The following is a 136,921-nucleotide window of genomic DNA, read 5'->3' as shown; positions in this document are numbered from 1 at the left end:
TCATATATTGATAAATACACCCCACATAAAATTTAAATATCAAATGCTTTGTATGCTCTAATATGAAATGACTTACATGCCCTAATTCTTATTTCTCTCACCACTTTGGCTTTTGGTTATTCTAATCATCCAGTTCTAAAAATTTGCCAACAATTTCATCCGGGATTTGTTCAAGTTGATTAAAAAACCTGTTTAATTTTTAGGGAAACTTTGGTGTTTGAATATGTGGGGTGCTGTAAAAAATGGTGACATAAAATTTGGGGTTGTTGCAAGCATTATGTATTGGACCATGTTAATGGAGCATTCATGCATTCAAAAAAGACAAGCCTCAATTTTTCTTCCCAGAAGCTGCTTTTCTCAGAGAAAGGGTTTTTAGGAGCCCTTGAGATGAGCAGCTTCTTAGTGCATTGCCTCCTGAGAGTTACAATTTAAGAGTTGCATTTCTTGTTTTGAAATTGATTTCTCCTCGGATATGCTCTAGTATGATAGTAAGTGAGATGTGAGGGTAATTTAAGTGAGTAAATGAGATGTATTAAGATAATGTTTTGTTTAAAAAGTAAGTGTAGAGTTTTTTTAGTATGTGAGATGTAAAAAGCAATTTGTGAAGTGCTAATAAAAAAAAATCTTAATAATAATAATTAAAAAAAAAATCCCATAAGATAAGAACTGAAAAAGCCCACAGCAAGCACGCATTAGCTGTTCTGTGGCACAATCGCAAATTTCCGAATCCAGCCAGAAGCGCCACGACGCAACTAGAAAATCGCCACGTCATCACATAAATATCTAGAGGAAGGTTATAAATATCTGTCACAGGCTCACAGCGAGCAATCCCAAAGAATTCTGGATTCGATCAACTTGGAAGCTTAAAGAGCAGCAAAGCGCAAAAAGCAACCACCAAAAAAAGGCAGAAATTACAGTCGACCGGAAGGAGAAAACGCTAAAACGCGTCTGAAGTTGTCGTATAGATTCGAGAAAGTCGAAGACTGCGGTGCCAATCGGGAAGTTTGTGACGACTCAGGAGATTCCGAGGTTGGTTGAGTTTTGAGCCGTTTTGATTTCATTTCCTTTTTGCTTGATGAAATTGTCTGTTTCGTTTCTCGATTAGGGATTGCGTATCTGTTTTCTAAATTGATGTTTTATCGGCGGACTTGGGACCCAAGAAAGCTCAGAGTCCTGGTTCAATTTTGATTTGGTGTATTTGGGTCTTCGTGCTTGTGTGATTGGAACCGCAATTTGCTTTCGAGAGTTTTTGTACCCAGTTCTTAATTGGAATTTGGTTCGTGTTACCGCAGATTGTGCATAATAGAGGAGTAATGGGAGCGTATGATCAAGGCGCTAACATGTCATCTCTGCCCTTGGATTCTTCAAGGAAGAGGAAGACGCGGAGCAGGCGAGATGGGAACTCTGTTGCTGAGACACTAGAAAAGTGGAAAGAGTACAATAAGAAACTGGAATCGGGTAATAACGAGGGGAAAACGCGTAAAGTGCCCGCCAAGGGGTCGAAGAAAGGCTGTATGAAAGGCAAGGGAGGGCCTGAGAATGCACGTTGCAATTACAGAGGTGTAAGGCAAAGGACTTGGGGCAAGTGGGTCGCCGAGATTCGGGAGCCAGACAGGGGAAGCAGGCTTTGGTTAGGTACTTTTCCCACTGCCATTGATGCTGCCCTTGCGTATGATGAGGCTGCCAAGGCCATGTATGGTGCTGGTGCTCGCCTCAACCTCCCGCATGCGGCCAATTATCATCCATCGTCTTCACTGGAGACTTCTTCAGTTGCAACACCATCAGGGTCTTCTGCAGTGGCAACTCCAGGATGCTCGACTCCCACTTCAACCTCAAGTCGCTCTGAGGTTTGTGGAGACGAGGATTCCAAGCTTTTTCTTAATGTGAAAAACGAGGATGGTGAGGGCGAGTCAAGGATGTATCCGTGGTCTACTGCGGTCCCTCAAGCCAGTGGTATGGTTAAGCCAGAAATCATTGAGGACTTCACCATGGATTATCTTCGTAATAATCAACAACAACCTGTCGTCAAACCGGAAGCAGGAGTTGAGGATCATAATTGGAATGGCGGAGATGGTTTTATTGGGGATTATTCGGAGAACTTCACAACCGACGAGTTGTTTGATATGGATGAGATGTTTGACGTAAATGAGCTGTTGATGCCTTCAGATGATATTTCCCTTTGCAATTCAGGATCGGAGCAAGTTTGGAGAGCTGACGTTGGTCAGTCGGGCATGGAGACTCTCAGCAGTGAGAGGCCATCAAATTTGTTGTACCAGCTGCAGTTTCCAGACGCCAAGCTGCTCGGGAGTCTGCAGCACATGGAGCATGCCCCATTGAACTTCGAATACGGTTTTGATTTCAAGAAGCAAGAAAAGGAGGGGAGTAATCATACCGGCCAAGATGATCAAGGGTGCTTCAATCTGGGGTTGTCCGACTTAGATTGGGGAGGATTCACAGGAGGAATAACACAATCCGGAGATGGAGGTTACAACTATTCGATGGAAATGTGAAGGCCAAGTTGGGTGGGGGATTTATTAGTCTTTCCCATGACTTCGCTGTAATCCGCTCCCGGATTACCAAATCCCCGGATTCCGAAAGCAAAGAAACAGATTGTGGTGTTGATGAACTGCCCTTGTGCTTGATTTCAATTTTGTTTTGGAGATTTTGAGCTATGGTACAGGTCTGTTATACATGCCTTGCCATTCTATGCCGTTCTATGTTGAAGGGTTGATGGACAACTTGGCAATGCTATACATATATATATATATATATATGTACATATTAACTAAAAATTCTTTCATTGTGGAGTGTAGATAGGAGGAAGAAAAAGGAACTTGAAAATAGTTGAAACATCATAGTCATGGGAAATACAGACCTTTTGTGCTTTTTTTACTCTTCTGTGGCTGTTATCTTCTTCTTCTTGTCCTGTTTTCTGTTTATATACACTACGGAATTGAGCTTGTGAATAGTTGGTGTCAGTTCCTCTTTTTGGTATACGATTGAGTTTTCAATGGTGCTGTACCTGTAACAATAGTGCTTTCAGGCTAAACCGCTTAACATAGCTTTTCAGAACATTCGAATTGATACTTTTTTTTTTTTTTAATGATAAGAGTTGATAATGATCTTGGTACTTCTAAGTTTATCTCTAACTCTTTGAGTAAAACCTAAAATTTTTAGTCTAGAAAATTTTGGTTTTAATCTAGAAACAGTTTTTCTGCTCCAACTCTTCAGACCTTAATTTTTTAGCCCGACATTATTAAAGAATAAATTTAGGCTAATTTTTTTTTATAAGTACTTTTTTTTAAAAAAAAAAATTATGTACACTATCATTATTTAATTTTATGAACATTTTAACATAAAAATATTTCGATTCCGATAAATATTGAAAAATTACTAAATTTGGGTGAATTTTGAATTAAATAATTTTTTTAATTATTTTACCCATTAAATTTAAATTTGGACCGTTATATCTTTTTTTATACCGTTGGATTTTATCATATTAGATATCAATCGTTGGATTTAATAAATATGTCAATATAAAATAAACAAAACAAAAATTTGAATGTGGACCGTTGGATGAACCAACGACCCATTTAAACGTCTCCACACGGTAATAAAAAAAGAGCCGTTAGGCTCATGATAATCTTGGGAGGAATTTGAGTTTTGTTTAGGTTTTAACACTTGACTTGATTTTAGAACTAGGGCTAGAGAGATTTTTTTTTTTTTTTTTTTTTTTTGGGGTGGGAGTGGGGAGGGGTGTGAGGAATAGAAGGGAAAATTTAGAGAGTTGGTCTAACAAGAGTGCTTTTACGAAAACCGCTTGTTTTTGCTTCCGTTCTGAAGTTTTTCATTGTGGAATATGGATCGCTGCAAGTGTGAAGTTGAGTTTGATTTGTGTTCAACACAGCTTTTATTGGAAACTAATAGGAGGAAGACAAACACGATGCCTTGACTTCTGTTTTTGGTTAAAATCCTTTGGAATTATTTGAGAGATCTTTAATTCGAGCACATACAAAGCGTTATTTGTAATAGGGCCCACACCATCATGTACTAGCCACATGTGTTGATGGGGCCTATAGAGACATAATGCAAATGATAATATAAATAGATTATAAGTATAGCATTACTCATCAAGTTATTTACAAGTTTTACGAAATACGAATTGAACGTAACACCCAAAAACAAACAACAAAAGGAGGGTAAGCCTGAACCATCAAAATAACCAAAAATAAGAGCAACAAATCCTATCGAGGAAAAGATGGATGCATTAAAAATGGGTAAATTGCATAAAACTATTTCAACTATGGGTTAAATTACAATCTCATACCTTATTTTTAAACATAGCAATATCATACATCAGCTTATGAATCAAAGAAAAAATTTTTGCACATGCCTCAAACTGTGATTATTTTGTAAAGAGAAACAAGTCCTTACGTATGAGGAGCCATTTATTTTTCCCCCAACTGAAGCCCCGTCCTATTTATTGAATTCTTCAAAGACAACTAAAAACAATGAAGTTGTAAGAACAGTACCATCTGCCACGTGAAGGGGAGTGGGTTTGAAAGTTTGAAGACAATCAAGTTGCTGGAAGTGGGTGGAAAATTAGGAAGAAAAAAAAAGAAAGAAAGGACAAAAAGTAAAGTTCAGACGCATGGAATCACGCTAAAAGTTGTAAGTAAATTAAAATGGAGAAGCCGCAACTACTTGGAAGGTGAGAAGAAGATGGCAGAAATTGAAGTTTGAGCAGCCTGCAGGTGATAAAATAGAACCTAGTTGAGTTGATGGTGCATTTGGGACAGGATTATTTACTCAACTAGCCACCAAAATAATAGGCCAAATAGTTCCTCTCTGTGGGCGTGCAGCAGTTTCAGATTTTAAACCATTTGAGATAAATTTATCTTGGTTGGTAGTTTATAAGAAAATAATATTACGTAATTTACAATTCTTTGATAAAAAAAAATAGGCAATTTATAGTTTGGTGAAACCTCAAATAATTAAAGAAAGAGATTAGGAACATGTTTGAAAATAATAGAGTTTTGGAATGTCTAGAACTAACAAAAGAAAACTCTTTTTACAGACAACGAAATGCGATTTTGAATGCTAAAATTTTTGTTTTTTTTGTGTTCTTTTGCAGAGGGTTAAGAAATTGAGGTCTATTGTAAAACTAATTTGATAATATGGAGAATACTTTTCTTTTTTTTTTTTCTTAAAAAAGAGACTAGTTGGTGGTTTCGACATGGCAATCCACCATTCGGGGGACATGGAAGACTCACAGAGACATTTCAGCCACCTTTTGACCACCTTCGTGCAATTCACCAATGCCAGCTAGGAATCAAACCTAGGACGTGCTATGTGAAATACCAGTCTGAAATTCGTCCCCAACCATTGGACCACCCCTTAGTGGTTGCAATATGGGAAGTACTAGCCCAATTACTTATAAGCAAATATTTGGTCCCTCCTTTCCCTAATGTAAGATTTATACTCTCAACAAATGTGCTTCATTATTATTCATAAAATATATCCGAGTACTACTCAATGGAGCACTTGAATTTTAATAAAAATGTAGTATGTCGTGATTTCATAAAAAAGCTTCTAACAAAAAACTTATTATGTCAATCCAAATTATGTTATGACTTTTTTATAGGAAATATGATGAATCTAGCTACAACCATGGATAAATCTAGTACTAAACTAAAAAAAAAAAAAATAGTTTATATTATCAGTTGTAAACCGAACATTTCCATACGTAGCTAGATGAAGCAGCAGATGCTAAGTCTGATACGAAATTAAAAGTTATTGGTGGATAATGTTGTGTGGATTTAGATGATGAAATTTGCTGCCGGTCAATACGGATGTCGAGTAGTAGTGGATAGTTGAATTCAGCAAAAGGGACCTTCATTGGTGGAGGTTCTAAAGATGATCTGATAGATAAGTTTGGTGAAGGTGGTGAATATGTCATATACCCAATATAATGGCGATGATAATTCGAAAAGTATCTTCACACAAGTACGATTATGATAATACAAGAAATGTTAGATAAGGATTATATACTTGCAAGTAAAATTATGTTGGAAAATGCTTCTCTTTTTCTTAAAAAATGATGAAAAATGTTTCAGAATTCAATTCCTTTGCTAATTCTATACATCCACCTAATTGTTTTGCTAATCCCCAACTTTAGAGAAAAAAAAATGGTTTTGATTAACATAATCAAAATCATATTTTCTTCGTCTGATTAATTGACATATGAGTTACAAGTTATAACATAACCAAAAATTGTTTGCTAAACCAAAATAGATGTGTCACTTAACAATATAACTCGAAAGTATGAGTTCAGTGTAGTATCTATAAAAAAGAGACGTAAATTAAGGTTGACAAAATAATTAAGAAGGAAAAATGTACAATAAAAAGAAATCTTGAATTAAATAACAAAAAAATCCTAAAACATAGAGGTTGCGTTCCATCTTCAAGCTACATTTGCAATTTTGTTAAATTTTATTCGCTTTTGTAACCGAATTAAGGTGCAACGAGGTACTCTAAGAGAGAGTGGGGACTTCAAACTTACAAGATGTTGAAGAGGTAAAATCAAATCATTAAATCCAGTTATTTCTCCATTTCTCCTCCTTTTTGGTACTTGTAAATGAAAGAACTTCTCTTAGCAAATTAAGTCAATTGATTAACACTATACCGTCGAACTTTCTCTTTTTTTTTTCTTTTTTTTTTTAATATAAAAAAAAAATTAGCATTATGGTATTGTAAGTTTGCACAATGCCTGACTTTAACTCATAGACTAGTAGTATTACTGTATTAGTATAACTGTCCGGCCTATTTCTTGTTTAAGAAATTAAGTTTCTAAGTTTGACTCCTAATAATATTGTATGAAAAGACTAAATTGCATTGGATGAAGAAATAGCTAAGATAAAAAAAAAAATGGAAGCATATAAAATTCGGCATGCACGATACAATATGCTTGAATCATCTTTTCTAACGGTTGATAGGCACTCGTTTTAGAAGAGTTTATAAACCCTATTTTACATAGAAAAATATATATATATATATATATACATGTATATATATAAATTAAATTAAAGAGGCCATTGTGTGGGGGTGGGGTAATTGGATCACCTAATAAAAGTTTAACAGAAAAGTGCAAGGTTGAATACAGAAGAATCAACAAGCAAATTTAAAAAATGTTTAGAATAAAGAAAAAGAACAAGAAATTAGTTATATAAAAAAAACAAGTGGCAAAAGTTGTAGTTGGAAATCAAGAAAATGGATAAATAAATAAACCAAGTCCAAAGAAAATAGTTGCAAGTTGAGCATCCACTTGCGAGGCCGGCGTAATGTTTGTGATCAACATCATCACTCCCTCCAACCCCAATCCCTATTTCTGTCTCTTCCATACATTTAGAACATGATCGTGTCATGTAACTCATGTTAATATTATTTCACCCAAATTACCGTGTTAATATGTTATTTTTTAGTCTACCATCAAAATAATAGAGCATATCAATTATATCTTCGATTGAAGTAATAAGACATACAAATTATGTTATCAATCAAAGTAGTAAAATATATCAATTATAACATGTAAAATAGTACAAAACGTAACTTGTTCGCAGTATTCATAAAAATTTCTCTCTCACTCTTATCTCTTTTTGTCCGAGGAAACAGCAAAAAATAATCCAAGTGGAACTCATCGCCAGCTTAAACAACTAATACCCTCTCTCTCTCTCTCCCTCCCTCCCTATGCCCCCCCCCCATCTCTCTGCCCATAATATATAATGATCATATCTAAACTTTGAACCCAGCCCCTTGTCAACAAATACATAGAGAGAAACACAACACCAAAAGCAAATGCCTTCACCAATCCAATTTCAAAGACCAATCAACCCTCCTAATTATCACCACCCCACAAACACAATCCACCACAAACAATTCCAATCCCAGCCAGTCGCCGCCTCAGTCGACCTCACACGCCACCACTCCCTCGTGATGGCTCCCAACCAGTGCTGTTCTTCCGTCGTGCAATCCATCGAGGCACCCGTCCCGACTGTCTGGTCCGTCGTGCGGCGCTTCGACAACCCGCAAGCATACAAGCACTTCCTCAAGAGCTGCCACGTCATCGACGGAAACGGCGACGTGGGCACGCTCCGGGAGGTCCACGTGGTGTCGGGACTACCAGCGGGGTCCAGCACGGAGCGCCTTGAGATTCTGGACGATGAGCGGCACGTGATCAGCTTCAGCGTGGTGGGCGGGGACCATCGGCTGACGAACTACCGGTCCGTTACCACACTGCACGACTCGCCCAACGGAGTGGGGACCGTCGTTGTCGAGTCGTACGTGGTGGACGTACCGCCGGGGAACACGAAAGAGGAGACGTGCGTGTTTGTGGACACAATTGTGCGTTGCAACTTGCAGTCGTTGGCTCAGATCGCGGAGAGTATGGCCAATAAGCCCACCACCAAGAAACCCTCATGAAATTTTTCACGTTTCATGATTCTTTTTTTTCCTTTCTTTAAGGCTCGATCTCTGCAGCTGGTTGAAAAATGGTCAAAGCTTGTTGTATGATATTGTGTATATTAATGCATGTTATAAATTACCTCTTTAATTTCCTTTACCATGTGATCTCAGATTGTTCAATCGATCTACATAACATTATTATGTTTGAATAGGCACTTTATGCAAAGGGGTTTTCATTTTTTTTTTTGAAAAAATAGGGATAGGTGTGGGACTCACTCCACATTAAATTTTAACAATTCGAATCATCTATTTTGTAAGTCTCGATTCATAGATTATTCTTGTAAAAATTCAATTCAATCGGAAATCATTTGCCTATTTAATTATCAAGATAAAATTTCATTATTTCTTATATAACAAAGTATTCGTTACCCAATTAAATGTCTTAAATATTTCTGATTTGGCTAATATTTTGCAAAGATGATCTATGTGGTGCAACTTAAAAAATAGATTGTTCGGATTATTAAAATTCCATTTGGTTTGGACCCCGCAACTAATCCCTATTTAAAAAAAAAAAAAAAAAAAATAGGAATCCCTTCCCTTAAAGGCCTCTTATGTTTGAAATATCATCTTATTATTTCATAAACTATGTCCAATTTCACGGTGCATTCATCCTTCTAATTTCTCTTGTTTCCTTTGTGTTTTGTTTTTTCATTTCTTTAAATGAGAAATAGTTTGCTTATGTAAGTTCTATATATTCCACTCAATACTACGGTTTGATGGTATTCCTTTTCACTTGGACACGAGAGGTCTTAGGTTCGAATTTCGTGGATGACGAATTCGATACTAAATTAGGCTGCCCATTGTGTGACTTTGCCGAACTCCCCCTCCCCTTAGTGTAAAAATATCAATGTACTAAAAAAAATGTAAGTTATATATATAGACCCTTTATGCAAAGGGATCTCTATTTTTTTTGAAAAAAAAAAAAGAGAATTAAGTGTGGGGCTCACTCCACATCGAATTTTAACGATCTGAATTGTCTATTTCGTAAGTCTTGATTCATAGATCATTCTTGCAAAAATTCAATTTAATTCGAAACCATTTGCCTATTTAATTATCAAGATCAAATTGCATTGTTTCTTATATAATAAAGTGTTCGTTCAATTCTTTGAACACAATTAGATGTCTTAAATATTTCTAATTTGGCTAATATTTTGCAATGATGATCCATGAGGTACAACTTGAAAATAAACGGTTCAGATTGTTAAAGTTTGATAAGGTGTGGACCCCACAATTAATCCCCATTTTTATAAAAAAAAATGGAGATCCCTTCCCTTAAAAGATTCATCTATATATATATATATATATATATATATATATAGGGAATTGTTATTAGCATTCCAAAAATCTCATTCTATACTTCAAACTTTCTATATTTGGAAAGAAAAGTACACTTGTGAGGAGTGTAGAATGAGATTATATTATTTATATTAAAAGACTATGTTAACAAAATTAATTAGAACTTTTCTACGACTTTGTCCATTGTTTGTTTCTTCAATGTTTACTCTTACTGTTTCTCTATATTGTATTATATATAAAGTCTTTAAAATGTATGTATTGTATTATATATATGAAGTCTTATAAATGTATGTTATAGGGTAAATGTGGAACTTGAGGACTAACCCTGGTTCCATTGAGGTTCTCCCTTCAGCTAATTCCGATAAAATGGAAACAACTATAGCAGATTGATCCCAGATAATAATAATATAGTATGCATATTTCTGAATTATATGTATATATAACTAATATATGATCTCTCTATTTCGAATCCACTTGAAACATCAAACAGGTTTTTTCAATAAAATCTCTTCAAACAGCCGAAGGATTTTTTGTTAAAAGAAAGAGTATATGATCTCTCTCTATACAGCTAATGAGCTTCGGATGCGTTTCTTTCCGTAAGCTAGTACTGTACACTATTATTAAAAAATGAAAGTTGGCTAAGAAATTGACTAATCCTTCTTCTCATATGTCATATATATCCGCAATGCCGATGAGATAACTGCTGTAAAGTGTGAAGATTCGCAACAATATTGCACTGGCACCGATGTGCAGAGACAGATAGTACTGTAAGTACAAGCAGAACAAGGTTAAAGTTAATGAATTACAATGTAGCTTCTATAAGAATCTTGATGCATGGGGGTGACCATGACCAATTGTTATAAAGAACACGATTTTTTGTTACAGTTTTACTTACTGAACATAATAGATAAGAAGAAACAGTGCAATCCAGAAAGTGAGTACGTCGGACCTTGCAAGAGGAGAATCAAAGGCTCGAAAGACCAATTATGTTATCAAAAATGTTATTTTTACTATCTAGTTGTACCACAACTTGTGTTATTTCTTAAATAGAGATGGAAACCACATGAGTTAACGAGATTCCTTTATATTAGAAAGATGATACAAGTGATGATACAACTAGATAGTAAGTATAGCACTACTCTTTATTTTATTGATACTAGCATGTTATATATATGGTACATATTATGAAATCAATCCTGAAATTCTTTTAACAAACAATATTATACATGTGAGAAAACATTACTTCAGAAAATAGTAATATAGTAAAATTCCCAATGGTCATATAAAAAATCAAAATAACTTTAATAAACATATTTCGACATTTTGGTTTGCCTACATGATTATTTTTTAATAACGATGACACAATAATAACATAACGACAACACAATGATAATATAATAACGACATAATAAACATGAATCATTTCCTACTATGAAATATCAAAATATGTTTATTATAGTTATTTCTCTTATCAAAATACTTAAATAGTAATTGTTCTACCATACACATACTCCGTCACTTAGATCCCTCAACAAAGTAATGGATCTAACGACTTTAAGTACCCAAGTGTGCCATACTCCAGACCCTATAAATAGATATGGTGTGCATATGTACATGCATTACCTACCAAAAAAAATTTACATGCATCAATTACTTGTTAAATTGATAAAAAAAAAACAATGAAAAGGTTTTTTTTATATAAAGGAAATGGAAAATTTAGAAATTGGACTAAGAAGATAGCACCTTGAAAAAACAGTCTTTTTTTTTTTTTATAAATAAATCAAGCTAACTTCTAAAACTTGATAATAAAAAATTAAAAAAAAACCCTTCTTTCTTTACTTGTTGTATTTATAAGTTAATACTCATTCATATTAAATCCCATAGGGTTTTTAGACGTGATTGAATGAGAAGGGTAAAAAATATATGGGGAGGGGCACTCAAGAACTAAAATTGATTTTGCAACTATTTAAGAAAGTCAATATAAGATTTTTTTAAAAGACAAAAAAAGGTGAGGAAGCATGTGCCCTCTGATCCTATGCTCCTGACGTCCCTAAAGATGTGCACGGATAATGCTAGGAAGATTAAATTTGTAAATTAAAAGACATAGAAGTTGATAATTGAATTTTACTTAAGTATTAATTAACATGCTTATTTCATATTGGTAACGCATAATTTAGTTTTCCAATTTAGTCTACAAATTTGACCACCCTAACATTACTCAAGGTACATATGATCTGATTATAAAAAATATATGATTTCATTTATTTTTTTTTGAACGAATATGATTTCATTATGTATGTCATTTTTTTTAATAAAAAATATACCTGCTTTCCGTTTCTTACCATAGCTTGAGGATCTAGTTGGCATTGTTTATTTTTAAGTAAGACGTACTACTAATTCATTTCAAATCTGACGTGTTATGTTTTATCGTCTTCGATCTTGTATTTTTACATAGAAGCACAGGCACGGAGCTTTTGAATATCGTATCATGTTGTGCTAAAGTGGTAATTGGCGATGTTGAGGAATCAATATTCGGTGCATTGGATTGCAACTTGACTTAAACAACGATCAAGTTGGTTTGGGAAGCAAAAGTAAGTTGCAAGTTTTGCCTCCCTTTTATTATATAAATTCTACCCTACATACGTTGTTTGTTGGAAGAGATATATAATCTCCATTAGCTGGCTGCAAGTTGATTAGCAAGTTGGCAAGGAGGCAATTAATGCTCCATCTTGTTTACAAAATCAAAGCCACCATTACCTCATCACTTACGAGAGATTTTTCGGGAAGATCGAAATACAAAATGGTACATTACGTGTCAATATATAAATGATGTGATATGTGTGTTAAAAAATTAATAACTTAAATATTAAAAATTTTCATCACTTATATAAAAACACTTGAAATACCACTCGTATTCCAATCACATTAAAAAATTTCTCATCACGTAAGTGCATGCGTGCCCCATGACTAATTTGACACGGTCAACCAAAACTCTAATATTTTGGTTGAAATTTCCTTCAACCAACCATTGTCTAAAGGTCCAAAAGACCGCTATATAAATATAGCAAGTTTAATTTCCATGATCAATGTAAGACCAGTCCAAAAACTGTAAACAATATCAACTCAGAAGTTTAGAGATCTCATATCCGAATGTTCCATTTCGATAAATATAAAAAACAGCTTACGACGGTCCACAAACTTTATAATTTTCTAGCTTGTAGGTGGTCCTCAATTTCCATTTTAGTCAATAGCTATATATTGAACGTACACATATATACACTATTAAAGGTACAGAAGAAAGTGTGTTTGTATGTCTATGCTGAAATTTGTCTTAGGGTTTAGAAAATTTATCCGAGTAATATATAACATAGCTAGTGACGATCTGAATTACAAGATCGAATTTTTATGTGCATGCGTATATAAATGAATGGCTTTCTGCTTGTCCTTCCTCAATTTTTGGAGACTTTTCCACTAATTATGCAAGAACATTATCAAAGCAATTGATGTTTAAATTGTCCCTTAAATTATGTGGTGTTTTCCACTAAGCAAAGATTTCGGGTCCCAAAGTACTCTTTAATCTTTTATTTTGATGAGTACTACTTTTGGTGATTAGAGTGCACGATTTGTATTATTTCATCAGCTTTATATATATGTAATGCTTCACAAATATATTTTTATGGGAAATTGGTTAAATTAAAGAATGTTGAAGATAATCTCAAATGTTAAACTGATCAATTTAATTGTTTACTATATTTTTCGGAAGTATAATCTAATATCACCCGCATGAGCATTTTTTACTAAGTCAAAGGATAGAAAAGTTTGGCAAATAGAAGCTCATTCCAAGTATCTTGAAGGCCAGGCAAGCACCAATGCACACAGTCGGCATAGCTAATAGGGTTTGCTAATTGTTCTGGGGACAGCCGGCTCCACTGCTTCTTGTAGATTGATGTGTGCATCTTTCCGATAGCTTGAGAGTTGGGTGATGTTGAGAAAGGTAATGGGCACCTTTGATTTATTGAACACCTCTCCTATGATCTGCATTATGTCATTCGTAGAATCTGAACCCTTGTAGTTAGGATCTTCACTCAAAGTAGTTTGATTGTAGTAGCTGCCTCCTCGGTCTCCTCCCCAGTCTGTGCTCCTCGCAAATATGTTTCTGTCATTTAATTTATGTCAAGTTTCTGTCAAACTGTTAAGACTTCATTCGAACGGGGGAATTTGAAAAAAAAAAATGATATGGTTTTAACAACGAGACTAAATTTGCTATAGAAGTTAGAAAGCATCGGATTGCATGCATTTGAGATAACTACATGCAAAGAAACATTTGAAGTTCAGTTTTTTTCTTTCTTTTCAATTGTTAGTCTTGGCATGTATATTATATCTTTACAATGTTATCTAAATCCCTAGATTTGGAATCCCACCATCCCAACAGGCCCTTATTTGAATTATCTGGTATCTTGATAGGAATTAGGTGACAGGAAACATCATGACTGATAATTTATATATCTTAGCAACTCAACTTGACAACCACTCATCCCTTTCTAATTCGTATCTAAAATCAAATACAGTACTGGACATGTTTTATAGGAAAAACTGAAAATTTTGCATTTAATTATTGTTGTGTCTACATTATCTTTATAAGGTGAACTGCCAATTTAGTTCCCGAATTATCACTTCAGTGAAAATTAGGTCTCTAAACTATTTTTTTAAAGAAAAATCAGTCATTGAATTATAAAAATCTGCCACTTATATCCCTAATATTATATTAGAAACTACTATATTCAATTTTTCATCAATTTAAGCCACATTACTTGCATTTGATACACATTGGAGGGTAAATTGGTAGTTTTTCATAAAGAAATAGTGTATGGAGTTAACTTTGGAGGATAAATTGGTAGTTTTTGATAAATAAATAAAAAATAGTGTAATTTAACTTTTGAGGGTAAATGAGACGTTAATTCGCAACCTATATGAAATATTAAAGGCTTATAGACAAGAAAATGATGGTATTACACTCTAACACGCTATTGTTAGGATGCAATGAGAATGGTGTTGCATCCCGCATTACTTAGTTGTGTTCCCGCTGCGCTAACTTTCTAACTTCGCCCTTGCTAGTATATAAAAAGTTTATGCAAATGTTACTTTACCAAGAATGCAGAAAGAAAAAAAAATGCAGAATCATTTCCTATTCTATTTGTACGCAAAAAAACTCTGCGTGCATTAGTAAATGGATGGTGATAGAAAAGAACTCACTTTCCATGAACAGGTGACATACTAGTGAAAAAGCCCCTCGTCTTCCCGGGATCCATGTTCATCTGCACCCATCTTACCAAACTTTTCATCGCCATACGATATGCTTCCATGGTTGGCATCTCCACGACATTTTTCACCTCATCATCAAAGGACCCTAATCTGCAAATTAAAAGCTTAAGCAATTAGACATATAATTAAGCAATGCAGGAAGAAAAGGTAAACTACTTAAACAAATAATTAATATGCATAATTTGTGAAAATTAAGGAGAGATATTGATGTGTGTACAAGATTTTAAACTTGAAGCGTGCAGTCATCCACCAGAGGTAGGTGTTAAACACCAATATGTCAACACCCTCCCAATGTTTTCCATGCTTATTGATGGATCCTTTCCTTACAATCTTTTCAGATACCCTATGCACCACGGCATTATCTGAGTTTGATTCAAGAAGAAATGGTGCCCAATAGAACTCAATTGTGGCATTGTATTCCTGAAAAAACTTGGAAAATAATAATGTCAAAGATTTCACAGAAGGTGCTCAGCGGTCCACTATTAATGGGTCAAGCACAGATATTGTTCCTACCAACAACGACCTTGCGCGGGTGGAAAGCGCTTGTTTTGCGGCTCCGGCACTCTGAGCTAATATCACCCAATTTCGCTACATGTTAGCTAGTTGGTGTGCGGTTTTATCACATGCAATTAAAAGTGAAACCACTTGAATATAAGTTATATTTTACATCATGCAACAAAATAATTCAGTAAAACAGGAACAACTTTGTTCATTTGGTATGAAACAAAATAATGAAACACTTGATCACCTTGGCTATGAAAACAGTTCGTGAGTCTGATTCGAAGGATTCCATAGCTTTAGCATAACTGGGGATAACTGAGCGGAGAAGGCAAATCATGGAAGCAAATTGACCCCGGTTTAGAGAATCTCCGACGAACATCATCCTCCACCCTCGTAGTGTCTCGAGCATCAGAGTGGCGTTGAAGCTGCAGGAATATGTTGCCACAAGGGTATTGTACATGTTACAATCAATAATCCAACATCAAGAAACATAAATTATGGTTTATTTGTTGGAGTTTTAAACACTGCATGCATAGAACCACATATACACGATGACATGCATACGTAAATACAATGAATAACTTACCTGGAGAAGTGCTCGACATCAGCGCAAGGGATATCGGGAGTCTTCTACACTCAGCAGCTATATCCAGCTAGAATAGGGTTTGCTCAGGAAAAGGATGGCGCTGTGAGTGTAGGGACGTCCCAATATATAGCCAACCATCCTAGGTATCAGGCCTATCAACTGATACCCGGATTGCTACATTGATTAGGGTTCAATACAGTCCTATTCCATTATGAACTCTTGTCAAAACATGATAAGGTTATCTGATTAATTTGCATGTTTGTTAGGACTCTCAATCCCAGCCAATTAAGTCCGAAATCTTCTCAACTTGATAACTTAAAACTAAGGTACAAGTTTAACGAGAACTAGAAGTCATTCTCCTTGACACTCACATCTTACATTATTAGCTCTTAAGTGACAAAAGCATACGGTTAGGGTCCAAACATTTGTGGGTATTTTGTAAGGTCTACAACTTTATAGGCTCACAACGGATTGGGCAGTTGACCCACATATTACAAAGAAAATAAGACTATGTAACTACTAATAAGATTTGATTTCTACGCACTTATTTTTATTTTTATATATTTTTATTTTTTGAATTGAATAAACAAAAGAAAAAAAAAGTGGGAATCATTTCGCTTAAGTTCCTAGTAAAAATTGGAGAAAACGAGAAATTTGCGAGTTTTACCTCCAATGCAATGTTCTTTTCGAATATTGGGATTTTAATCGATTGTAAAATTGGGTTAATGACTAGTATGGGATGTCTCGCATTCAACTTAGATGTATATACAAGCTTTCGATACAAAATTGTTAATGTTGGTCGTGTAGTTTGGCTCAAATTACTTGCCCCTTCGTTAATATCCCCACACTACACCACAAAAGCTCATCAAGAATGCAAAAAATGCGTCATTGTTTCAGTTCTAGGAGGCGAAAATTAAGTGTTCTTGATGGGGAGGTCCTTGTTTCCCCCAATTTAGGACTCAAATATATCGCAGGAACTGTGTACTTGTATCTTAAAGAAGGATAAAAAAATATGTTGTATGAGATTACAATTGTCCTTCCAAACCGTTTTGTTTCTCGGTGACGAGATTGTAAGTAGGGATCGAGAGAACTGGGAGAGTTCCCGTCGTACGATGCTTTAGTAAAGCGAAAAACCGGCTCAACTTTCCCAAATAACGCCGATTAAAACGACTTTTTTTATAGAGACTGAGCCACTGACCTGGGAAGATCGCAGCCGTGGGTCTGCCAACGCCATTTCTGGTACTTTGTCGGGTCGCCCGTGTTCATGGCAAGTCAGCTGCGGCTGAATGTACGGGCACTCCGATTCCTCGTAAAGCGACCGAGTCAACTCGTCAAAAAATCCACCTCCCGCTGAACACGTCGCACCCTTCCTCGTTCTTACCGATGGTGAACGGCGGCAGCTCCTCCCTCTTCGTCTCTAACCCCATAATTCGGACGGCAGTGGGGCCGAGTTGAAGATCTACGTCGAAAATGCACGTCAAATCCTCGCCGAAGAAAAAGACGGCAAAGAGAAGCAAAGCGAACACTGTAAAGAGGTGATGGGAGACGCGACACTTCCGTACAATAGGAGTTGGTGGCTTCATTTTTGCATGCATGGGCTTCTGGTGCTGTACCTTTTTTTTTTTTTTTTTTTTTTTTTTTATGAATCTGTTTATAATTAAGATTTTACTTGTTAAGGGTATAGAGGTCGTCGATGAAGAAAGAAGATAATGATTATATAGAAATAATATTTGATGTTTCTAATTAATAAGTTTCCATTTTTGATGATACGCAATCTACAGTATATTACAATATTTGATGTGTGGTAAAATTTCCTTATGTACTCCTTTCCTTGCCTTTTGATTTTTGAAGAAGATACAAGCAGTAGGTTTTTGTTCTAAAAACCCTAGATTCATAATCCCACACCCAATCGTAGAACCGAAATTCATATTCTAAAGCATTAATTTTTTACACTCGCATTTTGTCCATTTGAGTTCCTTCTCTTTCTTTTTTTAATAAAAAAGAGGACAACTGAGAGTGACGTTATCCACCCATTTTGGTCTCGGAGGAGACTAGTTGGGATTTTCGCACTCTTATCCGTTCGAGTTCCTTCTCTCTCACTTTAATGCTTTGGAATGGTTCTCTAATTTTGATTACTTAGTTAACAAGACACGAGAAGTACGTAAGTGAGTGAAGAGAATGGAAGTTGATAAGTACAGTAGCAATCAATTATTTAAAGTGGATGCCTTGTACAACAAGGAAGATGGTGGTCATATTCCAATGATAATGGGTTGCGGTGTCCCTAAATTTGTAAGGACTAAATGGTCTAACATCAGAAGGATGGAGAATCTGAAAGTGGTATAAGAGTTCTTGGGCAACCCTTCACTTATTACAAGCTGGTTTAAGTTCTACTCACGAGCTCTTAACAAAATTAGTGGAGAACTCTAGGCACTTGCGGGTTATCGACTTCATTGTCTCAACCCCAGCAACTCGGCTCGTCAGATGAACCCGCCCGCATCTTGACTCTTAGCTCCAACTGAAACTCATGAGGCGCTGCCACAGGCACCAACACTGCCTGAAGGTTGTTGCCGGCCAGAGACCAGTTGGTTGCTTTGTGCTAGAACTTCTTTTTTCCTGAGTGGCTTTTGAAAATTAAATCTCAATCATCCACTTATTTTGCTTTGTAAAATTAGAAGCTATGATTATATATTAGAGGGAGCTCTCAAGTTTGACTAACAAAAACGACAACGTACGATGCATATTTGGCCAACAGTACCAACATGTTTTTAGAAGTTGATCAGTGAGTGATACCTGATGGTTTGCAAAAATTACAATGTCATTTGGCTTCAAAGCCGGAACAGAGTGCCTTTGAAAACAATGTGATAATTCTCTACTTTCTTTTAATTAATTACTATACTCAAGTATTCTCCTTCAAAAACCTCAAATTTCATAACAAAATTTTCATTTTTCACATTTCAACTTCAAAGCAGGATTCATCTATCTTCCATCTCACATTTTTCATGGATAACTAATTTACACTTATTCCTTGCCACCAGCAAGATCTCACCATGCAATGACCATCTTGAAAGGGCAGAGGACGAGAGCTCACCACTTTGGACCATGATCAAGGATAGAAAAGTTTGGCGAACAGAAGCTCGTTCCAAGTATCTTGAAGGCCAGGCAAACACCAATGCACGCAATCGGCATAGCTAACAGGGTTGGCTATTTGCTCGGGAGTCAGAGGGGACCACTGCTTCTTGTAGATTGATGTGTGGGCGTCCTTGCGATAGTTTGAGAGTTGCGTGATGTTGAGAAAAGAAATGGGCACCTTCGATTTGCTGAATACATCTCCAATTACCTCCATTATGTTTTTCCGGGAATCTGAACCCCAGTAGTTTGGATCCTCAATCAAAGTAGTCTGGTTGTAACAGTTACCTCCTGGTTCACCTCCCCATTCTATACCACTGCCAAATATCAAATGTCAGTCCACCTTAATCTTGTGAAAACTTCAAGCACAAGTTACGCATCGGGGTCCTCACAATTTTGAATGCTATACGTATGATTTGAATAAATAGGGTTGAGAGAATTGTGCTCACTTTCCATGAGAAGGTGACATGCTAGTGAAAAAGACCCTTGTCTTCTTGGGGTCCATGTTCTTCCGCACCCATCTTAACATAGTTTTCATCGCCATACGATAAGCCTCTGTCGTTGGCAGCTTCACAATATCTTTCACTTCATCATTGAAGGAACCTAGTCTGAAAATTAAAATTTTAGCGATTAGACATTTTTTTAAGCAATATAGGAAGAGAGAGTCAAGCAATTTATAATTTGATAGGGGCAAGAAAGTACAATATTTTAAATTCGAAGCCGGTCATCCACCACAGATAAGTATTGAACACCAATACATCAACGCCCTTCCAATGTTTGCCGTGCTTATTGATCGACCCTTTCCTAACAACCCTGTCAGATATCCTATGGACGATAGCATTATCCGAGTTTGATTCAAGCAGAAACGGCGCCCAATAGAACTCGATTGTGGCATTGTATGTCTACACATTATGGAACAAAGAATAGTAAATGAGTCAGTAAAACGTCAATGCACATTTGAGAAGCATGAGAAAAAGTGAAAACGTCAATGAAATGTCACCTTGGCTGTGAAAACAGTTCGCGAGTCTGAGTCGAAGGTTTCCATGGATTTGGCATCATCCGGGATGAGCTTGTGGAGAAGACAAATCATGGAAACATACTGACCCCGGTTCAGAGAATCTCCAACGAACATCATCCGCTTCCCTCGTATCATCTCGAGCATCAATGTGGCATTGAAGCTGTATAATTTGTGAGAAAAATGTTATACATGTTACTCTATTGGTAAATTAGAAAAAATCCACCATCGAAGGATATATGATTTTTATAAGATTATCAAATTAATGTTAATACCAATGACATTGTAACACCAAATAAAAACTACCAGTGACAAATATGCAGAAGTATATATTATTAGAAAGTAAAATTATGTATTTTAGCTTGGCTGTTTATGAATAAATTAAACATACTATAGTTTGTTAGGACAATTGTGGCACAACTAGGGGCTGTTTGAGGGATTGAGATCCTCTCCGGATCTCAAACTCTAAAGCCTGCTAACCGAGCAATCCAGACCTTAAATTTTGTGGTCTTCATTAGCCCATCTCATTGGCCTACCTCACACAACACATCTCTCTCTCCAACGTCCATATCTCTCTCTCTCTCTCTCTTAAATGCTCTGATTGCTTGGGCCGTGGGCTGAGATCAAGAGACGATCTTAATCCCTGTTTGAGATTGTATCTCTAAGTACATATGCTCACAAGCGCTTATGTTAAAAGTAATTTTATGATAAACACATTGAAATGTTTAGTAAAAATCAAAGTATTGTTACGTGCTTCTCTTGAAAACGCTTCTAATACATAGAAGCACTTTTAGATAATTTCCGGGCCGTTCTCAATAGCCTATACTATCGAACTCCCTAAGCCCGTACACAATTTGGGCCCCACAACATCACGTAGTTTTAGGATTAGGATCCTCTCCTGACTCTTAAAAACTGAGCTTGCTGAGTAGGTAATCATGACCGTTAAAATTTGATCTAATGGTTACAATTATTATAATTTTTAAAAAGCTTTTATTTGTAACCGTTGGATTAAATTTCAACGGCCACGATTACTTGCTCAACAGGCTCAGTTTTTAAGATCAAGAAGATTCTGATCCGTTGTTTTATGGACCACCGGGCCCCGTCCCTTAGTTGTCTCGAACGGGCGACAGATGGAAGGAATGTACGCGATCTCGATTTCCCCGGGAACATAACGGCAGCTATAAAACGACTGTCGACCCGGCCGGCTGGAAGCAACCCAGCCGGTTCGATTGGGAAAACCCGTTCGTCAAACAAGGACAATGGGACAAAACCGTTTCGTTTGTCGGTGACGAGATACGTAAGTGGGATACAGAACTAGGAGAGTTCCGGTCGTACGATGCCTCTTGTAAAGCTCAAAACGGAAAGCAAAAAATCGGCTCAACTTTCCCAAACAACGCCGATTAAAACGAGGAATTGACGCGTTTTTTATTATAGTGACTGAGCAACTGACCTGGGAAGATCGCAGCCGTGGGGCTGCCACCGCCATTTCTGGTAGTCCTTGTCGGGCCGCCCGTGTTCTTGGCAGGTTAGCTGCGGCTGAATGTACGGGCACTCCGATTCCTCGTAAAGCGGCCGAGTCGACTCGTCAAAAATCCACCTCCCGCTGTACACGTCGCACCCTTCGTCGGTCTTGCCGACGGCGAACGGCAGCTTCTCCCTCTTCTTCCCTAGCCCAAAACGCAAAACCCAATTAAGTAAATTGAAAAATATTCAAATTTTTGCAATAGGAAATTGGTTGACTCGGTGGAATGAGGTGGGTTGACTCAACGGTTTTGATAACGAGTGGGTCGGAGCTGGTGGTGAGTTGACGCTGCTGGCCGAAAATGCAGGTGAGGTCCCCGCCGTAGAGGACAGAGACGAAGAGGACGAAGGCGAGGAGGGTGAAGAGGTAGGGAGGGAGTCTAGCCTTGCGGAAGACGGCGGCGGAGGAGGAGTACGGCGGTGGCTTCATTAGTATTGTGAAATCGTATAATTGTGTTTGGATGTGTGATTTAGTTTCGGTTGGAAACTATGAGATGGAGGTCCATAGAGAGTCGTCGCCTGTGAGAAGAATAAATAAGAAGTTTTAACGAAAAGTTCAGTTCTGAAAAATCATATTTTTACACTAAAAAGTTAATTATGATACTATCTACTTTACCGTTTATTTTGTTGTTATCATTAAAACTCAAAGTTTTCAAGCCATTTTTATTAGTTTTCCTGAATAAATATACAAGAATCATGTGGGTCGGAAATATTATATTAAAAATCGACAGTCCCAGCTTCGAGTATGTTCATCATACACTTTATTATTTATCATGTGTCATTCCAATTAATCATAATTTTTCTTTTCCATTTAATCATAGTTAAATTTCACAATAAATGCTCCCTTTTAATTTTGAAGAAAAATTAACTATGATTAGATGAATGAACACATAGCAGATGATGAGATGGTTACGGTGGTGAGCAACAATGCACCTATTTTAATACTGTTGTAACAAAAAAAAGAAAAATGAATTAAATTATATTCTCTACAAGGTGGACTTAGCCTCATAATTAGCTAGCAATAATGTGATTCAAATTCGCACATGGCAAAAATTGAACATAAGACCTCTCACTTACAAATAAAGAGGAATACCACTATGCCTTAATACTTAAGTGGCAAAGGAGGAGTAAATCTAAAATTGAAGAAATTTTTAAAAGGAAGAGCAACTAGTAGTTTTGATATGACAGCCCACTCTTTTAGAGGCTGGAAAGACTCATGGGAGCATTTCAACCTACTCCTAATCATCATTAGGCGATTCACTAGCGCTAGGAATCGAATCCAAGACTTTGTCCCCAATCACTTGGCAACAACGCCGTGGTGGTTTGATTCCCTTCCTATTAAGGCCAACATGATATCCAAAGGTAGGCCAATGAATAGTAAATTGCATCTCAGGCATTTCTGTGTATGGGAAATCATTAAACCAAATACCATTTCTGGTCCCAAAAGAAAAACTGAATTCCAAGAATACAAGTGGAGTGGAGTGGGTGAGACTAGTGGTGCATGATTATAATGTGGCTTTGATTTCTAAGGCAAGTAATAGTGTCTTATCACTTTCTCTACTTTGAGAGAGAGAGAGAGAGAGAGAGAGATGAAATATTAGTTTTAGGTGGAGGGTGATTGGAAAGTGGGTAATATTTCAGGCTCAAAGTGGTTGGCATTCACCTGCTTTGGCTTTCTTAATTCTATACTCAATAATACAACAAAGAAGTAGCAGCTCAGCTGAGATCACCTTACATTTAATCACCACAAATAATCATAGTTTGGCCAAAATTAATTAATAACAATTATTGACTAACTAATAACTTGTAATCTTGTCGACTCTCTCACTCCATATGTAAGCTCAACGAGAGAAGAACAAGAGTATGAAGAATAGGAGTTGCGAAGATGGAATCTAAAGAGTAGGAGTTGGGAGGAGGGAGTGGGGGTGGGAACCGAAGCCATAGGCATAGAAAGAAGAGGTATAACCGACGCCAAAGAAAGGAATAGAACCCACAGACACCGGTTATGAACCCAGGTAAGTCGATGTATTCCTACTGTTCCACGACCTCTAATGACATTGGGACAGAGCAACGACGTTTTAGATCCAACTCTAGTGTAAGTTTTATAAATAAAGTCCAGAAAATACAATGTGAGAAATGCATGCATCGACACAAAAACAGAAAATTTGATTGTCTCTCTGTCTGTAAAGCTCACACGGTAAATGCTATTAAACATTATTTCCCCGCTGTTGACCCCCGGACACCCTTTCCTTCCTCACCAAAACATGAAGAAGAAAACAAGGAAGGAGTTCACAATACATAAACTTCGATAATCTTCACTAACAAAATACCATTCATCCCTCCTAAAAACAAAAAATTTCCAAACGCATAAAGTTTCATTACAAAAGTTGACGATATAAATTCGTACCTGAGAGTCTGAGACTGCAGAGACACAGAGCACATTGCAAATGGCCAAATCAAAATGAGGCAGACTTCATGTGTGAAAGAGTTGTGGCTAAGAACCTTCACCCTTGCTCTTATACCTTTCTGACAACTTCAATAAAACTACCATGTGCGTTTTCTGGTGCTTTTCAAAGAACCTCAACAATGTTGTTAGCCAGCACATCAGAATCAGTAAGAAAATAATGGCACATCAGGTAAAGCCTTTGATATTTTCAATTCTTGAGGGTTTCTGTGGTGGGAAACACTCCAAAGAACCTTTCCCCCATTATATCACCATACTACTAATCCAAAATCCAATAGCTTTTAGTTGAGTAAGCATCAATGCATAACATAGTTCTACCATAAAAATATATCTGTTCGGTAACTGCATCTTATCAAACATCTAAATCAGAATCCGTCAATTCAGCCTCTGTAAATACGCAAGGTATTAACCTTCAATAAATCATATTTAAAAGATATAGTAGCACACTACCATACATTCCAACATGCAAGATCATGCATGACACTAAACATCTAATGTATTCATTTTTTTAATTTATCTTGAGAAATATTAAAATTCGTGTGGAAACAATACATTCAAAATTGCCTGAACAGCAGCTGACACAATGTACGAAGGAAAATAACAAGTGACTCGTGATGGAACAAAAAATGAAAAGCATAGGTGAGACGAAGAAAGCACCCTTTATATGATGGAGCATGCCGAGCTTAAGTGCTAGCTTTGACTAGGCTGTTACCGCATACTGATCCACTTTCTCTTGTTTGCTGAATGTTGATGGCAGAGTACAGATGATACAAAATGAATTCACCAGCTTGAACTAAAACAAATATCTCTATGCTCAAAAGTCGACAGGAGAATAGGTGCTTCGATGACCATGAGAAGAGCCCCTAAATTTGTGCACTAAGGATGCAAACAAACTCTGGAAAGACAAAAGGTGGTAGTTATTAACAATATATTGAGATCTTAAGAAGAAGAAGAAAAAGCAATCTAATTGAAAATTGTTTATATCTGTGCCATGTCACTAGAAGTATGGAGGAAAGAGACAGATCAGTAAACCGAAGCAGAATACCTGTGTACTTTGAGGTAAGCTGGTCCAAAAGTCCAAGTTTGGTATAATCTGTAAAGAGGAGAAGCACCAAATCATAGTTAAATTCCCATAATGTAAACACCGAAGGAACACTTTGGAACCTTGCCCAGATTCCAGAATACTAGTAACAATTAAGATATTTTCCGCCATTGCAATGAGATCTAACATGTCACATTTTGAAATGGTATGCTGCCACAAAAAAAAATAATAATATATAAATAAAGAATAGTTTTGACCCCAACATGGCATATGGATTTATAGTAATAATGGTAAAAGAAACGTGCGGATTCCCTATTTCATGACTCTTACAAATTTGAATTCCCTTTTGCCCTAATGATCATGCATTTTGGTTCTCTCTCCCCTTCAACATTCCTTCAATGGACCATCCACTGTTTGATTTCTATCACCAAGTTTCCTATGCCTAATTCATGACCACCATTTTACCTGACTCTTGACATGTATTAGAATTTCCTCTATAAATTTAAGAAAACTTGAATTCCATTTCAAATTGATACACAGCAAATAGATGAAGCTATGCATAAAAAAATTTCAGGACACATGAATGGACAAACTCAAGCATAACTAAATGGTTTGTATGCAAGAAGCTGATTTTTTTTTTTTTGAACAAAAATTTGCTGATCTAATTGAGGAACATACGTGTATTCCACGTACTCCAAGTTTGATATATCGATAACCTGCCCCAACCAGCAGATAAGCTCCAAACAGGCATAAGATTCTGAAATCCAGATCAGTTATCAATCAATTAAGATGACTCAGAAAAACTTCAACAGTAGACATAGAAACTCCCATCGGTAATAACGTTCAGGAAAAAATTTAACTCTTACATGATTCCTAACGTACCAAGCCAGCCCCACCCTCTCCCATGCACGTGTTCAATCTTGGCACAGCCAGAAGGATGTGTCAATACTGTAGCCTGTCATAGGATGAAAAGATTATGAACCTCATATTTTATACATTGTTCATACACTCGCTGAAAATCCATTTCAATGTCACAAGATGAACTGTCAACAGAGAGCAACTGCCATGCATTTCAAAGCTTCATGCAGCCCTATTTTGAAATCTATGATTTCATACATTAGCAACGACAAACATAGCTATTTTATCTGTATTTCTCAATAGTCAATACCACCACCCCTTCCTCCACCTGAACCATATACACAAAAATAAGGCCTAAAAGATAAAGCGCCACCAGCTGAGGGAAAAAAAAAAAAAAAAGATTGGAAACATCTTCAGGCAACACAGAAGCACACTAATGATAAGCAGGAAAATGAAACAGGTTGAGCACATCTTTAGTTCCACACAAGTCTACCATTCAAATCAGATTAGTTTAATTAATAAATATGGCTGGAGATCAACTGAGAGAAGATTCAAGTTAAAGGAACTTATTAAATCAGGCAAGAAGCTTAGCATACAAAAGCTGAAGACAGAGGGCCAAAGGTCTATACTCCATAGTGTACACTGTACAGTTCACAGAATATGGACAAAATATCGCTACTCCCATGGACAGCTTTATCAAAGTATAATCACATATTATATAAGATTAAGCACTAAGCAAGGAGGAATGAAAGATATTCTGAAACTGAAAGAACTCACATAGTCGCATTTCCCAGTTTTCTCAAGTGAATGCGGCCCCTGTAAAATAGAAAGATAAGAAACTGGATCATCAAGCATGCAGAATTCTAGATCATTTCAAATTATGCAAATAATTTTGTATAAGGTCTTGCCTGAACTCTGTTGGGATCACAAATCACAGACACAGAGAGCGAACAGTTGAACTTTAGGCCACTACTTGACATCTTAACAATGACACCAGTGTTAGGATTCTTCCTGTCTGCCATAACAAGTCATAAATTTCCAAAATTTTATGCGCAAACCAAAGCAATCTGGTCAGAAAGCATGCATGTCCATACATATTTGCGCAATGCCATATTCGAGCTATAGTAATGAAAACCTTGAAAGTATCATACAATTTTATATCTGGGGGAGATTCAAAAAAGAAGGAAAAGAAATCTCACCAATTATGTTCATGTCAATGCTTGAGGCACGCCCAATGGTAGTGCACACATCGTAACCTGCAGTTACCGCTTGGTTCATTTTAGAAGATTAAATAGAGTCTTCCAAAATAGAAAAATTTTCAATCCAAATTAGATGAGAAAGCCCTCACAGTCTCCTGCTTTGTTTGAAATTAAAATGAGGGCATCACAGGCTCCCAATTTCTAATGTATCAAAGCACATTATACAAGAAAATCAAGAGAATTTTGTTTGAAACCATAGAGCATCCGTCATTAAAAAGTTTAGCTGTCAATTTTTTTACACTATTTGTGAATAGCTACTGTGTATCACAATACAACCTGCAAGAGCATTCATCTGATCATGATCCTTAAAGCTTTATTTGCTCCAGAACATGTCCAAATTAAAGATCTACTTCTGCAGAGCTAGTCAACAGAAGGAACTTATTTCTGAAAGAAATTAATTTGTTTATTCCCAAACATGATTGAGTCACTGACCACCACTCTCATACCTAAGCAATTGAATGTGAATTCCTTTTCTCGACTTTACCAACAAGCAATAGATACAGTAAAGTACATGGAGGGCTATGTCATTAATCATCTGAAAAAGCAAAGCATATGTACCTCCTATGTTGTTTGCCACAAGCGCACTACAACCCATGCCACAGCGCGATGCACCCCCACAATCCTGCAATGTTCAATATGATAGTCAAATAAATAAGGTATTCTACAAAAATTTGGGTAGGAAGTATATATTACTATCTTTATCTTTCTTATCCAATTTTGAACAAAAGGCTACTCTGCCCATTACACCCTGGATCAAGAGCCTGGAATTATATGTGAACAGTAATACGCGGGTCAATTGTTAAAAAGAATTATCAGTAATTGAATCCAAAATAAAGGTTATCAGTGCAAGCATCAGGTTCATGAAAATTATAAGGAAGCAAATGAAAATTAGGACCTTTGAAAGCTGTTGCAATATTCTATTAACTTCCGCAGCATTATGCTAGTTTTAGATTCTAAATTTAGAAATAACTCTCAAGTTGTGTTAGCTAGCAGTGTAAGTACCAGCTTTAGCTGTCAATTTCCAAAATTGCCATCTCTCTCTAACCCTCTCTTTTATCTTCGAAGGCAGAGATAGAGAAAATGAGAGCAAACCCCGGAACAGCTCCCTTACGGATCAAAATATAGGGAGGAACTAAGTACCAAGTAAATAAGTGCGAATCATTTCAAAATTGCAACAGTCTCAGTGCCTTCTATATCATCAACATAAAGAAAGTAATAGCAATAGAGCTGACAAATTTACCCGGCAATCAACACATCTAGGTGGGTCGTGATTGAAAATCATTCCATTGCAAAGCTGCTCCAGACGGTCAAGGAAAATAAACTCAATAATGAACCTAGCGACATTAATAAGGCTTATGCTTGTAAAAGTTAACATGATATCTGTTAAAGAAAATAACAAACAACTGCATTGTGATATTATCATGATCATCGTCGTACAAAATATCAGTTAAAAAACAAAGGTGTGACCTGATGGAGCGAACCTGAAACCAGAGCACAGTCTCATTTGCTGCCACTTTGTAGAACCTGTAGTAACGAATTTAACAGCAAGGAAAACTGAATTTTGCTTGACCAAATTGATGATTAACTAATTACATCACGAATGCCGCCATACATAAGAGTATCGGCTAGAATACAACCTCTGTCCAAAGCTCAAGAGTGCGAAAAATCTCTGCAACCCCTTAAACCGTAATGTACCATATAACTATTGCAGTTTAAGATGCTTCCAAATATCAAACTAGGCAAAATCAGAATGGCTCAACCAAATTTCTTTTGAACAAAAGGGCATTAAGCCGCCTTAATGAAAACCAGTTTCGGAAATGCTTAATAGGAGAGAAGCACATTATTTTGCAGAATTCCAAGAACCTCGTGCATCTAACATAGAAATCACAAATTTCATAACAACATCCATAGCAATCAAACAGTTGCAAGGCATGCACAGAAAAACCCACCAGAAAAATACAAGTTTCCATTGACAATTCGTGAAAATAAGAAAACCCCATATCAAGTAGAGGGGGGAGAGAGAGAGAGAGAGAGAGAGAGAGAGAGAGAGAGTACCCATCTTCGCTTTGGACGCCATGAGGGAAGAAAGGGATGGGAGAGTCCAGAGTGTAGTTGTAGAGCTGGTTATCGTCGACGAAACTGAAATGGCAGCTACCGGAGACCGAGTTAACTCGGTCCAGAATCGTTAAGAAGACTGCAACCCATTTCAGAAAACCGAGTCGGACTTCCATTGTTGGCGACGGAGTTCACACCAATTCGGTTAAAATCCCATCAACTCGTTCTGAAAACACACGGCATTGCGTTTAACCAAACGACACGGTACGCACGGGTCGCTGGGTCCGTTTTGGAATATGCATAGCAAGTCCACCCTTAAAAAATGCGGTGAACAGTGATAGATCACATGAATAGTAAATTGATCAAATGCTTCTTCATCTCTAAAAAGTATATTGGCATAAATTTTAAAAAATGCGCTGGCATAAACAATTTTCATACCTACAAAATACATTGGCACCTAGTCCATTTAAAATATTATTAATTTTTTTTATAAAATAAAAAAAATAATTTTAACTTCGGATAAGATTTTTAACCAATCTTGTCACGCCACATGTCATTATCTGAAAGTACTATTTTGGTTGAAAGTGTTGAAAATATTGAAATGTGGTGTAAGGTGGAATATGATGGTTAGGTATTTATAGAAGAAAAAAAATTATTTTTATGAATTTTTAAACAATTTTTTATTAAGATAATTAATCTAGACCGTTGAATTTGAAAAAAGAATTCAAATCCAACAGCCCATATTGCACCACATGGCTAGGCTTTGGATTTGAATTTCAATTTTTTTTTTATCGTTGGAAATTCAACGGTCCAGAACTAGCCACATGGCATCTGGACCCTCGCCCCTGTTGCACTTGCACATGCAAGCCTCACCCGTTTTTTCTTGTTGGAACACGCGGCCACTCCCGCATGTTTCCACGCGCCTGGAGCAAAAAAATTTAAAATGGCCAGTGATGTCACGCTGGCGTCAGCATAATGTCACATAGGATGTTACGCTGACGTCAGCATAATGTCACCATAGGCCAGGCCTTGGCTCAACATATTCTGGCCCCACCTATGAGATGGCTTGGGTTGGGTGCTAGCCTATTAGGTTGGGCTGGAGCACTTTTTGTAGGTGCTAGGCCATTTTGGGGGCTGTGAGCCGGCCTACCCCTTTAGGGTGGACTTGCTCTTAAAGCTAGTTTGGAATTGTTTTATATATATATATATATAAGAACTACTTTTTCAGTCTTTAAAAATAATTATAAGTAAAATAAAGTACTTGAAATAAATTGTATTTTTAAAAACATTATGGTATAAAATGTAGTGTAAAAGTGTTTGTAAATTATGATGTAAATATGATATAATTGTATATATTGACCAAAGCCTGGGCCGAACCAACTAAACCGCGAGTGACAAATTGGATCGCCCGGTTAGGCATCTTTTATTCGCAACCCCAAACGACAGGTCGTCTAACAGAAAACAGGACAAACTTTATACTGCCGCTGCGGAAGCTGGATAGCCCACCCGTGCGAACCGCGAAGAAAAACAGAAAGCCATGGACGCCGACTCTTTCAACCCCAGCAGCGCCTTGAGCGACACCCGCTTCTCCGACCTCAAGCCGCCGCTCTCCGAACCGGTTCTCGAAGCCCTATCCCAAGGCGGGTTCGAGTTCTGCACTCCCGTTCAAGCCGCCACAATCCCCTTACTATGCAGCTTCAAGGACGTGGCGGTGGACGCCGCCACTGGTTCAGGCAAAACCCTAGCCTTCGTGGTTCCGATGGTGGAGATACTCCGGCGAGTTTCAACCACTCCAAAACCTCAAGAGGTCTGGTCCACACCACTAATTAATCTTCTTTCTTTTTTTACTTGCTAGACACTGTTTGGTTGCTGAGAAAGTAGAATTTTTACTTGCTAAACACTGTTTGGTTGCCGAGAAAATGGAAGAGAAACAGAAAGAAAAAGAAATTTTTGTGCTTGTGCAGGTGATGGGAATGATTATATCTCCGACTAGGGAGCTGTCTTCGCAGATATACAATGTAGCGAAACCCTTCATTTCGACGCTGCCGAATTTCAAGTGCGTCCTTTTGGTTGGTGGAGGCCAAGTGAAATCAGACATGAAACAAATCGAAGAGGAAGGAGCCAACTTGTTGATCGGCACGCCGGGAAGACTATTCGACATTATGGAACGCATTGATGGCTTGGATTTGCGGAACCTTGAGGTAATGCATTTGTAAATGGAGTTGCATTTGATGGGATTTAATTGAAATTTTATGTTTTGGGATTTGATTGAAATTTGTTTCGTGGAATTCGATTGTATAGGCTGATAGAGGCTCATTTGTCAATAATTGTTGCAGATTTTGATCTTAGATGAGGCCGATAGGCTATTGGATATGGGGTTCCAGAAGCAGTTAAATGACATTATGTCTCGTTTACCGAAGCTTCGTAGAACTGGTCTGTTTTCAGCTACCCAAACTGAGGCAGTTGAAGAGCTGGCCAGAGCAGGACTAAGGAATCCTGTGAGGGTTGAAGTACGAGCTGAAACAAAATCGAGTGATTCGGCGTTAAGGAAAAAATTAGCCTCTTCTAAAACACCTTCTGGCCTTGCCCTTGAGGTATGCTCTATAACATAACATCAACGATTACTAATTTGTCAATAATGTGTAGCTTCTCTATTATTGAATTGTTTTCGCCTTTGACCGTGCACTCTCATACAGTATCTGGAGTGTGAGGCAGACAAAAAACCGTCACAGCTTGTGGATCTTCTTGTTAAGAATAAGTCTAACAAGACCATAGTGTAAGTAACATGAGATTAGTCTGTTTTAGTGAATGTGGTCAAATTAGCTTCGAGGTTGAAGGTTGTTTTGCGTTGTAAAGTGATTTTCATATTCTTCTGTGTTTTCTTCTGTAGATACTTCATGACTTGTGCTTGTGTTGACTACTGGGGACTTGTTCTTCCATTGCTTGGTCCTTTGAAGGGTTTCCCTTTGATTGCTCTACATGGGAAGATGAAGCAGGTAAAACATTATAGATCAGTGATTCAGTATACTCGGTCGATCTTTGAGTTAGTGTTTCATGAACTCACTGTTCTTTGCTTTTTCAACATTTTCTGCTTTCTAGGCCGCAAGGGACAAAGCTTTGGCCTCATTTACATCTCTCTCAAGCGGCGTCCTTCTGTGTACTGATGTTGCTGCACGTGGGCTCGACATTCCAGGCGTTGACTGTATAGTGCAGGTAGCTTACAATAGCGTGTAGATGGTCATCACCAGTTTTGAAAGCTAAATAGTATAATCCATTTGTTTGTTGATATTTCAGTATGATACCCCTCAAGATCCAAATGTGTTCGTGCATAGAGTTGGCCGAACAGCTCGTATGGGTAGACAAGGAAGTGCGATTGTTTTTCTATTGCCAAAGGTTTAGTTATAGAATCTGTTTGACTCGTTTTTCTTTTCTTATTTTCTGTGTTGCTTTCATTTATGGTGTTGAAGGTGCTTATTTTGGTCACACTGTTGCAGGAGGAAGCTTATGTAGAATTCCTACGGATAAGAAGAGTTCCTCTACAAGAAAGGAAATGCTCTGATGATGTTGCTGATGTTGTTCCTCAGGTAGGCATCATTTTATGGTGCACTTTATCAAATCTTATTGTGGAAAAATAATCTTCTTAATTTATTCCTCGTTATACCTGTTGTAAACATATTCAGGCTTCTTTTTACTGAGTGGACATTGATTTAAAATGTGTCCAATGATGCCAGCACTTTATGTAAAACAAATTGACTTCATTGTCTATGTATTTCAATGCTATTGATTAAATCAATTTATCCATCATGCTGCTGTCTTGTAAATATGAGCTTAGTTTTATGGTGTTCTCTCTAGTTGTTTTTATGAGAACTTTTAGTAGTTGAAGTGACGTTGTTTTAAAACTTGTTTCAGATCCGATCAGCCGCAAAAAAGGACCGCGATGTTATGGAAAAGGGGCTCAGAGCATTTGTTTCTTACATGCGTGCATATAAAGAACATCACTGCTCTTACATTTTCAGGTGTCTAACAGGACCTCCTATTAATTCAGGCCAAGAAAAAAAAAAATCTCTAATTTCCGCTTTTAATTAATGCAGGTGGAAGGAACTTGAAGTCGGGAAATTGGGCATGGGATTCGGACTACTGCAGCTCCCTGCAATGCCTGAGGTAAAGCACCACTCGCTTTCCACAGAGGGTTTCATCCCTGTTGAAGACATCAACTTGGAGGAGATCAAATTTAAGTAAGAACTCCCTTCAATTTCTGAATGTTTGGTTGTATAACATCGACGTGTTATGAGTCCATGCTATGGTTGTAGTTGGGTACAAAATTTCATTCCTAGCTGGCTACCGTTGCTAAAGGAAAAAGTTTATCATTTAGGGATAAATCTCGCGAGAAACAAAGAAAGAGGAATCTACAATCGAAGAAAGAAGCAAGACAGCAAGAACCGAAACCTCAAAAAACCAAAAAGATCCCAAATGCTTCAGATGCTGCAATGAGGAAGAAAACGGGTAAGCAGAGGCGTGCTATCCAGTCAGCTGAAGATGAAGATGAGTTGGCAAGAGAATACCGCTTGCTAAAGAAGCTCAAAAAGGGGGCTATCGACGAAAGTGAATTTGCGAAGTTAACAGGAACAGAAGACTTGATTTGAAGGCATAAATATGCAGATATGATTTCGGGCATCCAGACATATGGAAGATTGGAAGTCTAGAGCCCTTCAAGCCGGATTGGGATCATATTTGGATCAAGCAAAGTGGCCAGGGCATCCTCAAGCTTGTTCAAAAGACAAAACTTGAAGATGCAACAAAAATTGTTGGGAGACACTTTTGGAGGTGTAAGTTTGCTCCTGATAGTTTTCGATATGGGGTCCCTTTTACTCGTTTTATTTTATTTACGTTCTTTGTAACCGTGACAAGCTCATACGATAGAGATTTCAGAAACAGATAAGTGTACCAGACGGTGGGAAATCAAAGCTACTTTGATTACAGTTTGGTGTCGAATTACATGGCACATTAACAGTAATGACCACTCGATCCAAATAGTGGTAAACATTTCTATTGATAGTTTGTTAAGACATGTTCGGTACTTTACTTAATTCTAACTTTTTAAACTTAAAAACAATTTTCAAGTTTTATGCCTTAAAAATTTGTTTAGAAAGATTATTTTAAAAAACTGAACACTAACTAAAAAATATATTTTATTCTTTAAAAACATAAAAGTGAGTTTTTAAATTTAAACTTACTTATTTCTTTTTTCTCCATCCTCTCCTTTCACTTCAAATCTATCTCTTTCTTTTTTTCTTTCTATTCTTTCTTTCACTCCTCTTCCTTTCTATCTCGTCCGATCCTCTCTTCTTTCTCTTTCCTTCATTCATCTCTTACTGTCTTTCTTCCTCTCTTCTCGGAACCTCTCTCTCTCTCCTGTGATCTCCTCTTTTTACATCTTTTTATCTAATTTAAATTGTAAAATTTAAAAATTTTAAATAGAAAATCAATTAAAATTTTGAATCTTAAAGAAAATTATTTTCAAAAAATATTTTAAAAAACGATAAAAAATTTCAAGTTTGATACTAAACAAGCTCTTACTTTCTTATGGCTCTCAGTCGAAGAGAGCAAGTCTGTGTTTGGACACCTCATCTTCTAGCCTTGTTCCAAAGTCACTTAATATTTTGCTTGAGAGTTAGGGATCTGTGGCGAATTCGGTTCCAACAGGACTCAAGTCAGTCAGTCTCTCTCTCTCTCTCTCTCTTCCCACCAATTAAAAGCCCAGAACCACTCCAACGCCAGCAACGACCTCAGTCAGTCAGTCTCCCTCTCTCTCTCTTCCCACCAATTAAAAACCCAGAACCACTCCAACGCCAGCAACGACCTCAGTCAGTCAGTCTCCCTCTCTCTCTCTCTTCCCACCAATTAAAAACCCAGAAACACTCCAACGCCAGCAACGACCTCAGTCAGTCGGTCTCCCTCTCTCTCTCTCTTCCCACCAATTAAAAACCCAGAACCACTCCAACGCCAGCAACGACCTCGGTCAGTCAGCCTCCCTCTCTCTCTCTCTCTCTGCACATGCTTCTTTCTTCCCCGTCTTCGCGCCTGTATTAGCCGCCAGACCATATACTCTCTCCTCAGTCTCCTCCGCCTGATCAGCGGCAAAGCCCAAGTCTTCTTCCCCGTCTTCAAAATGTCCCAACCGGCCACCGCCCCGGACCACCAATCCTCCGGCCCGACCCCTCCACCGTTCGACCCTACCCAACCCGCTGTTCCCATCTCCTACCCGATCAAAACCCTGGAAGAGCTCGAGTCCAGGTCCTACTTCAAGTCCTTTCACTACCCTTTTAACAAATCCACGGTTCCTCTGCAATCTGGGTCGCCTTCCCTGTCGCTGCCCGACAGGCCCAGAGTGATTGTCTGCCATGACATGGCGGGCGGCTATGGCGATGATAAGTGGATCCAGGGAGGGACCAATCCGAACGCGTATGCAATATGGCATTGGTATTTGATCGATATATTCATCTACTTTTCGCATAGTCTTGTCACTCTTCCGCCTCCATGTTGGACTAATACTGCTCACAGGCATGGAGTTAAGGTAATTCGCAACTTCGGAATTTTGGGATTTTTAGGGAAACATGTTTTGGAATTTGGCATTTGTGTGTTCACGTGATTAATGCGGAAATGAGTTTACTTTTTGTTTGTTTAAGACGGAAAGGGATCGGTTTCGTATTATTTATATTTAATTTTAAATTTTAAATTTTAAAATAATTTTTAATTACACGATGTACGATGAATAGTCACAATCACACAATTTCTAGTATCTTCAGAAAAAAGATTCTTTTCCGTTTAAGATAGGGAGTGAGAATTTCAAGAGTATGTATCAAATATAGCACAAAATTAAAGAAGTTTTAACAAAATACTTTCGGTATTGTTCATTCTTAACGAAAAATTACATTTTTACCATTTTCTGGTATTATTTATTACGCCTTCCTTTGTCATTTTTTATTAAAATTAAAAAAAATTTAGACTTTTCGATAGTATTCTTAAAAATATTAATCCTTAATTTAAAAATATCAATTTTTATAAAAAATTTCAAAAAATATTCAAAATTTCACTTAAATAGACACAAGTATCCTTTAATTTAACAATAAAATGAAGCCTTTTTACCCAAAATGATTCGTGACATTAACATAACTCCTTAATCTCGTCCTTAATGATTAATGATAATCAATAGTAGTGTTCTTGAATTTGTCTATCGTGAATCATTTTAGTTTTTCTTTGAACTTGTCTATCGTGATCATTTTAGTTTTTTTCGTGAAAAATCTGTTAATTGCTCTGTTAGTGTGATAATATGACACCATGTATATCTCACAAATATAATCATACAACGACATGTGAATTAACTTAAAAAACTATTTTTATATTTAAAACTAAAAATGATATTAGTAAAAAAAAAGATGTAGAAGGCATGATTGAAATTATGCTGCTCTCACTTGTGGTAACCGTGGTGATGCTCAATGTCGGTGATGAAGGGGTCGAAGGGGATAGGGTTGTGGTGGTGGAGTGTAGAAATGAAGGTGAAGTTGGACCACAACTTGAGGCGATAGTAGCTAAAAAGCCTTTAATTTATTTAATTATTAAATTTGAAGGTATTTGTATCTATTTAAGTGAAATTTTGGATATATTTGAAAGTTTTTATAAAAAGTGACTCGAATTTCAGTTTGGAAACAGTGTTGTCCTTTCTTTGTTTTTTTTTTTTTTTTTTTTTTTTTTTTTTTTTTTTTTCTGGGAACTCTTTGATTTGCTTATGTTTTGGTTGTGGATTATGACTTGTTTTTCTTTCGAGCCGTTCTTAGTTCCAAATGATTGAAAGGAATTTCGGAATCTAACTTCGTTGGTTCTGTATATTGGAATGCAAGGTGTTGGGGACTTTCATCACAGAAGGGGATGAAGGGAAGCTTATTTGCAACAAATTGTTGTCGACAAAAGAGTCTGCTGAAATGTATGCTGAGTTCTTGGCGGAGCTTGCCGTTGCGTTGGGCTTCGATGGATGGCTGGTAGTAAATAGTTCACCCTAACTGCATGCTTTTTTCAAGTTTCTGTATTTTTTTAGGATGATTTTGGTTTCGGTCTCTATTCAACCTAATTGTTAGACTGAAATTTTGTTTGTTTAAATATTTTGATCGAGGTCCTTAGCCTCATTTAAGAGATTTAACTCATGCATTTATATATTTAATTTCCCACAAATCATGAAATTTAAACAAATTCAAATAATATTTTTTAAATTATAAATAAATACTTAAAAAACAATTATAGAGTAATATTGATCTTCACAAAAATTATAGCAAAAAAATAATACCCACGTAATTATTAACATATTTTAAAAATAACTATTGATATATTTTAAAACATGAATAAATAGATATAATTAGCCTGGATATGTTTAGCAAAATTAAAAATGGGTAAAAATAAATTAAAAAATATGGGTACAAATACAAATAAAAGTTTAAAAAATATGGGCACAAAAAGGAATTAATATATGGGTACAAATTAAATTTGAAAAGAAAATTGGTACAAATTAAAAACAGGGTTGCAAATTAAAAATGGGTACAAACTTAAAAATAAAAATATATGATCAAAAATGGTACAAGCTAAAAATAAAAATATATGATAAAAAATTTAGCCATAAATATAAATATAACAAATGTAACGTTTCTAACACTTAATGAATATATTTAGAAGTAAAAAATATTTTATATTGAAATAATTAATGACGTTTATTAAAACTAAGGACTTTGATGAAAAATTGAAGGGGAATAAGGTTTTAATCAATGGAGTAGAAAAAATAGGGATGGGAACCCTTTTTTTTTTTTTTTTTTTTTTTATATAGGTTTTAGATTTTAGCTCTGTTGATCAGCCAATTATGATCTGCTCTGGTAACACACTTGCATGCAAACGGAGGAACGTGTTGTATTTCTTGAAAGATGAATGCTTCAGTTCCGCTGGTTCAAGAAGTTAAATAGCAAGCTACCATAGTATTCATATTTGAAGTTTTTAAGTTTCCAACCGTTCAAGGAAAAAGGAATGGCTTGAGAAATAGGGAAGTTTCAATTAGAAACCGATGCTTTCTTCCGTTATTTTGTTTGGTGCAAATTCATTCTATTGCACTCTTTTTATTTAGTTGTGATCATGATAACTGCCACTTGCAGATCAATATGGAGGTTAAGTTGAATTCGGACCAAGTCCCTAATTTGAAAGCATTTGTCAGCCATTTAACCCAGACAACGCATTCCTCTGTGCCTGGCTCTTTAGTGATATGGTGAGTGTTTAGGAGATACGAATGATGTTTCCCGTCACTTATATTTTTGCCTCCTTTTGTTATAGCGTCCCATTTAAAGTTCATATTTGACTTACTGTTGTCTATTCGGCAGGTATGATAGTGTTACAGCTGATGGTGAACTGTACTATCAAAATCAACTGAATGAAAAGAACAAACCTTTCTTTGATATATGTGATGGAATTTTCGTGAACTATATATGGGAGGTATGGTTTTCACTTCTTCCGTATGGGAGTTTGTTTTCGTTCTCTAAATACTCTTTCACATAGTTAAACCTATGTACCATGCAGGAAAACTATCCGAGGCTTTCAGCAGCTGTTGCTGGTAACAGGAAGTATGATGTCTACATGGGAATTGATGTGTTTGGAAGGGGCACTTTCGGTGGCGGACAATGGAATGTAAGTGATGAGACACTAATGACATGTGAGATATGAGAACCTTTCCAGGATTTGATTATATTTCACTGTAACGAATGAGTAATTTAAGTGTGTCAACTCTTATGGTTAATGTTTTTACAGCTCCATGTAATGGAGAATTTCAGGTGGTTTTTCTGGGAGCCTTGCTTTTTTGTAGTTAACTTTGTTTTTTTCTAATAACTCTGCATATCAGACAAGTGTTGCACTAGATGTGCTGAAAAAGGATGATGTATCAACGGCCATATTTGCTCCTGGATGGATCTATGAGACTAAGCAACCACCAAATTTTCAGATTGCTCAGAATCAGTAATTGACTTGCCCCCAGTTGCGAAATTTCACAAACTTGTAGTTCCGTTGATTAGTATACGAACTTGTCCTTAATAGTTCTTTAGTTATTATTTCAGATTTCTAGTACCAGTTACATAAGTTCATAGACATTACTCTACAGACAAAAACAGGCATGATATTTTCGCTTCTTTAACAAAAGCTAGCATGATGATACTGTAGTCTTCGTATATTAACCAAGTGTCCTTGAAATATCTTTACAATTTTATATTTTTACCTCTAAAGCTACTTGATTCTCTTGAATGCCAGCATCGTAGCTGCCTTCCCTGGTTAGTTGGAATAAGAACCTTATGTAATCAACCCCAGTCAGATCGGAATTTGACATGGTTGAGTTCTTCATGGTATGAATATTACATTTACTGAAGTTTCTCATAATAAATTCAATTGTTTTGCAGTTGGTGGTCCCTTGTGGAAAAATCATGGGGAGTGGTACAAAATTATCCTAAAGTGTTACCATTCTATACAAACTTTGATCAGGTTGGTGTGACTATGTTGATACTGCAGTGGGCCATTTATGGATGTTGAAAGCATGACCTAGTTCATAAACTCCATAGATCCTGTATATACCTGTTAACTAACGCTATTTTCTGTATTGTTGTTCAGGGTTATGGATATCATGTTTCTGTCGACGGAGAGCAAGTATCAGATGCGTCTTGGTGTAACATTTCTTCCCAAGGGTTGCAGGTATGGACCAAATAGCCTTGTGGTATCAGACGCTTCCTAGTCAAATGACATACCCTTAGATGTTATATCTAGAAATACTACACTTTTCCTTGAAATACTATCAAATTTGCGGTTTGAACTTTTTCAATTTATTTTAGAGTTTCAAAGCCTATTTCTAAGTTCAAAATCTAGAATTTTTTTTCTGTTGGTTAATATCTTAAGGTGACAAATTCGAACAAGCATTTTCATTTATAGTTCGCCATGACAATAAAATCTAACCATAATCATCGGATTTTATTATCCTAAGTAGCTGTTCGAAGGGAGTTCTTTCTTCTTAGTGGATGGAAATATTTGAATTACTTCCTTGTTTTAGTTGTTGACGACAAAATAACTTGGAATAAAAAGAAAAAGAAAAACAACGTCTTTGAGCTTGAGTGTTGGTGATATGGAGTGTTATAATAACAAATTCGACTGTTCAATCTCATGCATGAAATTACTGTTTTATTTTTTTGACAAACAATAGCATTAGTGGGTTAAATTGTTAAATATTAGGAGGGAGGGGGATTGGTGGGGTTCGAACCTGCTTTCCGCCACTACGGTAAAGCATCATCTGTGCAACATTACCGGTTTTAAATTATTAGTGGGAAATTTACAGTAGTATGCCTCCAGGTGCAGTGCATTGTTGTCAAATCTTTGACATGGTCAAGCATGCTAATTTATTCCTATTGACATGTCACAGCCGTTCCTAGAGTTCAGTGGCAATGCAACCCCAGATGGCATCCAGGTCCATGTTGAGTAAGTTTTAGTTCCAAAACCCTACACTCTAAACATTTGACACCTTATGCATAAACACTATTTTATACCGGATTTCAGAGTTTCGGCGTGTACGCTTTGCAAAAACTTAAGAACATTTTTCGGATATATTGGATGGACGAGCCATTATTACTATAAGATCTGATTTTCTTCTTCATTCAAACGTATGTTGGCAAATTATAGTTTCAAGGAAGCATCTTATAGTGGAGGAGGAAACATCACATTTAAAGGAAACCTTGAAGACTCTGATAATTTATCGACAAGGCTCTTTCTAGGAGATCTTCTTTTGGGGGATTCACCTCTCCATTTTACGTATTCTGTAAGCAATCTCTTCCGTGCATTGACGTTACCAAAGTTGTCCAAATCGTTGTTAGACAACCTGTACATGCTGACCAGAATCTCTTATTATTATTATTATTATTATTATTTTATTTATTTACTATTGTGCACTCGCAGACAAGTTTTGAACTGTGAATATTCCAATTAATGCAGGTGATATCGGAGAATAATTCTCAACTAGGCTTGCATCTTATATTCTCCTCTACCCCGAACGAAAGAAAGTCGGTACTTCTTGTAAACTGGAACCTGAACCAATTCTCAAGCAAATTTGATAAAGTGATAATGACACGTCAACTTGAAACACCAGGAATTTCCCCTGGATGGGTCATGCAGGAGAGTAGCATCCGAATGAGTGGATACAGACTAACAGAAATACATGCTCTGTGCTATAGGTCGAAGCCTGAATTCAACGAAAGGATACTGAAGTCCATAGCAGAGGAGGGTACTCAGAATTCAACAGAGTACTATGCAGTGCTTGGTCATATTTCAATTAAGACTGGTGGGCAGACTTCAGATTTTCCGCCTTCTGATTCGTGGCTTGTCGAAGGTGAATATATCAAATGGACAACAGGATCTGAGGGTTCCAAGACCGTTAGTCTTAAAATCACTTGGAAATTGAAAGACGGGAACGATTATCCAGCCACAAATTACAATATTTATGTTGAAAAACTAGCAAAAGGAGCACTTGGCCATCCAGGAGCAGCGCTAGAAAGGGTGCATGAGTATATTGGAGCGGCACGAGTGGAAGCTTTTTACGTCGATGACCTCGCAGTCCCTTCTGGCACTTCTGACATCAAGTTTATCGTTCAAGTGTGTGGTACCGACGGGAGTAACCAGAAACTAGACGACTCGCCTGTGTTTCTACTTGAGGCTGCAGCTTTGGCTAACGAGTTGTAAGTTTGAATTAGTGATCGTGTGAGCTAGGGTGAATAATTTTGTCAGCGTGATAACACGATGATGCTGCCATTTGCTAGCTTTAATCAAATATGGTAATTAAAGTGCTGTGTTGTTGATTAGATTAAGATTTGCACTAATTAATAATTAGATTAAGATTTGCACTAATTAATACTCATTACTGAATCATTAGATCTTTTTGTAATTTTGCACTAATTAATACTCATTACTGAATCATTAGATCTTTGTGTAAGTACAAGCAAACACATTTTTCAGATGGAGACGGAGGAATTGGCAGTCGAGTTATGTTACGAGGAAAAAAAAAAAGTGATGTCGATTCGGTTTCCGACACTTGGAAAACATACAAACTTAAAGCAATTCTAAACCCTAAACCCTAAATCCGATATACTTACTTTGTTTCCCCTATTCAGCTTCCTCAATCTTCACATCCGTAAACCCTAGTTCCAACCACAGACATAAACCTAGAAAGTAACAACCACCTACTTGGCTATAGGGTTACCTGCATTTCTTGTCAAACTGTCCTCCAGTAGTATCAATCTGAGTCTGAATATAAAAAATACTTAAAAGAAAATAACTTAAACTTTTTAAAGAGAAGTTGGGGGTAAGGAACATGTAAATATTTGTGCATCCGGCAAATTAAAATACATAACAACACAGTGATAAATTTAAAATACATCTCAGTGTTTTAGTTGCATATTTTCGTGTATACAATTAATGCCATGCAGAACGATCTCGAAAGCAAGTCTTGAAAACATCTGATGCCTTTAACAATGATTGAAATTTTCTTTATAGTGATGGGTTTGCACAAAAGTGGAAAACATCTGATGCCTTTATAATGATTGAAATTTTCTTTATAGGGCGATTATTATCTGGTTCTTGATAAATTGTAATTGTTGAAATGCATTTTTACCTGTAAATAAATTGTTTGGGCAATTGATATTAAAATTTTGTTTAAAAAAATAATATTATGTTTAGTTTCGAATAAGATTTTTAGCTAATCCGTCATACCACGTTTTATTATCCAAAATTACAATCCATTCTCGGTCACACCACCGTTCATATTCTCTTATTTTTATTTTTTATTTTTTGTATTTGTTTATAATTTTTAAATTTTTTTAATAACAAAATTAAATACACATCACATGAAAGCAGCATGAGATCAAACAAGAACTAAATACAAAAAATCCCGGACTTGTGTAAGAGGTGTCAAACAGATGAAGTTGTAGTCAGCCAGACCTGGTAGGCCGTAACCAAGGTTTTCCTCTTGTATTGTTGACATTGACAAACAAAAAAGTCTTGGCATAATGCCGCGAACCTAGCTCAACTTGGTGTACCAGTGTGACTGTCATACAGATGGTACATTATGTGTTATTAAATATGTGTATCAAAAAGTTAATAATTTAAAATGAGAACTGTTATTAGCATTCCAAAAATCTTATTCTACAATATTCACAAGTGTATTTTTCCTTATAATTATAGAAAATTTAGAATACCAAATGAAATTTTTAAAATGCTAATATCAATTTCCTTTAAAAAATATAATTTCTCACTACTTACGTAAAAACGTATAAACCACATGATTTCCGTCACAATTAAAAAAATTTCCACTTCAAGTCCGTCTTTTGTTGTTTTCAAACATTCCCAATTTCCCACCAATTAAAAAGCACCACTGCAACGTCAGCAACGACCTCAGTCAGTCAGTCTCTCTCTCACTCTAAGCACATGCTTCTTCCCCGTCTTCGCTCCTATATTAGCTGCCAGACCATACTCTCTCTCCTCAGTCTCCTCCGCCTGATCCGCGGCAAAGCCCAAGTCTTCTTCCCCTTCTTCAAAATGTCCCAACCCGCCACCGTCCCGGACCACCAATCCTCCGGCCCGACTCCTCCACCGTTCGACCCGACCCAACCCGCCGTTCCCATCTCCTACCCGATCAAAACTCTCGAAGACCTCGAGTCCAGGTCCTACTTCGAGTCCTTTCACTACCCTTTTAACAAATCCACGGTTCCTCTGCAATCCGCGTCGCCTTCCCTGTCGCTGCCCGACAGGCCCAGAGTGATTGTCTGCCATGACATGGCGGGCGGCTATGGCGATGATAAGTGGATCCAGGGAGGGACCAATCCGAACGCGTATGCGATATGGCATTGGTATTTGATCGATGTATTCATCTACTTTTCGCATAGTCTTGTCACTCTTCCGCCTCCGTGTTGGACTAATACTGCTCACATGAAAGACAATAGAATATAGTTTGTAATCTCAACTCAATAATCGAGTGAGCGTCGTGCATTAATATTTATAGGATTACAAGTCATACATATGTAGAACTAGGATTACAAGTAGTTGAATCAGGATAAAACATGATCTGCAGCAAGCGGTGAGGATTCCGTGTTGGACTGGGATTTCGTGTTAGACTGGAATTCTATTTGTGCAACAGACGTAGACTGAGTTGGAGTCGGTTTATCACTCCCCCGCAAACGTACAGGGAGGTCACGAACTGGAAGTTTGGACAGCAAGGAGGCAAAACGAACTGCAAACAATCCCTTGGTAAGAAGATCAGCCAGCTGATCCGTGGAGGAGACATAGCAAACGATGAGCTCTTTACGAGTGACCTTTTCCCGAACATAGTGATAGTCAACCTCGACATGCCGCATGCGCTGGTGGTAAACCGGATTGGAAGCTACGGAAATGGCACTAATGTTGTCGCACCAGAGGCGGGGCAGAGCAAGAGGAAGATGAAGCTCTCGAAACAAAGTGCGATACCAAGAGAGAGCAGCGGCTGTGTAGGCAAGCTGTCGATATTCAGCTTCTGTACTGGAGCAGGAGACACCACGTTGCTTCTTGGAGCTCCACGAGATGAGGTTATCACCAAGGAATATACAGTAACCACCAGTGGAACGGCGATCGTCCAGATCACCAGCATAGTCCGCATCAGCATAGATAGTGAGCTGAAGGGAACTCGAGTGATAAACAATCCCATGTTTGGGAGTAGCTTTAAGATAACGGAGTATTCGTTTAACCGCAACCCAATGTGTCGTTGTGGGCTTATGCATAAACTGACAAACCTGGTTAACGGCAAAGGCAATATCAGGACGAGTGAAGAGAAGATACTGCAAGGCACCCACAATGCTACGAAACTTGGTGATATCAGACAATGGTTCGCCATCAGAGAGACTGAGGCGTCGGCCACTAATGGCTGGGGTCGAAATGGGCTTGCATTCCAGCATGTTGGTGCGTTGGAGAAGATCAGTGATATACTTTGTCTGTGTAAGATGAAGGCCCGTGCTAGTACGATGAACCTCCATACCTAAGAAATAATGAAGTGGTCCAAGATCCTTCATTGAGAATAATGTGCCCAACTGATGAATCAAACGAGTGATATGGTCCATGCTATTACCAGTAATAAGAATGTCATCCACATAAATTAACAAGTAAATAACCACGGAACCATCAAAGAAAGTAAACAATGATGAATCTGCATGAGAAGATACAAAACCCAAATTGTCCAAGTGATTGGAAAAACATTGAAACCATGCACGAGGAGCTTGTTTAAGACCGTATAAAGAACGTTGCAATTTGCACACATGAGATGGACGTTGAGGATCAATGAATCCCGGTGGTTGCCGCATATAGACCTCTTCATTCAAAGAACCATGAAGGAACGCATTTTGGACATCAAGTTGTTGAAGAGGCCAATTGAAATGAATAGCAATGGAGAGAATTAAGCGAATAGTCGCGTGATTGACAACAGGACTAAATGTCTCACCATAGTCTAAACCCTCTTGTTGATGAAACCCGTTAGCCACTAACCGTGCCTTGTAACGCTCAATTGAGCCATCAGAGCGTCGCTTGATTTTATATACCCACTTATTAGGAAGAATATTCATAGTGGGTTGAAACGGAACCAAAGTCCAAGTGCCATTATGTTGTAAAGCATTGAATTCGTCAACCATCGCCTTTCGCCATTCGGAATCCTTATTAGCCTGACTAAAACATGTAGGCTCAACCAAGGCATTAGTAACAGTAGCAACATAAGTATATTTGGGATTAGGTTTGCAAATACCACTTTTGCCGCGAGTGACCATAGAATGGGACACTGCACTTACCTCGGGAGTAGATGAAACCAATGGTGCGGGTGTGACTGGTGGCAGGTTTGATGTAGGGACTGGTTCAGGAGAAGAACTGGAGGGCATGGTAGGGATTGATGCAGGTAGGACATGAGGCTGAGAAGGTTTGGGGCGTGGGGATCGGCGAGTGTATACTTGCAGTGGGCGTTGGGTAGAAGGCTGAGATGGGGTAGACACGGCTGAAGTAATAGGATGAGGGGGGTGCGGGATGGAGTGGATGGCAGTAGTAGGATTGTTGGATGGGCCAATCTCGAGAACGGGATCCACAAACAAGGAAAGTGGTGATGACGAAGTAACAATGGATTCTTGATATGGAAAACTGTTCTCATCAAACACAACATGGCGAGAAAGAAAGACACGTCCCGTAGTGGGATCCAAACATCTATAACCTTGATGATTTAATGAATATCCTAAGAAAACACACCGTTTTGAACGAAATTGTAATTTGTTATTATTATAAGGATGCAAGTAGGGATAACAGGCAAAACCAAAAACTTTGAAAAACAGATAATGAGGAGGTTTGTGAAATAATTTTTCATAAGGAGACATATGGTGTAAAAGACGAGTGGGCAAACGGTTAATGATATAATTAGCAGTATGAAAAGCTTCGGCCCAATACGAAGTAGGTAAACCAGATTGGGCTAAAAGAGTAAGCCCAGTCTCTACTAAATGACGATGTTTACGCTCGGCTAATCCGTTTTGTTCAGGGTGATGGGGACATGTAAGACGATGTAAAATACCATGGTCATTCAAAAACGTACTAAGGGCCTTATTAACAAATTCCCCACCACCATCGGTTTGAAAAGCTTTAATCTTAACAGTGAACATATTTTCAACCAAATCTTTAAACGTAACAAATGTAGAAAAAAACGTCAGATTTTGAACGCAATGGATAAAACCAAGTATAACGAGAAAAATCATCCACAAACACCACATAATATTTAAAGCCAGAAACAGATAAAGATGGTGAAGTCCAAACATCGGAATGAATTAACGCTAAAGGAGAAGAAGACACAGATGTAGACAAAGAAAAGGGTAATTTATGACTTTTTCCTAGGGGACAAAATTGACAAAATTTATTTTGAAACGAGCCTTGAATGGGCAATTTATTTACAGAAATTAAATGTTTTAAAATTGAAAACGAAGGATGACCTAACCTACTATGCCACAAGGCATCAGTTACACGTTCACCTAAGAAAGCAAAAACACCATGGGTTTGATGAGAGGGGCGATTAGAACACGGGTAGAGTCCATTGTTACTCCGGCCTTGTAAAAGGATCCTCCCCGTCCGTGAATCCTGCACACGATAAAAATGGGGATGGAAAGTAAAGAAGCAGTTATTATCATCCGAAAAACGGTTCAAAGAAATCACATTAGTTGAGGCTTGGGGACAATAGAGAGTGTTAGGCAAACGAAAAGAAGCATATTTAGTTCGAAGGTACGAGTCACCAATTTTGGAGATGTTCAAACTTGGACCACCATGCACACCACGAATTTGATCGGTGCCATGATACTCACGAGGATTTTGGAGTTGGTTGACATCATTGGTTATGTGAGAATTTGCGCCGGAGTCAAAAAGCCATTGCTGGACAGAGGGTGCAGCGGCGGAAGCACGGGAAGATGGTGCAGCTGTGTAGGCTTGAAGACGAGAGGAGGGAACCCGACCTTCGTAGGACATATTGAGACGATTGAAGCAATCAATAGCCGAGTGCCCAAAGCGTTGACAAATCTGACATTGAATACGCCCAGAGGAGGAAAAAACAGGCAAGGAACCATGAGATGTGCTGGAGCCAGGTGCTGGACCAAGAAGTCCATTGTAGGAAGAAGATGACCCGCGGGAAGGGGCTGCAGAGGTGGATGTTGCAGGGGCAGCAGAACCGGAGTCATGAGCAGCCAAATATGGGCGTGAGAAGTTACCAGCACCACCACGGGAGAAGCTTCCACCACGTCCACCACGAAAAGAATTACCACGGCCACGGAAGCCACCGCGACCGCCACGGACAGCAGCAAAAGCAGAGGTGCCGCTATCAGAGGGAAGAGAAAAGGCGTTGTAACGTTGCTCGGCACTCAGTAATAATGCTTCCAATGAATTGTAGGTGATGGGAGTGTCACGAGCCTGTGCGGAAGCAACAGTGGTCTCATATTGTGGACCTACTTTACTCATAATAATGGCAACTAAGTTGGATTCAGAGACGGGGGCGCCAGAAAGAGCAAGGTTGTCGGCGATGGCGTTGACTTGGTCGAGATAGTCAGCGATAGAAAGATTACCACGAGCAGTATTCATCAATTCTGTACGCATTTGGATAATACGATTTTGAGACGTAGAAGCATACCGTTCTTAAAGAGACGACCAGGCAGAAGCCGAATCAATTTTGTTGACGATTGTAGCAAGAACCTTGGGAGTAAGGGAACTCGTAATCCAAGAAAGGATCATCTGATCAGTCTGTATCCATTCAGCATATAATGGATTGACCTTGTCTGTGAGTTTACCATTGTCATCAAGAAGAAAAGCAGATGGGCAGTGATTTTCACCAGTAACATAAGATAGTAAGTTGCGGCTGCGCAACAAGGGAAGGAACTGAGCACGCCAGAGAGGGTAGTTGTTGCGGTCGAGCTTGATGGTGAGAAAATTCATGACAGAGGGAGTAGCAGTAGCAGAGGAAGAAGACGCCATAACTGTAGAAGACTGAGAAGAAAAGAAAGAAAAAAAAATTATAATATGAACCTTTGTCGTGAGACGCTGGCTCTGGATACCATGAAAGACAATAGAATATAGTTTGTAATCTCAACTCAATAATCGAGTGAGCGTCGTGCATTAATATTTATAGGATTACAAGTCATACATATGTAGAACTAGGATTACAAGTAGTTGAATCAGGATAAAACATGATCTGCAGCAAGCGGTGAGGATTCCGTGTTGGACTGGGATTTCGTGTTAGACTGGAATTCTATTTGTGCAACAGACGTAGACTGAGTTGGAGTCGGTTTATCATCACAGACATGGAGTTAAGGTAATCTGAAACTTCGGGATTTTGGAATCTTGAGGAAAAATATTTGTGTTCAAGTGATTAATGTGGAGATGAGTTGACTTTTTGTAAGTTCAAGACGGGTTGAGAATTTCAGTTTGGAAACACACAAAGTGTTGTCCTTCGTTTTTGTATTGTTTTTTTTCCTGGGAACTCTTTGATTTGCTTATGTTTTGGTTATGGATTATGACTTGTTTTCCTTTCGAGCCGTTTGTAGTTCGAAATGATTGAAAGGATTTTCGGAATCTAACTTTGTTGGTTCTTTATATTGGAATATAAGGTGTTGGGGACTTTCATCACAGAATGGGATGAAGGGAAGCTTATGTGCAACAAATTGCTGTCGACGAAAGAGTCTGCTGAAATGTATGCCGAGTTCTTGGCAGAACTTGCCGTTGCTTTGGGCTTCGACGGATGGCTGGTATACAGTTCACCCTAACTGCATGCTTTTTTCAAGTTTCTGTATTTTTTATTGCACTCTTTTTATTGAGTTGTCATGATAACTGCTACTTGCAGATCAATATGGAGGTTGAGTTGAATTCGGACCAAATCCCTAATTTGAAAGCATTTGTCAGCCATTTAACCCAGACAATGCATTCCTCTGTGCCTGGCTCTTTGGTGATATGGTGAGTGTTAGGAGATATTACTGATGTTTCCCGTCACTTAATTTTTTGCCCCCTTTTGATATAGCTGCCATTTAAAGTTTATATTTGACTTACTATTGTCTATTCGGCAGGTATGATAGTGTTACAACTGATGGTAAACTTAACTGGCAAAATCAACTGAACGAAAAGAATAAACCTTTCTTTGATATATGTGATGGAATTTTCGTGAACTATACATGGAAGGTATGGTTTTCACTTCTTCCTTATGGAAGTTTGTTTTTGTTCTCTAAATACTCTTTCACACAGTTAAACCTATGTGCCATGCAGGAAAACTATCCGAGGCTTTCCGCAGCTGTTGCTGGTGACAGAAAGTATGATGTCTACATGGGAATTGATGTTTTTGGAAGGGGCACTTTCGGTGGTGGACAATGGAATGTAAGTGAGACACTAATATCGTGAGGTATGAGAACCTTTCCGGGAGTTGATTATATTTCACTGTGCTGAGTGAGTGTTTCAAGTGCCATCATAAATGAACAACATGTCAACTCTTTATGGTTAATGTTTTTACAACTCCAAGTAAAGGAGAATTCAGGTGGTTTTTCTGGGAGTTTATTTTTTGTAGTTAACTTTGTTTTTTTTAATAACTCTGCATATCAGACAAGTGTTGCACTAGATGTGCTGAAAAAGGATGGTGTATCAACGGCCATATTTGCTCCCGGATGGATCTATGAGACTAATCAACCACCAAATTTTCAGATTGCTCAGAATCAGTAACTGACCTGCCCCTATTTGCAAAGTTTCACAAACTTGTAGTTCCATTGATTAGTATACGAACTTGTCCGTAATACTTCTTTCGTTATTATTTCGGATTTCCAGTACCAGTTACATAAGTTCATAGACATTATTTTACAGACAAAAGCTGGCATGATATTTTCACTTCTTTTAACAAAAGCTAGTAAAAGGATGCATTATCTCCTGATAAAAGCTGGCATGATGATACCGTAGTCTTCACTTCTTTTACTTGTAACGCTATTTGATTGTCTTGAATGCCAACATTTTTGGAATTTCCTTTCTTGGTTAGTTGGAAAAAGAACGTTATGTAATCAACCACAGTTAGATCGGAATATGACCTGGTTGTGTTCTTAATAGTATGAATGTTACATTTGGTGAAGTTTCTCCTGATAAATTCATTTGTTTTGCAGTTGGTGGTCCCTTGTGGAAAAATCATGGGGAGTGGTACAAAATTATCCTAAAGTGCTACCATTCTATACAAATTTTGATCAGGTCGCCGTGACTATATTGATACTGCAGTGGGCCATTTATGGATGTTGGAAGCATGACCTAGTTCATAAACTTCATATATCCTGTATATAACTGTTACCTAAACACTATTTTTCTGTATTACTGTTCAGGGTTATGGATATCATGTTTCTGTCGACGGAGGGCAAGTATCCGATGCTTCTTGTTGTAACATTTCTTCCCAAGGGTTGCAGGTATGGACCAAATAGCCTTGTGGTATCAGACGCTCCTTAGTCAAATGACATACTGTTAGATTGCAGTTTGGTTTCCATCTTCTTATTTCCCTACTCTTTTCATTGAAATACTATCAAATTTGCAGTTTGAACTTTTTCAATTTATTTTAGAGTTTCAAAGCCTATTTCCAAGTTCAATATCTAGAATTTTTTTTTTCTGTTGGTTAATATCTTAAGCTGCCAAGTTCAAACAAGCATTTTCATAGTTCGCCATGACAATAAAATCCAACTATAATCATTAAATTTTATTATCTTTTCCGAGTTCCAGCTGTTCGAAGGCGGTTCTTTCTTCTTAGTGGATGGAAATGTTTGAATTACTTCCTTGTTTTAGTTCTTGACAGCAAAATAACCTGGAATAACAAAAAAGCTAACGTCATTGAGCTTGAGTGTCGGTGATATGGAATGTTATAATAACAAATTTGAATGTTCAATCCTGTGCATGAACATTACCCTTTTCTTTTACAAAAAATAGCGTTAATGGGTTAAATTGTTAAATATTAGGGAGGAGGACGATCAGTGGGGATCGAACCCGCACCAGGGTGGATCGGGATTATTGCTTTACTGCAGTCGCCATCTGCGAAACATTACTGGTTTTAAATTATGTTAATATGCTTTTTTTCCTTTCGTGTGTTGTGCGTATTGCTATTAGTGGGCAGGTGCAGTGCATTGTTGTCAAATCTTTGACATGGTCAAGCATGCTAATTTACTCCTATTGATATGTCACAGCCTTTCCTTGAGTTTAGTGGCAATGCAACCCCAGATGGCATCCAGGTCCATGTTGAGTAAGTTTTAGTTCCTAAACCCTACACCCTAGATATTTGACCTTATGCATAAACTTTATCTTATACCGGGTTTCCGAGTATCAGTGCCTAAGCTTTGCAAAAACTTAAGAACATTTTTGGATATATTTGAAATTCTTCTTCATTCAAACATATGTTGGCAAATTATAGTTTCAAGGAAGCATCCTATAGTGGAGGAGGAAACATCACATTTAAAGGAAACCTTGAAGACACTGATAATTTCTCGACTAGGCTCTTTCAAGGAGATGTTCTTTTGGGGGATTTACCTCTCCACTTTAAGTATTCTGTAAGCTATCTCTTCCGTGCATTGTAAGTTACTAAAGTTGTCCAAATCGTCGTTAGACTACCTGTACATGTGCCTAGAATCTTCTATTTATTTTATTTTCTTCATATAGTGCACTCGCAGACAAGTTTTGAACTGTGCATATTCCAATTAATGCAGGTGAAATCGGAGAATAATTCTCGTCTAGGCTTGCATCTTGTATTCTCTTCTACTACCCTGAACGAAAGAAAGTCGGTACTTCTTGTAAACTGGAACCTGAACCAATTCTCAAGCAAATTTGATAAAGTGATAATGACACGTCAACCTGAAACGCCGGGAATTTCCCCTGGATGGGTCATGCAGGAGAGTAGCATCCGAATGAATGGATACAGACTAACAGAAATACATGCTCTAAGCTACAGGTCGAAGCCTGAATTTGACGAAAGGAGACTGAAGTCCATATCAGGGAAAGACACTCGGAATTCAACAGAGTACTATGCAGTGCTTGGTCATATTTCAATTAAGACTTGTGGGCAGAATTCAGATTTTCCGCCTTCTGATTCGTGGCTTGTCGAAGGTGAGTATACCAAATGGACAACAGGATCTGAGGGTTCCAAGACCGTTAGTCTTAAAATCACTTGGAAGTTGAAAGACGGGAACGATTATCCATACACAAATTATAATATTTATGTTGAAAAACTAGCAAAGGGATCACTTGGCCATCAAGGAGCAGCGCTAGAAAGGGTGCATGAGTATCTTGGAGCGGCACGAGTAGAAGCTTTTTACGTGCATGACCTCGCAGTCCCTTCTGGCACTTCTGACATCAAGTTTATCGTTCAAGTGTGTGGTACCGACGGGAGTAACCAGAAACTAGACGACTCGCCGGTGTTTCTACTTGAGGCTGCAGCTTTGGCTAACGAGTTGTAAGTTTGAATTAGTGATCGTGTGAGCTAGGGTGAATAATGTTGTCAGCATGATAACACGATGATGCTGTCATTTGCTAGCTTTAATCAAATATGGTAATTAAAGTGCTGTGTTGTTGATTAGATTAAGATTTGCACTAATTAATACTCATTACTGAATCATTAGATCTTTCTGTAAGTACAAGCAAACTCATTTTTCACATGGAGACGGAGGAATTGGCAGTTGAGTTATGTTACAAGGAAAAAAAAAATGTGATGCCGATTCGGTTTCCTCCACGTGGAAAACATACAAACTTAAAGAATTTCTAAACCCTAAACCCTAAATCCGAAATACTTACTTTGTTTCCCCTAATTCAGCTTCCTCAATCTTCACATCCATAAACCCTAGTTCCAACCACAGACATAAACCTAGAAAGTAAAAACCACCTACTTGGCCGTAGGGTTACCTGCATTTCTTGTCAAACAGTTTAGTGTCCTCGAGTAGTACCAAATCCGAGTCTGAATATAAAATGTAGTTCAAAAAAATAACTATAACTTTTTTTAAAGAGAAGTTGGGGTAGGGAACATGTAAATATTTGTGCACCCATGTTAGCAAATTAAAATACATAGCAACACATAATAGATTTAAAATATATCTTAGTGTTTCAGTTGCATATTTTCATGTATACAATTAATACCATGTAGAACGATCTCGAAAGCAAGACTGCAAGAGTGGGAAAAATGTGTCGCACAAAAGCGGAAAACATCTGATGCCTTTAATAATGATTGAAATTTTCTTTATAGTGATGGGTTTGCACAAAAGTGGAAAACATCTGATGCCTTTATAATGATTCAAATTTTCTTTATAGTGATGGGTTTGCAAATGCCATTAGGGTGACTCCACGTCTTAGGGCGATTATTACCTAGCCCTTTGGGCAATTGACGATTATTATCTTACTGAAGAGTAACTGTCGGAGTGTATTTTAACCCGTAAATAAATTATATGGGCAATTGATATTAAAATTTTATTTTAAAAAAATTAATATTATGTTTAGTTTCGAATAAGACTTTTAGCTAATCATGTCATACTACGTTTTATTATCCGAAATTACAATTCGGTCCTGGTCACACTACCATTGATATTCTCTTAATTTTAATTTTTTTTTTTTTGTATTTGTTTATAATTTTCAAATTTTTTAATAATAACATTAAGGGTTAAACTCTGTTTACTACCTTGAAGTTTCATAGTTTTCAACATTTAGTACATGAAGTTTTTTCATCCCAGAGTCACACCTAAAGTGTTAATTTTGGGACAGCCTCATACATCCGTTAATCAAACTGTTAATTCTCCTGTTAAGTGATGATGTGGCGCCCATGTGGATAATGACCGGGTGCCACGTGTCATTACAAATATTAAAATAATTAATTAAAATATAAAATATATATAAATATAAATAAATAAATATAAAATATAAAAAACCCAGAACCCTATCATCTTCCCCACCCTGACCCCCCTCCCTTCTCTCTCCCTTCTCTTCTCTGCACCTACCCAACCTCTGCACATCCATCCTTCCCCCTCCCTCTTCAACTCCACCCAGTCAACCCTCATCATCTTCCACGGCCCCGTTTCTCTGTACGTAACCACCACCTTCCCCCACCCCCCCCCATATTCCCCCCACTGTTCATCACTTTCTCTCACTTTCCCTGCAGATTTGACAGCAAATCTCAAAAAATCGACCGCAACCTCTGCACATCCATCCTAACCCCCACCCTCTTCTTCCTCCTCCTTATCCTCCACCCCAACCCAAACCCAAACCGAAACCTGCACCCTCCTTATCCTTATCCTGCACCAAAACCCTAGATTTTTCAACAAAGCAGCAATTTTCAATATCTATTTCCCCAACTTCATACTCAGAAACCCAATTGAGAGAAAAGGTTTGTACCTTGTTATGGTGGCAATGCATGAAGAACTTGTCCAAGGAAGCCATCAACTTCAAACGGCTATTGAAGGTGCGAGTAGACTCCGAGGGGAATTCAGTGAAGTTCGATGTGGGGTTTCGATCTGGGTTTGGGTTGGGGTGCAGGCTAAGGAGAAGGGAAAGGGGGTGGGGTTAGGAGAGGAATGGTGGAGGAGGTGGTGGTTGTGGAGATGGGGGATAAAAATGGGGCAGAGAAAAAGAGGAGCTGAAGAGGGTGTTGCATTGGGAAAAAGGAATGGAGGTGGAAGATGGGTGAGTGGGCACAGGTGAAGATTTGGTTTTGTTTTTAATTTATTTAATTATTTATTTTAATATATTTTTTTAATGAAATATGGATGACACGTGGTGCCCAGTCATTGTCTACATGGGCGCCACGTCACAGTTAACGAGAGACTTAACAGTTTAACTAACGAATGTATAAGACTGTCCCAAAATTTACACTTCAGGTATGACTCTGGGAAGGAAAAAGCTTCATGTACTAAATGTTGAAAACCACGAAATTTCAGGGTAGTAAACAGTCTTTTGCCCTAAAATTAATATGGGTCGTTAGATGAATTTTTTTTTTCAATCCAAGAGTCCAAGTTGTGCCACGTGGAAAACAATGTCTTTTACATATATATATATATATATATATATTGAATTTTTTAAAATCAAGATTAAAAAGGACTGTGGGATTTGGGAAATCCAACGGCCAAAATTTGTAGACTATTGCAACATAGACCACGCCGCCTGGATTTTGTTAGACGACTCACGAGTTATGCCACGTGCGTGTGCGCCTTGTAGAAAAAAATTGATAATGTGGGTGATTTCAGACTAACGTTAAACAACCTCAAGCCATTCTCGCCCGACTGCTTCGTCCGTGAGAGATGGGCCCACCTAATAGGTGGGGCAACAATTGGCATGGGTTGGAGTAGATTTGGAGGAATTGGTGGATTTAATCACTGAATAGGTGGGGTAATTTGTAGGGTTGGAGTTGCTCTTAGGTGGGAGTTGTTTGTGGTTCCAAAATTAAAATAGAATAATTTGACTAAACATATTGTGATCAACATTTAACATCTATATCTTAATCACTTCGGGATTTTTGGCATCCAAGTGTTTGTAACTTTATAACGAGATTATAAATAAGGCTTTCATTCAATTAATCTGTGTTTTGGAAGTATTATATATTAATCTCGAGCCCTCAAAGAGTCAAAAGAAATATATAAGGGCTCCCCCACTATCTGTATATTATTGTCTCCATGAAGACTGAAGAGGCAAACATCGAGGTTGAAAAATAAGAGGGACAGATTAGGGATACCTTTGTCTTGTCAAACATAATATTAATTAATTTTCATTAATATTGTGTTTAGTTATTTGTTTTCAAAGCCATTTGGCTCTAATAAGCTCTAGTCCCACTAGATGTTTCATGCACTAGAAGTCTCAAGTCGGTCCCCAAAGTTCTAGTTTTGATGCTGAAGTCTTTGTACGAGTTGGCATTGCAAATTATACATCTTCTCCAGAAGTGATAGGAATTTTTACTTTATGCAAGAACTTGTGAACAACTTGCAGACCCCAATCTTTACGTACATCAGCTATCAGCTGCTAATGTTAAGTGTAATAACCAGGTCTGTTTCTGAGATTTCAGGAGCCATGTGCAAAATTTAACTCTTTAAGATAGTTTTTCAAAAAAAGTACGACAATGTATTAATGTTAGAAAGCAATAACTTAAGTCAAAACAAACTTTAGGACTCACTGACTAGTTTACAGATGTCAATATATAATAAGTAAAAAGAGCTACAAACATAATCTTCACCAAATAATCAAAACCAGTTCACTATATTTTTTTTTAACAAACGATATTATCTGCACTAAAGGGAGGGTACGCTTAGCCTCACAATGGGCTAGTAATGATGTGGTTCAAATTCACATTGGGTGAGAATGGAACCTAATACCTCTCACTTACAAGTGAAGAGGAATACCACTAAACCGTAGTACTAAGTGACAAAACCAATTCAATATTAAACAACCAAACAAGAAAATGAAGCTTCAAAAAACTCTTAACTTTAAAGCTTCACTTGAATACATAGCATTATTACACAATAAAGTTGAAAAAAAAAATCATTTTTTTGGGTGCTGTTATTGACACTCACAAGTATCTTATTGTACACTCTAAATTTTTATATTTAGAAAAAAAAAAATTACACTTATAAAGAATGCACAATGAGATTTTATAGTGCTAATAAAAACATTTTTTTAACATATAATAGTATTACATTAGACCTGGTAATTTCTTACACAACATGAAAATAACGGATTTCGGATCCACACAATAACTAATCGGATTGTTATCGAGGCACACGATAAGAACCTATTAATAACGGGTCTATAACAGGTTTACACGAGAGTGACACGCGAGTAACCTATTTCAAAATTATTTTAAAAAAAGTTATTTTGATGATTTCAATTTTTTAAACTACTAAAAAAACTTACTATAAAATACAATTGATATAGTAGATATGTTATATTGTTTATTAATTATTATGGTATTATTATTATATATAAATTTTAAAAATTAAAGTTTTATTTATATATTTATTTTTATAGTATACTATAGGCAAAGAGTGGGAATAAAAAATTATAAAACACATTAAAAATAAAAATATCAAGTAATTTGAAAATACCAACACATTGAAAAATTTATAATAATTAATTTATAGGTGCGAAAAATGTGAAAAAATATGTAAACGCTCGTAATCATATTATCTACGGTTTGAGGATGGGTATATTATTGTTTCAACTTTTAAAACTATACAAACCCTCATGAATGGTATTTTTAAGAGAGTTCAAAATAAATAAAATTCATAATCATTAATGTATAAGTCTGAAACATGTGAAAGTATATATAAACGCTCGTAATTGCATACTTTACGCTTAAACAATGGTTACATGGTCGTTTAGATTTTTAAAATCTTCCAAATCTCATGAATAGTGTTTTTTATTTGAGTGTAAAATTAATAATAATTATTGTAGAAGTGTGAAAAATGTAAAAAATAAAAATAAAAAAGTGCAATCACTTGTAATGACGAGGTTTACAACTTTCGTGAATGGGTCAACTCCAAAATTTAGTATGTATATATTAATTTAGTATTATGTTTTACATTTTTTGGGTCAAATTATGTTTTTCATTGTCATTATTTATTGATTTAAAAAATATTTTTTCTCAACGGGTAACAGATCGGGTCATATTACCTAATAATATTAACGGGTCGATTTTAGGTCGAGTCATATTATCCGTTTACTTTAACTAGTGTTACACGATACGACCTGTAAAGGCGTACGAGTAAGCCTATCGTAGACGAATACCAACTCAGTTCGCTCAAGTAAACCCGGCCTAGGACTAAACTACCGATACAGAATAGAGGGCTTCAAGCTACAAGAATGGAATATTCTAAAGTATTCACTTCTGAAAGAATTTGAACCAATTGTGCCACAGTTGAGCGTTTCTGTCCAATTGCTACATAGACACAATAAGCTATCAGATATGACACGAAAACAATACGAACACAAGAAACACAACACGAATGACATGTCTTTATGACATATATATAAACATTAGATTGCAAACTTTTTAGAGGCCTTTCAAATTTGGGGTGTGACAGCCCGTTCCGGATTTTCGAACCGTAGAAGTGAAATGACGTTTTTGCCCTTAGTGTGGTTATTTCGTTGTGTGGTTATTTTTGGGATTTTTGTTGGAAGGTTTTGGACCACACACACTCCCCTAAACCTCCCTCACCCTTTCCCTGCTCTGCACCCCTGTCCCGAGTCCTCCCTCTCTCTCATTTCTATCCAATACGTACGGACACAACCAAAAACCCTCCAAATCTTCACAGATCGAGGGAACCAAGTACATATTCATGCTCGTGAGGTCCGTAGGAGTTCAACCATACCCATTTCAGGTAAGGATAATTTCGTTTTCACGTCGAACTCAGGATACCCCGATTTTGTCTGTTCATGCACACGTTAATTCTTGTGTTTTTGGGAATTTCAAGCTTGTAGAAAGCTTGGTGAGGTCCTTAGAAGGCTCGGGGTGGTTCGTTTGAAGGTTTTGGACGTCGGGATCGTGAGTTTCAAGGTTGGCCGGAGTTGGTGGTGTTTTCCCGGTGAGATTCCGTGGATTTTAGTGCTTGAAAGTGGTATGGATTTGTTCCTCTCGTTGTAAGCTTCATTTTGGTACCAATTTTGTGAAATTTGGTTGAAAAACGAAGAAGATATGAAGTTTTAAAATTTTCACGATTTTCTGGCGCCGGCGACAAGGCCGAAGCTTCGCCGGAGAAGACGACGGAATATTCTGTCAGTTTGGACGGAATATTCCTAACGGCGCCAACGAAATCCGTTAAAGTTAACGGAATATTCCTGACGGCGTTAACTGACGCCGTCAGCGTGCCAGGCACGTGCCTGCGCGTGGCCGGCGCGTGTGGCCGTGCCTTGGCCGGTGCGTGGGGGCGAGTGCGGCGGTGAAAATTTTTTCTAAAATTATGGGGATGTTCCTGAGGTTGAGTAAATCACGTTGGTGTATTCATACACCCCATTTGAGCATTGTATGAGAAGTTATTTCAAAAGGTTGTTTATGTGCTTTAAAATTAATGTTTTTGTAGTTGTTTTGCATATAAGTGAGACCTATCCCGAGGACGAGCGTGGTCACTCGAGGCAAGGGGGTTACGACCCTTCTACATACCAGTGAGTGGGCTTTTGGTTTTCCGTATATACCTATATACTTATATTTTTCCCAGAAAATGAATTGAAACATTTATACGTTTTTATGCCATGTTTATTGTTTGCCATTTATTTATACATTATTAGTTGCATATGTATTTATCTATTTGGTGCTGCAGATGCTCAGGTAAGTGCCAGGTGAGTTATGAATTATGTTTACGTTCAGTAGTGATTAGAGATGCATTGAGAGTTCATAACCTGCACCCCCGGTGTTAGTGCTCCCGCCCGGAGTTGGGCACAGTCCTTCACGTGATGTTCACCTCCCGCACCACACGCTCATCTTGGATCTAAGTTAGGTGCACAATCCTGTCGTACAGACCACTTTAGGTGGTTCCGACTCGTAAGTGACACGCGATTCGTCGCCCAGCCTTCACATGATTGTAGCACTTGAGCGTACTTATATTACACCCAGTCCTGTCGTACAGACCACTTTAGGTGGTTCCGACTCGTGTGCAGGTACAATTAGTGAGATGGAGATTTGAGCTCTAGATTCAGCCGTACATGTCACGTTAGGTGACTTCGGCTGACAGCTTTCATGACATTGATTTTGACATTTGCCTGAGCACTTGCATTTATTCGAGGCATTTGGCATGACATATTTCTGAGCATGACTTATATATATATGTATATTATGTTTTCTGGGAAGTATACAGGTTTTACGGCGAGGGGTTAGAATCTTGTTTATGAAATGGTTTTTAAAAAGCTTTGTTTTTGTCCACTCACACGTTTGTTTTGCGCCCCTCCAGGTTCTAGTTGGCTAGTATTCTTGGTGGCTCCCCAGAGGATTTTCCCGGCATATCTGACAGATTGTCACCAGTGTAGGATTACCTTCGGATGTGTTTTTGTAGTATTGTTTCTCTCGGACTGCATTAGGTCTTCGTGCTCTGAACTTTATTTTTCACACTTACGCTTGCACATGTATGTTATTACTTTGTGTAAAGCTGGTTTTTATTTATTCGTACTTTTATTATTATTTTATTAACTTTCGCACTGTGCACATGGTTACGTCACTCCCACGTGACGGCCAGCATGCCCTGATCTCGGTCGGGGTGTGTCATGGGGCCTTAGCACCTTTGGTTCTCCCCTAAGGCCATCTCCAACCGAATGGTCCAGAGAGCCAGAGGGCCGAAAATAGCCCGAAAACCGTCTCCAACCGAGGGCTAGGCTAGCGGGCTGTGGAATCTGAGAGGGCTAGAGGGCTGGAGGGTTGGCTGGCTACAGATAATTCAATTTTCCTGTCGGTTATAACCGACAAGAATTTTTAAAAAGAATTTTGAATCCAACGGCTAGCTGGCGCCAGTTACCGTTGGATTCAAATTTTTTTTTTTTTTTTTTTTAGGGTTTTTTGGGGCTTTTTTTATGGGCCTTTTTTAGGGTTTTTTTGGGCCTCGTTTTCGAATTTAATTTGTAGTTTTTAAATTTAATTTGTCGTTTTTAAATTTTAGTTGTAATTTTTAAATATAAGTTGTAGTTTTTAAATTTAAATTGTTGATTTTAAATTTAAGTTATTGTAGTTTTTAAATTTAAATAATAAATTATGTTTGGCCATTTGGCTCTCGATTCGAGACAGTTTTTTGTGGCAGGGCTAAAACGAGCCCTCTGGCCCTCGGTTGGAGACAGAGGCAAATATAGCCCTGTACTGTTCATTAAAATATTAATATCTTGGAGAATCTTGGAGGATCATATGGCTAAAACGAACCCTCTGGCCAGCCCTTGGTTGGAGATGGCCTAAGCCTCCTTTAATGATAACGGTCGTTCTCGGGATTCGGGATTTTTTTTCTTCAAAAACAGTTTTTTTTTCTTCTTAATAATATGAAAACGAATTATGAATTCGCCAAGAGCCATGCACGATGTGATAGTTATGTAACTATGCAAGATAATCATTAGTACTTAATACAACTTCACCTTTTAGTGTTAAACTATGCTTTCCATTTTAAACTAGAGAATCTTAATGAAATACTTCCGGTATTATTTACTTTTTAACGAAAATGACATTTTTACATTGAAAAGTCACTCCAGGTACTATTCACTTACACCTTTATTTATTCATTTTCATTAAAACTAAAGTTTTTGAAGATTTTTTTGTTAATTTTCCTTTTAAACTATGCTTTCCATCTTTCTTTGTATATTGATCTACAAGTAATCTGCTACTTTTAGTCTCGCAGTGTGTTAATCTTGAAGGGAAAACTAATCATTCTTTGATCACCCTTTAAGAGATTAACTCATTACCAATTAGGAAAAGATTAATCCCTTAATTCAACCAAGACAAACAGTAGACTACAAATCAGTCACCATACATGATTACATCATATATATTACAAAAGATATATGGAAGCAAAGGGAAATTAAATAGGACTAGGATTCTCTCCCCTCATTTTTCCATCATTTTTCATTTCCTCCTCTCACATTCTCTTATTTTGTCTTTCTTTTGATATAAAAAATTAATATAAGATGTTGACGTGACTTAACCGTGATCGTTCAATTAAGAGGGGAGGGAAGGAAAGGGAAAAAAAAAGAGGAGAGAATCCTACTCCAATTAAATATACATTAATAAACCATATAATAAGGATGAAAATGTCCACTAAACCCACAATTAAGCAACCAATTAATACCCAAAATTAAGTTTTTAATACCAGTTAATTCTATGGTGGTACTGGTGAGACCATAGGACATAACGAGTGATTTGACAGGAAAAGATGAAACTATGAATAATATAAAAAAATATAAAAACCTTTTAGTTTGACTTGGGAAGTTAGTGCTTCCTGATTAAACAAAGCTGAGGAATCTTCAACTGTTGCCTTTTGTTTTTAGGGAAAATTTAAAATAGGTCCAATTTTATAGACCATATTTTGAAATAAGTTCAATTTTTAGTGAGTTTTGACTTTTAAAATGGGTCCAATTTTTAGTTACTTTGAACCCATTTCAAAAAACCCCTTGTTTTTACCTTCATCCTTTTGAATTATTTCATTTGATTTGATATACACTGCAGAAAAAAAAATTCTTACGTCTCTTTTCTTCTTTTGCACTCTTGTTTGTTTTGATTTTTTTTTTTTTTTTGGTATTTATTTAATTAAACAATTAAACAAATTATAAGCATATACAAAAAGAAAGATATGTTCTGGAAATCACTTAATCATTTTTTGTAATGTATTGAGAGATGAGTTTAGAAAAACATATTATATTACTAAAAATTTAATATTAATTTCTGCTACTGTATACTTCTCTCATGCACTGAACCGCCACTTCCTTACACCCCACGTGAACAAGCTAGAAGAACAAGTTATTATCTGCAACAGGTGGCGGCATGCCAAATTTTTGGCTTTTCCTAATTGTGAAGATTAGGCTGGAAATTACTAGTTTAATTAGAGACTAATTAAATCGGAAATGGAAGCAAAGCAGCAGCTGCAAGCCTATCATTAACTTAAGACACTGAAGATTTAAATTTTAGTGAAGTTTCTCACTTCTTGTTCTAAAAGCACTTACCTGAAGTGGTGCCTTTCATTACCTTAAAAACAAACACAAATGGCATCTCTGGCCATGTGAGAAAATATGAGACTGAACTATCAATTAAATAGTAGATAAATTCCTTATATTCTGTGTCGTATGTAGAAACATTTTTGAAATTTAGTGTTTTGGGAAAGAAGAGCAGTGAATTTGGGTTTTGTCTTTCTTGCAACAGGATCGAGGTCCATGAAATTCCAATCTTTGGCTTATTAGGTAAAACCATTGCTCCAGAGTCCAGATTCTCAAAATTAAGTTCGATGTGCTGACACTTAATGTTTTTGTCCTTAAAGAACCACAGCAAGATAATTCCGGTGAAAAAAAAAAAAAGTAATAATATGCAAGAACCCTAATTTATGTTCCGTACTGTTGAAATTGGCCACCGACCCTTCTGCATCTATGTGCTATTACATAGATACATAGAAGCTGTTTGTTCAGTAAATTACTGATCAAAAATCCTAATTTATCACTTCATCACATGCTATAGAGTTGACCCTGGCCATCTTACCCTTGTTCTATAGGTCACTCCTCTCTAAGTCTAACGGCTCTAATGTTCTGATGGAGAGAAGAATTTTCCGGAAAATTTATAAATGAACAATTTCAAACGATCGGCGAAATCTTTATTAGAAGACCTACTCAGCGAAGAAAAATTTAGAACAGACTAATTAGTTATTTAAAAGCCTAATATGTTATTACAAACTTTATTAAGAAACCATGTCGTGTCCGAAAATGTTCTCCCTATTGAGAGAGTCATGGATTACATTGCTGGAAGACGGAAAACTGAGGTACTGAGCGAGATTGTTGTTGTGGAGAAAATACGATTTCTGATCATCTGGCCCGTCCATTATCTGTTGTGGAGGGACCATGGGCTCATGCTGCATTTTGATGCAGAGGATCTCAGCTTGAGCCACAGCAAGCTGCATTTGTAGCTCGGAGACTTGGTTTTGCAGGTAAGAGATGGCCCCAACGCATCCGTACACAGGGTCCCTCATTCTTGCATTTGCTTCATACACTAAACTGCTCACTGCATCTGCTCTCTGATGAACCGGAAGCTCCTGCAACATACATACGAATAATTCAATTAAACGACAACGCTTAATGATATGGTCTGTTTTAAATAAAACATTTGGGCCAGCTAATTTTTCGTCTGAAGTGATATTTTTGTTCTCAACGCACATATACCCCTCATAAACCTAGCTTTTCTAGTAATATTTTTCTTCTTGTTGCTGTAAGAGGTTTGGAGGGTTGAAACCCTCCTAACACGTTAACGAGAAAAGAAAAAAACAAGAAAAGAAGTAGAGAAAATATGTAGAAATAAGGACCTGCAACATTTTGCTAACATTGCTGGCACCAAAGATCTTGTGAACATTGGCAAACTTGTGGGGGTCATCTGAAGGAAAGAAAGGAGCAAAAATGCAGTCTTTGGCGCATCGGCGTCGCAGCAACTTGCAGGAAGCGCACGGAGAAGTTCCGGCCATGTTGATTGCGCAATGCTTTGATTTGGAGGGTAGTGGAAATTAAGAAGAGGAAGAAAGTGTGACTGAGAACTACAACTTGGAGGAAATGAAATGGATCGGTGGTCTCTATTTATGATAGAAGAGAACGTGTGGGGCTTTAAGTCTGAAATATATATCAAACTACACTGTCTTAGATAAAGATAATAATTAATTAATTGGAATTAAAATAAGTTAATTAATTTAGTTTAAATAGCTAAATATCTCACTTGATTGAGTACGTGGGTATCATTGATTTCTTGGTGTAGCATTCTTTAGTCCAAACCGTGCCACAACGTTGTAGATTGCTATCAACCAAACAAATGCGTTTTGCTTTGCTAGCAATGGTTCAAGGCTTCAAGCTCAGTGTCTCCCTGGTTCAAATTCTTTTCTTCTTAGTATAAATTAGCGTATAATATTACTTATAATAAAAAAGATAATTTTGATTTTACAATTATTTTTTGCTTGTCGGTTTTAGGGTTCGACCACCCCAACTTAAAAATAGTCATATAAATGAAAATTTGAAAAATAAATTAGCTAACTTCAAGTGTGCGTGTGTGTATATTTGTATGGCCACGTCTAATATAATTTGGCTCTCAAAATCCAAGGTTAGAAGTTGGCCGCCGCCCCTCGCTTGTTCTTTAGAAGTCGGCCGCCGCCCCCCGCTTGTTCTTCATGTCAAAGAAAAGAGTTGTATGGCTTCCACGTTCTTCTTTGACTCTTTCCAACATTTGTTTTATGCTGAGGATCTGTGTACATTCCTTGCTTCTATATGAACATTTTTGAGCTAATCATTAGGAGATTATAAGGTTTAATAACTAGGTTGTCACTAGTATTACCTGTTTATGGTACTTTTTTCACCTGAAAGAGTGACAAGTTTTATGTTCAATATTAATGGCTTATTTGAAACTATTTTTAAAATGACTGAGATTTGGTGAAAGTATTTTTTAACAAATCCATAGTAAAAATTCAAGAGGGATCCTAAAAGAGCACTTGAAGTGCTTCATGCATGGTGTTTCTTTCAAAAAGCACATATCTGGTGTTTCTTCCAAAAAAACACTTGAAGTACTTTTAAAACCCAAAATCAATTCACCAAAAGCATTCTCAGTCATTATAAAAGTATTTTCAAACGAGCTCTAATTTGATATATTGCATCTATTTCTTTTCTCCCTTCAGTGTAAAATATTGTTGTATATCAAAGAAATTACAATATCTAGGCTTGTAGAATTGGTATGAAGGCTAATAACTAATTTTTACCCTACTTAATATATGAGTAAATATTATTTTTTCGGTCCATGTAAATAATTTGTAATATGGTATAGTAAGTTTTGCTTAACTAGACCCTAATAAACTAGAGAGCCAAGAGGACTGCTAATTGTGAATGTTTGTTAGAACTTAGACCCACAAACATTCACGTGAATGCTTTCTCTCACTGAATATATTTTATGACTCAAATCATTGGTTAGATCAACCAACGGTCCCAAAAAATTGTACTTATATAATTTCACCCAAATTAATATTCTAATAAGTAATTTAAAACTTGTATATTTTTGCATTACCTAGAGCTAGTGAGCAACTACTATATATCACGAAGATGGGGTCTCTGTTCGAGTGCATTACGGGGCCTACCTCAACGTTTTCTCTGGGGTGCAACCGGGTATCAGTGGGGTGCTGCTTTATCAGCAATTAAATGAGAGATTTTTTTTTAAATGTTATATGAACTTATACATTTTTTTAACTTGTCATGTAAACTAAAATTTTAAACAATTTTCATGTCAACTTTCTAAATTAATTAATTCTTCATCTCATTCTAACTCGATTAAATTTTAATAACTTGTGTTTAGAGTTATTCGGATATTTCAACATTTCACTCCCCTTCTAGCAGGTTGCTTTCAATAAAAATAATTTTAGTATTTCTTGTTGCACCGAAAAAAAATGGCTACCCCAAATTGTACGTAAGTTGTAATGTCGATTTGATTTTTTATCAACTTGCACGTATGATTACATTTTCATTAATCTTTTGGCCAACTTGCTCCTTGTAGAAGGATTTAGAATGATCATTAAAGCAAGTATATTGCAGAATACGCATTCTGTAAACACCCTAAAAATGTCATCGTGTTTTTTTTTTAAGTCAAATTTATATAAGATACAAAGGAGTTTAGGTGTGCAATATTTTAGTCTCTCATGTGCATCCATTGTATGCATACATGTGAAGTGAGTCACGAACAACACTTGGAACATGTTCCATTTTTTGAAGCAGAGTGTAGTATTTAGTGCAACTAGAATTAACTTGTCTTATGATAGATCTTGTTCCAATTAGTCCCTTGAATAATATATAGAACTCTCTGGTATTCCTACTTTTTTTTTTAATTGAAGTCCTCTTCGGATCTCTGTGTCCGGAATCAGTGAACCCAGAAATCCGGGCTATTCATTTTAAACCTACGGATACCATTAGCATATTTCATTAGCCCATTTGACACAAATTAAGGGTCTACATCTCTCTCTATTCCTTAAAGGGCTAGGATTTCTGATTTGTTGGCTCTGGACTTGGAGATCCGAAGAAGATCTCAATTTGTTTTTATGTTAATTGTTGCACAAAAGAAAGGGAATTAAAGAAAGAAAGAAAAGCAATTAGCAACTTAAGCAGGTAGTATTTAGATTCATCGTATCTCGTGAGCAGATATTTATATAGATTAAAAAATAATAATAAACAGATTGTGTGGTTGATATAATCTTAGATATACTTGGGCAATGCAGAGCCACTGGTTTTATAATTTGTGGAAATTAAGCAATGTTGAACCTTGAACGAACCCGTGATTAGTTCATCAGTCATTAGACTCATCACTATTCACTAATCACTATCATAGAATTTGAAACTGCTTACTCATAGAAGACATGATCTAACAATCAACAAGCACAAAAATCTCCTCTTCTATTTTGTTTTTTAAAGAAAGTCATACTCTAGGACAAGGGGCCTTCGATAAAAAAAGTGCTTAAAGACGGAATTCTCGTCATTCTGAACATTCATGCTCTACTGTATGACATGTATAAAAATAATTGATGGTTAGATGCGTTGTGAAGATCGAAACTCTCGTTATTCTGAACATTCATGCTCTAATGTATGATATGTATCAAAACAAATTAATGGTTAGATGCATTGTTAAGATTGAGTCTAATGATATAAAAGTTCTTCATTCAAGAATCCAAATATGTCCGAGTATAAACCGATGCATATATACTGGGAAATTATCACACTCAACCGTCGAAACCCTAAAGATGATCTTTCCTTCATAAGAAAGAAAGATGCTCTTGTACATGAGACACTTAATTAAAAACATAGGTTTTTTAATTAATGGAGAGAAATAAAAATAAATTTAAAAAAAAAAACCCAAGCTTATCAAGAATTAATGAGGCCCTGACATAAGTTAAGTTGCATAGATTATTTAATTAGTATTGATATTTGTTTATATGATTTGAAGAACCCCAAAGTCTCTTGCATTAATAGCTCATCACACAATTCCATGCTTCTTTTCATGTTTCCAAAATGAAACACCCCTCCTTCCGTTGCATGTTGGTATGCTACAATGTTTTGTTTCCATCTGGTCTAGCTAGTCTCTTTGTGCCAAATGTTTTGGCTCTTGTGGTGACTCTTATAGAGTTACGCTCTTGTCAAAGAAGCGAGCAATTTGTATAATATAGGTATATGGTAATGTTTTTCGTTAATAGTAATTTGTTTGTTAAGCTACAGACTATATATGCACGCATTATCTTTGAAGAAAATATATATATTTAATATCAAACATACATTCATATTACTTTACTCTCTATTAAATATTATATATATAAGCAAAAGTGCTCTTGTTTTGCCATTCCAACCTAAAAACTCCTCCCGCCTCTCATATACTAATATTTTTCTCATCATTTTGTCACTTTCCACTGTTTTAGTAACATTGGAATTGTGATTCATCGTCTTTTGAAATCATCCTCATTATTATAGTGGTATAAACCATACTTTCATAAAGTTTACTTAGTTGTTTTTTGGATTACCACCACTACAAGAAATTTTTAACTTTGTCGATAAATGCATGCCTTTGTATTCTTGGTATGAGACATCATTAGGATAGTGTACCCGTGTCATCCAAGTCCTTTTAGTAAAAACACTCGTAACTTAACGCAATATGCTTAACTAATTACATCTTATCCTTTTACAAAACAAGGGGTCGGATACCTAAGCTCTAATAAATTGGTAAGAACCATGCATGGTTCTTGGTTTGTATGATCGAATCTCCAAGAATTAGTACAAATAAACAAACAAACAAATTATAAGGGAAGAAACAGACATCGGCCCAAGGGAAAACATGAGACCTCCAATGCCAGCATTAAATGAGCATCGTGGTCATGCATGGTTTTCTATCAATTCACGATTCCCACTTTCTGCAAAACCCCAACAATGGTAATTTCACTGCTAAACAATATCAAATATCTCTTTAGGATTTATAATCTCTCTTGCGCTCTGCCGTATCTTGGCATAGGAATCATAAACAACCCATATTTGAAAGAGACTTGTAGTTAAAGCGGTTAAAATTACAAGGTCAAAGTCAAATATTTGGTGTTCCCTTGGAGGCGGAACTCCAAAGAGAGTTGGAGGAGCTCCAGTTCGACCCAAATCTATATCTTAAAAGCCCACCTCAAGTTCCCAACCTAGTTCACTTTGCCATCCTAGTTATGCTGTCGAGGCTACGCCATTGCTTGTATCGAAAGGTTCTCTTTGCTCTCCTCTTTGTATTACAGTTTAGTAATATTTCTTCATATTTGTAAGTAGAAAGTCTGAAGTTCAACTAACCTAATTGGCAATTCGATACCTAATTCTCAATGACCTTTTGTATGATTCAACACAAATCTCTCAACACCCAAAACAAGGATATATATATATATATGTTAGGAGGGAAAGATGAGGCAAATTGGATTTGTGCTGTGCAACTGCAAGAACAAGTTTCCTTTGGACAATTTGGAGTGCTTATCCGGTAAGACCAAGGCCCTTAATATTGTGTAGAAAATTGGACCTATGATAAGGCCCAATTTAACATTAGTAGGCTTCTTGACTTCCACTCAGAATAGTAGGTCATTTTAATGATAAAGCTCAACTTGAAACTGTTATATTAATTTAGAATAAGAGATGTTTTTAAGCTTGGGATACAAACTCAGCATTTTATCTACTAGAATAACAGATCACATGCAATGTATTTTGTATTCTTGTATAATAATTTATAATTAACTTTAAAAATTGTCACCTAACCTCTTGGAAGCTTTGGAAGAGGGGGATGTTTGTATTAGTACCTTAACACAAGTTTAATAGGCTAATAATATCCCTTTCTAATAATCCCTTTCAGAAAATCAGAAGGAAAAAGGAAAGCCCAACTTTTCTAGACAAAGAATAAATGTGACCCCCCAAAAACCTTCAAGACAAAAACATACTTGTCAAACGTCACAACCATAATCTTGGCACGTCGATCGTATCTGGCCTTTCCTATCCCATATCTTGAGTAGGGGTGATTTTCAGTTGGATTGGATCGGAAACAAGCGTTTCAATGCGATTCAACGAAGTTTAAAAATCAAATTGGAATTTTACTTTCGGAATTTTGGATTATCGAAAATTTTGAAATCAGTTTTACCTCAGAATTTTCGAAACCTAAATTGAATCTCCTATATTCTGCAAGACTTTCAAAAATTTTTGAATTGGGTAATTACATACTAATTGGTACCCAAATATTTCAACATTTTTTGGAATCGGAAATGTTCGGGCATGAAATAAAAAATTTCCGTTCAGATTGAAATTTCAAATCCAACTTGCACCCCTAATCTTGAGCAAACAATCAATCTAACCCTTTTTTATCAAGAAGAAGACTAGGTGAGTCAAAAGCTCATGAGTTGTATTTGTTCTTCTATTTATAAGGGTGCTCAAGAGCTCGTAAACCACTTTTTCTTTCTTGAGGGCGGTTTCACTTGTCTATCATATACATTAATTCTTAAGAATTTATGAGTGGAACTTATCTATAAAAACTGGTTTGCAAGAGGATGGTGCCCAAGATATCTTGACCACTCCAAAAACATGTTATAAGAGTGCTCAATGCATATGACTGTCTAGTCTAGCGTCACTTGCAAGAATTAGCTGGAATGTCTTAGATTAAAAGCATAAATATGAGTACCTACATCAAAAATCTAAATTCCAATTGGACTTAAGTAGAATGTTGACATACTCAAATCTTCTTTTGACTATAAAATTTTTAAATTCAAATCTACTCAATGGTAGTGGAAAAGATAAATTAAAAAATTAAAATCTACTCGATGGTAGTGAGAAAGATAACTTTCGCATTTCCTTTACACTATGTTTGGATGAGGAAAATAAACTTGGAATTTAGATATAAGTCAAAATTTATAAATTGATATGCATCAATTCCCTTGTTTGAATTCATAAACATAGAAATTTAGAATTTCTGCATGGAAGAAGAACTTGGAATTTAGGACTTCCAATTCCCAAGTTTAAATTCCATGTAAATAGGTGTCATTTTCCAATTTCTATGATTGAAAGTTTAAAAATAACAAATTCCGTATTCAATTCTATTGTTCTTTTAAGTTAACCAAACAAGAAAATTCACAAATTATAGAAAATAAAATCATGTCATTTCAATTTCCGTTATTTTAAAATTCTTTAGTAATCTTAAATTTCATCATCCTAATATAGTGTTATGGTTATCTCATATATCACAGTCAAGAGTTCTATTCGAAATTTACTTTCTAATTTAAGAAGAAACTACTTTCTGCATTTTTGTGGCAAGATACAAAGAAAGTAAATTGCCAATTTTCTCTCTTGAACTTTCATTTAGTTTTCGATCTCCCATTAAACTTTTTAATTGGAAAGTTAAGGACTTAAACTAATTTTTATTTTTATGCCAATTTCCCCTCTACTATTAGTTTCCATAGATTCCATCTAAATTAACCTTAACTTTTATCACATGCATAGTATGTGACACTCCTTTGAGAACAATAGAGTCACTTTGCTAAACCTTCAAACACAAAAGCTATAGAATCACACAAATTTGCACAGGTCGTTATTTTAGAAATTTAGAATTTCAATTATTTTAAAGAATGAAGTGACGAAACTACTCTTATATGTTGTGCACATACTTTTATTTAACAAAAATTTGGACAAAATAAATGAAAAACTAACAGTAAGGAAAAATTGGTCAAAAAAATTAATTTGAATACTTAATTTTCCAATTCAAAAGTTTAAAAAAAAAAAATCAAAAGTTAAATAAAAGTTCGAGAAGAAAAAAGTTGGCAGTTTACCCATACTAAAATCAAAAAACAAAAAGAAACCCCAAAAAGTTCAACACACGCCCCAAAATTCCAGATATTTCCTTGGATTCCACAGCACATCCATCCACCCACGCCACAAGCCCGCCACGCGCCCGTCCCAACAAATCAATAGCAACCGTCCACGTGTGTTTGATCCAACGGTTCATACGATCCTTAGCCACCCATATAGCCAACTTTTTCTCCTTCACCTCCGCACACTCACTCAAACCCTCCATTTCCTCTGGTTTTTTCTCTGCTTCTTTGACCTTGATCTACTCTTTCTCCTCTCCGGCAACGCTTCTGTTTCTCTCTCTAGAATCATGCTTCTCAAAGCCTCTGCAGCCTCCTCTCACTTGCTCGCTCGCGGGGACAGTTTTGGTCCTCTGTTTTCCTCTGCGCCGTCGTCGCCACCGCCGCCCATTTCGTACTCGTTCTCGCCTCTGAACTCCTCCACGTCTCTGTCTTCGATTCTCCGGTTCCCTTCGGCGAAAAATGAAAGTGGGGTCGTCGTCAGCGCGTCGAAGAATGCGACTAACCGGCCGCTTACCGGTGTGGTTTTCGAGCCGTTTGAGGAGGTGAAGAAGGAGCTCGATCTCGTTCCTACTCTCCCACAAGTCTCTCTGGCCCGCCAGAAGTACACTGACGAAAGTGAGGCCGCCATTAACGAGCAGATCAAGTGGGTTTTCTCTTTCTTTTCCCTTCACATGTTATATATCTATGAAAGAATTGTTATTTACATAATATTTGATTATCGTAATGAATTCTGTGTGTTAAAGTTAAAATCTTGATTAGTTATCCGATTGATTGTTTCAACTTTCAAAGCATTCTTTCATCATATGAAATATTGTGCCTTTAATTGTTTAATGTGAAATTATTCTATCTGTACCTGCTTGGATTTGTGTTTGGATGTATTGCTAAATCTTTGTTCTTGGATTTGCGCATGTATGTTTGGTTTCGAATGTCGTATCTAAAAGTATTGCAATTGTGAATCCCACTATTCTTTGTCAAAATTTGGTTTATTTGTTTATTCTCTGCTGTGCTTAACGATTGATCGATTCGTTTCTTTGGTGGAATATCAGTGTGGAGTACAACGTCTCGTACATATACCATGCCATGTACGCCTATTTCGATCGGGACAATGTTGCTCTCAAGGGTCTTGCCAAGTAATTTCCTGGAAATCCTTACGACTAATTTTAGCATTTAATACAATGATTTCGTTATTTATGGTTTTGTTATATCGCAGTTTTTTCAAGGAATCGAGTGAGGAAGAAAGGGATCATGCTGAGAAATTTATGGAATACCAGGTGTTTTTGTTACTCCAATAGGCTATAAATTAAGTTTCTCATCTGTAAAACCGAATTCCTTATCATGTTTTTTTGTTTGATGTCGGCATTTCTCAGAATAAGCGTGGTGGAAGAGTGAAATTGCAGTCTATTCTGATGCCTGTGTCTGAGTTCGATCATCCAGAGAAAGGAGATGCTTTGTATGGTTAGTTTTATTGGCCCTCAATTGTGTTTCTGTGGCCAGAACATTTACTTTAACAAATTATGTTTTGGCCCGTTGGACACCATTCTATTATATAATCATTTACATGAATATATTTAGTCTTTAGCTGTGTCGTAGCACATTGGGATTGAGTTTTGAAGAAAATTAATCACCTTCGTATCAATTAATTAAATGTGATGTACGTAATGAAATGTACGGGGTTATTGATAACGAGAAATGAGAGAAGGCAGGGCCTGAGGACCTGGTTTATGCAGATGATTTCGTGTCATTGAACTAGTTATAGGACTGTTAATTATAGAGCTCTAACTCTGTCCCTTTTCTTTTGATGCAGCAATGGAGCTTGCATTGTCTCTGGAGAAACTGACAAATGAAAAGCTGCTCCACTTACACAGTGTAAGGCTTCTGTTCTTATTCTCTGCTGTCGTATTAGCGTAAGATGATTCGATTTAGCTGATTATATATGGTTAATTTGATCTTCGTTCACCAGTAACGTCATTTGATTCGTGTTATGAGGAATTAGTAATCTTTTTATGCCATGTTCTAACTTACAAGACGTTTTTACCTTTGGCTTTACAAATAACAGGTTGCTGAGAAGAACAAAGATGTGCAGTTAACAGATTTTGTTGAAAGCGAGTATTTGACCGAGCAGGTAAATTTTGCCGTCCAATGTTTATCACCTGAGTTGGAAATGTTCTACAGGGGATAATGCTCGTAGCATGGTTTTGATGCTCTACTTTTACCTTTCCAGGTGGAAGCCATCAAGAAAATCTCTGAATATGTTGCTCAACTAAGGAGAGTCGGAAAAGGACACGGTAAGATCCCCATGATTCAATTTCAGAATCATCTTTACTTGATCCCACACCGACATCTTTCTATCTTATGATAAGAACCTTTCCTTGATCCGATTGCATTGTTTCTTAACGCTATGTTTTGCTGTGCATTACAGGGGTCTGGCACTTCGACCAGGCGCTGCTCAACTAGGATGCTGTTGCTGCGTGATGATGAGTTTGTCCCCGTTCTTTCTCGGTAACCAGTTTGAAAGTGGTCGTATGCTGTCTGTTGTGCTGATTGTAGCTGTTTAGGGGTTTTGATTATATTGGGACAAATTTTAGTCGAGTAAGTTGAATGCAGCTTGTGAACTACTTATCCTTTCTATTAATGCAACCGGCACACTGGTTTTTTTTCCTAATGTTTCTTGAAGTTAACATTATTTTCTGATAAAATAGGCTGGTCAATAGGAGAATATATATATATACCCACTGCGTGAGTAAGAGTTATTTTAGAGTGTTTTTAAAATGATTGAAAACGTTTTTGTTGAAAATGTTTTTAAACAATTATTAATAAAAATGCAAGTAAATCTTAGAAAAATGCATAAAGTATTTTCTAAAAGAAACACATAACTGGAACTGGTATTTCTTGCAATGTGCACTTCAAGTACTTTTGAAACTTAAAAACATTTTCTTTAAAAAGACTTCAGTTGTTTTAAAAGAACTTTCAACCGGCTCTAATTTTTCGACAAATTCCAAGAGCAACTTGGCCTAGGTTATGAAAGTATCAAGTAGAGTACTCTTTGACCAATTCCAAATAACTTCAAATAACAAAAAATTGAGGCTCACATGTAGTGAGCAAAACAAACAGGAAACGTATGAACGTTGAAGAACAAATTCAGAACTACTAGCTCCAGGTCCAAAAGCAAAACCAATAGCCAGACAAGTCAATCAAAATTTGAAGGCTGTGCATAGTTAATCAGGCCGTGGCTGCTTGTAGAGCTGCTTGCCTCTTTTTCGCCTCTTCGATGATGGTCAGCTTGATACCCTTTCCCTTGGGAAGACTTACCGACGGCTTTGTCCCCTTTCCGATGGTGAACACATTGCCCAATCGAGTAGCAAATTCATGGCCGGTGGCATCCTGGACGTGGATTGTCTCGAAACTTCCCTTGTGTTTTTCCCTGTTCTTGATGACTCCGACACGCCCCCTGTTCCTTCCACCGGTAACCATGACCACATTGCCAACATCGAACTTAATGAAGTTGGTGATCTTGTTGGTCCCTAGGTCAAGCTTGATAGTGTCGTTGGCCTTGATGAGAGGGTTAGGGTAGCGGATGGTCCGTCCATCATAGGTGTTAATGTATGGGATACCCTTCTGCCCAAATTGCAGAGACCGGACTTTGCAAAGTTTGAACTGCAGCGAAAAACCCGTTCTCACGAAATCAGAATAGAGAAAATGTCGATCAGTTAACGAGATGAAATGCAGTTTGAGCAGAGACCGAACAGACCCTTTGTGTTATTCAAGTTATGGAATTTTGCAGATCGAAAGGATCCATATGGAATGATGAAACACGATCCAAATGCAGTAGCTATAACTTATTCAAGTCATGTAAATTTTTTTTGGACAAGAATTTAAGTCATGTACTTTGAAAAGTAACAGTAACCTTTGCCTCTTCATCCCTGATTGAGTGGAGACGGAACCGACCCTTTGTGTCATAAAGGAGCCGGAAATTCTCATTCGTTTTGGGGATTGAAATAACATCTGCAAATCAAGAAGCAACATAAGTTCTGCAACAAAATCTATCGTCCTTTCACAGAACTTATTAATGGGTAAAAAGGTTTTCAACTTACAAATGCTCCGCCAAGTTTGTCGAGCATCCAATGCTTCGGGGCATTGAGCCTCTTCAAATGCTTCTTCAAACCTCTCGCCTGCAAAAGTCGCGAGCACAAAACTCAACCACCAAATCGATCCATTTGAAATCGAGAACATAAGTCACCTAGCGAAAAAACTTGGTTCAGCTCATCAGGGTTCGTTCAGTCTGTTTCAACTTGGATTCTAAGCAATGTGGAGAAAAGAGATGGAAAGCTCTCTCTTTACTCATATCATCATTCCTCTAATCCCCCAACTAAAATGGCAAATCATATTTTCAAAGCAACAGAATAAAAGAGTTCAATTCATAACAGCTTTTCGAAGGCCTCACTTACCGTGCATCAACGAAGCTTTATCCCACTAAATAGTGTCAGCTGTATGAATCCTAAAACACATCGTTGGTTTTCTACCAAATCTTCTGTTAGCTCTAACAATAATCATATCAAAAACTATAGGCACAACACTATAAGGTTCTGGATATATACCCCACATTGACCAGATTCATACACTTATTATTCAGTTCAACAACAACAAAAAATCATTAAAAAAAAGTTTTTTACTAATAACATTTCAAATTTTAGGCAATGTTGAAAACCATGAAAATAAATTTACAGTGATAAGGAAAAATATTAAGGACGTAGAATTTAAATTAATATCTACGTACTACAAAAAATAATAGTAAAAGAAAATATTCAATGGCGATTGGAAATAGGAAAAGTAAATTTACAAGACAAAAAAAAATAGAAAAAAAAAACGAAGAACAGAAGGTGAGAGGGGTGTAATTACCATTTGGGACTGTGAGCTTGAACTTTGAGGAAGTATCCGAGCGAAATGGACCAAGAAGAAAAAAAAGGATTTAAAACTAAGACGTATAAATAAGAATATAGAGATTTAGAATAAAATTGTAAATGGAAAAGCAATTAAAAAATAATCATGACACCGCATATCATGTTTATAAGTTTAATCTCTATCTCAAATAAATAAAAAACTCAGTCTCTCTTAAAAAATATATAGTCTGTATCTAAATTACATGTTAACAAAATATCTCCTCCCGGGGGGGGGAAGAGAGAGAGGCCCTCACAATGGAGCATGGTGGGCTTTGACTGATGGGCTAAAAGCCTAAAACACAAGGCCCGCCCATGTTGGATGCTAGGATAGTTGGGGCCCACTGGGGAAGAGTCCGTGGTTGCGGCAGCCCATGGAAAGAGATCCTTTCCAGATCTCTTCCACCAAGATCCTCAGATCAAGTGATCCAAGTCCTTGAAATTTGACCAAACATTTAAAAACAAAGACCTCTTTTAAAAATTATAATAATTGAACCGTTGATCAAATTTCAAGCGTCCGAAGCTGAATCACTTGATATGGGGCCTGGTGGAAGAGATCTGACCGGCCCATTAGTCCGCGGCCACCACGCGTATTCAACTTTTGCCACGCGGCGTTCATTGATGGGACAAGTTACGCCACCTGCAACTTTCGACCAAATAAAAGTGCCAAGAAGAAAAAATCTTCCTCATTTCCATTTATTTGCCGATTTGCTTTCCAGTTTATTACTTTCCTTCCACTTCTTAACGCAGAGAGAGAGAGAGAGAGAGTGTGTGTGTGTGTGTTAGAGAGAGAGAGGGAGGATGAGGAGAGCCATGGCGGCGCTTCTGCTGATATTGTTATCGGTGTTCGTCCATTCGAATGCCGGAGAAGAAGGTTTCGATGTTCGCCAACATCTTTCTACTGCGTCCAGGTTTCTCTCTTCTTTCACAAATTCATATCTTTTCCATTAATTTGATTAAAAATACATTTTAATTTACTTTGTTTTAATCATATTTTACGCTCAATTGATATGTCGTTGATGCCAAATTACAACTAGATTATTGGTTCTTAAATTGTTAAATATCATCAAATTGCTTTTTTTTTTTTTGTTATTTATTTATTTTATTTAACTCAAAGAATTAATCTTTTCAAGTAATGTGAAGAACCTTAGGGATGATAGTGAACGATTCTGAGAAATAACTAATGGGTTTTTGCTGCAGATACGGTGTCGTTAAAGACATTGCGGACAACTCATTTGTACCATCTAAGATACCAGATGGGTGTACTCCTATCCACCTAAATCTTGTGGTACATTTCTTTTTCGTGTTTCGATTCCAAATTCCAAGCTGCAATTTTTGTTTCAACTGTTTGATTCTTCGGTTCGTTATAAGCGTTATATAAAGATGCATTACTAGGTTCTACTGTAAGAAGTAACTTAGATTCGAAGATTCAAATGGAAAATAAGTTTGCTGCAAATGCATTGCGCTTTTTTATGTATGCGTTGTTGTTGCACTGCGCTTTGTTAAGATAACCCTGCTAGCTTTCCACAAGTTACCGTTGAGGCGGTCAAATTTTGGGCCCGCTTTTAATCTTTTAATCCATAAACTTTGGAGAGTGCCACACTTGTGGAACCTGATGAAACTTATATTATCAGGCAAGGCATGGAACCCGTGCTCCTACCAAAAAACGTATCAAAGAAATGGATATCCTGGCCTCTCGTCTGGAGGTGCTACTAAAAGAAGCAGAAGAACAGAACCTGTCTTTGGAAAAACTTCCTGGTTGGTTAAAGGGTTGGAAATCTCCTTGGAAAGGAAAACTGACAGGTGGAGAATTAATTGTCCAAGGAGAGGATGAACTCTATGATTTTGGAATCAGGACACGAGAAAGGTTCCCAAATCTGTTTGATCAGGATTACCATCCAGATGTTTACACAATAAAGGCAACACAGGTAAGCTTTGTTGTACGGATTTTCCAGTACTTTTTATTATACAATAGCATTAAACTATTTTTTCGCTATATGTGTTATTTCCATGATGAGCCTTGTTTTGATGGTAACTTTATTATGGCATAATAGTCATCTATTATATTTGGAAATTTGTTATTGGAATGTTTGGAGTAATTTATTTTCATTAGTTGAGGCTTAACGCTGATTAAAGTTGTCATATCTCTCTGGCTGTGGATAGCAGCTATAGAAAATTTTTTCCCTCAATTCATTAAGAACTTATCAGCTTATGCATCTGTTTTTTTTTTTTTTCCTTATGATGTGGTAGGTCCCTCGGGCATCCGCCAGTGCTGTGGCATTTGGCATGGGAATGTTTAGTGGGAAAGGAAATCTTGGACCTGGTCGTCATCGAGCTTTTGCTGTGTCCAGTGAAAGTCGTGCGAGTGATATAATGTTGAGGTTTCATGATTGTTGCCAAAACTACAAGGTACTCTGCAGTTTTGGTCTTCTCTTTGATTTTTAAACATGCCACACACAGAAGCTAATTACGTACTTTCATTGTTGGTGGGATTGGGGGAACTAGACTGGTTGCCATAACCGATGTTTCTGTTGGTTCATCTGGATTTCTCTGCTTTATTTGTTGGTTGACGAAGATTTATTATGTATTCAGGCATATAAGAAAAGTCAGGAGCCTGCTGTTGATAAGCTCAAGGAACCTGTCTATGATGAAATTACTTCTTCATTAAGGAGGCGCTACAGGTTGAATTTTACAAAGAAGGATACAACTTCTCTTTGGTTTCTTTGCAAACAGGTGATTTATTTCTTTCTGCTTCCATGCATAAGCACGTCATATTTCTCTCTGGTTAATTATTCTCCAAGTGAAATTGATTTTTATGGTCATTATTTGTTTGTTCTATTTGGCAGGAAGCGTCCTTGTTTAATATAACTGATCAAGCTTGTGCACTGTTCACCCCTTCTGAGGTATATATGATTTTTTATGTCAAAGATGATTAACCGAATTTTTATTGCATTTTTGGTTCTAATCTCATATTTTGAAGACGGATAGAATATATGAAACTAAGTTTAATCAGATTATCCTTTTTAAGTTGTAGACACGTCTATTAATACAAGGAAACATACTTTCGAATATTATGTATGTTCTTTTATTGTTTATTTACATGAAAAAGTTTTGTGTTCTTAGGTTTCTTTGCTGGAGTGGGCAGATGATTTGGAAGCCTTTATATTAAAGGGATATGGTAAATCATTAAACTATAGAATGGGAGTTCCCTTGCTTGAAGATGTATTGCAGTCCATGGAGCAGGCTATTACGGCTGAAGAAGGTACATACATGAACTTAATAAAAGGATTATTTTTGACTTTTTCTCCTTTGTAACCCGTCTTGGGTAGTAGTGTAGTTAGAAGTTGTAAACTATGGCAGTTCAGTTTTATATGACTTCTGATATTTCAGTTCCTGCTCTCTCTCTCTGCCCTTGTCGTTTTGTAGAAAAACATGCTCCTGGGAATTATGAACAGGGCAAGGCTAAGGTTCGCACATGCAGAAACTGTAGTTCCATTTTCATGCCTGCTTGGACTTTTTCTTGATGGATCTGGTGAGTGATTTCGTCCGCAAATTCTGAATTTCCTTGGATGATTGGGGTGTATGCTCGTGTGTGGAAATAATAACTGTATATGGCATCTTCTATATGCTGTTCCTCATAGTAGGCGTTGTTTTTTATATACTTCAGAATTTGAACGGACACAGAAGGAACAGCCCTTGCAACTCCCTCCAAAGCCTCCCCAGAAGCGAAAGTGGAGGGGCAATACTGTGGCACCTTTTGGTGGGAATAATATGCTGGTTCTGTACAGTTGTCCAGCCAACACTTCAAGCAAGTACTTTGTGCAAGTGCTGCACAATGAACACCCCATTCCAATGCCAGTAAGCTCCAGTTCTTTACTTATTTTGAACTCTTATGATTTTGAAGAGTTTTGGATTCTAAACTTCGGTTTCATTTTTGTACTTGAAAAGTTAATGAGGAATGCAATTAGTATAAATTTCATAATATGTTGTCATTGGTATTCTTTTTATCCATTATTTCTTAGGGCCGATAGTGATCAGCTGTTTCAGTTATGATGGTTACTGCTGAGTTTTATTGTATTGAATTCTCACACGATAATTTTTTGTGTCTTGGTGTATAGGGCTGTGATGGCTCTGATTTCTGTCCACTCGATATTTTCAAGGTACGGTTTCTATCCTACTCTCACACGTATAGATACTGGCCATTCAGCTCATTCTCATTTTACCATTTCGGGTTTTACAGGAAAGAATAGTTGCTCCTCATCTGAAGCACGACTATAACTCAGTGTGCAATGCAAAATTGGAAGAAAAGGAGGTGAAGCCAGCCAGTAAGTTATCTCAACTGTTCCGTTGGTTGTTCTCACTGGGGAATGGTGATAAAACCCTCGATGAATTGTAGTTTTTTCTTTTCAAGTGAGGAAGGGATAATTGTGCGTTCTATTTGCTTGCTGGGACTGCCGTTGGTGGCCTGCATTCACAGCCAACTCTTTCTTGTAGCTAATATAGAAACTTCTGGTCTTTTGTTCTGATACAGAAGTTTTCACCGTTTGAAGTATCCGAGGCTGCCGGTACCATTTTGAGTTTTGTATCGTTGTCCTCTCGTTGTTTTGCTCCTAACAAAACAGCCTTTCTGTATTCTGCAACTACTGTGTTCTTGTAGAGATGAATGGCATACACGTCTTCACTCGTTCTTATGATTTACAATGTACTCAGTTTTGTTCTTATGAAATGGGATCAATCGCTTTGAATGTGAATGTTCTTAAGAGCTGGGCCATATTTTCTTTAAGCAGCCACATCCCAAACCGAAGTAACAATCTTTACGTTGCGGTGCTGCAAAGCATTCTTTTTACAGTGCTTGAAAAATTCCAGAAAACTTGAGCCAAAAAGAGATGCAACGTTGGAGTTTTCGAGAAATTCTTATGTCCGGCTGTTTATATTCGGCACCACTCTCACATTGAAGGAGAGACCCTTGTATATGCCGGTAGTCAGATATAAGAATTTGTCGAGTGTGTGGAGACCCAAAACGTGAATTCAATACAACTGATGTTGATTTGTGCCATATTGTTGGAGTCGTGAATTGAAGCTAAAGGACTCGCAGCCTTTTTAGTGTACAAGTCCATTTTGATTTTTTATTTTACAAGACAATATTCTACTCTAAACTAATTTAATCTACGAAGGAGATTTAGAGTATCCTGTCTTAGTTAATTGACCTAACCCGCTTTTGCGGGGTAAGTCCATTTCATAGAAGGCTAACTGCAACAACCGAAAAGCTCAGGCTACCACTCCGTCGGGCCTTCATTCTCTGGCTGAAAGCCGGGGCCTCCATAGATGGAGTTAGCATCGATTATGTACCTGTGCCACAAAATGCTTTCAATCAACCAAATAGTAATGCAGAGCTGCATTTCAGGTTACTAAAATGTGCTTTACGTGTTATAACATAAGGGCATTGATTACTTGTCAGCATTATGGTAGCATCGAAAAATTACTCGTGATTGGCTGGTGTACTGTCAATCTTGCAAACACTACTTACCCTGACACAACATAACTTGGTTCGTAGACAAGAAGCTTCTCACTTTCTTTATTGGCAACACACCAATCACTACATTTTCTGCAACATTGATAAGATGTTCAGCCACCGGGCATTGATTAGGATCGTTAATCGATATTGATCGCTGTAATTCGATATTCAGCTTCGCTTCTCATTGAGACTTATTTTGGTTAAAAATGTTATCTTGTTATACTGTCTATATATCATGTCGTAAAATAACATTCCAAACAATCTAGTAAGAAAACACCATGTTATGCTATAAAATAACATGTGAGACTGTCTAATACGAAGCAGGTTGACATACGAAGGCGAAACTCTTGAAGCAGAGAAACCAAGGGGTGGACAGGGAGACCAACGTGGCGGTCAATCTCCGCCTGGACTTGCCGGAACTGATACAATACACTCCACACTACGACAATCACGTAGAGGCAGCTCGTCTCTGCAACCCTCCACCAGTTGAAGCGCTTTTACCAGAACCCTTTCAAGACCATCCAACGGCTCCGTTGGACATGGGAAGACCGTGCGGTCGATATGTCCGAGTGGTTAAGGAGACAGACTCGGAATCTGTTAGGCTTTGCCTGCGCAGGTTGGAATCCTGCCGTGGACGTTCATTTTTTTAGGAAAACTCATGGAAATGATTTGAAAATTTTGAGTTTTAACGAAAATGATAAAATAAAGGGTAAAGTGAATAGTATCAGAATTAATTTTTTAGTGTACAAATGTGGTTTTTCGTTAAAGTGAACAATACCGAGAGTTTTTCGTTAAAGTTCTATTTTTTTTCACTTCTCAGATTTGGGCCTTGAGCTATGTGGGCTTTACCCGGCCCACCATAAATAAAAATACAGAAAACAGCGTTTCCGGTACAAACGTTGAGTTGCTGGACCATCTACCATACTATCACAGCTAAGCTCTCTCTCTCTCTCTCTCTCTCTCTGCTCTCAAAACCCTAACCCTCTTTTCTCCGGCGCGCCAAGCAACCCAGAAATTCTCTCTCTCTCTCTCTCTCTCTCTCTCTCTCTCTAATCCTAACCGTAGGTGAATCAATCTATTGAGCAGCAGCAACCATGGCTTCCCACGCGCCTAACCTGGAGTGCCGGATGTACGAAGCGCGGTACCCGGAGGTGGACATGGCGGTGATGATCCAGGTCAAGAACATCGCCGACATGGGCGCCTACGTCTCCCTCCTCGAGTACAACAACATCGAAGGCATGATTCTCTTCTCCGAGCTCTCCCGCCGCCGGATTCGGAGTGTCAGCAGCCTCATCAAGGTCGGCCGCATCGAGCCCGTCATGGTCCTCAGGGTCGACAAGGAGAAGGGATACATTGATTTGAGCAAGCGGAGGGTTTCCGAGGAGGATATCCAGGCCTGCGAGGAGAGGTACAACAAGAGCAAGCTCGTCCATTCCATCATGCGTCACGTGGGTGAGACTTTGGGGATTGACTTGGAGGTAATTTTGTTTCAATTTCGATTGTTGGGGTTTTGTGATGTTTTGGGTTCCCAGAATTTGTGAGAATTGTATGTTCGGGGGAAGAAAGTTAGTCTTTTTATGCAGAATTATAAAGCTATGTATATTGTGTTATTGTTAATTGGGATTTTGTAAATGATAGCTGCATCCAGTTCCCTTAAATTTATGTACTTTTTCAGTGCGAAGAAATCGATGGCGTATGATCAAATGTGTTATTGATTGACTATAGTGATTACTTTTTATTGTTTGTTATTCATTGTGTTTCGTAGGATATGAACTTATTACTAATTTACATTACTTGTTACAGGACTTGTATGTCAATATTGGCTGGCCGTTGTATCGGAAGTATGGTCATGCTTTTGAGGTAAGGATGTTTACCATTGTTTCAATGTCTGTTTGTGGTGTTGATTTTCAGTAATGAACGTGAATTATTACTTTTCTGCAGGCTTTCAAAATAGTTGTGACTGATCCTGATTCAGTTCTTAGCACCCTCACACGTGAGGTCAAAGAGGTTGGCCCCGATGGACAAGAGGTAATGCCTGTTTGCGTGAGGTTTATGGCTCATATTCTCCTGTTTATATCGCATATATAGAGGTGTCATGCTTGCTTGCATCTGATTTTGTAGGTCACTAAGGTGGTTCCTGCTGTGTCAGAGGAAATTAAAGAATCTCTGGTGAAGAATATTAGGAGAAGAATGACTCCACAACCATTGAAGATCCGAGCTGATATTGAAATGAAATGCTTCCAATTTGATGGTGTTCTTCACATTAAGGTTCTCTGTGGCCTCTGCTTATTTTTCTTTCATGGTGTTTTCTATTTTTGGCAGGATTTTGATTTTAGACATTGTAATCTGCAGGATGCCATGAGGAAAGCGGAAGCTGCGGGCAATAATGACTGTCCTGTGAAAATTAAACTGGTTGCTCCTCCACTTTATGTTCTTACCACACAGACTCTTGATAAGGTCTGCTCAAACTCTGATTTGGTCTTCATTTGATCATTTTTTTTTACAATTGCACAATTACCATGCGGAAATCGAGATTACCACTCGAAGCTGTATAGTGGCATGCCGATAATGTCTGCTTTGTCTATATAGACTACATTGTATGTCATGCTGTTGGGAATAAGCTAGTGTTTTGATTCAGGGTTTAAATGTTCGTTACCCTTTCTGACAAAAAAGGAACATTAGAGTTCTGAGCCTGAAACACTGTTTTTGTGAAAAAGTAGATCTTCAAATTCTGTACGTTGAACCTTTGAATATGAGTCGGTTAAGATATCATCTGATGGCTGTTAATGGATCACAGCCTTTTCCTACATATTTTTCGTTTTCTGCATTTGTGTCATATATCCACCGTTTAATCTTTCTTGTGGCCAACCCATGCATAATAGTGTGTAGCTTCAGTTTGAACCTTAAATTTGGCAATGGTATAATTTGATCTTGCCATTCTAGCACTTATTTTTGTTTCCTCGTAGCGTTTTGGTTCTTAAATATTGCTGGATTTATATTATCAATTTATTCACATCCTGCATCGATACGGCATTAGTTACAACTTCTCTTCTGACGATACTATATACTTTTGGAAGCTGGAAATGTAGCACATGGTTTCTGTTGACCTTCCTGCAGACAGTTGTGAAATATGATGGTAGAGACGTCACTAGCTACTTTGCTAATAAGTTTTATAAATTCTGTTCTGGGTTGGGCAGGAGCAAGGCATATCCGTTCTAAGCAATGCAATTGTAGCGTGCACACAAGAAATTGAACATCACAAGGGGAAACTAACAGTGAAGGAAGCACCCAGAGTGGTGAGTGGTCAACCCTATTCTTCATGTTTTATCTATTTTACAATTAATCATTGTTCTGCCGTCTGTTTTATATATCCAGTCGAATTTGACTTCTTGAAATATTTTTGTTCAGAACCTCCAGAACTTGCTTTTTGTCCGAACAGTCTACCATTTTATTTCGAATCCATAATAATCTCGATTGACTTGTCATGGAAACTTCTTTATTTCTGGGTCTAATATGGTGTACTGGTGTAGGTAAGTGAACGGGATGATAAACTACTTGCTGAGCACATGAGTAAGCTTCGCCAGGAGAATGAGGAGGTTAGCGGTGATGAGGGTAGTGAAGAGGAAGAAGACACCGGAATGGGAGAAGTTAACATCGATGGAGGTCCTACCATATCAGATTGAAAAAATGTGGATTAGATGTAGTGGCTTGACACTGTTTCCATCAAGCAAGTTCCTTTTTGATTATTTTGCACTCTTGCTTTAATAACAGTTGTATAAAACCAATTTCGAAGTACTGTATCATCGAGATATTTCGGCAATTTACCAAACTGAGCTGAGTTTTCGTGGAGGAATGAGGATACATATACCGTTTTTAGTTCGGCATCTAAAACAGTAATGGAGAAACTTTTGTGTCCCTCCTGCTTATATTTGTTAGCTCACCTTGTTTGTACATTTGAGCATTGAAGATTGTTGGTCCTCTGACATATCACCTGTGAGTAATCGAAATAATGTAGGCTTGCTTGTGAACTATCTGAACTCAGTGGGGTTGGCAGTTTTTGGAATGATAGAGACAGTGTTGTCTTTAGAAGTGGGAATCCTCATCATGCTAGAGTTCCAATGTTGGTTGCAGTTTTTGGGAAATGATTTTATACAGACAAACAACTCAAGGAGAACCATACCAAAGCTGACGCAATTGAAGATAAGATGGGAGCCGCCAAATGTAATTGTGGAAGGAGACTCTAAATTGGTTGTTGATGAGATCACGGGGCGTTGTTTAAGGATTTGGATCTCATCTGGATCCAAATTGTGGGGATCCTAAGGATCCTCACATCTTAGTCATTCATCGTGCATCATGTGGTCAGAAATCATTTGATTTTTTATATTTAAAATTAAATGCAAATAGTACCTGACGAAAACTGATCGCACGATGTATGATGAACGGTTAAGATGTGGAGGAATCTTAGGAATTCCAACAAAGAGGATCCGGAGAGAATCTTCTTCCGTTGTTTAATACCATGGAGACTGAAGAATGTTATTAAGAATATTTGATGGCTCACAAACTCTTTTCGCTCTCTCTTGGAGGCACGTTTTTAGAGAAACAAATTTTCTAGCTGATGACGCTGCACATTCATAATGTGCCCGTGGTCAACTTTTTGTTTTGAGAAAAAAAAAATTGTCATCCAATTTCCAAATCGCCGAAAGTTTTTTTTTCAAACAATCTCATTGACTTTGTATCTGGTCAAAATTTTCAGACTATCAAAAGAAATATTTGTCGTCAAAGCCAAATCGCCGAAAGTTTTACAAACGATTTCATTGACTTTTTGTGGGTATAAACACCAAAACTATGATTTTTTTTATTTATTTTTTATCTGTAAAGATTCGATAATTGCTAATCACGTAATTTTTGGGAGGGCAACTTTTACTTTATTGAATTGTAATAGTGCTACACACGAGTACATGATTTTAGCCTTCAAAAATAAATAAAGTAGAAATAACTGCCCGCAATTCTCCTTTTTTTAACCGATGGAAAGACTTGGTTCCTCAAAAATTGAGGAAGAACTCTTTTTAAAGATATCTCGTGGTTTATTTACAGAATTTGAAGTTTATGTTCTGAACTATTCATATTATAAATTACTATTCAAATTTTACCTGTACAAAAAATCAGTTAAAGTTAAGGTTATAAATAGTCATCAAATTGTATAAAAATAAAAGTATGAATTTGGTAAAAATATTATGAACCGTCAATCTAGTTGTTATATTTGGTTGACTAAGGCATCTTAGTTTAATTGATTTTTTGCAGAGATGATATTTACAGAGTGATTTATAATATGAGCGGTTTCAATCATAAGCACGAAGTTCTGTGAATAGATACGAAGTATTTTGAGGAGAAGCTCCTCCTTAACCAATCCAATGGATTAGGAAAAAAAAAATTCAAATAAGATATTTTAAACGCAAAGAATTGAAACTTCGACTAAAGTTGGTATTGGAGGGTAATATTTGTGAGAGTCAATTCTACATCAATTGAATTGAAACTTCGCCACAAACGGGATGTTTGAAAGTGTTTTCATAATGGTTAAATGCTTTCAAATTTATAACATTGTATTAATAGAACCTTCTTGATTAACCGGAAAAAAAAAAAAAAAAAAAGACGATTTTTCCTCTATTCTTAATTCAATAAAAAAAATCATGAACATTTAAGATAATTTTGCAGAAAAAAGAAATTTTTTTTTCTCTTTCCTAACTCACATGTCATCTCATAAGCATTTTCAATAAAAATAAAAAATAAAAACCCCCCGACGTTCTCTCTCCATTTTCCACAGTGTGTGTGGGCTCCATTTAGTAACCAAATATATTTTCATAAATATGCTTAGTATTAAAAGAAAACTAATGAAAAATGTTTGAAAACTTTGAGTTTTAATGATAAGGACAAAATAAAGAGTAAAATGAATAGTATCAGGATTGACTTTTTAGTGTAAAAATGTGGTTTTTCGATAAAATGAATAATACCGAAAGATTTTCAGTTAAAATTCCCTAATTTTAAACTAATTTATCAACTTTTTATTATGATTGATTAACTAACGAATCATGACATCATGTATACAATGTCAAGCACTAAGAACCAAACTATCTCCACATTAGCTAAACTACAACAAATTTGGCACTATCACTAATTATCAAGGGCTTTTTGACAAATGCTTTTAAATGATTAAAAGTGTTTTTAAAGAAAATATTTTTGGGTTTTAAAAGCACTTGCAGTGCTTCATGCTAAAGCACCAATTATGTGTTTCTTACTGAAAGGTCTTCAAGTGCTTTTTCAAAATTAACTTGCATTTTTACTAAAGTTCGTTTCAAAACATTTTATCCAAAAGTATTTTCAGTCGTTTAAAAACACTTGTCAAATGACCCCTAAGTTATTAACAATATTTGGCAAAGATGTTTTCAAGTGCTTTCTTGAAAATCACTTTTTTGATGAAATTTCAACGCACTTATGACTGTTTTCAAAGAAGCATTTTCAGATAAGTGCATGGTTACCAACTATAAACCACTCACCAGTATTCTACAACAAAAATGATTATTATATTTAAATTCTGCGTACGAGGTGTTCCAAATATAAATAAATAAAATAATTGCGGACAGACACAGGTCACAGAGAGAGCGTCTCCATCGGTTAACGACATTTCGAAAATCCTCGTAAAAATACCGCGTACTCCTCTCTCCATCTCCAAATCCCCCGATCGCCTCCTTCTCCCCCACTCCATATAAATACACCTCCCTCTCTCTCCTCTCTCCTCTCTCTCTCTACACACAGAGCTATCAACCAACAACAATGGGAATCTCAGTCCCCAGCTTTTTCAAAGAGCGAAAGTTCCCTTTCGTTTTCACACTCTTGCTCCCACTCGCCTGCATCGCCATCCTCCTCTTCACCAACATCACCACCAACGCCCCTTACCCTCTCTTCTTCTACTCCGATCTCCGGACCTCCCCCTCCTCCTCCCAACCCATCTCTCCTCCCGCGCCCTCCAACCCCGCCGGAGAGCCGCCCCAAGGGGACGAACTCGTTTGGGAGGAACCCACTTTCCCTGTTTCTGGGATTCCCAATTGGAACCTCTGTACGGGTCCGGTGGCCGTCGATTACATTCCGTGCTTGGACAATTCCAAGGCGATCAAGGAGTTGAAGTCGCGCCGGCATATGGAGCACCGCGAGCGGCATTGCCCCAAGCCGCCCCCGCGGTGCCTGGAGCCGCTTCCCAAAGGGTACAAGGTGCCGGTTCCGTGGCCTCAGAGCAGGGACATGGTGAGATTTGTACTTTGGTAAGATTTGTTTCTGGTTTTTCTCAAATGGGTTTTGTTGATTTGTTTCAAGAAGGTGGGTGATTTGGTTTGTTCTTGGATTTTCTCAAATGGGTTTGTTGATTTGAATGAAGAACATGGGTGATTCGGTTCGTTGTTGGATTGAATTTAATTTTCGGAGAAAAAAATCATGATTTTCCTTTCTGGGAAAGTGTTTGTGGAAATGTGAAGTGGTTGTTGGCTTATTCTGTTTACTTTCACTCAATAATGTATTGGTGATGTTCTCTGTTTCCAGATATGGTATGACAATGTTCCTCACCCGAAGCTCGTCGAGTACAAGAAGGACCAAAACTGGGTGAAGAAGTCCGATGACTATCTTATTTTCCCCGGAGGCGGTACTCAGTTTAAGGACGGAGTTGATCACTACACCGATTTCATCGAAAAGGTACAGCGCTGGCCGGCTTTGCAGCTTTCGGGTTTACATTGCTTTAGAAATGTTGATTGGTTTCTCTTTGTTTTCGTTCTAGACTTTACCGGTTATTGAATGGGGGAGGCACGTCAGGGTTGTTTTGGACGTTGGCTGTGGTGTTGCTAGCTTCGGCGGCTATTTGCTGGATAAAGATGTCATTACCATGTCATTTGCCCCGAAAGATGAACACGAAGCTCAGATACAGTTTGCTCTTGAAAGGGGAATTCCTGCTACTCTCTCAGTGATTGGAACGCAAAGGCTGACATTTCCAGACAATGCATTTGATTTGATTCATTGTGCAAGGTGCCGGGTTCACTGGGATGCAAATGGTACTTTGTCTATCGAGTTTGCAAGTGTTATGCACTATTCTGTGTCCTGTTCTCTATGGTTATTTTGACGGTTTTTGGTTAGTGTAGGAGGGAAACCGCTCCTGGAGCTCAACAGGGTTCTTCGGCCTGGGGGTTTTTTCGTATGGTCTGCTACGCCAGTTTATCGCGACAATGAAAGAGATACAAGTGTATGGAAATGTTCGTAATCCAACTCTGTTTCTCTCTTTCATTCATCCCTATAGTCACCATCTATTTTCTTTACTGGACTGCATTTCATTGAAGCTTTAGAGTTTAGACTTCAGCAATAAAATATACTATAAAAAGTGACGATACGGAGCTGATCTAAGTTTGATATTGATCATGTTTCTTCCAGCAATGGAGGCTCTGACAAAATCAATGTGCTGGGACGTCGTTGCTAAGACTGTCGATTCAACTGGAATCGGGCTTGTAATATATCGGAAGCCTATTGCCTTTGTCCGATATTTTAAACGTAAAGAAAACTATCCACGTCTTTGTGGTCCTGCAGAGAGGAAAGTAGGTGCATGGTAATTTTCTGGTTATCCTCTCTCATAGCGCTGCTACCTACCAGTAGCGGTTGTGTAAAGCTTTGGACGAACACAAAACTTGTCTAAGCAGAGAGTACCTTTGGACTGTCATAATTTTGTCTGTGTTTTTGTTACAGGTATGCGCCGCTCACTGCTTGTCTTGCCCCGCTACCTCGCTATAGTTGGCCCTTGCCGTGGCCAAACAGACTTACCAGTAAACCTCCAAGCCTAATGCGTGACCCGGAAGGGGAGGAAATGTTCTACAAGGACACCATTCACTGGACTGCGCTTGTCTCAGATGCCTATCAGAAAAATGCTGCTATAAATTGGTCTACTGTGCGGAATGTAATGGATATGAATGCTGGTTTCGGAGGGTAAACATATCTAGCAAATGAGTTGTTGCTACTTCCATATTTTCATTTTTGTTTTGTCATCAAATTGCTTAGCCATGAGATTCTGGTGGTGCGTTTCAGATTCGCTGCTGCACTTACCGATCAACAACTCTGGGTAATGAACGTCGTCCCCATTCATCTACCAAATACTCTGCCGGCTATTTTTGACAGAGGGTTGATCGGAATATACCATGACTGGTGCGAGTCTTTGAATACCTACCCTAGAACATATGATCTCCTGCATTCCAGTTTCCTCTTCGAAAAACTTCCAGACAGGTACATTATGGTTTCTCACTGCTCTTATGACCTTTTGATTGCTATAGATCATGTAATGAAAGCACGTCAGTATTAGTTTCGCACACCAGTCGACAATTTTGTTGATATTGGTCTTCGATTTTGTCAGATGCGACATTGTAGATGTCGTGGTGGAGATGGATCGCATATTAAGACCCGGTGGATATCTAGTAGTTCAGGACACAATTGAAGTGATAGACAAGCTGAGACCAATTCTGCAGTCGCTTCACTGGTCTACAGCCCTCTACCGGGATCAGTTTCTTTTCGGTAAGAAAGGTTTCTGGCGTCCATCAAGAGCTGCAAGTAAATCATGAACAGAGTTGCTCATCTTAATTTCACCTGTACAATCCTATATTACATATATAAAGTTATTAACCAACAGAAAGATAGAAATAGGAAGTTTTCAACATTTTGGTTCTGTTTTCGACTCACAAAATAAGCATCGACACGATCATAGATAAAAATTTATATTCATACCAGTAATGAAATGATAAACCTTCTCTCATTTTTGCAATCTTCCTTCTTGTTTGAGATAATACAAATAAAATGCAGATTAGTACATCTGTACCTAATCAAGCTTAAACAAATACTTGGAAGCCAAGAAATCCTGCAAACAGGGCAAGAAAAACGACGGGTGTGACGTCATCGTGACAATGGATGGTCTCCCAATAGTGAAGTACTCACCTCGTATTAGGTCCTCAGTGCGATCAGTAAATGTGGTTCAACTTAATGTTTTCTGCCGGTAAGAAACTCAGTTATATCATCGTACCCCATAGCAGTAGCCATGTAGAGAGGGGTGGCGCCGCCGTTGCTCTTGGCATTGACGTTAGCCCCACCATGAACCAAGATCTTAACCGTCTCTAAGCTCCCGCCGACGACTGCCATATGCAAGGGTGCGTGGCCTTCACCGTCTTGGGATTCCAAATCCGACCCAAATCGGATGAGCACCCGAGCAACGTCCTTGTGGCCTTTGATGGCCGCGGCATGCAGGGCTGTCAAGCCATATTGATCACAGCAGTTTATATCCGCGCCATTTTGTAACAACAATTCAACATTCTTCAAATCTCCTCTTCTCGCTGCCATCAACATTAGTTCTCCCATTTCTAGTTTCTACATATCCAAAAAGTATGATCAAAGATCTAACCTTATATAATGTCCCAAAAATCAGTGAGGGTGATCGGAATTTTTTTTTCAATTTCGGCTAAAATCAATAGACTTCTTTGATATTTTCGATGCATCTGTTAAAATTTCGGAGAATATTGAGATATCTATCTATATTTTCATAAATTTATACATCGATATTTTCAATAATAGTGGTATTTTAGACACTAAACACGATAAAACGTGATCATAACACTTAATTTTGAAGGAAAATTAATGAAAATGGCTTGAAAACTTTGAGTTTTAACGAAAAATGATAAAAATGTGTTACAAGTGAATAGTACTGTAATTGATTTTTTTAGAGTAAAAATATGGTTTTTTTTATTAAAATAAACAATACCGAAAGCTTTTCGTTAAAATTCTTTAATTTTTATGCATGTTTGTGTCATTCCTTAATTTGTAACACAAGGTAAGCCCTAGAACACATATTTAATAAAAACTAAAAAAATAAACAACTTACATCTTTGTCATGAGCAAAATCATGGCGCGAACGGCTGTGACCAATAGTTGTCGTGGGGTCCGCACTAGATTTCCTCACCTCGGCACGCCTGCCATTTCCCTTGTCCTTAGAATCCAACGGCTCAGATTCCCTCAGTCCCAGAACATCATCCAGTCGATCACACGCCTCTGCCACGTCTAGCTCATCGCGTCCGTTGGATGGATATTTAGAATCTCCTTCGTAATGCACTTGATCGCTGCTCACACTTACCCCGATCGGGCCAATCCTCAATCCCCCTTCGAGCAGCAAGTTAATCAAGTTCTCCGGGTTATCCAACTGGGTCGCAATCCGGAGGATCGACTCAGCTTCCGCGGGCGGCAACTCGGCGAGAATCGTCCTCTGCCGCTTGATTATATTCCTGACGCCGTCGTAGTCCCCACAAGTAACGGCGTGGCGCAACAGCAAGGGGCCCACAAAGGCGACCTTGAGCTTGATATCGTGAGTGGACCCGCGGGGACACGAAGAGCTGGAGAACCAGTGGTTGATGGAGTCGGAGTGAGTTGACTCGGTGGTGAACTCTGCGGTTCGGATGAGGAATTTGTCGGACGGCGAGCGAGGGTAGGCGGGCGGGAGCTGGGTCTGGGGCTTGAGGATGACCTGGAAGTTGACGTGGGAGAGAGGCGGGATTAAGCCGGTGGGCGGTTTGACGAGGAACTTGTGAGGGGAGGAGGTTTGGACCTTGAAGGCTACGGCGGCGGTGGCGCATAGGGAGGTAAGGCGCACGTTAGCGCGGCATTTGGAGTCGAGTGCGAAGTCGATACAAATTTCTTGCTCCGAAACTTGTACTAGTTTTTTATCCATCGGAATACGGACTGGACTGGATTGGACGGGACTGGATTAGAAGGTGGGATTATCCGAATGAAGGAGGAGATTCGCATTTGCGCTGGCAGGAGATTCGCATTTGCGCTGGCGCGTACCAGTGCTGAAATCACGTGCTTTTGTGGGTCCCACAACCAAAAAGCCACGTCATTGGATTCACGGGACTTTTGTCCTATCCTGTCATGCGCACCGATGTTTGATGAGTTTAAATCTGTTGTGCCCAAAACCCACTGCCCAGCCTGTGATATGCTTATGCATTTGACACCTGTCCTATTTCATAACAACATGAAAAAGAAATGATAGAGCTATATACACACCTATTATACTTCTCACATACCCATTTCAATTTTTGACCGACGAATCGAATAAATTGAAAAAAATTTTGAAATTTAATCTAAATATATGTGAAAGGAAAAGAAGTAACATTTTCAATGGGAAGATGTCGTAATATAAGACAAATAAAAACAATGTTTGAGTCAATCCGTTCAAGCGTGAGTGAGTAAAAATACTTCATTGCGTCCAGATTTAATGGACCTGGACCTTTGTGACTCTAATAATAGAAATCTTGCATAATTATGAATTGTAAAACTCGCAATTATTTTGTTTGGATTTCATACTGTTTATGTGAAAGTTCACCGCATTGCACCGGACGCATAGAAGTTGTATAAGTGATTGATTGGTGTTGATAGTACGTCTCAAGCTTTTTTACTAAATGAATTAATTGGTTAACAAAATTGTCTCATATTTTTATAAATAAAATGATATATTCACACTATCGGTAGAGGCATAGAATAAATTTGTATCAAACTTTTTATTCACGAGACTCAAATTTAAAACTTGTTACTTACCAGTAAAAATATATATTAATAGACCGTGAACTATTGGTACCAAATTTTTGTAGTGATTTCACAATCTTTCATGAACAAAAGAAAACAAATATATAAATGAAAAACAGATGTCGCTAGATCAAATAATCATGTGCAACATCAATTGATTTTAGTTTTAAATTAAATTCTTTAAATTATTAATAATTAGCCAATGTAAAGACGAAAAGCAAACTCGTTATAACTCAAAATTTCAAGTGTATTTAAAGCTCAAAACGTTTTATTGGGTACATGCACATACTTATACCAGATATGGAAATGTATAAGGAAAAACATAGGTAAGTTAGTGCATCCTTATTTTCAAACATTGCCAAGGATGGAAAATGAAACAAACATATGTGAAAATGTCATCTCCAAATGTGTGATGGTTTTTCAAGCACCTATTGTGAATAACTGCTAAAACTACGAAGTTACCATCTTCTTTTTCTTTCACATTAGTGGTATTTCTTTTTCGACGTTAGGAGATATTCAATAGCAAAATCCAAGGTTTAACTAATAATAAATATAGTAGCTTTAACACTACCCTTTTTTAACCAACTTGTATTACATTACCCTTTTTTAACCAACTCGTATTATATTGTACGACCAATTATGTGATACACCCGACATACTGCACTGAGTTGTAAACATATATGTTTGACCAGATCCGGAACTACTTTGAAATTATTTATTTTTGTTGAAGAAAAATTATTTTGAAATTCCAAAAGATATCCTTTGTTCTTATCTAGGGCCAATACTTAACTTCACATACCTAATTAGGGGCACCCTAATTCCAATTGTGATTTGCATAAATAACCCCATTGGAGACCCACCAAAGTTTCACTAGTCACTAGAACACTCTTCTCTCTCTCTCTCTCTCTCTCTCCATGTGGTCACCATGGCTGAAATCACCAAGAAGGGTGCACACAACCAAACCAGCGCGGTTACAGAGGAGCTTTTACTGCTCATCCTTCAAAGACATCCAAAACCTATGCGAACCTGAACCCGCATCCGAGGTCCTAAGCCCGCGGAGCGCGTCCATTTTGCACCGGGTCAAAATATCCACCTCAGCCCTTCGCTTGTGGGCCCACCGAAAAGCGAATCCACCAGACGCCGACCAGCGCGTGGTAATCTACCACACCAGCCTCCGCGTCGTGCGCAGGACCTTCGAGGACTGTAAAACCGTCCGATCCATCCTCCGCGGATTTCGCGTCCCGATCGACGAGCGAGATCTGTCTATGGACGGGAAGTTCCTGGACGAGCTGCAGGCGATTACGGGGAACAAGACTCTGACTCTTCCGATGGTTTTCATTGGCGGGCTCTTCATTGGTGGCGTCGAGGAGGTCAAACAGCTCCACGAGAGCGGGGAATTGAAGAGGCTGATCCAACGGCTGCCAGTGGTGGACCCCAGAGGGTGCGATTTCTGTGGAGGGCTGAGATTTGTTCTCTGCCAGACGTGTGATGGGAGCCATAAGGTCTATGATGAGAAGATTGGGTTTACTCCTTGTACGGTATGCAACATCAACGGTTTGATTAAGTGCCCTTCGTGTGCTCCGGTGCGGCGGCCCCACAGGGAGTGTACCCTCAAGTTTTCCCCCATTTGATTAATTAGTTGAACTCGGACCAAAAAAAAAAAAATTAGAACACAGTTTGCTTTTTTTTTCTTTTTTCCTGGGTTTGTTTATTTGCTTCGATTTGGGGGAATATGAATGTGATGATTAATTGAACTATAATTTTTATTTTATCTAGCTAATTAAGTTGGAATTTTGTTAGCTTTGAGGAAGATCGAATTGTCTTGTTCCATTTTTTTTTTTTTTGAATGAACATCTCTTTATAAAATATTGTGTAAAAAAATATGAGGTGATAGAGTCAGATGATAATATTGAGTGGTGGTATTGGTTCACTAAAAATTTGACAGGTGTATAATTAAAAGGATGTGCTATTCACACACATCTTGTTAATTTGTGGTATTCACATACATTTTTTTTACTTCTCACTCACAAATTAATCTGGTATGTGAAAAATAAAAAAAAGTGTGTGGATGGCATACCCTAAAACCCATCAACTTTTATCATTAACGCAGAGAAGGTATTAAATCCTATTTCTATTCAATGACTTCTTTAGTGTGCAAATCAAAATAGTGTGATATGTCTTTGGGCTTCTTCTTTAGTGTGCAAATCAAAATAGTGTGATGTCTTTGGGCTTCCGCTACTACTAGTTTACCAACCTTTGCAATATCGTTCGTATCAAGTAATCACTACATTTATCGTCTGCCAAAGAAAATGGTGTGATATCTGGCTTTGGCCTCTAGTTCACCAGAAAAAACAAAAATGAGTGTATGTCTAGAGTTTAGAGCTCGTTTAGATGTATTTTTTAAAATGATTAAAATCGTTTTTGATGAAAATGTTTTTAGAACTAATCCTTATTCAAAATAAAGTAAATCCTGGAAAAACACTTAAAATGTTTCCTGGAAGAAGCACATAAATGGTGTTTCTTGCAAAAAACACTTCAAGTGCTTTTGGAACCCAAAAGGATTTTCTCTAAAAAAGTTTTCGATTATTTTAAAAGTACATCTAAACGAGTAAAGGCGAAGCCAGAAAATATTTTATGGGTGGGCTAGCTAAAAAAATTACCCTAAAATCAAATGTTTTTTTTTTTTTTTTGCTACATATGTATTGTATGCAAAAATTTAAGTTTAACTTCTATATTTGTATACTTAAAATTTGTCTGGCAGGAACTAAATAAGTTTCACAATTGCAAACTAACAAAATTACAATGAATCATCTAATTTCACATATATTTAGATTTAAACACAAGAAGAAGATAGAAAACTTGGTATTTCAATTACAACCACACAACTAGCACAAAGTAAAACATTGAAAGTAGAAGTAAAGGCAATATTAACAAAATTGGTTGAAACTAATATAAACCCCATTATATGTGTGACTTACACCGTGAGGTTTTTTATTAATTTGTGCTTCTTTTTTCTTCAAATTTTTTGTTCGATTTTTGCTCATTTATTGGCGACACTCTAATTCTTGGATTAAAACTTCAATTTAAGTTTTGATTCAGAAATAATTTTCCTGCTCCAAATAGGTTAAATTTTAGTTCAAAATTATTAAAAAATTAATTTAGACTTTTTTTTAAATAATTTAAAAAAAAAATTATGTACACTATCTAAACTTAATTTTATAGACGTTTTAATCTAAAAATATTTAGAATCCGATAAATATTGAAAAATCATCAAACCTGACACTTATTAACTACATAAAATTAATTAGTAAATCATAATTACTAATTACTAAACCATAACCTTTAGCTCTAGCAAATATTTTATGCGGGAATTAACGAAAATGTTCACTTGATGTGATTTTATCCTTTATTAAGCCCCGAAACTATTTCTCGTTAATTTTTTGAAGTTGAAAAATAGAAAGGAAAAAGAAAAAAAAAACTAACTGTGGGGTCTCGCAAAGAGATATGTAGGTGTCCAAAATCTTGGGAATATGCTAAATTAATTTTAAGAAACATACGGTGCGAGTAAAATAACTATAACTTTGGCTTATAAGTTTATAACGAATATTGTAAAAGTTCTCAACATCGATTAGAGAACTATGGGTTGTAAATCACAGTTTTTGTGAAAATTTGAAATTTTTAGCTTTAGGAAATATTTGCGTCGGAGTTAAAGAAAATATTGGAAGACCTTTGGACATGATACCATTTATTAGGTCCTGAAACTATTTTTTTATTGATTTTTTCAAGTTGAAAATATGAGAGTATCTTTAAATTTAGGTTTTAAATCATTAATTTCAAGTGTTTAAATATTAATTATAATAGATTTAGCATGGGATAATATATTTTGAAGAACATGAAATTTCAAGTGCTAGCGATTGTAACTGAGTGCAATCGCTAGCACGATGGCAACTCCCTTCAAGGAGGATCGGGATCAAAGTATCGATCGTAACATTTTTCCCCCCCACCTTTTTCTTTTTCTTTTTCCATTGAATTTCTTCTTCTTAGTGCGTTACTTTTGTGACATCCCACATCGCCCAGGGGAGTGATCCTTAAATGTATATTCCCATCCCTACCTAGCATGAGGCCTTTTGGGAGCTCACTGGCTTTGGGTTCCATCGGAACTCTGAAGTTAAGCGAGAAGGGGGCTAGATGCGTGACCCATCAGGAAGTTCTCGTGTGAGTTCCCAAAAACAAAACCGTGAGGGCGTGGTTGGGGCCCAAAGTGGACAATATCGTGCTACGGTGGTGGAGTTGAGCCCGGGTTGTGGTGGGGGCCCGGGTCGGGATGTGACAACTTTATTTAGATTCAAATACCTTTTATATTTGTATCCTTATTTTCATATTTTTTGACATGGATTATAAGAAAATTTTCACCAAAAATACATTTTGTAGAACATCAATATGATAGTTTCGTGTTGTGGTATGGGCAAGACGAAAATTTAACAAAAATAAAAAAAAAATAAAGGAAAACTAATGAAAATGGCTTGAAAACTTTGAGTTTTAATGATAAAGACAAAATAAAGGGTAAAGTGAATAGTACCATGATTGATTTTTTAGTGTAAAAATGTGGTTTTTCGTTAAAGTGAACAGTACCGCGGACTTTTCGTTAAAACTCCCAAAAATAAAACTTTAAATAAATAAAATTACAAGTTTAGACGTAGTCCAAACGTATGCCCACTAGAAAGTTCAAGCCACATTAAAAGCAGTGAAGGCCCATGAGGTTTAGTGTTTAGGGGCACATGAATAGTAACACCATGAGGTTTAGTGTTTAGGGGCGTGTTAATTTTATAGATGTTTTAATCTAAAAATATTTAGATTCCGATAAATATTGAAAAATCACTAAACCTGACACTTATTAACTACATAAAATTAATTAGTAAATTATTAAACCATAACCTTTAGCTCTAGCAAATATTTTACGCGGGAATTAACGAAAATGTTCACTTGATGTGATTTTATCCTTTATTAAGCCCAGAAACTATTTCTCATTAATTTTTTGAAGTTGAAAAATAGAAAGGAAAAAAAAAAAAACTAACAGTGGGGTCTCCCAAAAAGATTTGTAGGTGTCCAAAATCTTGGGAATGTGCTAAATTAATTTTAGGAAACATGTAGTGCGAGTAAAATAACTATAACTTTGGCTTATAAGTTTATAACGGAGATTGTAAAAGTTCTCAACATCGATTAGAGAACTATGGGTTGTAAATCACAGTTTTTGTGAAAATTTGAAATTTTTAGCTTTATGAAATATTTGCGTCGGAGTTAAAGAAAATATTGGAAGACCTTTGGACGTGATAACGTTTATTAGGTCCCGAAACTATTTTTTTTATTGATTTTTTCAAGTTGAAAATATGAGAGTATCTTTAAATTTAGGTTTTAAATCATTAATTTCAAGTGTTTAAATATTAATTATAATAGATTTAGCATGGGATAATATATTTTGAATAACATGAATATGATAATTTCTAGTTATGGTAAGATAAATAAAATGAAATAAAATAAATAAAAAGAAAAAAATTGAAAATAGGGGGATCGGTATGAAGATAGCGACTTTATATGAATAAAATTGCTAGAATGGTAGCGATTGTAAGCCATTATAATCGCTAGAACTGTAGCAACTCCTTTCATAGAGGATCGGGAACAAAGTATCGATCGTAACATTTTTCCCCCCACCTTTTTCTTTTTCTTTTTCCATTGAATTTCTTTTTCTTTTCCCATTGAATTTATTTTTCTTAGTGTGTTACTTTATTTAGATTCAAATACCTTTTATATTTGTATCCTTATTTTCAAATTTTTTTTGACATGGATTAGAAGAAAATTTTCACCAAAAATACATTTTGTAGAACATCAAGATGATAGTTTTGTGTTGTGGTATGGGTAAGACGAAAATTTAACAAAAATAAAAAAAATAAGAGGAAAACTAATGAAAATGGCTTAAAAACTTTGAGTTTTAATGATAAAGACAAAATAAAGGGTAAAGTGAATAGTACCATGATTGATTTTTTAGTGTAAAAATGTGATTTTTCGTTAAAGTGAACAGTACCGCGAACTTTTCGTTAAAACTCCCAAAAAATAAAAATTTAAATAAATAAAATTAATGGTTTAGACGTAATCCAAACTCACGCCTAAGTCCAAACACATGCCCACTAAAAAGTTCAAGCTGCAGTAGAAGCAATCAAGGCCCATGAGGTTTAGTGTTTAGGGGCATGTGAATAATAACACCCTAAGTTCAAGTGTTTAGGGGCGTGTTAATTTTATAGATGTTTTAATCTAAAAATATTTATATTCCGATAAATATTGAAAAATCACTAAACCTAACACTTATTAACTACATAAAATTAATTAGTAAATCATAATTACTAATTATTAAACCATAACCTTTAGCTCTAGCAAATATTTTATGTGGGAATTAACGAAAATGTCCCTTGATGTGATTTTATCCTTTATTAAGCCCCGAAACTATTTCTCGTTAATTTTTTGAAGTTGAAAAATAGAAAGGAAAAAAAAAAAAAAACTAATAGTGGGGTCTCCCAAAGAGATTTGTAGGTGTCCAAAATCTTGGGAATGTGCTAAATTAATTTTAGGAAACATGTGGTGCGAGTAAAATGACTATAACTTTGACTTATAAGTTTATAACGAATATTGTAAAAGTTCTCAACATCGATTAGAGAACTATGGGTTGTAAATCACAGTTTTTGTGAAAATTTGAAATTTTTAGCTTTAGAAAATATTTGCGTCGGAGTTAAAGAAAATATTGGAAGACCTTTGGATGTGATACTGTTTATTAGGTCCTGAAACTATTTTTTTATTGATTTTTTCAAGTTGAAAATATGAGAGTATCTTTAAATTTAGGTTTTAAATCATTAATTTCAAGTGTTTAAATATTAATTATAATAGATTTAGCATGGGATAATATATTTTGAAGAACATGAATATGATAATTTGTAGTTATGGTAAGATAAATAAAATAAAATAAAATAAATAAAGAGAAAAAAATTGAAAAGAGGGGGATCGGTACGACGCTAGCGACTTTAATTGAGTAAAATTGCTAGTGTTATAGCGATTGTAATTCGATACAATCGCTAGTACTATAGCAACTCTCTTCAGGAAGGATCGGGATCAAAGTATCGATCATAACATTTTTCCCCCCGCCTTTTTCTTTTCTTTTTCTTTTTCCATTGAATTTCTTTTTCTTAGTGCGTTACTTTATTTAGATTCAAATACCTTTTATATTTGTATCCTTATTTTCAAATTTTTTTTGACATGGATTAGAAGAAAATTTTCACCAAAAATACATTTTGTAGAACATCAAGATGATAGTTTTGTGTTGTGGTATGGGCAAGACGAAAATTTAACAAAAAAAAAAAAAAAAAAAGAGGAAAACTAATGAAAATGGCTTAAAAACTTTGAGTTTTAAATTATATCAAAGCAGAATAATCTTGAACAAAATGACATCACAATTTCCGTAGTAATTTTTATATTTTAAGTTGTGATAAATACTCATGGCGCTAGTTTCATTAAAAATAATTCTTCTTGCACATTTTTTTGTCTATTATATAGACTATACAGTAAAGTATATATACATATTGCTACATATCCTCTCTGGGCTACAGCTCACCGTAGTCTTTGGTGTGGCTACGCCATTGCAAACAAGCCCTAAGATGGTTTTTAGTGCGACCAAAATTGGATTTTTCGTTCAATGAATATTGGATGGATAAGATATAATGGGGTTATATTGTGTTTGGTAAGACACGCAATTTTTACATTACCAAAATTGCACAGATAAGGCAATTGACCATTTACCACAGTGGTAAAACGATGTTGAGTCCTTGCATAACGGCTTGAGTTCAAGCCCCGTCGATGTCTAATCTAATATTTAATTTAACAAAATTTATCATTTGACCAAAAAATAAAAAAATTGCACATAGGCATAGCGGGGTTATTTTGTGTTCGGTAAGATACGCAATTCTTACATTACCAAAATTGCTCCGGACGTTTCGGCCTTTTAAAAATCTAGCAAATTATCAATTTTTGGAAAATCCAACCAACTACCAATGTGCTTAGTAGTTATCTTTTCTTCATTTTCTAACACTATTGATATATTTTAAAATTTTAGATAAATGATATTAGATTTTAATTAAATATAAAATAATATTATTTAGACACAGAAAATATAATTATTGCTAGTGCACTCTTTAATCCAGGTGAATTCTATAAATAATGTTATAACCCACCATTACAAAAAAGTGTGTCAACTGCGGTCAATATTATGTATCTAAAAAACATTACTATTAAAAGAAAACTAGAACGAGGGACCTTACATCAAGAGAGTGCTTTTTTCCAAAAATTATTTCCCATATTTCTTGCAAGATAGTGAATATTGAATTATTACTAGACCAAATAATTATTCACTTTAATCTAAGAAAAAAAAATATAAATTATATTAATTGTTGGAACCAAAATTGCGTAACGTTGTGGACGGATGTGACACACAACTCATGGCACATGAAAAGAGAGCAAACAATCCGGATTAACCTTGGTACCAGGCAAGTAGCGGCCAAAAGTTCTCTAATGGTCAAGTTAGTAAGCAATTTATGAGATTAAAGCATGAAGCCTATATAGGTGTATTTATACTAGTCGAGATAGGCTTTTTAGATATAGAATTTGTATTAAATAGGAGAATTCCATAGAATATCTAGGAGTAGATATTGTGTTCTCGTTTGAGTGTGATTACTTGCGAAACACAACAGGGTGTGGTGGCATCGTTGGTCCGTTTGATTAGCTCAATCCGATCAGTGTTGTTTGGCTATAATCGAACTTCTGAAATATACGTATTTCTATCTGTCTTACTTCTGTCATAGAAAATCATGATTCGACATAAAGCTAATATTAAAAATAATAATAATAACAACGTAACTCATCAACCTTAGCGTTTGTCGAAAAAATAATTCTAGAAACAAGAGGGCCTTTTCCATTGACCAAACTAAATGTATTAATTCATTGTATGTGGGCTTAGCCCATTTTTTTGAATCCTTTCTCAGCTTGGGCTAAAGTCAAGGCTTGTGGAGGATTGACTAAACCCATTTCAGTTTGACGAAAGCTACATACTCCAGAACCTTCTCCATTTGCATCCTTCGCAGCACAAGGATTTGTGAGCCGCTTGGCTGCACATTCTGGAAGAGAAGACGCCGAATTATTATTTATTTTTTTAGTCAAACGATAAATTTTGTTAAATTTAATGTTAAATTGGATGTTAACTTAATCATTGACGAGATTTGAAATCATGCATCATATAAAAATTCAACATCTTTTCATTATTGTGGTAAAGAATTGCGTACAAGAGGTTGAATTATTATCATGGTTTTGTAATTTCAATATATATAATTTTAGCCATATAGTTTATTAATTGTTACCGTCGAGAGGATAATGACCCAATTATATCACCACCATTTTCAAACAACGTGACATCGTTTGAAGGTCGATTGACTTTACTCATTTCTGTTGTTTTAAGAAGTTACTTTACAAGGATCAAGATCCTCTCTTAAGCAAATGGTAAGAATCCTCCTGATCAGGCTCATCGATCCGTTTAAATTTTATTCAACAGTTATAAACAAAAGACTCTTCTAAAAATTATAATAATTATAACGGTTGAATAAAATTTGAACGGCTAGGCCTGATCATTTGCTTAGGAGAGAATCCTGATTCACTTTACAATTACAAAAGTCGATTTTACCTTTTCATTTGTCACCAACGTAATACTTATCGAAAAAGGTTGTCAAACAGAAATATTAATTATTAAATTGCAGCAATTAATAAACTAGGTGGCTACATTGCAAAAACTTAAAATTGGTTGCGGATTGTGACGTAGGTGACCAAGTGAACACGCAAAGTGGTACAGTAAGTAACCTATCAATTCCAAGAGCTGAGGTGGGCCAACATCAAATACATCACCATGCTTTCTGATTCAATCTTTCGAGAAGAGATTTTTTTGTGATCTCTTCTATTAAGATCACCGGATTAAATGATTCAAATTTTTTTAATTTCATCATACGGAAAAAAATTATTACAGTTTTTAAAGGATCATAATAAGTAGACAGTTGGATAAAATTTAAAAAGTCCAAATCACTTAATCTAATAATCTTAGTGGAAGATATCCAGATATCTCCTCTAATCTTTCCGCTCTTCTAATTTTTTTTTTAATTTTTTTTTATAAATAAATCATTTATACTCGTACAGAAAACAATAAATTGTCAAATATTCTGCGGCTTATTCACTTAAAAATCCAAGCCTGGACCCAAACAGATACACGTGGCAACAATAATGTAGAATATGGACAAGGAATTGCGTAGATATTTTAAGATGTTTGTACAGAAATCTGAAAGGGTCGTAGCGTACTGCCAATTAACCAAAACAGAGAAATAAAGTGTGTGTGTGTGTTTTTTTCCAATTTTTTTTTCGAGATTCGTATAATTTTTTATTTTGATATTTAAAATAAAAAATCAATTGAAATGTTCTTTTATTTTGTCTATTATCAATCATTTTGTAGAAATTTATATTAAATTGAGGGTATTTTTGTCTAATTAACCCATTCACTTACTTTTTTATTTAACATAAATTTTTCATGGGAGATGGTCCTTGGTTTTGTTCACGGTCAATCATTTTGTTTATTTAATAAAAATCTCTTTTAAAGTGCGGGTATTTTTGTTTAGTCAACCCCTCCAATTGTTTTCTATTTAACTGTAGGAGGACCAAAGTAAGAAGTTATGTCAAACTTATAAACCACTTCTATCGATTTTTTATGTCATAGACTAAAATGAGTTATGTCAATTTCGAAACCGTTTTAGCTAAAACAAATTAAAAATTATAAAGCCGATTCATGATCATTTGATATTTCATCTTCTTGTTATGAACGATATTACTATTCTAACGACGGGAGGATAATTTGAAATTGAAATGTAATAAATTCTTAGAACAATAATTGAGAATTATGGATCATGAATTCGGATCCTCTTTGTGAGGATTTCGAATATTCGTGAATCGTACATCGTATAGTTATAAATTATTTTAAATATTTTTATTTAAAATTAAACACAAACAGTACTTGATAAAAACTAATCATACGATGTACGATAAACCGACATGATTTACAGATCCCCATAATCTTCATCAAAATAATCCTGAGAGGATCATGTTAGATGGATCATATTTGAAGCAAAATTATTATTAGAATTGTCCACGTCATGCTATAAACCAATAATTTTTTTTATTAATTTTTAATTTCGGCAAGTGTGAAGAGGATTTTTTACCTTAATTAAAAAGAATTATTATTTTGTAAATTTCCTGGCAGGTGTTGTGTCGACTCAATGACTTATCCAAATAAGTGTGTTTTACCAAGTCAATAATATGGAATTAAGACAATGTCTCCGTCACAAAAAATAACTTTATGATTGTGGGGTATATCGACACATGGCATTAACGTATTACTAATTTGTATATTATCATATGGTCTCCGTTGAATACAGTGAATAACTTATTAGGTTGAATTCACTTAGAACATCTTTAAAGGAAATGTCAAATTTTAAATATAAAATTTAAATTTTGACAGCTTATGTAGCACTTTGATATTTTTTAAAGTTTTGTTCTCCAATTGATATGTCAAATTAAATTATTATTTTATAAAATAAATTATTAAACTAATTAAAATTTAATCAGTAATCTGTTTACCTTCCTTGATTGAAAAGAAAAAAAAAGTAGGATAATTGCATCGGTCAACTCAAGATTAATTATAATAAATGATTAAACTAATTAAAAATTAATAAATTATATTTAATAATTAATAAAAAAACATTTAAAGCTGCTGTCAAATTTGACAACAACTTCTTTCGCTGCCAATCCATGTCATCGCCACATTGGATTTGGCACTTCGGTTGGAGAATATTAGTATGGTCTATTTTTTTACTGTTATAGTTGATGTGTACATTTTAGCATCTCCTGTAACTTAAAAGTTGTTATTTTACTTCATGAAACTCAAAATTCGCTCAACTTTGCCCCGAAAAATTCGATTTTGATTCCATTTAGCCCCGTGAAACTCAAAAGTCGTCATTTTACTCCATAAAACTCAAAAGTTTGTTCAATACTACCTTAATTCCTTTAATTTCGTTATGTGGTTTTGATTTGGATGCATTAGACTAATCAATTTCATTTTTATTTTTATTTTTCCATCTCTGCAAGTCAAGCACAACTCAAAAAAATCTCAATTCTTAATTTCTTATTTTAAACTTAATATTTTCTGATTGAATGGTAACGCATAGTGAAGATTTATAAATCAAATTCATTGACACATTTGGCATAGTCTTAAACGGTGGTGGATCTCACATATGTTCTAGAGGGCGAATTTTGAGTTTTAGGGGACAAGGTACAACAAATTTTGAATTCCAAAGAGTGAAGTGGTGATTTTTGAGTTACATGCTGCAAAGTGAGATCAAAATAAATTTCTAAAAAGTGTAGCTAAAAATAAGCCTTATCTTTAAGATATGATGAACTATTGAAGGAAGAAATGAAAAATTGTATATAACATAAAGTGAAAAATGCATTACTTATCAAGAAAATTTATCATTCTAATCCTGCCAAAATAATGAAATTAGAAGGAATATGTTTCTTTTACATCATGTTCTTTTCTAATCCACTCGAAATAAAAAATCATTCATTCAATTTTGAATATTTCACGTATAACTAAAACACATATGGTATCAATGTTTATATAAAATGACATATCAGTAGTCGATAACATGTCGATATTAGCTAGCCAAAGACATAATATGAAGTTCTCTCAGATTAATAGTACAAAATGACACGGTCACAATGTCACTATTACACTGGAAAGAAAATTGTCTCTATTAGTTTCATTTAATATATTTAATTATTGGTGATGTGTTTTTTGTACATTTGTCCATGTTCATATGCCAAAAGTCTTTGCCGGCTGTTTGACTAAAATCCAATAGCGCGCGTCGCTCTACGCCCAAGTCTCAACCTTTCCATTTCCAAGCCCACAGTCCTCCCTCACACTGCTGCCAACCCTTTGGACCCATTCGCACGCTTAATTGCAAATTTAATTGTTTACCAAAAAAATGAATTTGCTAATTTAATTTTTCTTCAGAGAAAATTATAGTAACAGTCTTTCAATTTCAATTCAATTAAAGTAATGATCACTCTACGAAAATTTCTTGATTTATCAAAATGTGTAACTATGATCATTTTCTTAAACTCCGTTAAAATTTTCGTCGAAATGAATCACGTGTCACACGTATAAGGCTGAGTCGAGGGGCAAATATGAAAAACTGGATGAAAAAAAATGTAGCAATGGTTTCTCAATTTTAAATCAATAGGAGCAATGATCTCTCAACTTTAAAGGTCCTTGCAACATAATTCATTTTCACAGAATTCTAATGAAGTTTACGAAAATAACCATGACGGCACGTTTTGATGAGTAAATAGACAAATAGTCGAAATTTTTTAGTTGTGAGATCATTACTCCAATTAGATTAAAGTTAAACGACTATTATTTCAATTTTCTCTTTCCAAAAAGATTATTACTTTCATCTCTCCCTCCAAGATTATATTAGTTGGGTTATTAATTTTGATTATACTAATCAAACACATGGATTAGTATTTGCAGTGTACGCGTTTTTCTTTTCAAACACCTTCCGTGGGTCTAAATTAGTCTGCAAGTTCTTAGAACACGTTTTTTGGTCTTTACTCATCTGCCTTTTCAACTCAATTCAAACTTCCCAGCTGGGTTTTCTCTGGGTTAACTCGGATTTTGCTTTCAAGACTCTGCTGGGTTTGCTCTGTTTTTTGCTGGGTTTTCGTTGATAGTGACAAAAATGATCAAGAAGTGGAAGTTCAGCATGTTGAAGGACCGGTTGGGGTTGCTGGGTGTGGTGGTGGTCTGCTTGCTGATTCAGAATCTGGGTTTTTGCTGGGGTTTGAATGATGAAGGTATGGGATTGATTTGAGCTGCTGGTTACTGTTTGTGTCCCGAGACAGTGAAGGAAAATTGAAACTAAAGATGGTTGTTTTTCTTGTGCAGGTTTGGCGCTTTTGAGTTTTAGAGAGAGAGTAGAGAGCGACCCTTTTGGTGCTTTGGCGAACTGGAACGATGAGGATGGAGAGGTTGATCCCTGCTCGTGGTTCGGGGTCCAATGCTCGGATGGAAAAGTTGTGGTTTTGTGAGTACTTTTTTCTCTTTTCTTTCTTTCTTTCTTGCTTTTCTTTCTATACAATCTACTAATTCAAGTTATTGAGGAGCTTAATTAGTTAAGAAGATATTAATTTGAAGACTGGAAAGCTCAAAAGTCTTTACTTTTGCCTTTTGATTCAAGGACATAACCGAAGTTCGAAAAGAAATAGTGTCGTTTCTTCTTGTACAATTTATACTTTGTGTGTGTTGGGGGGGGGGGGGGGGGTTGCTCTTAACCAGTTGAACAACGTTCTCGGTTTTGATTTACCGATGAATTTTGCTAGTAATTGAAACTTTTAGTGCCAAGTAATCAATATTATCTTATGAGGTTTTAGAACAGCATGTCTATAGGTGTCGAAGGGGCCTAATATGATCGTCGGGCGATATAATTCATGATTATGGAGTACTAGTTATAGCTTTACTCTTAGTTTTATTGCCCCGTGAATTCTCTGAAAGAAAGTCAAAACCGGGAACTCAAAGACTTGAGGACTTCATTTTTTTTCAAGCTATGATTCATTGTACTTAATAGGTGATTTCAATTTGCTGATTTTGCCCAACTGATTCTAAAGTTAGATGTAATATGATGTGCAGGAACTTGAAAGATCTTTGTCTTGGAGGAACGTTATCACCTGAGCTCGGGAAACTTGTCCACATAAAGTCTATGTAAGCGTTTTTGTATTGTTGCTTTGATCTGTAATGATTAATGGTAAATTTCTTTGAGCTCTCTCTGGTGAATCCTGATAAAGTGAAATTTTTCTTCAGTATTTTGCGCAACAACTCCTTCACGGGGATCATTCCTGGAGAGATCGGCGGGTTGAAGGAATTGGAAGTGTTAGATTTAGGATACAATAACTTCAGTGGACTGCTTCCAGCTGACCTTGGCAGTAATTTTTCATTGGCAATCCTGTAGGGTGATCTGTCAAACAATTGAATTCTTTTCTTAATCATTTTTTCGACGTATGTACAGTAACTCAGTTTTCTGCTCACATTGCAGCCTACTTGACAACAACCGGCTTCTTGGCACCTTATCTCCTGAAATTTACTATCTGGGGTTGCTTTCCGAATTTCAAGTTGATGAGAATCAGCTTTCTGGTGCAGGCAGAGAAGCATCTTGCAATGAAAGATCTAATTCATGGTATGTGATTACAATTGAGGCTTTGCAGGACTAATGATCTAGGAAAATGAGTCTTATTACCTACTGTCGTGCATATTCTAGTGTCAATTATATGCCTCTTACTTTAGTGTTGTTTTCTTTGCTAGGAACCTCGCTCATACTGAACACTTTGTTCATGGGAGAATGCTTTCTATAAATTTTAGTAGTTTTTTACGACGGGAATCCAACACATCACCATCGCCAAAAGTTGCAGAACATTCTCATTCAGTCTCATCACCACATACTCCAGCACCTTCCCCACCATCAAACAACTCAAGTCCACCTTCCGCACCTACCCCATCTGCTTCTCCACCTTCACTTTCTGCTCCGGTGCCTGCCATCTCAGGAAATTCCAAAAGTTTCATATCGAAGCATAAAACCCCAATATTAATTGGAGGCATAGGTGGTGGTGCTTGTTTTGTTATAATTTCATTCATCCTTTTGTATCTCTACAAGACCAACAAGGTAGCTACTGTCAAGCCTTGGGCCACAGGGTTAAGCGGACAGCTACAGAAAGCCTTCGTAACCGGTAAGGCTTATTTGACAACAGAAAAAGATGATCTCTGCCATCAGTTAGACACATTGTGCGTGTTGCAAGTTTTGTGTCTCTCTTGATTAATCATGATAGGGAATTTTGATTGCAGGTGTACCAAATCTTAAGAGATCAGAGCTTGAAGTGGCATGTGAAGATTTCAGTAATGTAATAGGTTCTTCACCGATTGGTACAGTGTACAAAGGAACATTGTCTAGTGGTGTCGAAATCGCCGTGGCTTCCCTTGTAGAGCCGTCTGCCAATTACTGTTGGACCACCAATTTAGAGTTGCAGTTTAGGAAGAAGGTATGAAACAAACAAAAGCTGTAAATTTATATGCTTGCTTAATCTGTTCTGGCAGAGTGGGCCTAATTGTTCCAATGGCTATGGTTTCAGATTGAAAAATTATCAAAACTGAGCCACAAGAACTTTGTCAGCCTTATCGGGTACTGCGAGGAAGAGGAACCTTTCACTAGAATGATGGTTTTTGAATACGCTCCGAATGGGACACTTTTTGAGCATTTACACAGTGAGTATATAGCTACCTTCTCTCAAATGTGTGTGTTTGTGCTAATTATACATGTGATATCTAATGCTAGTGAAAACTGCAGTAAAAGAAGCTGAGCACTTGGACTGGAGAATGCGACTGAGAATCGCAATGGGCATGGCCTACTGCCTCGAGTATATGCACCAGCTTAACCCGCCTATAGCTCACAACAACTTGAATTCAGGATCCATCCAGCTAACAGAGGATTATGCACCAAAAGTCTCAGAATTTAGCTTCTCGAACGAGACAGCTGAAGCTGAAAAAGAATTATCCAGCATAGAACTTTTTTCCATACCATTAGCAAACAGAGAAAGCAATGTCTACAGCTTTGGTGTCATATTGTTCGAAATGGTAACTGGCAGACTCCCTTATGCAGTGGATAATGTCTCACTTGAAGACTGGGGTGCGGATTACTTGAGAGGCGATCAGCCCCTCAGAGAAATGGTTGATCCGATACTAGAGTCTTTCCACGAAGAGCAACTGGAGCAAATCGGGGAAGTTATAAGATCTTGTGTCCGCCCTGACCCAAAACAAAGACCTCCAATGAGAGAAGTCACTGCAAGACTGAGAGAAATTACCGGAGTTACACCCGACGGGGCATCACCGAAACTCTCACCTCTTTGGTGGGCGGAGCTTGAAGTTATGTCTCATGATGGAAGCTAGAAGATGAACGCCAAGATTTGTCTCTACGAACCATGTGTAAGTCTTCATCTTCCGTGGGTGGCGAGGCACAAAAAAATGTGCTTGTATTTACAGCAGGGGGATAGAATTCTACTTGTATATAACCTGAGATAGGGTGGAAAACATAATCCTTTTGTTCAGCAGTAAAACTGTAAAAGTAAAACACAACAGTAAATCAACCTGTCAATCAGTTTGTTCATTCATGTAGGATGAACTTCAATGAGAGAGGAGCAACTTTCTTGGGCCAAAACATGAATTTTGGAAACATATTATCCCTCAATTGGTTGAGCGGATTGGATTGAAGGTCTCAAACATGATGCATGCAAGGTTTTTAATTTTCCAACGTGAAATTCATTCTCTCAACATTCGAAGACTTGCAAGTGCGAAAAAAGAAAGACTTAAGAATTTAGGAATCTTAAAAGAAATTAGATTAAAGACGTCTCCTTTGAAAAAGGGACCAGTTAGTGGTTTCACTTTAGTAGCTCATCTTTTCAGGGGTTAGGAAGACTCACAGAGGCATTTCAACCTTTCTAGCCACCATTGTGCGGTTTGCTAATGCGAGGAATCAAACCACCAAATGGTGTTGTATTCGACGATCATAAATTAGAAATCAAATTAGCCAAAATTGTTTTGACTTTTCAACTAGGATGCTTTGGTTTAAATTAGCCAGAATGATCATAAATCAGAAATCAAATTAGTCGATATGATATGCAAACATAACTAGTATTAAAATTTTAATAAAAAAATATAATTCACTGATGTGAGTTAGGTCAGTTAATTACGGGAATGTGTCCACCCTCTTGCATCGCATCCAAGTTCAATATCAATATATATAAGAAAGCATAGAGATACTGGGAAGATTTTGATTAGGCATATGCCAGTGGCCTTCGCGTAGTGGTAGTTGACATGCAACTTAGTAGCTCCCACGTCCGACAACATTAGACTGTGTCGCCAAACAATCCAATAACCTTATAAATACCACCCCATCCAATCGCTCGTCCCTCAACCCAGCTTTTCTGCTAACCACTTTCAAAATAAGCTCCTACAATCCTTTCCCTAACCCCCAAGAAATGGCAAGCAGGAGTGTTCTAATCCTCATCTCCTCCCTCCTCATATCCCTCTCCCTCCCATCCGCAACCGCCAATGACTACTCCCCGAAAACCCCCGAGCAACCGGACCATGTGGTGGTGGAAGGCGTGGTGTATTGCCAGAGCTGTGACCACTATGGAACATGGTCCTTGACCGAGGCTGAGCCCATTCCGTCGGCGAAAATCAGCGTCATCTGCAAGGACCACAAGGGCCAGGTCAGCTTCTACAAGTCTTTCGTGACGGACGTCAAGGGCTACTTCTATGCACAGCTTGATGGCTTCAAAATTGGACAACATCTTTTGGACCATCCTCTCCATGGATGCAAAGTGAAGCTTGTTTCTTCTCCTCTGGAAAAGTGCAGTGAGCTCAGCAATGTGAATTACGGGCTGTATGGTGCCCCGCTTCGTTACGAGGACAAGAGGTTGTGGGGGAGGAACTATGAGGCTGTTGTTTATGCTGCAGGGCCCCTGGCTTTCCGTCCCTCTAACTGCCCTACTACTCACTCTTGATTCAGAACACCGGGTTTTCGCTGATTAATTTTCCTCCTAAAGTTAACCTTTGTTACTTTTTTTTCTTCTTTTTCTATTGTTTGATTTTTGTGTTCTAAATGTTATTGTGTCTCGGAAGTTGTATTGCTTCTTGAATAAACTGGTTTTGTACTGCAAAGTGATGAATTGACATGTTTCATTTACTTGTTTGATCCCTTCTTTCGAAGAGATACTAACCAATTTCTCCTGCACCTTGGATGCGGGATAATTAAAAAACATGACAGCGCGTGATTGCCTTAGGATTCTGTCATCCCAGGTTCCCCAGGTGCTCGAAAGTTCTTGTTCTTTGGCTTAGGTAGAAAATAGGGGACAAGGTGTATGAGATTGTAGGCACAATTCGGCTCAAACTAAAATTGGAAACTTTTAAGTACAAGGGATGAATGGGGAAAGAACACAACTCATTTCATTCCACAACAAATCCGAAAAACTCCCGCGCGCACACACATACCCCGCCATTAAATTGTTCCCAGAAGTCCAGGGGCATTCCAAACATCTTATTGATCTCATCCATGGCCTCCTTTGTTGTTACAGTGGCCTCGAACAAATCCGAACCTCTTGATCTTCCGGACAAATCTGGCATTTTCTTCTCTTGCTTCTGGTCCAAGTTATCATCAGGAAGTATAGAAAACCCACCAAAATCTTCTTTCCTATCAATTCCTCTGTCCTGCTTCTTCACTCTCCTCTTTCTTACAAAATCCATAGGCTTCCCGAACATGTTATTGATATCATCCATGGCCTCCTTTAAGTTTATTGTTGGGTCGACTAAACCATGGTGGCAAGCATTTTCGACCTCCTCTGGGCCTGTTTGGGATTGAGGTGCTTAAAAAAAAAGCTACTATGAAAAAAAGCTATGAAAATTTTTGGTGTTTGGTAAACTTTGAAAAGCAGCTTTGTTTCAAAGTTGAGGGTGAAAAAAAGCCCAAAACCAAGAGATGACAAGAAGCTGCAATTTGTAGTCCAAAAGCAGCTTATTTTCACCCACACACGGGTGAACAGTACCCAGTTTAATGAAATATACCATAACCCAAAAATGCCCTCGCGCTTTCCCTTCACCGACGCTCTCACCTTTCTTCCAGAAAACTCTCGCACGCCCTTCACCTCAGGACTCTCTCGCATAACCCGAACCTTAGGCTCTCTCTCGTTCTCTCGTTCTCTCGTTCCGTCGTTCCAAAAACCAGCGAACTCGTTCTCTCGTTCTCCAGGTAAGCTTCTCATTTCTTTGTTTGGATTTTTCAAATTAGGGATGGGGAGATTAGGGAAAGAGGGGTGGGAAGAGCAAAGGGATTAGGGTATGGGTGTCGGGAAAAACAATTGGGGATGGAGGGTGGGGAAAAATTAATTGGGGAAGGTGATATGGTTTGTGGAAAAAATTAATTGGGAAAAAATTAATTGGGGAAAAAATTAGGGTTTGTGGAGGAAACAAAAAAAAAAATTGAGAGAGAAGTTTGATTACTTCTGTATTCGTTTTTTTGAAGAAGGTCTGCTTCTGATTTGGGTATATGTCAGGGATAATTTGCTTTGCTCTGCTTCTAATCTGTGAACTGTGCTTCTGATTTGTCATGTGCTTCTGATTTGTCATGTGTTTTTTGGGTCAAAATATTCCTCAGAAGTTCCGGGTTTATGTTGCAGGTGACACATTAGAAGATCGCAGGATTGAAGATCGCAGCCAAGAAGTCAGAGGGTTTATATTCTCCAAAATTCTGGTTTGTTTTCATTGATATAATATAATAGCACAAGTTATAATAAATTTTATTATTACTCTCTTTGGTTTTTGCTGGAAAGGTTAATTTTTTTTTTTACATGATGCCATTGTATTTTCCCTTTCACTAATGACACAAATTGAGTCGACTGGGAAGATATCAAAACAAATCCAGAAGAAGAATTTGAAACAGCTTTTGTCCTTTGTTTATTGGAAACAGAAAGAGGAAATAAATAGAAAAGGGAACAAGAACTTCTTAGGTTTATGTGATTATCACGTGTTTTGGTTGCACGAGCTATTTTTGGTGAATTTTACAGTTCAGGTCACTTTTGTAATTCTCTTTTGGTTATACTTATAATTCCCTCAACTTTGTTGGCTACATGCTCTCAATCATTGGGGAAAATGTAAATTGGATTTGCGGTTCCACTGTCATAGTTTGCCTCAATTTCACAGTTGTGCTTCAAGACATTTGATTTAACAAAGAGGGTTTTCTTAGAAATGAGATCAGATTCTTTCTTCATTATTTAGAAAACCTGTGAAGGGGAGATACATGGGTAATGCTACTTCTGTCTGTGTTTGATTGGTTTTTGCCAAAATTTATCTTTTTCTATTTCAGGAAAATGTCTTTAAGCTGCTTGAGAAACAACAATTGTGTTAGGTAGCGTTGTTTTTATGTCCAATGATTGACTGGTTATAAAGGCCTGGTGATAAGTAAAGTTTCTTCTGTTCTGTATATGTATGTATATGTATGTAAAGCTGCTTGTAATCTTTTGTATGTATATGTATGTATATGTATGTAAAGTTTCTTCTGTTCTGGTGATAAGTAAACCTGCTTGTAATCTTTTGTATGTATATGTATGTATATGTATGTATATGTATTACAAACTGTAATCTCTTGTATTGCAAACTGTGAACCCAAACTGTGATAATTTGGGATGAGATGAAGGAAAATAGGGTTGTGGGATTGAAAGCAATATTGCAGAAGGGTTCTTTAGATAACATAATCCAGAGTGTATTTGCCACTAATTATTTAGGTTCAGAGAAGGAGGTTAGCACCAATCGAACGCTAATGTTGCTAGTTCAAGAAGGGTACGACTTGATTTAAGGGTTTAATTTGGAGGATTATTTTCCCTTGAGGTTTTTGGACTTGTATGTATATGTATCAAACTGTATATATATTACAAACTGCACCGAAGCTAGTTGTATCAAACTGTATATATATTACAAACTGCACCGAAGCTAAGTTGTATCAAACTGTATATATATTTATGTGTATGTATATGTGTCAATTTTTTGTCAAATTATGTACCACATTAGTATGTTCTTTTCCACCCACAGAGCAAGACATAAAGGATACAAATGGATCTTGTAATCAGTTGTGCGCTGCATGCAACCTACAACTGTTAACTTCTATACTGTATGTGAAACAAAAGTGATCATGTTAATTGGCTAGCAGGCCTAAAAGAACTTCAAACTAAGCTCTCTCTCTCTCTCTCAACCCAAATGCAAAAGTAAGAAAATACTTGCAAGGACATATAGAACGTTATCTATGAATGATTATTAACTTGTCTAACTACTCAAAGGAGCATTTGAGATAGAAATAAACATAAATTTTAGGGAGCATGTCGTCCTTTACATATAGAACGTTGTAATTCTTATAACATTTGACAAACATTAATCAAAATGAAATCCAGTGGCCCATAAAGGCCTAATAACTATTTGAACGAGGATCAAAAGTTAGAAGGCAATTAAAGTTCATGGTGACTCCAGAAAAATTTACATGATGCTCAAATGGTAGGTTACATGATGCTCAAGTGTGTGTCACAATCACTTCAAAAGGTTTAACATATATATTTTCCCTTCTGCTTTCCTAGGCTAGCAACGAAAAAACAAGTGTGTGTCACATGATGCTCAAGCAGAGAGGTCGGTGTGACGATTTGACTCTGTTGTTGTGTAGAAGAAAATTAAAAGATTCATGGAATGGTGGTATAATTTCTCTAACTTCGAAATGTTGCAAAAACAAAATAAACATCATGAAGTGTTAATGAAGTGACACCTTTTAACTTCAAGCCTGGTATCACCTGACTATCCTAAAACCTGCCATAAACGTACATCCACATGTAACCTGACTATCATTGAACGAACTTTTGGGGTATGGAAGAAAAGATAGGCAATTTTAAGGGATATGCCTAATTACCCGTTCAATAAGCAAGTGAAGATTGTCATTGCTACAATGGCTCTTCATAACTACATACGGAGGTATTCTGAACGTGATCGTCATTTTGATGACCCCAGGGACTTTTGTGAAGAAAGCGATAGTAGTGATGATGATGATGATGAATATCAAAATTATCAAGTTGAAGGATCAAATGAGATAGAGGCATTAAGAAATAGAATAGCAACAAGTTTGATGAATGCATCTAATTAAACTACTTTCAAGTACATTAACAATATTGTACTAATGAATCCTAACTATTCACTCTAAAATATTTCTATTAAAGTAGTTTGTCATACTAATTAATATTTAAGATAAAGTTTATAAATATTTTTCTTCTAAAAATAAAATATATTTAAAGTAATTCACTTTTATTTGTTAAGAAAATTAAATTAATAGCACATCTAGTAATATACCCTTTTTGGTCATTTCACACAGTCACAGCTGTTTTACAAAAAAGTTTACCAAACACTATGATACTGCTTTTTGTTTCCAAAAGCACTTTTACAAAAAAATTTACCAAACACTTTGCTGGCTTTATTTCACAGCCGCTTATTCTCACAGCACAGCCACTTATTCTCACAGCAGCTTTTTTTCAAAGCACAGCAATACCAAACCAGCCCTCTGGCTCATCCGAAATGGTGGCCCCAACAAACCTACAAACCATTGTATCCTCCCTGAACCTCGGTCGAGATGAGCCTCCAACATCCAAATCACTGGAACCTTCACCTGGAAGATCCTTCGGATTTGGAAACACAAACACATTTCTATGTGAAGCTGGTGAGGTAGAATCAGCAGCCGCATTTTGGACGTCACTCTGATCAGGGCTATCGTTAGCATCATCAATGAAAATGTTTAAAGGTTCTTGGTGAGACTGGTGGGTAGCGGTTCTACTCAATCCTTCCTTATTATTTTCTGATTTCCCTCCATTATCCAAGTCGTCATCAACAAATACCTGGAATCCACTGTCCACATTATTGTTCTTCGGTTGGGATTGGTGAGATCTTCTGCTAATGGGAGCCGTCTCTATAGGCTCTCGAAACATGTCGTTGATGGCGCTCATGGCCTCTTTCATGTTTACAGTAGGATCCACCAATCCATGATGACACGCATCTTCCGCTTCAGACTTTCCAACAATGGCAGTGTCTACAAACTTCACCACAACTGTATCATCGCCGGCAAACATCTTCGGTTCCTCTGACCCTCTTCCAGAAGTCACTTGACGCTTACTTCTAGACTGATCATGTTGGGATTCTATAGGCCTGGCCCCGATTTTGCAGGCATTTTCTTTGTTTCTTTCTCCATTTGGAGGGATAGTCCGATCCGACAGAGGCCTTTTCACGGTCCTCTTTTCCTGGCAATGCATAACAATTTTCTACGGTTAAAAGGAGTGCTAACAACACAAACTACAATCCCTCTACACCCAAATAAGATTAATAAACTACCTGGTTTCTGTGTCTCCTGTGTCTCTCCATGCGTTGAAGGAACTGTTTGTACGACTTCTCTAACGCTCCAATGGGCTCTGCAAGGCTGTTCAGCAGTTAATAAGATGTCATGTAGCAGCGGTTCAAGTCAGAAATGTACATACACAGAAGAAACATTCATATTACAGTCATTATTGCTCGAATTCGAGACGTATACTACAAATTTGGATTCCAAATTGGCATCTAAGCTACAAATTAGCTAAACAACATATCCAACGCTACGAAACAGAAACCAATCAGGTATAATTTTACTTCCTCCAGAAATTGAGAGCATCATGATAGATTCAATTAGAAAAGGAAAATGCTGAGGACTTACTTTTGCACTCCCAAGTGGTACATCTTCTCAGCCTCCTCAAATTTCTTGTTCTTTTCATAGTCGAGAGCATATGCCTGGTAGAACAAGGAGTGCTTTGTCCCGATTTGATTCGCCTCCATTGTTCTCAACAGAGCTCTTGGATCATCGACAAAATCCATCTACTCCACAAAACAAAGATCAAGAATAGGAAAAACCGAATCGAACCCATTTCATATATTTCCCTCAATTTTCTCAGCAACCAATCAGTAGCTATGAATCAATCAAAATCCAAAATACCCAGAAGAAACTCGCAATCACAAAGAAAGGGGTAGAAAAGTTACCAACTTTAACCAAACTCTAATGTAGCGCAGGTCATTTCGGTATCGCCGATCGGACTCGAATGTCTGCGCGCATTTCTGCAAGAAGCGAGGGAGCTTCTCCTTCAGAGTGCGAGGTGGGAGTGAGTCGTTCATTTTTCGAATCCCTCTGCGACCACATTGTGAAATCAAATGGGTTAAACAATGAAACGGTAACTGATAGAGAGAGGAAGAGATGGAAGTGGCGAGAGGGTACCTTAGCCATGGAAGAAGAGGGTCTTTGCCGGAGTAGGTTTTGATGTCGGAGATTAAGGAGGTGAGAAGATCGTTGTTGGACATGGTGGTAATGGTGGTGGAGGTGGAGGAGGGGGAGGGAGGTTTTATTTGAATTTTCGAAATGAGGAAGGAGCCCATACCGCGCAACTCCTATTTAAATGGAGTTGAACTTTTTTTTTTGGGGTAAAGTATAGAGTTGGATTCTGTGACAGATATTTTAGAGCATGACGGTGACACTATTCACATCTTGTAATATAAGTGGACGGTAAAGTTAATATTTCATCGCCATATGACATAGTATTAATAAGTAAAAAAATATTACTTATGATCATGACAAATAATATAAGATAATGAAACTCAGTTAAGATAATATACAAATTACTCGCGGATTTTAAACGTTGAATGTATTATATTATGAGTTTGACTTGCTTTTATAACATGCCAAATATTTGATTTGGTAAATTAAGAAAAAAGGACCTCATGACAATTATAATTTTATAGAAAACACATCAAGCCCTCAAGTTTCTCATTCATAAGTGATTAAAAATATCATTAGATGGTATGTCCGTCTAAATAGTTACCATTAGACTGTATTATCGTAGATGGAAAATGAAATATACACTTTAAATTTATCCTTAGAAAAATAAAATAAAACGTCAAAAAAAAAAAAAAAACCCGACCCGCGAAAGCCCAACAGAAAGAGAGCAGCCTCACACAATCACACCCACTGCAGCAAGTCACTGCTGAGTGGCCTTCAAAATTCATCACCGCCGTCGCTCGTTGTACCTCTTTTCCCAAACCGCCGCCCTCCACCTTCCATAATCTCTCTCCCATGGAAAAATCCGACGATGAAACTCAAAACGCTAACGACGACCGCGACGAGCAAACTCCCTCCAATGTCAACGGCACTGTCGACGACGAGCCCGAACCCGACGAAATCGATGACGAAATGGACGAAGAAGAAGACGAAGACGAGGAGGAGGAGCCACCTCTGCCACGAAATCCCCTCTCCCAGGAGGCGCGGTTGCGCGCGGAGAAGTCCAAGCTAGAGAACCTGGTCCGTCGGATGTCGACCGAGCGAGTCGATCTGAGGGTCCACGACGTTCTGATCAAGGGCAATACGAAGACGAAGGAGCATTTGATCGAGGCCGAGCTGGCGGAGATTAAGAAGGCCACCACCATGCAAGAGCTGCTCGAGGCCGCGGCAATTGCAAATGCGAAGCTTCAGAAGCTTGAAATATTCGACGCGGTTCGGATCACGCTCGATTCTGGCCCGCCGGAGCTGCCTGGAACTACGAATGTTATTGTGGAGGTCGTCGAAACTAAGAGTCCAATTTCTGGCGAAATCGGTGCTTACACGAAGCCGGCGGTACATTCTCTGTTACTATAAGTTTCGTGTATTTGTATATATTGGTTTGGTTTGCTGAATTGGTGAGATTAGGGTTTAGTACGTAGAATAACTACAGACTGTTTGGTTTCTGAGAAATTGGAGAAAATGGAAATCTGGATTATATCAATTACTTGCACATATGGGCGTGAAATAGATGGCATGTGTTGTAAATTTTAAATCCCACATCGATACCAATATACTGGTAAAACCTATCCATATCTCCTGCTGCCAGTTTGTTTCGGTCCGAAGGATCATGATATTATGAAACTAGGAGGCGTGGTTAAGTGATGAATGCAAATGTGGGAGCTAAAATGCCTAATATGTTGTGTTCTCTTGTTCCTTAATTGTGAACAGATGCATAAGCATGGTATCCGTCATGTCTTACGTGTAATGTTTTTGTAGGCTAGGTCATGGACTGCTGAAGGAACACTTAAGTTCAAAAATCTGCTTGGATATGGGGATTTGTGGGATGGTTCTTTGGCGTATGGGCCCAACCAAACCTCGGAGTTAAGTGCTGGCCTGTTTATGCCCAGGTTCAAAGGGTTTGTAACTCCAGTGACGGCACGAGCATTCCTGCTTTCCCAAGATTGGATGGAGTTCTCTTCTTATAAAGAGCGCATGATGGGGCTTTCTCTTGGACTGATTTCATCAAAACACCATGATTTGGCATACAACCTGGGTTGGCGAACGCTAGCAGACCCATCACAATTGGCCTCGAGGTCAATAAGAAGGCAGCTCGGCCATGGATTACTTTCTTCAATCAAATACACATTTAAGATTGATAGGAGAAATTCACCTTTGAGGCCAACTCGAGGTTACTCATTTGTTTCTACGAGTCATATTGGTGGCATTGCACCTGATCATCGAAGCACAAGGTTTTTGCGTCAGGTTTAGTACACATTCTCTTCTTTATTTTGGTTCTCTTCTTTATTTAGTTTCTTTTTAAGCCGAACTGATGAAAGGAAAAGGGAAAAAAAAAAAAATTTATGTATATATGTCTTTCATGTTAAATGCTTTTGATTGTCATTCGTATACCCACCTGCTTAAGAGATCTATAAATGTTTTAATCATAATTTCATGTTTAGATTACTAATGATAGAACGTTTCCCAGGATTGTCATTGCATAATGAGATGTTTCTAATATTTCTGATCTGGAACGGTTCTTCTATTTCATATTCTTGAATAATAACCATGACTGCTTTTTTCTAGTAGGCCATCTTGGATACAACCTGTTCATTTTCTTGCATATTACTGACCCTCTTGACTACGCATAATTAGAAGAGGAACATGAAAGAAAAACAACAAGACCATTCTTTTCTCTACCCTGTTTTATCTTTTTATTTGGAAATTAACAAAACCAATATGATTGTTTGCTAATTAGTGATTTTCAAAATCTGAAAGTCTGTTATGAAGCTTTCTTTGTCCTGTAGTAAATTGTGTGCATTGTTATCTTGTTGCCTGATTCAAGGTAGTAAAAAGTGGCAACTTCTTATTGGATTTGTGGCCTTTTGCTTAAATCAGTTGATCTATGTTTATGGCTAAATATGGGTTTTGTTAAGAACCAAATTAAGGATCGATTTTTACCCCCTTTCCACTTATTCTCTAGACCTATTAGCTATTAAACTTACTAACTTTCTTCTCTTACTGTATGCTGCAGGAGTTTGATATTCGTTATGGAGTTCCATTAGGATTTTATCATGCTGCACTTAATTTTGGGATCTCCGCTGGAGTTATTTTTCCATGGGGGTGTGGATTCTTGAACAAGCCCTCATCCCTTCCAGAACGGTTCTTCCTGGGTGGTGATTTCTCTCCAGTTTGCTCTGTGGGGGGCCCTACGATAGTGTGGGGATTCAAGACAAGGGGACTAGGCCCCACTGAACCAAGAAGGCATGTTGGAGATAATTCTAATGAGGAGAATTCCGAATTTCCTGGAAGAGATTCTATTGGAGGAGATCTTGCTGTTTCTGCATTTGCAGACATTTCATTCGATCTTCCACTTCGCTGGTTAAAAGAACATGGAGTGCACGGTCATATTTTCGCAGGTGCGGGGAATCTGGCAAAATTGACGGAGAATGAGTTCCAAAACTTTTCTGCCCCGAAGTTCCTTCAGTCATTTCGAAGTTCTGTGGGAGCAGGGATTGTTGTCCCTACCAAATTCTTCCGCCTAGAGGTTAGCTATTTTAATCTGATTTTGACGTAAAAATTTAAGAAAGGAAATTCATGGTACATATAATTCTTGCATCCGTGATATGTATTATATGAAGATAGATTGCATGCAGTAATGGGCATAAGGATCCTCTTTCTTCAAAAGGGTTTTTTTTCATGGTCTTGTCTGCTTATATACTGGGTTGCTGCTGGTCTGGGAAAACAATCTAATTTTATGACATGGTAATTTCGATTCAAGAAGGCTTCTGAAATCTTTGGAAAATGGTTATGTTTAAATGGATTTTGTAAATAATCTGTTCTTGTACAAGTCTCATCAGTTAAACTCCTCTGTAGGGTATACATGTGATGCATGCCTGTTTTCTTTTGTGTGTATCTGTTGTTCTGCCCGAGTTCGTATATGTGTTTGGTTCATACTTTCTATTTGGTTGCCTGGTTAGCAAGATCCCTATGATCTCAGGGTTTAACAAGCTCGTTCTTTTGTTGTCAGTGCAACTACTACTATATACTGAAGCAATTTGAGCATGACTGTGGGAAGACTGGCTTTCGCTTCAGCATCTCAGCTCCGTCATAGAATCTGGGAATTTGTTTTTTACCTGTGATACTTGATGTTCGGCTAAACTTGAGGGCGACATAAAGAGCAAGTCGTTTGAGGTACCTGAGGTATTTTTTTCCTCCTTTCGGATTGACAGCCCTGCTCATTTTCTTAGAATCTTAGTTCAGACATCGTTACAAGTACTATAACTTTTCATTACCGAAGTCCCTTCAGTCATTTGGAAGCTCCGTAGGAGCTGCTGGGGTTGTTGTCCCTACGAAATACGGCCGCCTAGAGGTTATAAGCAATATAATCTGACTGTATAGATAATAAGCAATACATGCATGTTCTGGTTTGGGGTTTAGGCTTTGTGAAACAATTTGAGGTTCTTTGGAAGTGCTTATGAACTAGTGCCCTTAGTTTTTTGATCGATATATATGGGTTTTGTTAATTACGAATGGGAATGCTCTTTGGAAGTGCTTACTAATAAGTGGATACTGCAAATGGTCTGCTCTTGCACGAGTTCACAAGTGAACATCTTAAGACTTAAGAGTGAGACATATATATACGGTGAACTACCTATTTAATCTCTGAATTATACGGTGAACTACTTATTTAGTCTCTAAATTATCAGCTCAGTGAAAATTAGATCCTTGGACTATTTTTTTTTTTTTGGAAAAATCAGTCTCTAAACTAATAAAATCTGTCAATTACATCCCTAATATTAGATTCAAAGCTATTTTGTCCAATATTAATTCGTCAATTTAAGTCACGTGACTTGCATGTGATCCATTTTAGAGAGTAGATAAGTAGTTTTTCATTGTCTAAGGACTTATTTCTTCGAATAAATAGTGTATGGAGTTAACTTTAGAGGATAGATCAGTCGTTAGATTCACAACCTATATGCAACATTATGGGCTTTTAGGGAAGAAAATGCTGGCAATATCCTCTAAAATGTGTCATGTGACTTAAATTAACGAAAAATTGGATAAAATAGCTTTGAGTATTATTTTAAGGATGAAATTAGCAGTTTTTAATGAATTTAGAGACTTATTTTACCGAAAGAATAATTTTAGGGACGTAATTTCCACTAATATGATAATTCAAGAACTAATTCGACAGTTCACCCGTATGACAGCATGAGTGCCTGCAGTCTTCATGTTTTAGTGTGTTTTCTTATTTGGCTGTTTGTTCCTTGGTTTTTATGCGGTTGCCCTAGTTAGTTAATTAGCGAGATTCTTAGATTATGTTCTCATAATTTAACAAGCTAGTTGGATTTTTGTTGTTGTCATTGCAACAACAACGTACTATAAGACTGGCTTTTTAGCTTTTGCTTCGCAGTTCCATCGTAGAATCTCGGATTTTTCTTTTCTGATAGTTTTCTTCCGGAGTGACGGTGATGGCTCCGTCGTAGTGTGGTAGTCTCACTAGGAAAAATGGGCATGTATATATGCTACTATATGTTGGGTGCTTATAGTTGACTTTATTTGAAGAATTATTACCAAAGTCCTCTGAATATTGAATATATATCGATCGTTACATCTTTTTTCTTCCTATTTCCTATCCTATATTTTCCGTCCAATCTTAATGTTGCAATTCAGGGAGCCAAAGCATTACTAATATGCTTGTAATTCCTGAGTTTCCCGTCTATTTTTGTATTCAAACTTCACTACCAACCCTACAAGCAATATTGACGAAAGAAATGTGAAGGGCATGAATTTGGTAACTGGTTGAAAAGATAGACGCTCTTGAAAATTCGAGCTATGCAAATGGTGAATTGTCTTGGTGGAACTGAACTTCTTCTTCAACTTAAAACGTTTCGCATTTAAACTTTTTCCTTTCTCTTGATGTAACTAAGAAAATAGTGGATTATCCTAATGAATCCGAACTTCTTCTTCAACTTATAGCGCTCCACATTTAAATTTTTTCCTTTCTCTTGACGTAACTAGGAATATTATATTGTTTACGATAAAATCTTTGGAATGTTACCCCACATTTCTATCAAACGATACATAATGTGTTAGGATGGGTAACATATCGCCTTCGCGGGCCTCACAAATTGGCAGAAATGAAAGGGAGATTAAATATAATTTGAGATTACTTAAAATATTATTAGGTTCGAAGTTATTCCTTTTGATGCATGCATACGTTATTATAGTATTGTGTGACACCACTTGTTTTATAATATACTCAACATGCTCATAGTTAATTGATTAAAGAATATGTGGTATACAGTCATATGACCTTGGACAGATTTTTCAGTTTGTCGTGAACTCGGTCCGGTATATAGAAATGTAATTCTACATTTGGTTGAAAACTTTAAAATAACACTTTTCAACCAATTGTATTATGACATTTGGTTTACCGGGTTGTATTATGGGCACATTAAAAAGTTTCTCCTGACCTTGGTGAGTATTGACACACACACACACACACACACACACACACATATAAGCTCAGTAAATGTACGTATACGTATATCAATATTTGATATTTGGGGATGGTATTGTGGCGTATATAATTAAGAGTAATAATAATTAATGTGTTTTCCGACCAATAGAATACTAAATGAGGTGCTTAAAATATGATTAATTAGTTTAGTGCCCCTAACATGGACAATGTTCGTGATAAACTCTTAATAATCAACTCTTACCTATATAAAATAATAATGCTATTTAAACACACTAACTACCTGCTAAAATGCTCTCTTATTAGATAGATTGTGGTATGTGAGACTTATCAATATTAGAAAGTGTCAACAATTAAGTTAAGTTTCTGTCTAAATAACATTACATAGTCAATTACTTTGAATTGTCTAAATTTTTTTTTTTCAGAAAACTTTGATGGTATGAGGGAATTTTATTGATATAAAAAAAAAAGGGTACACTTATTCAGGATGAGATATAAACCTAACCTCTCATAATACAAGAAAAAAGTATAAAAATGATACATGAAAAGAAAGGGGGGACATAAACCTTACCATTCTAGAAACAAAAACAACAAAAATACAAGAAAAAGAAAAAAGGGGGGGGGGGCATGAAACCTAATTCCTCTAAAGCCGAACCTAAAGGTCTAAACCTGCAAAACAGAACAAGCAACATCATAAGGTTAAGAAAAAAAACAAGAAGTGAGTCAAACCTGCATGTCGAGATGCACATTAATTTGAGAAGTGGAAGCCGGGCAACATGGTCTGAAAACAAAGCAGCATGAACCACCATTGGAGGAGAAACATGTCATACTAAAGTTGGAGAAGACAAACCCATATTAGCAAAATTGTCCGTAACTACATTGCCTTCGCGATATATGTGAGAGGCATAGAAAGTCATCTTTCAAATGTGGTCCAAACAAATAGACCATTGCATATGAAGAGGCCAAGGAGGATCAAAATTAGTCAATTGAAGGACAGAAATAACTAGAATTGTTTTAATATAAAATTGAGAGACTTGAGAGAAGTTAAGAGTTGTATACATTAGTTATTGTAGCACATTAGGTTAGCCGAATTGATTAGAACAATGTGCTTCAACCTGCACTAAAATTTGTAAGTTCATGTAAGTTATTTGATCATTTGTCAAAACGATACAAAAATAATTTGCGAGTCTTTGTTGATTTTTTTTTCCTTCCTATTTTTCTTTCTGCAACACACACACATGATGATGCTGAATAGATGATTGCTTATTATTAAATTAGGTAGATGAGAAAACGACAGACATCCTCATCTTCAAGCAAATCGATCCGCATAAACAGGATCACGAGTTTTCATGCAAGAAAAATAAATCAACAATTGCAATAACAAAACTGAAAAAAAAATAAAAAAACATAAAATATAACCGAGGTACTCTTGGGAGTTGACTTATAATTCATCATATGGAGTAGGTGTTGGGTGCTGCCGAATCTTTCAGACAAACCTCTCTTCCTCCTCTATTTTAATAGTTTTCACAGGCCAAACCAGAACCCTTCATGTCCATGGAAATGTCATGTGCACAAAAATAGATATATAATGTTGTTTTGGAAAACATTATAAAGAATATTTATAATATATATGACCTTGTAGTAATTAATAAGGGTAATGCTTCCCTTGTTTTTATTAGTAAGGAGGAAATTCATCATCTCCTTGTAACGTGATATACGGTTTATTGAGAATATGCTATTTGTTATAATAATCATCAATTTGCATGTACATATATGTAGGTTGAATGATTGCAAAATCGAACTAATTTAAAAAAAAAAAAAAAGATGATCTTTAAAAGTCTGAGAAAGATAATAAACGATTTCAAATAAGACATTTGAATAACAAAATAATGCCACGTTAGAAAAAATAACGAGGAGTCGAGGACTTTCTTCCTTATTAGAAATGAGAAAAGTATTATCCAGGTCGTAATTACTAATTCGCCCTTTTCCTCGTTTTCATTTAAAGTAGACTGTAAACGATTGTGATGGTGGATGAACCTTTTTGAAGAGGCATAGCTAGCATTTCTTTGACGGCTGTGATTTCTCTCAGGATGCTTGTGATGAATGAACAACTTTAGTCTTTAGTGGTTACGTATTATTATGATGAATTGATGATATATATATATGTATATATATGTATGTATATATGTATATCATATGCAGTGATTCATCATTATATATATATATATATACACACACACGTTTTGTTGTAAGCTAGCATTAATGAAGGTTACAAGTTACACGAGGCCAGAATATTTGGTTTCAGTTCAAATATTTTGAGGTCAATATTTCTCATGCATGCCCGGCCTCATAATAATAATGTGTTAATCAGTTAATGCATGTAAATGAGAGATAGGGTATTCTTTCTTCAAAGTCGAAATCCTCTCACAAATTTCTGTGCTTGGAGCTCAATGATATAGATTTGGATTGTTGAAGAGAGAGAAAGAGGATTCATACCTTTAGTTTGTATGAGGTGAACCAATAAAATCGGCTAATAAGAACCACATGATTTAAAATGAGTGATATGGATTTTCTATCCATCAGCCCCGAACAGAAATGGGGAAAGAATCTTAATTCCTTTCTTCCAAACACAAGTCACGAGCTGACGACCTAAACTTCTTTTTTAGTTTGATAAAGCCAGGTACAAGCACAGGATTCTTACGGTTTCACAGGTCGCGCGCAAACCACTGTTTCTTCTTAACTCAAAGTTGACTACCAGTTTCCATGTGGTCTTTAGCTCTTAATCGACATGACAACGTTAACAGGAGGCAACAATATTTTAATCTGAATCCAAAATGTTACAGTTAATTCGTACCACAAATTAGACTACGACGAAGATGAACTATAACTTATAGCAAAAATCTACAAATGTTATTATTTATTAAAAAAAAAAAAAAAGAGAGTATATCCTATGATTAGTATAAAGTACTAAGCACATATTAACTAGATTTGGAAATGACAAATATATGTAACCTGTATATAAGGGAAATCCCCGTCTTTTTTCCTTCTTTTTGAGTATAGTTTGCACATATATTAAGTAAATTATTATTCTCATTTCGATTATTAACAAACTCCCATGTAGTTTGGTAAGTAATGAGTTCTACTATACCAATAAGCATGTAACCATTTGGGTAAATAATTTGATGTATCCATGTACTATGTGTGTGTGTGTGTGTATGAGTTATGATTCAAAAATACACGCTTTTAATATATATTTTGACATTCATTTTATAGGGCCAATTTTGTAATGTATTTCAACGATTCAAATTGTCTATGTTTTAGTGCATCGTTCATAGATTTTCCTTGCAAAAAATTAGAGAAATCCAAAATTATTAAGATAGATGGTTGGATAGTTGATATATATTGCGGAGTGGACTCCACAAAAACATGTGTCAAAAGCGTGTATCTTTAAATCCTAACCCTTTGTGTGTGTGTAGAAACATGTTATTAGCACTCTTTAAAAAGTCATTATCATCCCTTTTTATTTATATTTTCTTCCTTATATTTTTACACATTCAAAGTGCAGTATGAGTGTTTTAAAGTATCGATAAAGCTGTCATGTATCTATATATATACGTACATGAAAGATTGGACAAAATTTGCATCATATATGCAAGGCTCATATAATATTGTATAATGTATATATAGATATATATATATAGAGAGAGAGAGAGAGAGAGAGAGAGAGAGAGAGAGAGAGAGAGTGAGATGTTTAAATACTTTATTAGTAGTATCATGTATTTATCATAGCTAGCTATAGCTAGCCAGGATATATAAAATTTCCATCTCCAATTTCTCCATTCTTGCAAGTGCTAGCTCAACTGCCTATAGCTAGCTTGTATGCAAAGAATGGATCTCCCCAAACATCAAGGATCACTTCATGGTTAAAGAGAAATATGATGAATTCAAGATCTGGCCATCACTTGCCCACCAATACCATATTATTGGGAAGCAAAACATAAAACAGATTAGGGATGAAGAGTGAAAGCACCAGTATGGAAGAAGTTTCTAAATCAAGCCCTTCTACCAGCAAGAGGGAATACGATCATGAAGACGATGAGGGTGAAGAGGATGAGGTGGATGAAGATGGCCTTCAGCTGAGCAATAACGGTGTCAGCTCCAGCACTAGCAACATTGACGAAAATCATGAAAAGAAGGGAGCTTCTGGATCTGTAAGGCAGTATGTTCGTTCCAAGACATCGCGGCTTCGATGGACACCTGATCTCCATCTTCGCTTTGTTCATGCAGTTGAAAGATTAGGTGGACAAGAAAGTAAGTTTAGTACGTATGATCAAAGCTAGGTTTTGTGATTAATTTATGAGATTAGCCTAGCTTCCCCGTCAGTTCCTGGTTCCTAATTAATGAAGTATTAATAATTGTGTTTTAATGGTGCAGGAGCAACTCCCAAGTTGGTTCTTCAATTGATGAATGTTAAGGGTCTTAGTATAGCTCATGTCAAAAGCCATCTTCAAGTAATTGATTTGATCCAGATCGATTTCATGATCTTTATATATTTTCTCTGCTAAGTGTACTATCTATAAGATTCAGTACTATGCATAAATATAAATTAAGGGTTCATATATATATCTGATTAGTATTTCTACATTTTCTGGCTTTGATTTTAATCATCAGATGCATAGGAGCAAGAAGATGGAAGACCCCAATCAAGGTGAACAAGTTAACAAATTGCACACAGGCTCACCTACTCTTCCAAAAACTAATACGAAAGTTAGGGTTTACATATTTACAATCTTGAGAGATCTTGCTTTCTTATTATGTGACAGTTTTGACAGATCAAGCAGGATTTTTTATGGAAGGTGGAGATAACCAACTTTACAACCTTACTCAACTCTCCATGCTACAAAGCTTCAAACAATGGCCTTCGTCCGGATTAAGGTATGAAATGGTTCTCTTAATTTTGAACAATTTATAAATAAAGTGTTTTATAGTTTTTCGTTTTTCATTTTTCATTGAATCCTGATAGTAACCATTTCAATCTTCTTTTTTGTATTAGATATGGTGCTACAGATCATTCCTCGTGGCAAGGCCGCCACTACCACCACCAGATATACGGCCCATACCGTTCAAGTAGGACTACTGGACTACTTGATCATAATACCAGAAATATTGGACTTTATGGTTCAGTTGCTGAAAGAATACTTGGAAGCAACAATAACAATATTATGACTACTTCAGCAAATCAGTTACATACAAATCTCCAATCTCCCAACCCTGGACAAACCACTTGGAGGAGGCATCAAATTACTCGGGATGAGTCATATCAAACCGTGATCCACAGGCCATGCCAAGATTATCATAGTTGGAGTGCAGCGATTCGTGATCATCAAGGGCAAAACATGCAGAAAAGGAAGGCTTTGGACACAGACAACAGTGACTTGGATTTAAATCTGTCACTAAAAGTTCCACCAAAACATGGTCATGGATTCGGAAAAGGTTTACAGTGTGGAGGTGATAATCATCAAAAACTACTCATGGGTTGTAGTTTATCTCTCTCTTTGTCCTCGTCGTCGTCTTCGAAACTTGGCGTGAAGAAATTAGAACGTACTACTGGTTACGGTGACAGCAAGCACGGGAAGAACATGGCAAGTACTCTGGACCTCACTCTATGAATGAGACAATATTAATATTATTCTAAGTGAGATCTTGAGGTACTTTCCAAAATTAAATTCAACCAAATTAATGAATTTTGAACTTGACCACTGTCATATTCTACCGTCACAGAAAAGGTAATGATGTCTACTTGTTCGTTGTTCGATCATTGGATTTTGTTGTATGTAATGTCCTGTATCGATCCATGATATATAGATAGCAATATTATTAGCATATGATTCAAAAACTGGTGAATAACGAGGTATAAACAGACGAATGTGTTTTTTGGCATTACCAAATATGCACAGTTTGGTGGTCATATATGTACATTGTTTTGAGAGTTTTTAGGTTCCTATTGCTTGGTTCTCTTTGTTTTATTAGTTTTTAGGTCAATAAAAAACCAAAATCTTGGTGCTTGATTAAGAACAATATTTCTTGGAATTCGAAAATTTATTAACTTTTATTCGTTATCTCTGAAACCATATGTTCCTGCAAATAATATTAACATTAATTTTCCTTATGAAATTTCGTTTTAGATCACATGAATTGTCTTTCGTTTAGCCAAAACACAAAAAGAATTACTATTTTTCTCCTATTTTGTAGGCTACAGTTAGCCACATTTGATGTCAAATGTATTGAAATTCTCAACATGTATGATTACGAGGTCGTTTGGAAATACTTTTAAAATGACTTAAAATGCTCTTAAAGAAAATATTTTAATGTTTCAAAAGTAACCAAGGATTATTTCCCCAAAAAATACAAAAGCTAACCAAATTTATATTACTTCAAAACTTGAAAAAAAGGAAAAGAGTGCATTCTTGGATCGAACTGATTGTGCAATATATATATCCTGCCGTATTCACCTAGTCCAAGTTACTAATTACAAGAAAAAAGAAAAAAATTGATCAATCCATATCCAGTCAAGCAGTAAGGTGCGGCAAGACAGTTTTCTCTGATATGTCAGCAAGAACTTTGTATGCTGCTTGGGAAGGATGCATGGCATCCCAGAACAAAAATTTAGAAGGGTCTGGACACGTCAGAGAAAGCTTCCCGCACATTGGACCTAACTCCACCATCCCTGTTCCACAGCATCCTGCATGTGTTTGCACAAACCCTACACACATATATCAAGTATTAAAACAAAATGAAAATTGATAAAAAATTAAGCACAGATAATCAAAGAAAACATTTATATATATATATATGTATGTATGTATGTATGTATGTATGTATATTAGGTATGTAAAATGATAAGAGGCGTGGCAATATTCAAAATCACATACTTACCATATTTAGATGGGTTATTGAACATGTCCAAGATGGGATTGTAGGTGTCGAAGTAGGCGAGCCTGGAACCGGGGAGGGAGGCTTGTAATCTTTGGATGAGGCCTTGGAGGTTGGTGTTGTAAGCCTGAGAGTCCTTGTTTTGCTGCTCCACGCACACACGCCGAAGCCCATTGAAGATGCTGCCAATGGTCAACTGCATTGGCAAACATCCAATTGGCGGAAGACCCGCCACTTGAATCTCCTCGCTCCCCTCTTATATAGGTTCTGCCATGCATATCACGAATAACATTATAAGCATAGCATGTCGAAGGTCGTGCTATTAATTTATCTAAATTATAAGTTATAACATCAACATGTAAAATTGTAACAGTAAACCCTACCTTAATTAGACAACCCTTTAGATGTTCTTTTTTAGTAATGACAATCGATTAATGTGGTCTAAACATAAGTAGCTAGTTGTTAATTGGTTGTACATACCAAAATTAAAAATCATCTTGGTAGATCTAAATTGATCTTAATTACTATCAATGAAGTTTTATTAAATTTTAATTTTTTTTTTTTAGGGAAAGGACTTGCACGAATAATCATGCAGGCACACAAAACTTTAGAATCATAGACTCAATTAACCATCACAATCATGCATGGCTAAAATTACAGCAAAAAACCTAGGATTCGATCGTAACCCCGCTAGTTAATGTTACCAATTCACCAGGTCACTTGATTAAGGGCTAGCTTAATTATATACCTGAATGAACGACCTGAGTCTTTTGAGAAGAAAATCCTGGTACCCTGAAGGTGAAAACTCAATTTTCCTCCGTGTAACAGGTACATCGTAGAGGTTGAACACCATGTCATTAGTACCAACACTAATCACAAACACAGCGTTGTTGACAATCTCACTACAATTCTTCTCCCCAACAGTTCTCTCATCCTCCTCAACGCTTCATCAAAGTCCTCCAATTGCCTCGACAAACTCGTAGCCTTCGACACGGCCAAGGTCAGATCATCCAAACCGCTACCACCTGACGCGAAACTGACACCCGTGAGCAAGTCACGGTCAGTTAGTCTCCGGTCATGGTAAGCAGGCAACAAGTCCTTGAGGCCAAGTTTGGAGACCATGAAGTCCGTTGATAGTTTTCCATTGGAAAACCTTCCCGTCGGGACGTGGTTTGGCAAGTCCCGTCCGTACGGACGATGGTCACTTTTGAAAAGGGTGAATGGGAGGCGGTTGTTGTTGCCCGAATCCAACGTTGAATCGCCTAAGGCGAAAACGGCGGATACAGGCGGAGATGCGGTGGTTGGGATTAGTAGAGATAGAAAGGAGGCCAAAGAGAATAAGAGTACAAAGAGGACGGTGGTTTTTTGCTCCATGATTAATGTGTTTAATTTCTGGGAAAAATGAAGACGCAATTAATTAAGAAATCTATTAAAAATGGATCCCCAACGTATTAATTTATATAGAGTTTGAGATGATTGAGTATGGATTTGATTAAATTATTTTTAAACTTAATTAGCTAGAGTGTAAAGGAGCTGGCAAACCCTAACATAATACATGCACTAATTAGAATTTTTACAAAAATGGAAAAGTCTATGCACTATACTTCCATACAAAACCAAATTTTAATTACCGCCGTCGGATTAGTCTACAGTAGTAAAGATTAAAAGAATTTAAACATTAAAACCGGAAATAACTATTTTTTAGTGTTAAAAAAATGTTAAAATGGGAAAATAAAAGATAAGTTTTATCTAAATCGGTTTTTAACATCTCATATTAACTGGAAGAAGATTCTTCTTTGGACGGAAGAGTTTTCCAAGTAAGTCGTTTCAGTCAACTTCCATCTCTTCATCCTTTGCCCATTTTTGATACTTTTTTCAGTATGCTCAAAATACGAGATGGTACGTCATATCTTATTATACTATTACAAGAAAACTTCATTTTTAATATGTGATGTCTTGACCCGTATTCCGAGCATCCCAAAAAGTCTCTCTATTTTGAGATAGAGGGTAAAGAAGGGAAGATCTGTAGACGGAAAATAATAATTTATTCATTTAGACTCTGAATTGGGTTCAAACAGGCCAGGTTTTGGGGTAGGCTGAAGCTTTGAACTCTGGGCTCGAGCTCTACCCATCAACAGCGGGCCGGGCTAGTTATGTCCATGCTGCGAGAACAAACTCATTGGACGCCTGGGGTTCGTTTTTGGACATTCATCAATTTTATATATATATATATATATATATAAAGACCTTTTATACTCACATATAGAATTATCACAAAAGTCTTAGTGATTTATTAAGGAAAGCAATTATTTTCTTTGGACACCCAAGTTTTGAAAGTAACTAATGATGTACTTTAAGAGAATGATTCAAGGTTCTTGTATAGTTACCAAACACATGATAGAATTCGTAAAAATTATTCAACAAGCCTTGAAAGAAATTCCTAAGGGACCGTTAAGAATTATAAAAAATTTCATAAAGTCGAGAATAAAGTTTTTATTTTGTCTGTGCCGGATCATAAATTAGTAAGTATATTCCATATGACGCCATGCGAAGGGTAAAAACCA

The 136,921-nt window shown here is 36.8% G+C and overlaps 21 protein-coding genes, 1 non-coding gene and 2 pseudogenes across 28 annotated transcripts; 15 read left to right on the top strand and 9 right to left on the bottom strand.

Moving 5' to 3' along the window:
* The first annotated feature begins 865 nt into the window (after positions 1-865).
* On the top strand, positions 866-2,892 carry LOC103937219 (dehydration-responsive element-binding protein 2A-like). Its single transcript, XM_009347147.3, has 2 exons — positions 866-1,029; positions 1,293-2,892. The coding sequence occupies exon 2, from the start codon at positions 1,314-1,316 to the stop codon at positions 2,508-2,510; it is 1,197 nt and encodes a 398-aa protein (XP_009345422.1). The 5' UTR covers positions 866-1,029; positions 1,293-1,313; the 3' UTR covers positions 2,511-2,892.
* Positions 2,893-7,750: 4,858 nt separating this feature from the next.
* LOC103937211 (abscisic acid receptor PYL4-like) lies at positions 7,751-8,617 on the top strand. The gene has a single exon (XM_009347134.3). The coding sequence runs from the start codon at positions 7,855-7,857 to the stop codon at positions 8,476-8,478; it is 624 nt and encodes a 207-aa protein (XP_009345409.1). The 5' UTR covers positions 7,751-7,854; the 3' UTR covers positions 8,479-8,617.
* Positions 8,618-13,613: 4,996 nt separating this feature from the next.
* On the bottom strand, positions 13,614-18,837 carry LOC103937584 (annotated as a pseudogene).
* A 291-nt stretch (positions 18,838-19,128) lies between these two features.
* Positions 19,129-25,146, bottom strand: LOC103937201 (protein trichome birefringence-like 33). Its single transcript, XM_048590529.1, has 7 exons — positions 24,295-25,146; positions 22,135-22,406; positions 21,817-22,028; positions 20,352-20,529; positions 20,054-20,253; positions 19,801-19,959; positions 19,129-19,668 (listed from the first exon to the last, which is right to left on the bottom strand). Exons 2-7 carry the CDS (start codon positions 22,315-22,317, stop codon positions 19,329-19,331), a joined length of 1,272 nt encoding a protein of 423 aa, XP_048446486.1. The 5' UTR covers positions 22,318-22,406; positions 24,295-25,146; the 3' UTR covers positions 19,129-19,328.
* Positions 24,836-29,805, bottom strand: LOC103937190. 4 transcript variants are annotated; one of them, XM_009347112.2, is made up of 11 exons: positions 29,566-29,802; positions 28,992-29,034; positions 28,751-28,804; positions 28,069-28,132; positions 27,451-27,507; positions 27,160-27,266; positions 27,029-27,067; positions 26,260-26,348; positions 26,072-26,150; positions 25,397-25,444; positions 24,836-25,246 (listed from the first exon to the last, which is right to left on the bottom strand). In XM_009347112.2, exons 1-11 carry the CDS (start codon positions 29,739-29,741, stop codon positions 25,166-25,168), a joined length of 837 nt encoding a protein of 278 aa, XP_009345387.2. In that variant the 5' UTR covers positions 29,742-29,802; the 3' UTR covers positions 24,836-25,165. The 4 variants fall into 4 exon arrangements, with proteins under 4 accessions (XP_009345387.2, XP_048446489.1, XP_048446488.1 ...); XM_048590532.1 differs by lacking the exon at positions 28,992-29,034 and adding an exon at positions 28,978-28,991 and having other exon boundaries at positions 29,566-29,690; XM_048590531.1 differs by having other exon boundaries at positions 28,751-28,844; positions 29,566-29,649.
* Positions 29,806-31,033: 1,228 nt separating this feature from the next.
* LOC103937181 (DEAD-box ATP-dependent RNA helicase 18) lies at positions 31,034-34,338 on the top strand. The gene is made up of 11 exons (XM_009347102.3): positions 31,034-31,372; positions 31,530-31,766; positions 31,902-32,159; positions 32,262-32,341; positions 32,456-32,561; positions 32,665-32,778; positions 32,860-32,958; positions 33,060-33,149; positions 33,475-33,581; positions 33,657-33,800; positions 33,938-34,338. Exons 1-11 carry the CDS (start codon positions 31,103-31,105, stop codon positions 34,206-34,208), a joined length of 1,776 nt encoding a protein of 591 aa, XP_009345377.2. The 5' UTR covers positions 31,034-31,102; the 3' UTR covers positions 34,209-34,338.
* Positions 34,339-35,058: 720 nt separating this feature from the next.
* LOC103937575 (cytosolic endo-beta-N-acetylglucosaminidase 1) lies at positions 35,059-42,455 on the top strand. Of its 2 annotated transcripts, XM_048590412.1 has the most exons (12): positions 35,059-36,139; positions 37,464-37,601; positions 38,754-38,863; positions 38,976-39,087; positions 39,172-39,279; positions 39,491-39,603; positions 40,038-40,119; positions 40,246-40,326; positions 41,045-41,100; positions 41,302-41,437; positions 41,611-41,678; positions 41,850-42,455. In XM_048590412.1, the coding sequence occupies exons 1-12, from the start codon at positions 35,735-35,737 to the stop codon at positions 42,352-42,354; spliced, it is 1,914 nt and encodes a 637-aa protein (XP_048446369.1). In that variant the 5' UTR covers positions 35,059-35,734; the 3' UTR covers positions 42,355-42,455. The 2 variants fall into 2 exon arrangements, with proteins under 2 accessions (XP_048446369.1, XP_018500449.2); XM_018644933.2 differs by having other exon boundaries at positions 35,065-36,139; positions 41,611-42,455.
* A 1,618-nt stretch (positions 42,456-44,073) lies between these two features.
* LOC103937166 (cytosolic endo-beta-N-acetylglucosaminidase 1-like) lies at positions 44,074-53,813 on the top strand. Its single transcript, XM_048590411.1, has 12 exons — positions 44,074-44,595; positions 49,490-49,504; positions 49,800-49,937; positions 50,033-50,142; positions 50,253-50,364; positions 50,449-50,556; positions 50,779-50,891; positions 51,324-51,405; positions 51,534-51,614; positions 52,380-52,435; positions 52,604-52,739; positions 52,896-53,813. Exons 1-12 carry the CDS (start codon positions 44,095-44,097, stop codon positions 53,640-53,642), a joined length of 2,199 nt encoding a protein of 732 aa, XP_048446368.1. The 5' UTR covers positions 44,074-44,094; the 3' UTR covers positions 53,643-53,813.
* A 10,066-nt stretch (positions 53,814-63,879) lies between these two features.
* On the bottom strand, positions 63,880-65,327 carry LOC103937174 (LOB domain-containing protein 12-like). The gene is made up of 2 exons (XM_009347092.3): positions 65,172-65,327; positions 63,880-64,904 (listed from the first exon to the last, which is right to left on the bottom strand). Exons 1-2 carry the CDS (start codon positions 65,325-65,327, stop codon positions 64,554-64,556), a joined length of 507 nt encoding a protein of 168 aa, XP_009345367.1. The 3' UTR covers positions 63,880-64,553.
* Positions 65,328-72,914: 7,587 nt separating this feature from the next.
* Positions 72,915-75,393, top strand: LOC103937157 (ferritin-4, chloroplastic-like). Its single transcript, NM_001302300.1, is given in 8 exon segments — positions 72,915-73,374; positions 73,778-73,861; positions 73,942-74,002; positions 74,099-74,186; positions 74,536-74,597; positions 74,788-74,853; positions 74,953-75,016; positions 75,151-75,393. Coding segments are annotated over 8 exon segments (816 nt in total). The 5' UTR covers positions 72,915-73,018; the 3' UTR covers positions 75,186-75,393.
* Positions 75,264-77,993, bottom strand: LOC103937138 (40S ribosomal protein S4). 2 transcript variants are annotated; one of them, XM_048590414.1, is made up of 3 exons: positions 76,823-77,993; positions 76,642-76,733; positions 75,264-76,385 (listed from the first exon to the last, which is right to left on the bottom strand). In XM_048590414.1, exons 1-3 carry the CDS (start codon positions 76,959-76,961, stop codon positions 75,951-75,953), a joined length of 666 nt encoding a protein of 221 aa, XP_048446371.1. In that variant the 5' UTR covers positions 76,962-77,993; the 3' UTR covers positions 75,264-75,950. The 2 variants fall into 2 exon arrangements, with proteins under 2 accessions (XP_048446371.1, XP_048446370.1); XM_048590413.1 differs by having other exon boundaries at positions 76,636-76,733; positions 76,823-77,989.
* Positions 77,994-78,350: 357 nt separating this feature from the next.
* On the top strand, positions 78,351-82,416 carry LOC103937111 (multiple inositol polyphosphate phosphatase 1). Its single transcript, XM_009347030.3, is given in 12 exon segments — positions 78,351-78,576; positions 78,866-78,953; positions 79,300-79,593; positions 79,916-80,074; positions 80,258-80,398; positions 80,512-80,568; positions 80,789-80,927; positions 81,092-81,117; positions 81,119-81,197; positions 81,333-81,523; positions 81,784-81,825; positions 81,906-82,416. Coding segments are annotated over 12 exon segments (1,482 nt in total). The 5' UTR covers positions 78,351-78,466; the 3' UTR covers positions 82,062-82,416.
* A 495-nt stretch (positions 82,417-82,911) lies between these two features.
* On the bottom strand, positions 82,912-84,096 carry LOC125480198 (annotated as a pseudogene).
* Positions 83,736-83,817, top strand: TRNAP-CGG. The gene has a single exon. It is a non-coding gene; the product is annotated as a tRNA-Pro (tRNA).
* Positions 84,097-84,132: 36 nt separating the features above from the next.
* LOC103937127 (eukaryotic translation initiation factor 2 subunit alpha homolog) lies at positions 84,133-87,056 on the top strand. The gene is made up of 7 exons (XM_009347044.3): positions 84,133-84,658; positions 84,984-85,040; positions 85,122-85,208; positions 85,302-85,448; positions 85,533-85,637; positions 86,378-86,476; positions 86,711-87,056. The coding sequence occupies exons 1-7, from the start codon at positions 84,275-84,277 to the stop codon at positions 86,861-86,863; spliced, it is 1,032 nt and encodes a 343-aa protein (XP_009345319.1). The 5' UTR covers positions 84,133-84,274; the 3' UTR covers positions 86,864-87,056.
* Positions 87,057-89,864: 2,808 nt separating this feature from the next.
* On the top strand, positions 89,865-93,006 carry LOC103937148 (probable methyltransferase PMT23). The gene is made up of 8 exons (XM_009347060.3): positions 89,865-90,476; positions 90,768-90,917; positions 91,000-91,270; positions 91,358-91,468; positions 91,644-91,815; positions 91,953-92,189; positions 92,289-92,483; positions 92,611-93,006. The coding sequence occupies exons 1-8, from the start codon at positions 90,009-90,011 to the stop codon at positions 92,813-92,815; spliced, it is 1,809 nt and encodes a 602-aa protein (XP_009345335.2). The 5' UTR covers positions 89,865-90,008; the 3' UTR covers positions 92,816-93,006.
* On the bottom strand, positions 92,985-95,131 carry LOC103937101 (protein VAPYRIN). The gene is made up of 3 exons (XM_048590771.1): positions 95,094-95,131; positions 94,123-94,993; positions 92,985-93,611 (listed from the first exon to the last, which is right to left on the bottom strand). The coding sequence occupies exons 1-3, from the start codon at positions 95,129-95,131 to the stop codon at positions 93,228-93,230; spliced, it is 1,293 nt and encodes a 430-aa protein (XP_048446728.1). The 3' UTR covers positions 92,985-93,227.
* A 1,529-nt stretch (positions 95,132-96,660) lies between these two features.
* Positions 96,661-97,587, top strand: LOC103937567 (uncharacterized protein At5g39865-like). Its single transcript, XM_048590861.1, has one exon. It carries the CDS (start codon positions 96,731-96,733, stop codon positions 97,445-97,447), a length of 717 nt encoding a protein of 238 aa, XP_048446818.1. The 5' UTR covers positions 96,661-96,730; the 3' UTR covers positions 97,448-97,587.
* A 12,128-nt stretch (positions 97,588-109,715) lies between these two features.
* LOC103937091 (inactive receptor-like serine/threonine-protein kinase At2g40270) lies at positions 109,716-113,224 on the top strand. Its single transcript, XM_009347011.3, has 9 exons — positions 109,716-109,850; positions 109,942-110,080; positions 110,683-110,754; positions 110,854-110,997; positions 111,086-111,226; positions 111,352-111,773; positions 111,889-112,082; positions 112,173-112,305; positions 112,388-113,224. Exons 1-9 carry the CDS (start codon positions 109,736-109,738, stop codon positions 112,984-112,986), a joined length of 1,959 nt encoding a protein of 652 aa, XP_009345286.2. The 5' UTR covers positions 109,716-109,735; the 3' UTR covers positions 112,987-113,224.
* Positions 113,225-113,370: 146 nt separating this feature from the next.
* On the top strand, positions 113,371-115,520 carry LOC103937080 (non-classical arabinogalactan protein 30-like). Its single transcript, XM_009347002.3, has one exon. The coding sequence runs from the start codon at positions 114,075-114,077 to the stop codon at positions 114,600-114,602; it is 528 nt and encodes a 175-aa protein (XP_009345277.2). The 5' UTR covers positions 113,371-114,074; the 3' UTR covers positions 114,603-115,520.
* On the bottom strand, positions 114,966-121,470 carry LOC103937556 (mitotic spindle checkpoint protein BUBR1-like). The gene is made up of 6 exons (XM_048590389.1): positions 120,908-121,470; positions 120,676-120,820; positions 120,356-120,513; positions 120,001-120,085; positions 119,168-119,909; positions 114,966-115,436 (listed from the first exon to the last, which is right to left on the bottom strand). Exons 1-6 carry the CDS (start codon positions 121,063-121,065, stop codon positions 115,045-115,047), a joined length of 1,680 nt encoding a protein of 559 aa, XP_048446346.1. The 5' UTR covers positions 121,066-121,470; the 3' UTR covers positions 114,966-115,044.
* Positions 121,471-121,650: 180 nt separating this feature from the next.
* Positions 121,651-125,469, top strand: LOC103937072 (sorting and assembly machinery component 50 homolog). Its single transcript, XM_048590388.1, has 4 exons — positions 121,651-122,296; positions 122,720-123,205; positions 123,975-124,487; positions 124,971-125,469. Exons 1-4 carry the CDS (start codon positions 121,760-121,762, stop codon positions 125,052-125,054), a joined length of 1,620 nt encoding a protein of 539 aa, XP_048446345.1. The 5' UTR covers positions 121,651-121,759; the 3' UTR covers positions 125,055-125,469.
* Positions 125,470-131,105: 5,636 nt separating this feature from the next.
* LOC103937055 lies at positions 131,106-133,473 on the top strand. Of its 2 annotated transcripts, none has more exons than XM_009346976.3 (5): positions 131,106-131,735; positions 131,859-131,935; positions 132,096-132,132; positions 132,257-132,359; positions 132,478-133,473. In XM_009346976.3, the coding sequence occupies exons 1-5, from the start codon at positions 131,438-131,440 to the stop codon at positions 133,091-133,093; spliced, it is 1,131 nt and encodes a 376-aa protein (XP_009345251.2). In that variant the 5' UTR covers positions 131,106-131,437; the 3' UTR covers positions 133,094-133,473. The 2 variants fall into 2 exon arrangements, with proteins under 2 accessions (XP_009345251.2, XP_048446760.1); XM_048590803.1 differs by having other exon boundaries at positions 131,107-131,735; positions 132,248-132,359.
* A 132-nt stretch (positions 133,474-133,605) lies between these two features.
* LOC103937049 (GDSL esterase/lipase At2g40250-like) lies at positions 133,606-135,731 on the bottom strand. The gene is given in 5 exon segments (XM_048590456.1): positions 133,606-134,187; positions 134,361-134,594; positions 134,597-134,624; positions 135,106-135,287; positions 135,290-135,731. Coding segments are annotated over 5 exon segments (1,080 nt in total). The 3' UTR covers positions 133,606-133,993.
* Between the last annotated feature and the right edge of the window lie 1,190 nt (positions 135,732-136,921).

Source organism: the organism of the source record quoted next, unplaced genomic scaffold (genome assembly GCF_019419815.1).
Source record: "Pyrus x bretschneideri cultivar Hongxiangsu unplaced genomic scaffold, Pyrus_bretschneideri_v1 Contig32, whole genome shotgun sequence".
Lineage (NCBI taxonomy): Eukaryota > Viridiplantae > Streptophyta > Magnoliopsida > Rosales > Rosaceae > Pyrus > Pyrus x bretschneideri.
This window is presented reverse-complemented; position numbering and strand designations above follow the sequence as displayed.

Excerpts from the sequence above, each read along its gene's own strand:
- LOC103937219 (XM_009347147.3), top strand. The coding sequence starts at position 1,314 with ATGGGAGCGTATGATCAAGGCGCTAACATGTCATCTCTGCCCTTGGAT.
- LOC103937211 (XM_009347134.3), top strand. The coding sequence starts at position 7,855 with ATGCCTTCACCAATCCAATTTCAAAGACCAATCAACCCTCCTAATTAT.
- LOC103937201 (XM_048590529.1), bottom strand. The coding sequence starts at position 22,317 with ATGAAGCCACCGCCGTACTCCTCCTCCGCCGCCGTCTTCCGCAAGGCT. Across the intron at positions 22,029-22,134 it reads ACCCACTCGTTATCAAAACC|AAGAGGGAGAAGCTGCCGTT; the intron begins GTTGAGTCAACC and ends GGGCTAGGGAAG. Across the intron at positions 19,960-20,053 it reads GGCTTCGAATTTAAAATATT|ACTAGGTTCCTTCAATGATG; the intron begins GTACTTTCTTGC and ends TTTAATTTTCAG.
- LOC103937190 (XM_009347112.2), bottom strand. The coding sequence starts at position 29,741 with ATGGAAGTCCGACTCGGTTTTCTGAAATGGGTTGCAGTCTTCTTAACG. Across the intron at positions 28,805-28,991 it reads AGACTGTGCTCTGGTTTCAG|CTTTGCAATGGAATGATTTT; the intron begins GTTCGCTCCATC and ends CGTCTGGAGCAG. Across the intron at positions 26,349-27,028 it reads AAACTGGGAAATGCGACTAT|GCTACAGTATTGACACATCC; the intron begins GTGAGTTCTTTC and ends ATCCTATGACAG.
- LOC103937181 (XM_009347102.3), top strand. The coding sequence starts at position 31,103 with ATGGACGCCGACTCTTTCAACCCCAGCAGCGCCTTGAGCGACACCCGC. Across the intron at positions 31,373-31,529 it reads CCACTCCAAAACCTCAAGAG|GTGATGGGAATGATTATATC; the intron begins GTCTGGTCCACA and ends GTGCTTGTGCAG. Across the intron at positions 31,767-31,901 it reads TGGATTTGCGGAACCTTGAG|ATTTTGATCTTAGATGAGGC; the intron begins GTAATGCATTTG and ends TAATTGTTGCAG.
- LOC103937575 (XM_018644933.2), top strand. The coding sequence starts at position 35,735 with ATGTCCCAACCGGCCACCGCCCCGGACCACCAATCCTCCGGCCCGACC. Across the intron at positions 39,280-39,490 it reads TCGGTGGCGGACAATGGAAT|ACAAGTGTTGCACTAGATGT; the intron begins GTAAGTGATGAG and ends TCTGCATATCAG. Across the intron at positions 41,101-41,301 it reads GGCATCCAGGTCCATGTTGA|TTTCAAGGAAGCATCTTATA; the intron begins GTAAGTTTTAGT and ends GGCAAATTATAG.
- LOC103937166 (XM_048590411.1), top strand. The coding sequence starts at position 44,095 with ATGCTTCTTCCCCGTCTTCGCTCCTATATTAGCTGCCAGACCATACTC. Across the intron at positions 50,143-50,252 it reads CCTGGCTCTTTGGTGATATG|GTATGATAGTGTTACAACTG; the intron begins GTGAGTGTTAGG and ends TCTATTCGGCAG. Across the intron at positions 50,365-50,448 it reads TCGTGAACTATACATGGAAG|GAAAACTATCCGAGGCTTTC; the intron begins GTATGGTTTTCA and ends TGTGCCATGCAG.
- LOC103937174 (XM_009347092.3), bottom strand. The coding sequence starts at position 65,327 with ATGGCCGGAACTTCTCCGTGCGCTTCCTGCAAGTTGCTGCGACGCCGA. Across the intron at positions 64,905-65,171 it reads ATGTTAGCAAAATGTTGCAG|GAGCTTCCGGTTCATCAGAG; the intron begins GTCCTTATTTCT and ends TGTATGTTGCAG.
- LOC103937138 (XM_048590413.1), bottom strand. The coding sequence starts at position 76,961 with ATGTTCTCGATTTCAAATGGATCGATTTGGTGGTTGAGTTTTGTGCTC. Across the intron at positions 76,734-76,822 it reads ACAAACTTGGCGGAGCATTT|ATGTTATTTCAATCCCCAAA; the intron begins GTAAGTTGAAAA and ends CTTGATTTGCAG. Across the intron at positions 76,386-76,635 it reads TCAGGGATGAAGAGGCAAAG|TTCAAACTTTGCAAAGTCCG; the intron begins GTTACTGTTACT and ends TTTTCGCTGCAG.
- LOC103937127 (XM_009347044.3), top strand. The coding sequence starts at position 84,275 with ATGGCTTCCCACGCGCCTAACCTGGAGTGCCGGATGTACGAAGCGCGG. Across the intron at positions 85,041-85,121 it reads AGTATGGTCATGCTTTTGAG|GCTTTCAAAATAGTTGTGAC; the intron begins GTAAGGATGTTT and ends ACTTTTCTGCAG. Across the intron at positions 85,449-85,532 it reads ATGGTGTTCTTCACATTAAG|GATGCCATGAGGAAAGCGGA; the intron begins GTTCTCTGTGGC and ends TGTAATCTGCAG.
- LOC103937148 (XM_009347060.3), top strand. The coding sequence starts at position 90,009 with ATGGGAATCTCAGTCCCCAGCTTTTTCAAAGAGCGAAAGTTCCCTTTC. Across the intron at positions 90,918-90,999 it reads ACACCGATTTCATCGAAAAG|ACTTTACCGGTTATTGAATG; the intron begins GTACAGCGCTGG and ends TTTTCGTTCTAG. Across the intron at positions 92,190-92,288 it reads ATGAATGCTGGTTTCGGAGG|ATTCGCTGCTGCACTTACCG; the intron begins GTAAACATATCT and ends GGTGCGTTTCAG.
- LOC103937101 (XM_048590771.1), bottom strand. The coding sequence starts at position 95,131 with ATGACGTGGCTTTTTGGTTGTGGGACCCACAAAAGCAC. Across the intron at positions 94,994-95,093 it reads TGTGGGACCCACAAAAGCAC|TCCCGTCCAATCCAGTCCAG; the intron begins GTGATTTCAGCA and ends CTTCTAATCCAG. Across the intron at positions 93,612-94,122 it reads ATTTTGCTCATGACAAAGAT|AAACTAGAAATGGGAGAACT; the intron begins GTAAGTTGTTTA and ends TTGGATATGTAG.
- LOC103937567 (XM_048590861.1), top strand. The coding sequence starts at position 96,731 with ATGTGGTCACCATGGCTGAAATCACCAAGAAGGGTGCACACAACCAAA.
- LOC103937091 (XM_009347011.3), top strand. The coding sequence starts at position 109,736 with ATGATCAAGAAGTGGAAGTTCAGCATGTTGAAGGACCGGTTGGGGTTG. Across the intron at positions 111,227-111,351 it reads AATGAAAGATCTAATTCATG|GAACCTCGCTCATACTGAAC; the intron begins GTATGTGATTAC and ends TTTCTTTGCTAG. Across the intron at positions 112,306-112,387 it reads ACTTTTTGAGCATTTACACA|TAAAAGAAGCTGAGCACTTG; the intron begins GTGAGTATATAG and ends TGAAAACTGCAG.
- LOC103937080 (XM_009347002.3), top strand. The coding sequence starts at position 114,075 with ATGGCAAGCAGGAGTGTTCTAATCCTCATCTCCTCCCTCCTCATATCC.
- LOC103937556 (XM_048590389.1), bottom strand. The coding sequence starts at position 121,065 with ATGGGCTCCTTCCTCATTTCGAAAATTCAAATAAAACCTCCCTCCCCC. Across the intron at positions 120,821-120,907 it reads CCTCTTCTTCCATGGCTAAG|AGGGATTCGAAAAATGAACG; the intron begins GTACCCTCTCGC and ends ATGTGGTCGCAG. Across the intron at positions 115,437-119,167 it reads TGAGCCAGAGGGCTGGTTTG|AGGAGGTCGAAAATGCTTGC; the intron begins GTATTGCTGTGC and ends AAACAGGCCCAG.
- LOC103937072 (XM_048590388.1), top strand. The coding sequence starts at position 121,760 with ATGGAAAAATCCGACGATGAAACTCAAAACGCTAACGACGACCGCGAC. Across the intron at positions 123,206-123,974 it reads GCACAAGGTTTTTGCGTCAG|GAGTTTGATATTCGTTATGG; the intron begins GTTTAGTACACA and ends TGTATGCTGCAG. Across the intron at positions 124,488-124,970 it reads CCAAATTCTTCCGCCTAGAG|TGCAACTACTACTATATACT; the intron begins GTTAGCTATTTT and ends TTTTGTTGTCAG.
- LOC103937055 (XM_048590803.1), top strand. The coding sequence starts at position 131,438 with ATGAAGAGTGAAAGCACCAGTATGGAAGAAGTTTCTAAATCAAGCCCT. Across the intron at positions 131,736-131,858 it reads AAGATTAGGTGGACAAGAAA|GAGCAACTCCCAAGTTGGTT; the intron begins GTAAGTTTAGTA and ends TTAATGGTGCAG. Across the intron at positions 132,133-132,247 it reads GATGGAAGACCCCAATCAAG|TTTTGACAGATCAAGCAGGA; the intron begins GTGAACAAGTTA and ends ATTATGTGACAG.